This window comes from Castanea sativa, chromosome 9 (assembly GCF_040712315.1).
Source record: "Castanea sativa cultivar Marrone di Chiusa Pesio chromosome 9, ASM4071231v1".
NCBI lineage: Eukaryota > Viridiplantae > Streptophyta > Magnoliopsida > Fagales > Fagaceae > Castanea > Castanea sativa.
This window is the reverse complement of record NC_134021.1, coordinates 3,456,665-3,600,708: the sequence shown is the minus strand read 5'-3', so window position 1 is coordinate 3,600,708 and position 144,044 is coordinate 3,456,665. Positions and strand designations below refer to the sequence as shown.

The 144,044-nt window shown below is 36.0% G+C and overlaps 6 protein-coding genes, 1 long non-coding RNA gene and 1 pseudogene across 20 annotated transcripts; 2 read left to right on the top strand and 6 right to left on the bottom strand.

Moving 5' to 3' along the window:
• Window positions 1-10,488: 10,488 nt before the first annotated feature.
• Window positions 10,489-10,947, bottom strand: LOC142610495 (uncharacterized). Its single transcript, XM_075782308.1, has one exon. It carries the CDS (start codon window positions 10,945-10,947, stop codon window positions 10,489-10,491), a length of 459 nt encoding a protein of 152 aa, XP_075638423.1.
• A 49-nt stretch (window positions 10,948-10,996) lies between these two features.
• On the top strand, window positions 10,997-13,455 carry LOC142610494 (uncharacterized). Its single transcript, XM_075782307.1, has 3 exons — window positions 10,997-11,050; window positions 12,183-12,719; window positions 12,823-13,455. Exons 1-3 carry the CDS (start codon window positions 10,997-10,999, stop codon window positions 13,453-13,455), a joined length of 1,224 nt encoding a protein of 407 aa, XP_075638422.1.
• Window positions 13,456-22,517: 9,062 nt separating this feature from the next.
• On the bottom strand, window positions 22,518-24,659 carry LOC142609674 (uncharacterized). The gene is made up of 2 exons (XR_012839651.1): window positions 24,540-24,659; window positions 22,518-22,981 (listed from the first exon to the last, which is right to left on the bottom strand). It is a non-coding gene; the product is annotated as an uncharacterized LOC142609674 (long non-coding RNA).
• Window positions 24,660-41,270: 16,611 nt separating this feature from the next.
• Window positions 41,271-54,966, top strand: LOC142611364 (metal transporter Nramp1-like). Of its 2 annotated transcripts, none has more exons than XM_075783476.1 (14): window positions 41,271-41,408; window positions 41,848-41,987; window positions 43,565-43,643; window positions 43,741-43,781; window positions 44,246-44,324; window positions 44,430-44,534; window positions 46,142-46,182; window positions 46,400-46,581; window positions 46,661-46,730; window positions 46,942-47,115; window positions 47,275-47,379; window positions 51,374-51,505; window positions 53,786-53,881; window positions 54,499-54,966. In XM_075783476.1, exons 2-14 carry the CDS (start codon window positions 41,868-41,870, stop codon window positions 54,823-54,825), a joined length of 1,551 nt encoding a protein of 516 aa, XP_075639591.1. In that variant the 5' UTR covers window positions 41,271-41,408; window positions 41,848-41,867; the 3' UTR covers window positions 54,826-54,966. The 2 variants fall into 2 exon arrangements, with proteins under 2 accessions (XP_075639591.1, XP_075639590.1); XM_075783475.1 differs by having other exon boundaries at window positions 46,073-46,182.
• Window positions 54,967-67,049: 12,083 nt separating this feature from the next.
• On the bottom strand, window positions 67,050-76,296 carry LOC142610207 (E3 ubiquitin-protein ligase UPL4). 3 transcript variants are annotated; one of them, XM_075781960.1, is made up of 18 exons: window positions 76,143-76,296; window positions 75,007-75,687; window positions 74,772-74,882; window positions 74,560-74,676; window positions 74,163-74,321; window positions 73,904-74,065; window positions 72,644-72,796; window positions 72,441-72,562; window positions 71,207-72,362; window positions 70,960-71,007; window positions 69,373-70,608; window positions 69,012-69,242; window positions 68,833-68,937; window positions 68,120-68,200; window positions 67,965-68,033; window positions 67,741-67,869; window positions 67,559-67,642; window positions 67,050-67,459 (listed from the first exon to the last, which is right to left on the bottom strand). In XM_075781960.1, the coding sequence occupies exons 2-18, from the start codon at window positions 75,643-75,645 to the stop codon at window positions 67,394-67,396; spliced, it is 4,668 nt and encodes a 1,555-aa protein (XP_075638075.1). In that variant the 5' UTR covers window positions 75,646-75,687; window positions 76,143-76,296; the 3' UTR covers window positions 67,050-67,393. The 3 variants fall into 3 exon arrangements, with proteins under 3 accessions (XP_075638075.1, XP_075638073.1, XP_075638074.1); XM_075781958.1 differs by having other exon boundaries at window positions 70,921-71,007; window positions 76,143-76,286; XM_075781959.1 differs by lacking the exon at window positions 76,143-76,296 and having other exon boundaries at window positions 70,921-71,007; window positions 75,007-75,759.
• A 3,065-nt stretch (window positions 76,297-79,361) lies between these two features.
• On the bottom strand, window positions 79,362-84,211 carry LOC142609563 (nuclear transcription factor Y subunit B-8-like; annotated as a pseudogene).
• A 4,965-nt stretch (window positions 84,212-89,176) lies between these two features.
• On the bottom strand, window positions 89,177-123,116 carry LOC142609561 (putative LRR receptor-like serine/threonine-protein kinase At1g67720). 8 transcript variants are annotated; one of them, XM_075781176.1, is made up of 15 exons: window positions 122,682-123,116; window positions 120,902-121,433; window positions 120,130-120,635; window positions 119,907-120,039; window positions 119,697-119,768; window positions 119,514-119,582; window positions 119,364-119,435; window positions 119,078-119,146; window positions 110,755-110,909; window positions 110,426-110,667; window positions 109,863-109,989; window positions 109,727-109,783; window positions 109,454-109,640; window positions 90,191-90,326; window positions 89,177-89,868 (listed from the first exon to the last, which is right to left on the bottom strand). In XM_075781176.1, the coding sequence occupies exons 1-15, from the start codon at window positions 122,758-122,760 to the stop codon at window positions 89,533-89,535; spliced, it is 2,772 nt and encodes a 923-aa protein (XP_075637291.1). In that variant the 5' UTR covers window positions 122,761-123,116; the 3' UTR covers window positions 89,177-89,532. The 8 variants fall into 8 exon arrangements, with proteins under 8 accessions (XP_075637291.1, XP_075637292.1, XP_075637289.1 ...); XM_075781177.1 differs by lacking the exons at window positions 109,454-109,640; window positions 109,727-109,783; window positions 109,863-109,989; ... (8 more) ...; window positions 120,902-121,433; window positions 122,682-123,116 and adding exons at window positions 91,007-91,193; window positions 91,280-91,336; window positions 91,416-91,542; ... (8 more) ...; window positions 100,430-100,961; window positions 104,074-104,234; XM_075781174.1 differs by lacking the exons at window positions 109,454-109,640; window positions 109,727-109,783; window positions 109,863-109,989; ... (8 more) ...; window positions 120,902-121,433; window positions 122,682-123,116 and adding exons at window positions 91,007-91,193; window positions 91,280-91,336; window positions 91,416-91,542; ... (8 more) ...; window positions 100,430-100,961; window positions 102,141-102,683.
• An 8,485-nt stretch (window positions 123,117-131,601) lies between these two features.
• LOC142609560 (L-ascorbate peroxidase, cytosolic-like) lies at window positions 131,602-136,409 on the bottom strand. 4 transcript variants are annotated; one of them, XM_075781170.1, is made up of 10 exons: window positions 135,981-136,409; window positions 135,720-135,860; window positions 134,677-134,851; window positions 134,295-134,360; window positions 132,996-133,044; window positions 132,837-132,919; window positions 132,613-132,692; window positions 132,211-132,313; window positions 132,048-132,106; window positions 131,602-131,930 (listed from the first exon to the last, which is right to left on the bottom strand). In XM_075781170.1, exons 2-10 carry the CDS (start codon window positions 135,836-135,838, stop codon window positions 131,915-131,917), a joined length of 750 nt encoding a protein of 249 aa, XP_075637285.1. In that variant the 5' UTR covers window positions 135,839-135,860; window positions 135,981-136,409; the 3' UTR covers window positions 131,602-131,914. The 4 variants fall into 4 exon arrangements, with proteins under 4 accessions (XP_075637285.1, XP_075637283.1, XP_075637284.1 ...); XM_075781168.1 differs by having other exon boundaries at window positions 136,080-136,405; XM_075781169.1 differs by having other exon boundaries at window positions 136,005-136,137.
• Between the last annotated feature and the right edge of the window lie 7,635 nt (window positions 136,410-144,044).

Below are 144,044 nucleotides of genomic sequence, written 5' to 3'. Positions count from 1 at the left end.
ACTTCCAAAGGAGCATGGATTTTTGTACTTAGACTATCAATGAACTTCCCCTCATGGTCACAAACTACTACACCTACACTAGCAGCTTTCTGAGTCGAGAAGATGGCAACATCCACATTAATCTTATATAGAGGATAGATTGCAGGAGATCAATTCACTTCCAAATGGGATGATGCTCTCGAAGAAGAACAAGACACAACCCAATACTCTTCCAAGTAATGTTTACACCAACTAACCAACACCATACTTGTGTTCCTTGGTTTCCCATGATGCACTTCATTCCTATTTGTCCATAATGCCAAGACAATGGTAACAACTAGACCTAAATCCTCCATTCCCCACTGAGCATCCACTAGAATATGCCATAAAAAATCAAAGAAGCTCCCAAAGGGAACCAGTGATAGCAAAGGGAAAAGATTTGAAGAACCCCAGGTATCCCAAGCCTTAGAATACCCTCAGAAGAGGTGAAATAAAGATTCAAAAGAACCACCATATTCCTCACACACACTGTCAACAATACCTTTCTACATACCAGATTTTTTTTTTTTGGCAAAATGACATGGGTTGCTCTCAATGCAAAATGTGTGATCTTATGAGGAATTTGGATTGACCACAATCTCTTCCAAAACTGACACAAATAACTTCCATTAGAACAAGAATCCATCTCCCTGTCAGCCTCTAATTCCAAAGCCAACTTACAAGCACTTCTGACTGTGAAAAAACCATTTGAAGTTTCCACCCAAACCTGCATATCATCAGGTAATCTAACACTCAAGGGAATCCTAGCAATTTCCTTAGCCTTAAAATGAAGAAAAGCTTGATTTAAGAGATCTGAATTCCAACAAAAATATACCTCTAGGGTAGATTACTTTGTGCTTTGAATAATTAGGAACCCAATTATCCTCCCAAACTCGAATATTCCTACCATTCCCTACACACCAACAGAGCCCCTTCTCAACAATTCCTTGGGCAGCCATAATACTTCTCCAAGCATATGATGATTTCTTCCTTAAGAGGCATGCACAAAATTACAATCAAGAAAAGACTTAGCTTTGAAGACTTGATGAACAAGGGAATTCTAACCTACTTGAAGCTACTAATCCTGCTTAGCTAAAAGTGCCAAGTTAAGTGGTTTCAATTGTTTAAAACCCATCCCCTCACATGTTTTTGGAACACACATTTTATCCCAACTCAATCAAGCCATTTTTCTTTCATCATGTTTTTGTCCTCACCAAAAATTCTTTATCATACTGGTCGATTCATCACAAAGGGAATCAGGAATTTTAAAATAGCTCATAGAAGATGTTGGAATAGCTTAAGCAAATGCCTTAATCGGAACCTCCTTACTTGCTTTGAAAGTACCTTCTCTTTCCAACCAGCCAATTTCTTTACCCATTTTTCTTTAATATCATTTAAAATATTCATTTTATTTCTACCAACCAAAGAAGGAAGACCAAGATATTTATCATGTTGACGAATAATCTGAGCACCAAATCTCCTCTTTGATATCATCCATGAATTTTGACTGAAAAAGAGCAAAGTCTTAGCTCGATTTAGTTGTTGACCCGAGCCTCTTCATACACATTAAAAACAAGCTACAACGAGTCACATTCTTTCAAGCTAGCCTTACAAAATATAAGGCTATCATCTGCAGAAAATAAGTGAGAAATATTAGGACATCCACGACAAACAGCAACACCCTCCATGATTCCACACTGCAACAGATTGTTTAATTAAAGTAGATAAACCCTCAGCATAAATTAGAAATAAGTAAGGGGACAAAGGGTCCCCATAGCATAAACCCTTAGATGGGGTAATACAACCATGTGGCATCCCATTAATATGAACAAAATATGTAATAGAGGAAATACATTGCATCATAAGGCCTCTACATCTAGAATTAAAACCCAACTTCTCCATAATTTTATCTAGGTAAACCCATTCCACCCTATCATAAACCTTACTCAAAATCTATTTAAATCTATTAGCAAGAATTTTGGACGCTAGCTTATAAATAACATTACAAAGGTTTGTAGGGCGATAGTCAGTAACACACATAGGGTCTTTAATTTTAGGAACCAAACAATTTGGGTGTTATTAAACTTTGGTGGGAAAATACCAAAATTTAGGAGATCCAAAACTATTTTTGTGACAACCTTCCCAATAGTAGCCCAAAAATCCTAGAAAAATAAATGAGGCATCCCATTTGGACCTGGTGCTTTTAGAGGATACATCTGTTTTAAGTGCTTTATGTTAGGGACATATGTTATGTTAGGGACATATGTTATGTAATTGGCTAATCCTTTGACAAAATGCACTTTACTTGTAATTGGGTAGATCTAGGATGAGTTTAAGACTTTAAGAAACATGTGGTTCAAGTCAAGTGTTAAAGCCATGAAGGTCTGACCAAGAAACAAGTAAAGAAGAACTGTTCATTAAAACTCGACAGAAGTCTCGACAGAATCCTTTCTATCGAGATTTAATGTTGAAGCTCGACACAAGCTCGACATAAGCTGTATCTATCGAAAATTACGAAATCAGATTTTTCAGATCTGATTACACGCATATTCCAATGTATTTGTGTAGGGTTTCTTTTCTCACAACCTTAGACATATATAAGGCTTATTTTAAAGGTTGTCGCATAGTTTATGTATGTAAAGTGGATGCCAGAAGAATACAAGTAGATTGTAACCTAGTTCATTATTTTCTCTGAAGAATCTACTGCGTTTTTACGCCAAGGGTTTTGTGACCAAGGAGCTTCCTCATCTTCATTGTTGATGAACTGAAGAACTTTGCAACCAACAACCTTTTCAAGTTGCTGGAGTTAGTCACATACTGGGATCCGTGCATCATGGGTTAGTCACATACTGGGATTCGTGCATTGAACGAAGAGATCGCCGCTACAATACAAGTCCAATTGGGTATTGGGGTAAAGGTTCAACAGTAGGTTGGCATTTCGGGATAGGCCATAGAGTTTGGTAAGATTCCTCATACTTGTAACCACTTGTGATTGATAATAGTATGATTCTTGGGAGTGGTGACCTTAAATTCACCCGGTGGAGTTTTGCCTCAGTGGTTTTTTCCATTCGTAAACAAATCACCCGTGTCAAATTTATTTTCCGCTGCATTTAGTTTAGTTGGTGATTTGTTTGTGCTACCACGTCATTGCATGTAATTTGATCTAATTAATTAACTTGGGTAATTAATTAATTTGCAAGGGGTCAATTCATTTTAACCCAACACTTTACATACCTCAACCTCTTGAAACTCCATTGTAACCATTTGATTCATATCTGTAGTCACTTTCGGCTGAACAGCAGACAACAACTTAGTAAAAGTCATGGGGTTAGCTGACTTACACAAATCAAAATAATAATTTAGCACAACATTCTCCATCTCTCTTTGATCCACCACCCATCTATCATTCAAATCCAAGAGTCCCTCAATAAAATTATTATACCGTGAGGATGCCTAGGAATGAAAAACTTATTGTATTTTGAAAGTTCAAACAGTGTATAAAACATCAATGAACGTTTAGACCCCAAAAACACAAAATACCAACACAAGCTTATAATCAAATAATGTATGTGCGGAATATGAAAATAAGATAAAACAGAATTGGTAAAACAATCTAAACCGAAATTAATCACAACCACAACAATAATTAAAAGGCAAAGATTGAGGGAAGAGAGATGCAAACACAAAGACAACACAACGATGTGTTATCGAAGAGGAAATTGAAGTCCTCAGCGAAAAATCTCTCCGCCGCCCTCCAAGCGGTCAATAATCCACTAGAGAATAAAGTTGGGATATATGAATAGCAGAAGATCCTCCAAGCCTAATCTACCTAGTGCACCTAAGCCCTCCAAGCTTCTTACTCCAATAGGGTTACGTCGAACCTTGTCTTCTCTAGCTTATCGAATCTCGTAATAGCCTATTGCATCAACCAAAATTAATTGGTCCCTTCCGAACTGTTTCCCAAGTACCAAAATGCCTCTTTACAGATGTGGGTATGGTGAGATAAGGATTTGGCTAATGTACCTTTCAAGGATGTAATAATGGAGAGGATAAGAGTAGAGGAATTTGGAGAATCAAAAAATAAAGATTGTGGATGAGTCAATCTTGTTTTTCTCTAGGGTTTCTCTCTCAAAATTCTCTCTGGAAGCTCTCTACATTTCGTGGGTATAAGGGTATTTATATTAGGGTATGTATAGAATGTGAAGAGTCAGTTACAACCAAACAGGGCATTCTGGTCACTTGAGCTCGCGACTGAACGAGTTGTGAGTTTGAGTCGCGAGCTAACTGTCTGGCCAGTTGGAGGTTTTGTCCTGTAGTGTAACAACTGGCGTGACCCTTCAGCTTCCCCTGCATGCTTCACACATGTGCCACCTTTGGCGACTCGCCAGTTGCGAGATCCAGTCGCGAGGCTCTTCTTGAGTGCACACTCTTGAGTTTTTTTTACACTCTCACACACACTACCCTTACATGATTCCCACCTAAATACAGGGTTTCTAAATGCTGAATTACAAACAAATTTGGCACAAAATAAAACCAACAAAATGATTGAATAAATTCAACCTTATAATCTCCCTCTTTGGCTATTCCATGACAAAACCCTAAAACAAACTCTAGACTTAATATGTGAGTTGGGAACAGTTGAACAAAACTCACTCACACCTAACTCTAGAATCTATGAAGCAAGAAGCAATCACGATACGATCATTGTAAGCAGAGAACTTGAAATGCATATGGAGCAATCACAATGCGATCAAGCAATAAAGAATAATAGCAGTAAAGCATGGCTTGACCAAAAACGAACAATCACTATAAATAGTGACCACAATGATCATTCACTCAAGGAATGAACATCCAGATATGCAAGCTTATAAGCTCAATGCAAAGTATCATTTGCATGTCCGACACTCAACAGATACAACAACACAAGGTAATTGCATCAAGGATATAAAATCCAATAAGGGCACAAGAGTGATGTACTAAAAGAAATGCATAACATTAATTGAAAGTACTGAGCTACAAAGCTAAGGTACAACAAAGAAAAACAAACAAAACAAAGTTTTCTTATAATCAAAGTCTTCTCCCTCTTGGTATATGCATCTCCCTTATGGTAATCTCTCCCCTTACGAATGTGCATGAGATAGAATCTCCCTCTAAGGATGTGCACAAGAGTCATATAGAAATGACAAAAACTCTCTTAAAATGACAAAAATTCATAAAAACTCTCCGGAAATGACAAAACTCTTTGGTATACTCTCTAGAGTATACTCTCCCCCTTTTTGTCACGAATAGACAAAGGGTCAAGGAGAAATGAGGGCAAGAGATAAAGGTACGAACAATGATAATGATGTATGAGGGATGCGAGATGAATAAGAAAATGAAGCTCAAACCAAGACAAAACAAAATGCTACAAAGCATAAGGTAAACATGACATGCTAGGATGAAGAAACAAGATATAGACCAATGCATGACAAGGGTAGCAAGGTGTGTGTAAGAGGTGGCTATGTGCAATGCATGACCAAAGCATGGAAAATGCATATGTGGGGTAAGGTGTGTTAAACACACAACCAATGAATCAAACATGTTCCTCATGAGGAAATATGAGAATCCCCAAAGTTTGGTACTCATCGGAGTCCAAACAAGTGAGAAAATGCCTAAGAGGCATTTTATCAAATACCTAGCGTGCACACTATGAACAACAATGTAAAACAATGCATGAACATTATGAAATCCACTCTTAATACATGTTCTTTTTGCCACAAGGGGCCAACATCCAAAGCAGATCATCTAAAGAAACCAATCCCATACAAAAATTTGACAAAAAATATGTTTTCCCAACCCCTATGATGAAAATCTCAACCTAGAGCACAAAAACTCTCCAAAACATAATCTAAGGATCCAAAACAATGAAAAGAGTTTAAAAATTACCTTAGAGATGTTAATGGAATGAAAAGCTATACAAATTGATTAGGTTTTGATGTAAAAATATTGAAAGAAGGGTTTTAGAGAGGATGGGAAAGGTTTAAAATAGGTTTCTCACGAAAAGCTCTTTAAAAAAAAATGAGTGGGAAGAGATATAGACACAAATTTACGCATGTATCAAAACCAACATGACTATTGACTAATCATTCATGACAAGCTTGAAGATCGATTTACAACAATTACACATAGATGTCAAGATTTTTCTCACAAAGATAGATGTGCATACATAACAAGCTAAGCTTGTAAATGCACTACATCATTAGTACGAAGGTACTAGGCCAAACTCACATGAGATATGTGTTCAAACATATATGATCAAACTTTTTGAATTTTTCACTTTTTATGTGTTTTTGGATTTTTTACACACACAAAAACAAAAGCATAAAAGTAAGATCAAACGCAAAAACAACAAAAAGCAATGCATATAAAGAGATGCATGATGCACAAATGCATCACAATGAAGCATCTAATGCATGAAGGGTCTTACAAAGATCGAAAGAATTAGATCAAGGATCAAAAGAGCAAAGGCTCAACCATAGGCACCCTTCCTCATCCAAACGGAACGATTGTTTGGAATGAGTGTCTCATGAGAAGTGAGACGAGGGTTGGAAGAATGATAACCGGAGATGCACATAGACAAGGAGTTAAGAGCATTAAATACTTTCTTTAACAACATTCTATTTTCACTTAAATCCGGTTTACCCTTTTTAGCACAACTTCCAAGAAGCTCAAGTTTTTCTTTTCTTTTGATTGAGACCTAAACGGAGGCTTTGGTTTAAGAGCTTTTCTCTCCACCTTTTGATTTCTTTTGTGTGGAGGAATGTACACCGATTTGTCCTTTGAGGTAGAACACACAATAGGCACAAAATCGGATACCACAGCATGATTGCAACAAATATTTTCATCATTTTTAGCAATAGGTTCAACAATCAAATACTTGACATGCATCTTAAGAGATTCATTTTCACATTTTAGCTCATCAACAAGTTTGTTAGACAAAACAAGTTTAGTATCCAAGTCCATATTCAAATATTCAAACTCCTTTAGTTTTTTAAGAGAATGTTTAGCAAGTTTCTTGTACTTTTCAACCAATTTATTGGATTCATTGAGCTTAGCAATCAAATCATCCTTTTCACAAATGAACTTGCTGAAACTCTTTTGAAACTTCTTAGTATTTTTCTTCAAGAGTTTGATGTTAGGAATATCAACAACACCCAAAAATTTATGTAACATAGCATCACAATCATTAGAATTATCACTCATAGAGGCATTTTCACAAACACGTGGCATGTTACACTCATCAACATCCAAAACATGCATAGAGGCATACAAAGCATTATCCATGACAAATAAACATAAGGGGTCTAGGATCATACTTAGGTATTTAAACCACAACAAGTGTACTCGTTCTGATACCAATTGAAAGTTCAAACAGTGTATAAGACACCAATGAACGTTTAGACCCCCAAAACACAAAATACCAACACAAGCTTATAATCAAACAATATATGTGCGGAATATGAAAATAAGCTCAAACAGAATTGGTAAAACAATCTAAACTGAAATTAATTACAACCACAGCAGTAATTAAAAGGCAAAGATTGAGGGAAGAGAGATACAAACACAAAGATAACACAACGATGTGTTATCGAAGAGGAAACCAAAGTCCTCGGCGAAAAACCTCTTCGCTGCCCTCCAAGCGGTCAATAATCCACTAGAGAATAAAGTTGGGATACCTGAATAGCAGAAGACCATCCAAGCCTAATCTACCTAGTGCACCTAAGCCCTCCAAGCTTCTTGCTCCAACAGGATTACGCCGAACCTTGTCTTCTCAAGCTTACCAGATCTCGCAATAGCCCATTGCATCAACCAAAATTAATTGGCCCCTTTCGAACTGCTTCCCAAGTACCAAAATGTCTCCTCACAGATATGGGTATGGTGAGATAAGGATTTGGCTAATGTACCTCTCAAGGATGTAACAATGGAGAGGGTGAGAGGAGAAGAATTTGGAGAATCAAAAGATAAAGATTTTGGATGAGTCAATCTTGTTTTTCTCTAGGGTTTCTCTCTCAAAATTCTCTCTGGAAGCTCTCTACATTTCGTGGGTATAAGGGTATTTATATTAGGGTGTGTATGGAATGTGAAGAATCAGTTACAACCAAACAGGGCATTCTGGCGACTCGAGTCGCGAGTTTGAGTCGCGAACTAACTGCTTGGCTAGCTGGAGGTTTTGTCCCGTAGTGTAATAGCTGGCGTGACCCTTGAGCTTCCCCTGCATGCTTCACATGTGTGCCACCTTTGGCGATTAGCCAGTTGCGAGATCTAGTCGCAAGGCTTTTCTTAAGTGCTCGCTCTTGAGCTTTTCTTCACAGTCTCTCACACACTACCCTTACTTGATTCCCACCTAAATACATGGTTTCTAAATGCTAAATTACAAGCAAATTTGGTACGGAATAAAGCCAACAAAATGATTGAATAAATTCAACCTTACAAATTCTTATCCCTAGATTAAATCCAATTTAATCTAGACCTCTGATGCCACATAGCTTTTGCCTTATCTCTCCAGCAATTTAATTCCACCCTAGTCTCCCTCATTGAAGCAATAACCTTAGGCATGCATGGCACTTTGAAGTTCTAACCATTCTAGGTGTTTTTGAAGTCTAGCCATATTATTCCCCACGTGGCCAAACACATTTTTATTCCAAGCATCTAGTTTTGTACGACAATTTTCCAAGCAATGCACCATAGGGTAATCTGACCCCATAATTGTTCCTTCTTCCCAGGCCAATTAACTACTTCCTCACAACTAGATTCCTTCATCACATCACTTCAAAACGGAAGCTCTTTCCATAGCACTCAAACTTATTTCTCTCCTCCAACTACAAAGAAAGAGGACAATGATTCGAAGTAGAAGAAGTTCGATGAAAAAGCTTTGCCAAAGGAAATTTATCTAGCCAATCCACTATAGCAAAACCTCCGTCAAGCCTTTTTCGAATTTAAACCCCATCCCTTTATTAATAAAGCCAAGTAAATTTAGGTCCAACAAAACCCATATCTCTTAGGCCACACCAGTTGACAGTATCAACAAGTCATTGCATTTGTTGTACTGGTCTTGCCGCCTCACCCTCCTTCTCTGAAAGACATTTTATTTCATTGAAATTGCCAATCACTAACCAAGGTAATTGTAAAAGACCACATAAATGTTTAAGGAGACACCAAGACTCAACCCTCTTAGTTGTTACAAGATTCCCATAAAAACTAGTTAAATGCCACCAACCAACATCCTTAACTCCAAACACTTCAACATCAATATTAGATAAAGAGTACTTCAAAAGATTAACCCTCACATCATCTTTCCACAATAAAGCCAAACCATCACTACTATTTCTACTAAGAACAATTAAACCTTGCCTAAAACCACACTGATCACAAGCCTCCTTTACTCTTACTTGCATAAAATTTCCTCCAACCATCTCAGAAGTATCCTTAGACAATACCACAATTCCCAAAGTTTGTCCAATATCCATTACTACCTCTTAAGTCAAAAGGTTAAAAGGAAGATGATGTAGTTAGACCCAAAATTTCGAGAAACCAAAATCCACTTCCTCCTTAGGTGATTTTTCATCATACCTTTGAAAGACAACAAGGTGTCTATCAAAAGACCAAGGTTCACCCAATAGAATTTTCTCTGTATCTACTTCAAGTTCAAAAGCAGACACTAGATGGTTATATCCCTAATATTAAAATTCTTCCATAACGGCCTGAAGGTTTTGGCCACTGCATCTATATTCACTGCCTTTTTGGTAAAGATCTTAGCAACCATCACAAATTCTTGAATCTGCTTACCCTTGTACATAACAACTTTCTAGCCTTCCTTATTAGAAAGAGACAGTTTAGTCCAACAACTCGTAAGATCCTCTACAATAAACCAAACTAATTCCAGCACATAAGACCTAATAAGAGCCTTGTTACTTACAAAGAAAACGACTTGTCTTTTCTAGAAGAGAAAGGAAACCTATTACTACAAGAGAGAGATGAAAGAACCAACTTTAACCAACCGAGAACCGATTCCTTGTCATGTTACTTTCTCTCCCTTCCTAGTTAGGAGTATTCAAATTTCGCTTTGATCACGATCAAATGGATTTTGATGTTAAGGCATGTGTGAAATTTTTTGTCAACTTATTTGCATACATAGACTTTATGTAAAGATTAAAAGAGTATTCTCCAACACGTGTAGAATACAATATGCTGCACAAGGTCTCACATAGAATTAGCAACGTACCAAAATTAGCAACATGTTGTCTCACCACCGAATTAGTATTCAGTCACATCCATCAAGCATGATAGTCAATGGCCACTCTCACATGAGAGAGAGAGAGAGAGAGAGAGAGAGAGAGAGAGAGAGAGAGAGTTTTCAAACCCAAAGACCTCATATCTAAAACACTCTTGCCACATCTTTTTTTTTTTTGGATAGAAAGCACACAAACTTTATTAATAATTAAAAGCAATAGATACATCATGGAGAAGAGCTTGTACAAGAAAACAAGGACTCTCTTCAATCCAAATAGAAAACCAAAGATGCCTAAAGCATGTTTTTGCTAATTGGTGAGCAGGTCTATTACTGTTCCTACGAACATGAGAAAATAAGACATTCTGAAACTCAAAAGAAGTAACCTGCATCCCATAAATCAGAGCAGCAATTGTTGAAACAGCATGAGAATTTCCACTAAGAGCATGAACAACATTATGTGAATCTCCTTCTAGAACAAAGTCTCGAATACCCATATCCTTAGCAAATTCCAAACTAGATTCAAAGGCCTTTGCCTCAATCTCAATAGCTCCTAGAGGATACTGAAACTTCTTGCTAAGACCTACAATAAAATTTCCAAAATAGTCTCGAATTACAACCCCCACTCCAGCTTCTTTTTGTTCCTTAAAAACAGGCTCCATCTACATTAACCTTATAAAAAGGAAAAGTCAGGGGCTCCCATTTTGAAACATGAACTTGAGAAAGCTTCATTGGGACTTCCACAGCCGCCCAATACTCCTCCAGGTAGTGAGTACATCATAGAATCAGTTGCTTCCCATTCTTCCTCAATCCACCATGCTGAATTTCATTCCTATTTGTCCAAAGCACCCATAAAATTGTGATTGCAACAGCCTGATCTTCACACAACCAATCTGCCTTCATCAAGATAAACCATAGGAAATCCATAAAACACCTAAACTGCACAGAGGCAAAGTCATTGAAATTTTGAAATAACATCCATGTTTCACGTGCCTTAGGACATTCCCAACAAAGATGCAGCAAGGATTCCAAATTTATCACCACATTCCTCACAACCACCCTCCAATATAACATGCCACATCTTGTTTTAATAAAATCTTATTGTAATGAGAGCTTATAGGACAAATAGTATTATTAAAAACTTAAACATTATTAACAAAAATATAAGGTGCAACCCGTATTTATAACCTAATTAATTTAACAAAATCACTATTCTTACATGTTTAAAGAAACTTCATTTTTCCCATTAAAAATTATTTATAAAAAACTTCATTTTTTCCTATTTAAAAAGACAAACATGTTTCTATCCAAAAAAAAAAAAGACAAACATGTGGCAGAATCATAACGTGTCTTTGTAATGAATTTACCTTTTGATGACTGTTTCCTCACATTGCTTGCCATGTTGCCATGCCACTATGTTTAAATAAAAAATTTGGTCATTTCCTTAAATGAAATAACAATAATATAAGGCAACTAACTTATGCAATGTTTAGGTTTATAAAAAATGCTCTCTTTAAATAGAATTGCTGTAATATGTTACAATGAGAGTATACGTTACAATGAAAGGCTCTGTTTCTCTATGTAGAAAACAGAGCAACCAAAAATGAGAAAACGACATCAAAAGTCTAAGTAATCTAGTCGTTTGAGAGAAATAATTGCTTCCTAATTATTTACAAACACGTGTCTAATCATATACTAACAACTTGAGCTAAGTGAAATTGAAAAATGATTACATTGAGGGCGTCTTAAGTACTCCCATGTCTACACGGCATCATTTTGAGTCTAGACTTCATCACCGTTTGAGGTCTGGGTCTTGTTGAATTAGGAAAATAGGACGCCATTTTCTTCTCTCTCTTTTAACAAGTTTGCTGAGGGAGATAATTAATTGTTGTTGCAGGTTGTGTTCCCCAAGTTGGAAACGTTGGAACTGTCCTCTCTAGACTCCGAAGAGATACTACTGCAGAACCAACATCGGGCAAGCTCCTCTTTCAAATTAACAAACATACAAACAGACTCAAGATTTCAAAATTTGTGTAAGTTGAAGCTGAAAGGCTCTGGCAATTTAAAATACCTGTTGTCTTCCTCTACAGCGAGATTTATGGTTCAGCTCAAATATCTTGACATTGAGGAGTGTAAGGTAATGGAAGAGATACTACTCACAGAAGACTTAGGAGAAGAAGAAATAATTTCAAAGGTGTTGTTCCCTCGACTGGAAGGCCTAATTCTAAAAGATCTTCCAGTCCTCAAAAGATTCTGCGTAGGAAGCAATATCAGATTTCCATCCTTGAAGGATATGTGGCTAGAACGATGCCCAAAATTGAAGTCATTCATATTCAAACCTGTCAGTTCAGGCTTTACATTGAGCAAAGAACTTAAGGAAATGAATTCAGGGGTGATCTCTCATACTGCCATGCAACCTCTCTTCAATGAAGAGGTAATTCTACTTTTATAATCCCCTGTTATTTACTTCATATATCTATATATGTATCTTGCTTTCTATTATGTGAGTTATTATGATACACGGGATGGGCTTGCAGGTTGCATTCCCTAGTTTGGAAACACTGACAATCTTCCACATGGAGAAGTTGAAAATCATATGGCACGATCAATTAGCTGAATATTCCTTTCTCAAGCTTCAATCTCTATTAGTTCAATATTGTGAAAATCTCGTGAACATCTTTCAATCTAATATGCTGACGAAATTCCAAAGCCTAAAAAGACTTTATGTATATGATTGTGGTTCACTACAAGAAGTGTTTGAACTTCAAAGGCACAATGTTAGAGAATCACATGTTGTGATAGCCATTCCATTGAAAAGATTGATATTGCAACGCCTACCGAAAATGAAGCATGTATGGAATAAGGACCCCCAAGGAATTTTCAGCTTTCAAAATCTACAAAAAATAAGTGTTTGGGAATGTGAGAGTTTGAAAAGTTTGTTCCCAGCATCTGTGGCTAGATGTCTCATGCAATTGGAAGATCTTCTGATAGTCAATTGTGGAGTGGAGGAAATTGTTTCGCGTGAAGATGTTGCAGAACCAGCGGCAAGATTTGTTTTCCCTAAAGTAACTGTCCTGGTACTTAGTCAATTGCCAAAACTCAAGTGGTTTTGCCGAGGGGTGCATACTTCAAAATGGCCATTGTTGAAAGAATTGATTGTGTGGATGTGATCAAATTGAGATATTTGCTTCAAAAAAATTGAACTTTCAAGAAACAGTTGAAAAGAGCCAACTTGAGATCTCCATTCAACAACCCCTTTTCTTGGTTGAAGAGGTAAGAGGCTAATTTAACTTCTCTTTTATAATATTTAGGTTTGGATAAGCACTCGTCTCTCCATCAAATAACAAGTTCTAAATGCGAAGTTCTTAGTATAGGTCATAAATCAGTGTAACTTTTTTTAATGAAATCCTAAATCTATATTCTTGCATCATAATATAGGAACCTCCATGGGCAGCTTGATGCATTTGAGAGCTTAAGGTGATAATTAATTATCTTGTTTTATATGAAAAATAACTATTAATTAACATGAACTACGTAGAATTTTTTTTAGAAAGTTTATAAACAAAAAATTTAACAAAAATTTTTACATTTGTAAATGTGGCAGATTGATAGCGACAAGTAAAAGAATGATGTTAGTGATAAAAATATATGAGAACTAGTAAATGTTTGCTAACTCAACTATTGTGAAAAATGTTGTGAATTTCTTTGTGTACAACTCTTTTTTCTTTTTTTGAGAAGTGATACATTCATAATTTTTTTCATAACAAATCTTAAGTGTTAAATTTCTTGTTTTCTATTTGAACTCCACTAAAATTATATTTTACTATCAATAACAGCCTAGAACAATCTACTATTTAGAATTTATTGTAAAAGTATTTTGAAAAATGTTGTTGACATAGTATTTCTTTCTCTTTTTTATTTGTTTTCATTTGATAAAAAAATTATTATTTTATTTATTGGATAATATTTCGGCTTAATTTATACCATTACAATGAAAGAAATAACTTTTTTAATTAAAAGTTGGGAGCTTTTTTTTTTTTTTTTACTTGGGACCTTTGGCAACAGCATCAATTACTTATACCATTAAGTCAACACTGGGAACCTCTAGTGTGTTTTTTTCTTAAGTCAACGTGTTCATAAATATGGAAGTACTACAGGTGTCAAATCGTGACAAAATTGACTTCTACACCACTTTGCATTTAATTCACTGTACATATTGCTGCATCACTTTTTGTAGTCATTATATACAGTTCGATAGTATTTACGACATTGCTCTTTATTCTGAACTTTATTTGGATTTTTTTTTTTTTACTTTCATCTAGATATAATAAAGTGGGACCATATTTCTACCATTAATTTTAGAGACTTCACGGATATAATCCATTTCTTTAATAAATTTCTTTTCTTTTGTTCAATGCTTTGATTTTCTGTAGGGTACATTATTCCCTAACTTGGAAGCTCTGACATTGGATAGAAATTACAACTTGGAGGAGATACAAAGTGACCAACTTTTGGAAGAGTGCTTTCACAAATTAAAAATCCTTCACGTGGCTGCCTATCTACCTGGTTCTAATTGGATTACTTTTCTTAAAAGATTAAACAGTTTGGAGAAACTTTTTGTGAAGATTAGTCGTTGTGTAGAAATATTCCCATATGAAGAACTTTTTGACCAGGAAAATCATGCTACAATACTCACACAACTACGAGAACTAGAGCTGTTTCATCTACCCATGTTGACACATTTGTGGAAAGAAGACACTCAACCAAGCCCAGTTTTGTATAATCTGGAAAATCTAAAAGTGTCACTATGTGGAAAATTAAAAATTTTAGTGCCATCCTCAGTATTTTTTCAAAATTTGACAAATCTAGAAATATTGAAATGTCATGGATTGATCAATCTAGTTACATCCTCAACAGCCAAAAGTTTGTTACAACTCAAGAAAATGAGTGTAAGTGAATGCAAAAGGATAACAGAAGTTGTAGTAGGGGAGGGAGGCGAAGCAAATGAGGTGATTACTTTCACTCACTTGACATACTTAAAACTTGATGACTTGACAAACCTTGCTAGCTTTTGCTCTGGAAGTTATTCCTTCAAGTTCCCATCTTTGGAAGAAGTAATTGTGAGGCAGTGCCCTGAGATTAAAACTTTCTCTCATGGATCTTTAAGGACACCAAAGCTAGAAAGAGTACAAGCAACACAAGAAGATGAGTGGCATTGGAAGGCTGACCTGAATACCACCATACATTGGTTGTGGGAGAACAACTTATAATGCCGCCATGAAATGGTTCTTTCAAGAAAGGGTAAGTATATTATTCAACAAATCTCCTAAATTTCCCACACCATGTACTTTAAATTTTTTAATGCATTAATATATAAACACAGAGCAACCTTTTTACTCTTCCACGTAATAGAAATCTCTTAGAATTATATGAACATTACCAACTTTTAGGAACAGTAGAATTCTCATAAATTGCACCAAATTCCTCCACTATACATATTATTTTGTCCCTTTGCACTTCGTTAGCATACAAAATAAATTATGTTATTATAATGATTGATGCTTTTATCTTCAAATTTATTTATTTTTCTATCTTGTAAGGTGCGGAGCTCTAAAGAAGATAGAGATCATCCTTAATATGGAGCACCGGAATGTGGCATGTACTTATAGTCTGTAGAAGTGAGGATCAAATTTCTTTTTCCAGAAGTCATTTGGTCAAGGGATTGTCATCCCCATGGTTAAGAAAATGAACAGAGCTCGTCCATTTGTTGTTTGTTTGGCTATTTTTTCTTTATTTTCTTGTTTTGTTATGTTTGAAAACAAAAATGAAACATCAAAACAAAACAAAAAAAGGAGTAGAAGTAGTAGTACATTTTGTTGGAAATAAAGGAGAGATAATACCTGAATTTTCCTTGGAAATTACACAATTTGATTTACCAAAAAGAGGTGGCGGAGATGAGGCGTGGACCAAGTCACTGTCTTGAGACAAATCGTGCCGTCTACGGTATATCCGATGTAGTTAGACAAATAGTTTCTGCACATTGTCCCCAGGATACAACAGCCCAGCCACCTTTGCTGATTATCCTTGCGAGCCTACACTACTCGTAGGATATAAGCTCTCTATAGTACTTTCTTTTCCCAAAAAAATTTTGTAAAAGAAAAAATGTTTTTTGTGAGTAATAAGAAACAAAAGATGGTAAGTGTTTAAAAAATATTGTTTCTGAAAAGTTTGCAGCTTTGTAATTCAAAATAAAAGTGTATCTAAACTATTTTTTTCTTTTCATATATATATATATATATATATAGCTAGACACGTTGCTTGTCCTTAGCTAAGAATTTAAGTACGTTTGCTATCCTTAAAAGCTTTAAATGATCATAATAATTTTGAAATCAATGCCTGAGTTAATAGCTTTCTTTTTATATATAAATATATTATATAACCGGTCAAAACTTTCCTCTTTTTTTTTTTTTTTTTTTTTTTTTTTTTTTTTTTTTTTAAGTTAGTACATTGAGGCAGACAAAACAAGTTTGTCTTTTTAGTTTTAAGATGCCTTTTAAAAAATGACAGCCCCTACGTGGCTGTCATTTAAATACTAAATAATGAATTCTTTTGAAATTTGACTATACACAATAATTACAACCAAGAATGAAAAGTACTATATAATGCTATAATCCATCAACTGTAAATTATATAAATATATAGTTGTACAATATCTGATACTTTCTATCTATAACGTTACTATTAAATACATTAAAAAAAACGTTTTAAAGCAAAAATTTATAAAGGAAAGTATACTAAAAGTTGGCAATATATGGTATTAAAATTCACATTAATTTTCAGAGATTTTCTAATTAAAACCATTGACAATAACTATTCAAATTTTGAATTTTCAAAATTTAGCAATTAACGCATCTGACATTAAGGGATAATTGATTTCCTCAATTGACATAAATGAGTATTAAAATTAATATGATATTTTTTATAAAAATATCCAACACATTTTATTTGTATGATGAATTCCTCTTTGGAGGGTTATAAACTACCTCTTCTTGGTGCAAAAAGACCATATGGCTATTTGCAGAAGATGTGCGTACATGTTATGTTATCATTATTTTGATGACTGTTATAAACTGCATGCTATCATTTAGTCTCAAAGTTTTTTAAGTGTTTGATAGTTTATAATGAATATCTAGTTGCTTATCCTTCTGTTTCTCCACCAAAAAAAAAAAAGGAAAAAAAAGTTGGTTATCCTTCTAAATGTTTCTCTTACTCAGTCCTGCATAATGCATCTATACTCTGGTACTCACCCATGCACATAATAGACTTAGGGAGGAATTTGGGTCCAACAGTATAAAGCTGTCATAATAGACCTAGAGAGACTTGAAGTATCTTATTGTGGTGTGACAGCCACATGCTGTGATAGCCATTCTGTTGAAAAGATTGATGTTGCGCAACGTCTACCGAAAATGAAGCATGTATGGAAATTTTCAGATTTCAAAATCTAAAAAAGATTAAGTGTTTGGGAATGTGAGAGTTTGAAAAGTTTGCTCCCAGCATCTGTGGCTAGATGTCTCATGCAATTGGAGGATCTTCTGATAGTCAATTGTGGAGTGGAGGAAATTGTTTCACGTGAAGATGTTGCAGAACCAATGGCAAGATTTGTTTTCCCTAAAGTAACTGTCCTGGTACTTAGTCAATTGCCAAAACTCAAGTGGTTTTGCCGAGGGTGCATACTTCAGAATGGCCGTTGTTGAAGATTTGATGATGTGTGAATGTAATCAAATTGAGATATTTACTTCAAAAAATTTGAACTTTTAAGAAACAGTTGAACAGCACCAACTTGAGACATCCAATCTAAAACCACTTTTCTTGGTTGAATAGGTAAGCTTAGGCTAATTTTAACTACTCTTTTATAATATTTAGTAACACTCTTCTCCCACGCAAATAACAAATTCCAAATGTGAAGTTCTCAGTAAAGGTCATAAATCTATATACTTCTTTTTTTTCTAATGAAATCCTATATCTATATTGTTGCATCAAATTATAGGTACCTTCGGTGTGTTTTTTTTTTTTTTGGACTACGTTTCTAAAAACATGAAAGTACTACAGGCTTTTCTTGTAAATGATTAAAATGGTTTTGGAAAAAAGCCTTTTCTTGTAAATGACTCTTACATCACTTTGCATTTGATTGACCAGTACTATTTGATAGTATTTACGAATTACGACATTGTTCTTTATGGTTTATTCTGTACTTTCTTTGGATTTTTTTTAAAAGTTTCATCTAGATATAATAAGGTTGTACTATATTCTTATCATTAATTTTAGAGATTTCAAGGATATAATCCATTTCATTGATAAATCTATTTTCTTTTGTTCAATGCTTTCATTTTTTATAGGGTACATTATTCCCTAACTTTGAAGATTTGATGTTGGGTGGAAATTACAACATGAAGGAGATACAGCGTGACCAACTTTTGGAAGAGTGCCTTAACAAATTAAAAATCCTTTACATGTTCGGCTATTTAGCTGTTTCTGATTGGATTACTTTTCTTAAAAGATTACACGGTTTGGAAAAACTTTTTGTGAAGTTTAGTTTTTGGGAAGAAATATTCCCATATAAAGAACTTTTTGACCAGGAAAACCTTGCTATAATACTCGCACAACTACGAGAACTAGAGTTGTTTGAACTACCTATGTTGACACATTTGTGGAAAGAAGACACTCAACCAAGCCCAATTTTTCATAATCTAAAAAATCTAAAAGTGTTCCTTTGTGGCAAATTGAAAATTTTAGTGCCATCCTCAATATCTTTCCAAAATTTGACAAATCTAGAAATATGGAAATGTCATGTGTTAGGTTCTAAGCATTTAGGATCTAAATGTATTAGAACTTCAATGTGTAATGTTGGCAAACCATGATCAAAACATAGAGTCTAGAATTAAGCTGCTCAAAGTGTATTTATTTGTATTGTTGGAATCGAGTGTACTGCAGGATTTATTATGTAAATCTGCAAGGCTCCATCGATCGAAAATTATACTTAATCGATTGAAGTTCGTGTAGATTGTTTTTCTGCAGAATTTTCCAACTCAGCCTAAGCCCGTTTGATGTGTAGGGTTTTAGATTTTGCCTTAAGTATAAAATGAAAAACCCTAGCTATGTTTTAGTGTTGTTGTTTATGCTATGTGTGTGAATCTCTTGTGAGATCTAGAGGTGTTTGCCTTCATATATACTTAGGGTTATCAAGATCGAGATTGATGTCGAGAGCTTGGTGATCGATTCAGTTGTTGTATAAAGAACTTCAAGAAATACAAGTGGTGTACTTGTGGATGCTATGGATCTAAGAAAGAAGTAGTCCGTGGACTTGGAGCTGTCACATGGTCGTGGTAGTAAGTTTTCTACTTGAGGTAGCAGTAGGATGTTAGTGGTCTAAGTCGCTATTGTAAAACTTCAATTCTTTCATAGTGGATTTTGTTTTATCTTGAGGATAGCTAAGTTAAATCATCCCCAGGTTTTTTACCAGTTTGGTTTGCCTGAGTTATTATATCGTGTGTTCTTTATATTTCCGTACTGCTTTACATGATATGATTTACTTATGTTAACCTAGATTTAAATAATTTACCTAAGTTAATCACTTGGCTAAATAACTAGGTTAAATAGCTTGTATTTTAAGGGGTTTAAAAACGTACATCATGGATTGATTAATTTTGTTACATCCTCAACAACCAAAATTTTGGTATATAGCTCAAGAAAATGAGTGTAAGTGAACGCAAAAGGATAACAAAAGTTGTAACAAGGGAGGGAGGTGACATACTTAAAACTTGATTGCTTGCCAAACCTCTCATGCTTTTGCTCAGGAAGCTATTCCTTTGAGTTCCCATCTTTGGAAGAAGTAATTATGAGGTAGTGCCTTAAGATGAAGACTCTCTCATGGAGCTTTAGGGACACCAAAGCTAGAAAGAGTACAAGCAACACAAGAAGATGAATAGCATTGGGAGGCTAACCTGAATAGTGCCATACATTGGCTCCGGGAGAGCAAATATAATACCACCACACAATAGTTCTTTTGAGGAAGAGAAAGGGTAAGTATATTATTCAACAAATCTCCTAATTTCCACACCGTGTACTTCAATCTTTTTAATGCAATAATGCATGAACACGAGCAACATTTTCACTCTCCCACTAGATAATTATCATAATAGAATTATGTGAACATTGCCAATTTTTAGGAGCAATAGAATCCTTATAAATTGCATCAAAATTTATTTTTCATACATATTATTGTGTCCCTTGGCATTTCATAAGCATACACAAAAATAATGTTATTATATCCAAAAGGATAATTATTTTTCCTTAATGGTACTTTGAGTTCAACAGTTAAAGATGGAGATCATCCTAAACATGAAGCAGTGGGAATATGACTTGTAATTGTAGTTTGTGGTACTTGGAATCATGTTTTTTTCTTCTGAAATCATGTGCTCAAAGGGTCGTCATCCCCATGGTTATGGAAATGTATAGAGTTCATTCATCTTTTGTTTATTATGCTATTGTTTCTTTATTTTCTTGTTTTTCCATGTTTTTAAGTGTCTGATAGATTATAATGAATTTCTAGTTGCTTATCATTTTAAATGTTTCTCTAACTCAGTCATGCATGTCTGCTGACCCATGCACATAATAGACTCTAGGAGGGAGATAATTTGGGTCCAACACTATAAGGCTTTGTATAGATTGACATAGCCAATTTGATCTCCCTTGAATTTTAGCTTCATGGTTACAGAAAACAAATGATCATGTATATGGTTGTGAAATTTTAGTTAAAGATGGCTAGACTAGAAGAAAATATTTTATCTTTATGATTTTAACCATGCATGAGTAAATCATCTTCTCTTCATAAATTCGTAAACAGTTTGATGTAATTGAAATCCAAATCAATATTTTATGGAGGAAGAAAAGAACAAATAGCAACATTGATGACTTACATAGGAAGAATGCAATTGTTTAAAAAAATAAAATAAAATAAAAACCTGAAATAACCATGAATCTCATGAACCAAGATTGACCAGCTCTATCTAATGAAAGGGTGTAAATTTTCACCCCTGGAGAATTAGAGGCATTTGCATTGATATTTCTTGCACTCTATCAAATCCCTCACTGCTCTGTAAATTGAATTTCTAGAGAAGCAAATGTAGCAGTTCAAACATTGGCAAAGTGGTCTTTATTGAACAATGTATATGGTTCTTTTGATTTTGGGAAATAGTCCTCCCTATGCTGTATCTGTTACTAGATTGGATGCTAGTTTGCTCTCCCACTAATTAGAATTACTTTTGAATTAAATTTTCCAGTTCATCAAAAAAGAAAGAGGTGTAAATTTTATCAAAAGATGATAATGATGATCATATTTATATTTCAACATACATGATCAAAATTATCTTTGTTTTATTTTTCCCTACTTACAATAAGTGGGGAGCGGGGAATCAAATCCAGGTTTTACCCAAATAAAAAAATAAAGAGAGAGAGAGAGAGAGAGAGAGGGATTTTAATGGTAGGTACTAATCACAACTTCCTATTCTTATTCGGGTTATTTGTATACATTTAGATTTTACATGCTAATGCTCTTTTCTAATTTCTCAAAACTTCTCATAATTTGCAAACTACGAAAAAGAATTCCCTATAAAAATTACATTGAAAAAATATTTCAAAAATTATCAAAAACTTCTACTCTTTCAAGTTTTGGCACTCAATGTCTCTTTGATTTGAAGACACGAATGATACAAGTACCTTTTTTCACCTGTGTTTTCCTCTACAAATTCCACCATGCCATTAAAAAACTTTCAAGGTCCTACGATTAAGCTTTTCTTGCCCATATATACAATTGGTTCTACAGAATAACTGATTAAAAATTTAAAGAAGCATTAAACAATTTTTTTTCTACAGGGAATAGGTTAACGAAGATTTATCATTCATGCCATAATTCAAATTAGCATGCTGAGTAAATAACCCATAGGATCCGCTGAAGGTCAGGTACTCTACAAACCTACTGAAAAGAAATTTTTAATTCCTTTGTTCATCTTGGCATGTCCTTGGGTAGAGAAGAATAATACCAACATGACATGCTATCACACTAACCAAGTGCACCCCCAAAAAAACAAAAACAAAAACTCCTGTCATATAGCACATCAAACCTTGCGCTAAAGAAGGATATATCTCAAGAAACTAGCAAAGTAGCCAAGACCCAAGAGAAAATGCTACAACCGCATGATTAAAAGCCACCAAAAGAGCCAAAGCTAAGGCTTATGATTTACAGATTATCAAAGCCAGTCAACCAAGAAAATTTTACAGCTGAAAATAGATGCAGCATAATGTAGGAATCTATTAATACATCCAACAGAGACATAGTAAAATGTCATTGTTTTGGAGACAATTCTTTGCCCTTGATTAAATATTGCTCATCAATCAGTTTTTTTTTTTTTTTTTGAACAATTTTTTAAAAGGATGCATGATCCCACCTGCCAAAATCGTGTATCAGGTAATCCAAGGAAACTCTCCTAGTGGCAATGAACCTAGGATGTCTGGATCTACAACTCATCCCGAGCTTCCAACCACTAGGCTGCACTTTGACGGGTACTCATCAATCAATGTTACCCTCTTGTGATCCAATCTCTTGCAAGTAATGTTCAGCTTCCAAAGCTGCCATGCAACCTGCATCATTAAAGAAACCAAGTAAACTAAATAGAGAAGACCTTAATGCATATACTGTGAAGAAAGCATAACTTAAGTGGAACAGGTCTTTTTATTTAAATTTAAAAAGATAAATTGTTCATTAAAACCCAAATATTGGTGACAGAAACAGGTTATCGATGCCATGACCAATGGTATAATGAAAACCAATGCTAACATGATTTCTATTTTTCCATTCAACTGTTCCAAAAACTGAGAATGAAACAGAAAACCAGCAGCAGCCTTTCTCTCCCCACCTCTCCCCCAAATCTTGGGACCTAAATGAACATTTCAGAAAAACGTGTTCCCAATAGCAGAATCACTTATTGGAGTTAGTAAGCAACAACCTACTGTTATTTACATACCACTGCCAATTATTTGTATTATCTCAATTTTTATAGTCAATTACAGAAACTGTCAAATTTTATGCATCCCAATGAAGCTAAATGATTAACACAAAACACTTTCCCAAAACAATGTAATTTATTTATTTAGTAAATCATATTTAAAATACAAAACAATCCAAGCCTAGCCAAGTATCTTGTGATAAGTTCAGTTTGTGAGATTAAAGTCATGCATAGGCTTAATTTACATTTACGAAGAAATCATACATGCATGTCACTCAATCTCAGGTCACCAAGCACTGAAAAAAAGCCAGATTCCAACTCAACCTTGAAGTGACCCATTTGATCTTATTTTAAGGGGCAGGCAAAATCAAGTTCCAATATTCACTTTTTAGAGTAATCCATGTTCTTAAAAGCTAAGTTAGAACAGGTAGGGTTTACTCAAAAATGGATTCAGCATCTCAAAAGAATGTGCTTGAATCAAGACTCCAACAGTCATCCAATTGCATAGAGAGATGGTGATCAAGCCATGTCAAACATATCATAAATAGATTACTTTCTTCACTGCCCTAGAGCACAATTTTAATCATTTTGATAAAGAAGAACAAAAAAAAGTACATGGTCACACAAGCTTAGACTAATTTTGTTTTTAAATCCACAAGCATAGAATGGGCAAGAAACAGAACTTTTTAGAACCTTCTTAACTATATACTTGTGAGGAGGGAGTCAAAAAATAAATCTTAAAATTTCCTTTTGTTTATTATCAGTTTCATTGGTAAAGGGCAACTACATTCACTAATGTGTAGCGCATGGAAAATATCATAATGCAACAAGCAAGTTAGAGACACTGGCAAATTTAGAAAGCATAAATATTCTCTGTTCTTGCAGTCAGACCCTTTATTATCTAGTGGGCAATTTGATCATGAACAAAGAAACATGTGAACCAGCAACACGCAATTGAAATATGCTTCTGAGTAAGCAGTACAGAAGAGAAGTGAAGCAGGGAATTAAGTTTAGCATTATATCAATGAGATACACATAACTTTGAACCAGCAAAAAACAGAAACAAACACACCTTATTACCAATACAAAACATATAATCCCAAATAAAATGAAGAAAAGCAGTGCTGCAAACATAGAAATTCTAAAATCGAAATTTAAATGATGAAGGGGGGAGATAGAGGATATTGACAAACCAGTTCCGGCAGCAGTAACAGCCTGCCTATACTTCTTATACTGGACATCTCCAGCAGCAAATCTCCACACACACTAGTCAGAGTGGTCCTTAGCTTTGTGACAACATAGCCACCAGAATCGATCTCTTTTTGCAATTGGATGACTTTATTTTGTTTTGAAAATAAGCTCGGTAAAGGTTTTTTTTTTTTGGAGGAACACATACACACACATATATATATATATATATATGAGAAGGGGGATAAAATAAGGGAATACACTTACACGCCAACACCAAAACTGCATGCAAGTTCGGTAAAAGTTGATTTAACCTTGAAGGACGGGTTTTTTTAAAAGTTAAGGGAAGAGAGAGAGAGAGATTGAAATTTGAAAAATGAGAAGAGAATGTAAAAAGTTAAAACCAGAAAGTGGAGTAGAAGGACTGAAGAAGTACACGGATTGTTGACGTGGCTAAAATGATGTCAATTTTTGAAGTATTGGATTCAGTGAACGGTTGCAAAGTGAGGTTTTGAATTTTCTTTGCTGGTGTCTCTAGGTGAAAGATCATGATAAGTGTTTGGAAATTTGAGTGTATCTCTTTTAGATCCATTTCTTTCTTGTTCTTGATACCAAGTGAAGGTTTTTACATAGACCAAATGAAGCTAGTCCTTTCTGTCAAAAAATAAATAAATTGGCCGGTCCATAAAAATAAAACACCGTGATTTGAAAATCGTTTCTTACGAAGAAAGTGAGTACGCTTGAAAATTTTGTTCCTTAGAGGTTTACTAGATTTTGGTGCCTTTCATAACTGAATTTTCTTTAGACCATATAAGATTGGAATCATTTGCAATATGGTTAGACTACCAAGTTTTGAACTTTTAATAATCCAAAAGCAGCTTAAGGGCCCAATACCCCTTGTCTAATAAGGCCTTTTCCTTGATTTAAAAGTGACTTTAAAGCCATTTTTAAAATTTTATTTTTTCAAATATTATGTATATATTTTAGGAATGCATTAATCGAACATAAAATTCATCAACAAAAATTCAAGAAAACATTCCTAAAAATTTGTAATCAAAGCTTAAACAGAAGCATGCATTGCTCCAACGAATTCAAGGGAAACTAGCAAATTTAAACAAAAGCATGTAGAGTGAAGGCCTTAAGATCAAGATCAAGTTGGGGCTTGAGAGCTTGTGGAATGATCATCACCAATAATAATATGCGTTACTGACTTGTAAATGTGATGCAGAGTAGGCCATTTTGGAAATCTGGATCAATTCTTATTGTATTTTCAGCAGATTCTCGAAAATGGGCTAGACAACATTCTTAACTCCATAAAGATTAACAATATCCCTTTACGTTGGGCCATTGGGAGTTTCTTGGCCTTGAATTTCTGAAGCATGTGGATATGATTTAATGACCTTGTTGATCTTGTGGACTTTCAAATTGTAAGTAAGAGTCTGTGGGCTTTCATGTAATTGCATCTGGCTTCGGAGTTCAGACTATGGCGGCCACCTGGTCCTTGACTCCTTGCATAATATCGTTTAGGCCTTCTTGATCCATTAAGAGTGTTTGGCCTTATACTGATAGGAAATGGGCTTCTTCTAAGTCTTTTCCTTTGTTAATTTTTGTAAGCTTTTTCATAAGCATTAACTTTTGGGCCTTAGATCTTTTTTATTCATTATGGGTCAAGTATTGGATTGAGTCTATCTATCACAAAAGCAACCAATGACCATACACAAGCAACACATAAGACGAAAAGTTTACATAGGCAGAGTAGGGCTGTCCACCGGAACCCGTACCCGACCAACCCAAGACGAATTGTCGAACCCGTACCCAAAATCGGCCTATCTGACACCGGTGATGTTCAGCAGCGGGTTTCAACCTCTAGAAACCGAGACTAGCAGGTCGGTTGACGGGTCTGCTCTTCAAAATCCGATTCCAACCGATTCGATCGCATATATATCGAAAACACCCACCGATTTTCTTAGGTATGAGGATTTTCGATCATTTCTTGATAGATCCGGCAAGATCTCTTTCAAGATTTGGCGAGAAAAGAAATTTGCTCGACAGATCGGTTGAGATCTGGCAAGATCTCTTCAAAATTTGCTTGATCCAGCCATGTTTTGGCCAGATCTAGTAGATTTCGGCCAGTTCCGGCCTGATTTCGCCTGGTTTCGTCTTCCCCGAGTCCGACCGACCACTGACCAATCTGTAACCGATATCCGAGTCGCCGGAACTGACTCATCTAACGGTCGACGGTGGGTCTAGATGCCGGAGACCCGACGTGGTCAGGTCAGTTCCGAGTTGGGCACAAACCGGACCCGGACCGACCTGTGGACAGGCCTAAGGCAAAGTAGGCAAAAATGACCAAATACCACTGTTTACCGAAATATATATCAATCTACCAATGTTTTGAAAATATGTAGGGATCTACCACCTTTTTAAAATTCGAGTTTGTGAAACTTGAATTTGCCCTGTAACTCGAATTCCATAAACTCAAGCTCTTTGAAAAAATTTCCTTTAAAATTTCCAGAAAATTTATAATGGAACTCAAGTACCATAGAAAAATCAAGTTCCCCAAACTTGAGTATCCAAAAAGTGGTAGATTCCTACATATTTTTAAAACAGTGGTAGATTGATATATATTTCGGTAAATAGTGCTATTGTGACATTTTGGCCGGCATAGTGTATAAGAAGGATTCAATTGGGTTTTTACATGCTGTAAAAGGAAGGTTTTAATAATACCTTCCAACTTAATTGTAACGAAAAGAGCATTTAATATACTTAGGGTTTGTTTGACATAGCTTTAAGATCTAGCTTTTAACTTTTAACTTTTATGTAACGTTTTTCAAACCTCATTTTTTTTCCTCACTTTTTCCAAAATTTTCAAGATATAAGTATACTTTAGCACACTAAGTGGTGTGATTATAGGTTTGTCAAAAATATAAGTCGTTAAATTTCATTTTGAGGCATTTCATGATTAGATTATCACTACAAATAATTAGGGCCTTTACCTTTTAATTAATAACCTATTTTTCAAGGAATAATTAATAACTATTCAAGAACCCATGATTTAAAATTATCTATAATAGTTATTGTGTGCATTTCATATCTTGCGTTTCTCCAAGTATATTTTTTGTGCAAGCTCAAGTTGTTTGATAAAACTTGAGTAGAGAACCATTGTAACTTACTGATTATAAAGGATTGTTCATAGCTCAACCTGTGGATTTAGGCTTAGTATCAAACCACGTAAATATGTGTGCATTGTGTATGTTGGGTTGTTTAGACACTGGTTGTTTATTTTTCAACAGATTAATAATTTAATTAAGTCTAGTTATGCTGATTTATCAATTAAAGAGTAAGAAATTAAATGATTTATGCCACATCATTTAATGAGAAAGTGGTTGGTGACAAAGTGGAAAACTCAAGGGAAATCCTACTATTGGGAAAATATTCCCCCCAAAAGAAAATCCACTATACTAAAAGAAGTTTTACAATTTAGTATTAAACCTTTATACTAGACTCTACAACAAGTAGATTGTTAGGTTCTAAGACCTTAGGGACTAATGTATTAGAACTTCAATATGTATTATATTGGCAAACCATGATCAAAACATTTAGTCTAAGTTTAAACTTGCTCAAAGTTTGGTTTAATGTAAGTTTGGAATCGAGTAATTGTAGAAAATTACTGTTCTATTTTTGCAAGGCTCGATCGATCAAAGAATAGACTCGATTGATCGAGAATCGTGGATCAAGAATTTTCTGCAAAATTTTAAGTCAACCCAAACAGCAGTTCATGCAGGGTTTTAGCTCTACTTGTTCTAGTATATAAAGGAAACCTTAAGCACATTTTTAAAAGGCTTTTCAGAGAGAGAAGAGTGTGCCTTTTTTGTAGATCTAGGGTTTTGTACCCAAAGCTCTCTGGAGTCTTATTGTTGTTTATGCTCTGTGTGTGAATCTCTTGTGAGATCTAGATGTATTTGCCTTCATACACACTTAGGGTTATCAAGATTGAGATTGATATCGAGAGCTTAGTGATCATTTCAATTGCTGCATAAAGAGCTTAAAGATATACAAGTGATGTACTTGTGGATGTTGTGGATCTGAGAAAGAAGTAGTCTGTGGACTCGGAGCTATCATGTGGTTATGGTAGTAAGTTTCCTATTCGAGGCAGTAATAGGATGTTAGTGATCTAAGTCGCTATTGTGTAAACTTCAATTCTTTTATAGTGAATCTGTTTTACCTTGAGGATAGATAAGTTAAATCCTCATCAGGTTTTTTACCGGTTTGGTTTTCCTAGGTTATCATATCGTGTATTATTTATTTTTCCGCATTGTTTACATGATATGATTTGTTTGTGTTAACCTAAATCTGAATAATTTACCTAAGTTAATCACTTGGCTAAATAATTAAGTTAAGTAACTTGTGCTTTAAGGGATCTAAAAACGTACATGGATAAATTACAGTGGGAACCTTAAACAACTTCAAAACCCCTCTGAATTCTTCAATATATGGAAGTACATCCATGTTTATAATCGGAACCTTCGATTGACTTCAAGAACCTTTTAAAGCTTTACTTCAAAATAGCATCATTGGGATACTACTAGGATGTCAACCTTGATCACCAATCTTCAAGGATACCGTCTTTAAATCTACTTCTTGAATTCTAGTATGATGGTGAAAAAGAGAGAAATAGGGTTTGGACTAGTTTGTGCAACAAATCTCTCTCTCTCTCATAGGTATGGCACGCATTAGGATTAAAACAAGCGACATAATGGGCTTGATTTGATAAAATTCGCTTTTTTCAATCAATCCAAATTATCCTCAATTGATCCAGAAACTCTCAATACCTTTTTCAATTGATTGAGTAGCAATCAAACGATTGTCGAAAATCCAAAGATTTCTCTCCCCTTGAGTCGAACTTGGGTTTTTGTTTTGGAGTTGAAAATACATTATGGACTCAAGAAAACTTACAATTTGTTATGATTTACCAACATTAAACTTATTAAACCTGACATTGTAAGCTTTCTATATGTTTGATAATTTTGCATTTTGATTCCAAATGATATATCTTTCTAGTAGCATAGCCTTGGTATTTATTGTAACTAACTTCCAATACCTTTGTATCAGTTAATTCACACTTGATCAATAATATTAGTTAAGACTTTAATCCTATCAAGAAGTAGGTAATATCTCCCAACATGTACCGTAGAATAATGGCTTATTGCAAATAATTTTGTTTTGTTTTGTTTTTGTTATTTTGAAAGAGTTGCAAATAAAAATTGTAGGGTAAGATAGAAAAAACTATCCCTTGGTTCGGTTGATTCTTGATAATATTATTTTTTTTAATTAAAAAAAAATCTAATTATACAAATCCTCTGCACCACTTTTGTATTTCAATTTATGTTCCACTAATCACAACTTGTCATTTTTTTTTTATTTATTTAAATTTTGGCTATTTTATAAGGAAAATTAAGCAAATGCATGACAAATTGTAATTGATGGAATATAAAGTATAACACAAAAAATAGTACAAAGGATTTATATTCTGTTTTTCTTGATCTATGATTCTAGAGTGTTGGGGTTAAAATTTTAAATAGAGAGTCAATGTGTACCCAAAAATAAAACAATAATAAAAAATTAAAAGAAAATAGAAGAGGCGGGAAGAAGAAGAAAAGTGAATGACGCAACTCAAACGTTTTAAATATACCTATAAAAAAAAAAATTAAATATAGCACGCCATCTTTCCTTGTTTTATTTTATTTATATGTATAGTTTCCTTGTTTGAACTTCATTCCTCACGAAAATTGGCACTAAGCTATAATTTGAATATGGCATTGAAACTGTATCGTAATTTTTGTTTTTAACGTGATCAATGACAGCCATAATAAGGATTTAAATTATTTTTGGACTGCTAAGAAGAGATTAGGTTGTTTTAAAATTACATTATACTAGGTGCTAACTTGTACGATGCACAGGAAAATCCCAGAAATGAATTATTTTTGAAGCATCCTAAACTTTTTTTTTGAAATAAAAAAATTTAAAAGTGATAGAACTCCAATGCATACTATTACTTATTACATTTCACAAAAAGCATGAATATTTCTTAAAAAAAAGCCTAAACCTGCATAGTTGGTGGCTTTGAAAAAAAGCCAGTGCCATGCCCATTTTGACATGAGGTGAAGTAGGAGCAGCAGTTGTTGGCTTACTATTTTGAACCTAAATACTCAATGATCCTAAATTGAAATTTTCATAAAAAATCTTAAAAAACCCAAATTGCATAAAAAAAAAAAGTTCCTAATGTTTGGTTGATGTTATATTAAGCAGCAAAAGAAGGATTAGTTTTTGGGTGGGGGTGGTGGGGTGGGGGTGGGGGGGGGGGGGAAATCAAATTTGTTGATTTGATGGACCCAAAAAAAAGGACATAAATAAGGAGCTAATCAACGTCGGAACCCTTTTGCTTACTAACCAAACAGCTTTTAAGTTGACAGAAAATTTTATAAATAATTCTCCAAGTCAAACTTCACCTGTAAGAAAAGTAAAACCCATTCAAATGAACTTAAATAACTCAACATATCAAAGTATTCAACCTTTTGAGAAAGTAACTATTAGATAGTGTTAAATTACCGATTATCCCAAAAGTTTAAGCTATTAAAAAATGGTAAATTTAATCACTTAACCATAAGTTTATCACTCCTCCTCATTTGTGGGCCTAAACTTTCCCTTTATAAGTGGGGATCCAACAAGTGGGAATTTAACTTTTTAAATGGGAGATAGAGTAAAATCAGGGATCAAACTCAGTACCTCTTGCTTTGATACCATATTAAATTACCGATTGTCCCAAAAGCTTATGCTATTAGGAAATTGTAAATTTAATCACTTAACCATAAGTCTAACAGATAATATGGACCAGGGGCGGAGCCAGGGGGTCGAGAGGGGGCACTTGCCCCCCTGGCCCCACCCAAAAAAAGTGTTAATATTTACTTAACTTGCCTAAATGCATTTGAAGTAAAAAGATAGAACTACTACAAATGAAAAGTTATAAAACCGTAGACAATACAACCAGCTGCTTGCATGAGATGATTGGGAGCATAGCCCACTTATACCATCTTAAAATATAAGTCCATTCTATATTAACATAACCCAATTCTATTATTAAAATTAAAAAAAAAAAAAAAAAAAACAACAACAACAACAACAAACAGTTACCTTGATGCATGTCTAACTTATAACCTCATATTATTTGATTTTTCTACTCACTTTCTTTGGTAACTTTTTAAATGCATTTCTTGTATTGCAGTATAAATAAATGGTTAATAAATAGGATGGTTTTTCAAAAATAAGTATACATGTTTTTTTTTTTTTTTTATAGGATAAGTATACATGTTAAGCTAAAATAAATAGACCTATAACATATAGCTTTACAAAAATAATTGAAATTTACCTAAGTTGAACTTTATGTCTATCTAACAACTAAAAATCTTTCAATTCGTAAGTAGAGTTATAACTTCTTTTATAATTAAAATTTTAAAAGGATTATTCATGTAAATGAATTCCTAAATAGATAAATATAATATAATGAATTTGTTATTTTATTGGAAATTTTCTTGCATTTAAATACGGCTTAGCATACACTTGAGTGAATTGTGTTATTTTGCAAATTGATCTCAAATACTATATGTACATATTCGCTTGCACGTGTATAAATGTTCTTGTCAAATGTAATTTTTGCCTCCCCTCAAGTTAGATCTTGGCTCCGCCACTAGTAAGGACCCGATGCCCCTACAGTAACTGAAGTATAAATGTATGAGGCATCTTTTTTGCTTCTCACAATGAGTTATAAGAAAAAAAAGATGCTTTAGTAATGCTTCTCGTCTTTCCTTTAATAAGCAAGCAAACAGAACAATGAACCAATATAGTATCATACATTTGATAGATCCCACCACCAAAACTATTTACGTCACACAAATACCTCAATAAATAGATGCATGAGTAATTTATACATGCCTTATGTCATAACACCATTCAGAATTTAACTATAAACATAACACCAACTATGCTATTATCCATTATTTTGTAAGATCAGCTATGTATTAGCAACACAAAATAGAACAATTTAAAGGATCCTTTGTTTCCTCTTCCTCTTTTGTGGGTCTGCAATGGTTGATGAATAGTTTTTTTTGTTCTTCATAGTTGCAGATTTAGCTGTGAGTTGTACATCACTTGAATCATCTAGTTTTTGTAATTTGACAGAACCAGCATCTTCTTCAATTGATAAGTTGTTGACAGAATCATTTGTAGCATCACTCATATAACACTGCTAATAGAGCATGGTGTAAAACGTATTACGATATGTATAAGTAACATTTAAAAATTTGTAATTTTATTTATTAAATGTAATATAAAAGTACTCACATCAGTTATTTTTTCAAGTTTAGTTGAATTGTCAGTCTCTAAAACAGGATCAAAATGTTTCTTAACAGTGTAGATCTCTCATCCCTGTGTGAGGTTATAGTCATTGAGTTTCAGTTGGAAGACAAATGTTTTCCCAATAAGGTTTGCTATTTGCACAGGGAGGTTGAGCTTTTCATGTACCTAGTAGAAATAATAGTTGGCAAAATGTAAGTTCAATTATATTAAAGAATATATTAATTACCTTGTGAACTTCGAATTCTCACCTGTGAACTTTTATTTATAAGTTCCTTTGCTGATATGTGGAGTAATTTTTTAGCTGTAGGATCAAATAAAATGAAAGGTGCCAATCCTGTGTCATCTTCGACTTTCACTTCAATTCTATACCTGAACGGAGATGTGGCAGATATAATATTATTTTGTAATTATTATTCTTCTTTTTTATATATAAGTTACCTTTTTTTATATTATACATATCAAAAGAATAATTTCAATTATTGCAAGTTTCTTTATCTTGTAAAAAACAGCTAAAAAGAGTTTGGTGGTTTATGTACGAAAATTACTTTTTAAAGAAATTGCAGTAGAATTATTCTATTATCCAAAGAAGTTGAACTTTATCAATAGTTGATGACTTTATATTTAACCAAATAAAGCCACATTTAAGATAATCTTAATATAGGATTTAAAAAGTTTTTTTTTTAATCAACATTTGAGTTTGAGGTTAAGAATATGTTTGGATTGGGCTGAATCTCCTCGCGTCTACGTTTCAGCCTTTTCTTTTTTTTCTTTTTTTTTTTTGCTAGGACACGCACCGTTCACTATTCATTGGCCATGAACAGTGAATTAAGGCCAATAAATAGTGATTTAAGCATGAACAATGTTTTTCACATTTAAAAAAATTATTTTGCTACAATATTTTTCAGTTTTTAGTTTCAGTTTTCAACTGTATCCAAACGGACCCTAAGTTAGACTTGTTAGAGAGATAGAGTTTTACTCCTTATTAAGTTTGAACTAAATAAAATTAATTTTGTTTAAAAAATGATAATGATGAGTTTAAATTTAAGTTGGATTTGTTAGAGAGATAGAGTGTGCAGTTGGATACCACTTATTTTGTTGAAAACTGAAAACAATAAAAAATAAAAATAAAAATTACTGTTCATACTTCAAAGTACTGTGCATATGCTTGATTGCACCATGAACAATGCAAGAGGTGTTAGACTTAAAAGAAATATATAAATAAAAAATAAAATAAAATCAGCCAGACGCAGATGTGGGAAACGCAAAACACACTTCCCAAACGCACCCAGACTTTCACTCCTTATTAAGTTTGAATTAAACAGAAATAATTTTATTTAAAAAAAATGATGAAAAAAATGATGAATTTGAGTTTAAGCTGGACTTATTAGAGAGATAGAATTTCACTTCTTATTAAGTTTAGACTAAACAAAAATAAGTTTATTTAGATAAAATGATAATTTTATTTAAATATTGTGTTGGCATGAAAAATTATGGGAGTTTCAGAAGTTTCAGTTTTATATATATAGAAGATATGATAGAGATATACAAATGATATGATATGATATTTCCTTTCTTAATTTTATTTCTTTCTTTTTCTTTCCTACAGTTAATATTTTTCATTTTTTCTGGAAAAAAATAACATACGCCACACAAACACAAACGCAAACACAAACGCAAACGCAAACAACAGCATTCCCAGTACATAGATGCCACGAATTCTCAGCCATCCATTTTGTACCCTGAGCAGCCACGTCACAAAATTCTCAACATCCTATCAAAATACAAATGCCTGGACCCCTCCTCCTTTTTCTTTCCTACAGTCAATATTTTTCATTTTTTCTGGAAAAAAATAACATACGCCACACAAACACAAACGCAAACGCAAACAACTGCATTGCCAGTACATAGATGCCACGAATTCTCAGCCATCCATTTTGTACCCTGAGCATCCACGTCACAAAATTCTCAACATCCTATCAAAATACAAATGCCTGGACCCCTCCTCACACCTTAACCTTTATTTTACACTGGACCCAGTCAGAGGTTCCTATGCATACGTAGCTTTTTTCTTTTTTTTTTAATAACAAATAATGCTACACGCACAAAAGAAAAAAAAATTGGCAATTATTTTTATATATGTTGAAATAGCAAGCTTTCACAAGTTTTTATTCATCATTGATTTCACCTTTTTTTACGAACCACTAATAATCAGCCATATTAAAAAATATCAAATTTTGTATCTTTAGATGTTCATTTTCCTTTTTTTTTTTTCTCTTTAAGAAAAATTTTAGGACTATATAAAAATCAAAACTATCTACATAGCACACTAAGAGTAGTGAAAAAAAAAAAATTGAGTCCATGTGAAAGTGACATTTTTATGGGTTCTACAATAATTTTTATTCTTGAGGTGGTGCACATATTTTTTTTTAATTTTTTTTTTTAGTAAAGGATAGATCATATATTAAACAAAAAATATATGTCTATAAGCCATATCCCTTCTTAAGATTAAAATAAAATACATATGACCGAAGGGGACCATACAAAATAACAAGTTCATCAACTTGGCTGGATCCTTTCCTAGCTAAAGCTTTAGCGCATTTATTCGCTTTCTTGTAGCAATGTTTTACCCTATGCGTGGTACAAGTATTTGCTTCTCCTTCTAAAATATATATATATATATATATATATATATATATATAGACAAAATTTAGCTACAAAATTTGTTGTTGTCTTAGGCTATAAGCTTACTCAATAAAATAAATATTACTGCATATTTGAAAATTTAACCGTTGAATTGCATGTTCTATAGGCTTTTAATATATATGTCAAATTTTATGTTACTCGGATATTATTTACTATATAATCTATAAATTTATATTTTATGCATAATTTTAAATTACAAAAACTTGCAATTTAAAAATATATCGATAACATGGCTATTGATCTTTAATTTTCTTGAAATTTTGCAAACATGGAGGATATAAGACGAAGATGAAATCCAATGGTGGATTTGTCAAAATTCACCTCTAATAAAAAGATATTGAGTGAGTTTGTAGTCTAAGACTACAACCGATTTTGTAGCTAAACTTTGTCCTATATATATATATATATATATATATATATAATTGCAAGACATGGTGGGGGAAAATATTTTTCTTCTTCTATATTTGGGGTAGTTCACAATTCTGTCATTATTTTTTAAACCAACCAACTTTCCCCTTATTAGGGAATGAATAAAAAACAAAGTTTACCTACAAAATTAATTTTAATCTTAGGCTACAAACTTACTTAGGTGCTGTTTGGATAAGTTGGCGTTTGCGTTTTGATGAAAAAATTTTGCGTTTTTTTTTTTTTTTTTTTTTTTTTTTTTTTTTCTTCTGCTGATGCACGATTAAGGGGGACAGCGGTTACTGTTCATGATACTGTGCATGAACAGTAGCCGCATTTGCTGACTTTTCAGCACTTCTGTGGGTCCAGTGTACTGTTCACGGGACCCACAAACTTCACTTTTCAGATTTTTTAAAATTAAAAATGGGACCCACGGTACTATTCACACATTTAAAAATTATTTTGGTACAGTGTTTTCAGTTTTCAGTTTTCAGTTTTCAGCAATAAGCTGTATCCAAACGGACCCTTAATATCTTTTTATTGGAGGTGAATTTTGACAAATCCACCATTGGATTATATCTTCTTCTTATATCCTCCATACTTGCAAAATTTCAAGAAAATTAAAGATTACTAGCTATGTCATCAATAAATTTTTTAAATTGTAAGTTTTTGTAATTTATAATTATGCACAAAATATAAACTTATAGATCATATAGTAAATGATATTCGATTGACACAAAATTTAACATGTGTATTGTAAGGACACAATTCGAGCCCGAACCCACTGTCAGAAGGGAATAGGCCTGAAAGGCTTTTTTATAATAAAATTTGTAGAGAGTGGGCTTGAAATCTAAGTTCTAATGATGTTTACATAACAAAAATGATGGGCTTTGATCACAATGGTACATACAAGAAACTGTTTATATGAATATAAAAGAAATCTTCTCCTCAGACGCAAGTCGAGGATGACTTATCTTACTTTTTCCCAAGATAGATTATAGTTATGGATAGTGAGGTCTACAGTGTTTTTTCTCTCCTTTTTCTGATCCGCTTCGCTTAAGGTCTCTTCTTTCTTTTATACTCCCTATTTCATTTCCTCTTCATCCTCCACGTTAGGGTTAGATTGCTGGTTTAGATACTTGTCTCATCCACCTCCCCTGAAGTCTTTGGAGATAGGAGCAAAGTTCCACACTGATATTTAGGTCTCATTTCCCCATTAATGTGACCAAAATAGTAGTTGCAGAGCATTCAAGACAGGGCGGTGGTAACAACTTTATCTCAAATATTCCACCACTTTTCTTCTTATCTTCCACGTTTACCGTGTCTACCCTTACCTATAGGATTTTCTAGAACATAGCCTGTGGATGTTAACCAACCCTTCTTCTATCTCGGCTTCTCATAGCCGAGGTCATAATCTTCCTCAGACTAACTTCTTGGACATACGTGCTCAGACATTATTTCTTTTTTATTTAGTATTGCCTTTATGAGTTAACATTCATACACCCTCGGACCGTTCAGTGTCCTCGGACTAGGCCTTTAGCCTGAAGAATACTCTAGGGCCACCCCACACATATTTCTGGGCCCAATGACCCTACATGTATTAAAGGCGTTAAAAATATGCCATTCAACGGTTAGATTTTCAAAATATGTTGTTATATTTATTTTATTGAGTGAGTTTATAGCCTTAAGTTACAACCAATTTTGTAGCTAAACTTTGTTCATGAATAAATATCACTAATTCATTATTTTCTCAGTTAAATCCAACAAAATATTTAAATTCATCTATGGGATTGTAATGACCAATGAACTACATAGATGAATTTAATTATAATTTTAAAAAAAATTACTTTTGTGGGTTACTTTTATGTACTCCTAGAGAAACTTATTGCGTACTCCCTGGGAAACTTTTGGTAGTCCCACATCGGAAGAATCTTCCCCCACTTTCTGCCTTATAAGCATGAAGCCGAAGGAGTAGTGTACCATCAGTTATTTATTGTGGGCTACTTTTTTGTACTCCCAGGGAAACTTATTGCGTACTCCCTGGGAAACTTTTGGCAGTCCCACATTGAAAGAATCTCCCCCCACTTTCTGCCTTATAAGCGTGAAGTCGAAGAAATAGTGTACCGTCAGTTATTAACAACTTTTTATTGCATTCATAAACACAACCATATAGTTAAATTTAATTATCAACACAATCACTTATTGTGTCTATATATATGATAGCAAATAAAACACAAGTGAACAACAAAAATCTTGGGCCATCTGAGGCTAAATTGGCTTCTTTGAAGACAGAAGCTTATGATCACTACACTAATACTATTATATTTATATGTTAAGAAGTGACAAATGCATGTTTATTTATTTTTCATTTGAGAAAATGGGTCAACCTAAACCTAATCTGATCTATAACCTAATTGACCCGACTCATTTTTAAAACTCATTTAAGATGACATTTTTATTAATTCAAACTTGATTAATCCAATCTGTTTGTCATGTCTAGCATCCATCATAAATAGATTTTGTCATTTATTCATTCAAAATCCAGAGAGAGAGAGAGAGAGAGAGAGGACTTTGTCCGTTGTATACAGAAAGCCTAGATCACACACTTAAATCCAACTTAAACACATAGTAAATAACAATTGAATTACATTTTACTAAGTTCTAGTGTAGGATCAACTAGTAAGTAACGTAATTGTAATCCAATCATACATTTGAAAAATATGCAAATTATGTTGAAGTGTGAATCCTTAGAGGAATGAGAAAATATAGTACCACAACATTTTTAACTCCACATCAAGATTGTGGGAATGTAGTAAGAAGAAAAAATTATAGTCCTAGAACAACGGATAGAAGAAGTGGTCTTAGGTGGATGTATTAATACTAGCCTCATCACATACGTTTTGCGCATGCAGTGAGTTTTTTTTTTTTTTTGGTCTAGTGTCATAATTTTTTTTTTAAATTTTGGATAAATTTGTTTTCAAGACATGAACTAACATTTTTTTTTTTTTTAGAATCAAAATATGAGCTAATAAGAAAGCATCTTATTTTGTAGGCATTTTATGTGGACTTGTGGCATTTATAAATGGATATCTTCGTTTATTCATTCAAAAGAGAGAGGGAGAGATTGGAATTAATGAGTCGTATCATTCACAATAGGGAACTTTGGGCAACAATGGCACGGGCAATTTGGAATGCCCAAAATATGGTGTACTTTGAACAAAAACAAACTCATCCAATGAATATTTTGAGCGGCACAGAGGGTCTGCTGAATGAGTACCACAAGCTGATGGCATCTCAGATTTAATCTTTTATATAGGTGCCTTTTCTGAGCTACTTGTGTTTGTAGCTTTGGTCTATGGCCAGGTTTTTGTTTGTAGCTGGCCTTGGACTTTAATAAGAGTTTCTAACCGGTTATAAAAAAAAGGCGTAAATGCACTTTTAGTCCCTACATTTTCGTCCTATTTTTATTTTGGTCCCTACATTTTCATTTAACCACTTTTAGTCCCCAAACCAATTAACGCGTGTTATTTTAGTTCTTTCCGTCAGTCAACAGACGAAAATAGCTAAGGTAGCAAACGGAAGGATTAAAATACTATTAAAAATTTACTGTAGCATGCCACATCAGATAAAATAATTTAAAAAATCTATAATTCTTAAGTTTTTAACAGATTGAAAAAACAAAATTAAAATCCAAAAATATATTAAGAACTATGTTCATCTTCAACAAAGAACATTAAAGAACACAAACCCAGATTTTAAACATAAGAATACATGCCCAGATTTTCTTGCCCTTTCTTGTCAACCAAACACAAATACAAATCGATCTCCAGCAAAAACACAAACACAAACCTAGTAGCAGATTTTCTCAAACCACAAAACCCAGATATACAATATCTCAACTCAAACCCAGATTTTCTCATCTTTCAACCATCAACAAAATCTCCAGCAAATAAAATCTATAAACCCAAAAACCAAATTCACAAACTCAGAAAATTCAGCATAAAAACACCATCAAAGTCCATTCAATATCCCTACTCTTTCGTCTTCATAGTCTCTCTCGCACCCAAATCTCTCACAGACAAAAACACAAACACCTAAACTACAAAAAAATCTCACAATGGAAAAACCCACAACAAGCTCAACGTGTCAACAAGTCCCAAATCTTCTTTCCTCTTTCATCGACATTTTCGTCGATTTCTCTGTCAGTGGCGGCCTCTTCTTACCAAATTACCAAAACACCCCTGACTCTAATACCCGGGTTACTTGTAAGTCACCAAAATGACGAGATACCCTTGGAAAGTTCAAAACTCGGTATTCTTCTCCGCTGGGTCAACTCGTCGCGATCGGTGATCTCCATGGCGATTTGGAGAAGTCGAAGCAAGCGTTACGGCTCACTAAGTTGATAAACGACTCCGGTGACTGGACCAGTGGGTCAACGATCGCCGATTCAAGTCGACGATGTACTCGATCGCGGCAGCGATGAGATTAAAATACTCTATTTTCTCAAGAGACTTCAATGGCAAGCGGTGAAAGCCAGCGGTGAAGTCATCACCACGAACTGTAACCACGAGCCTTGAACGTGGAAAGAGACTTCCAGTACATGTCGAAATTGGGTTGTGAAGAGTTTAGGGTTTGGGCGCACAACAACCTGATGCGCCGAGAGCCATTGAAAGCCGTCGTCGACATCCAACCCGAATGGAACATGCTCGACTAGATTCCCTTCTCCACCTTCTGTTCTTGTTCTTATGTTTCTAATGTGTTCTTATTTTTTTAAAATTTTTAACTCATATTTTTTCTTTTGTTAAACTTGAAAAATAAATATTTTAAAGTATAATCTGATGTGGCAGGCTACAGTAATCTGATGTGGCATGCTATAGTAAATTTTTAATAATATTTTAATCCTTCTGTTTGCCACCTCAGCTATTTCTGTCTGTTGATAAACGAAAATGACGAAAATAACACGCGTTAATTGGTTTGGGGACTAAAAGTGATGAAATAAAAATATAGAGACCAAAATAAAAATCAAACTAAAATGTAAAGATTAAAAATGTATTTACGCCTTAAAAAAAAAAAAAAAAAAAAAAAAGTATGAGCTGAGAGTTTCAGAAAAGGTGGGCAGAGAGAGTCACACTCACGTAGCGTCAAATTTTTTTTATTATAAGTTTGTCAAGAGTGGATCGTCACAAGACTCACAAGTCACAACACGAGTTAACTATACTACTCAGCTGTAGCATCATAGATGGGGTGCACATGTTTGAGAAATATATATATATAAAAAGGACATTTTATTTTTCCTCTGAATTCGTGCCGTGAACTTCTTCTACTTGAGGGAGGAGGTTCTGCAAAATCTTAAGGTTTCTGTCCCTCTGAACCTTTTTTTTTTTATGTCTACTTAATTGTATCCAACAAGCCACCCAATGGTAGAAAATCCGCCGAAATGGGGTCTCTTCTTTTTGTTTCTTCGTATTTTTGGTGCAGAGAATGTTACGTTGTTTCAGATACACATAGTAGCAATTCGAAATTCAATTACTTTTATGATCTGATTGTGTATATCTGTAATAAGTGAAAAAAAAATACAAGATTGCTTTACTCTAACATGCTGTCAAATAACTACAGTTCATCTTACACTCTCATCCGCATCCCATGTGTCTCACTTTTCGGTAACCAATAAAACTGTTTTTATTCTTTATTTTTACACTTTATTCAGTACTAAATTTGTGCACATAGAGTTTTTTACGTGAATATCAATTACTAACTCAAAGCTTGCCTTTATTTATGGTTCTAACGGTGTAGTATAATAGAGGAAGAGAGAAATGGCTGCGACTGGTTCAACATCAGGGCAGCCACAGTTCATTGCCAGCACTGGAAATAGGAGTTTTTCAAATGCGCCGCTGATTGAGAACCCAGATGCTGATAGGATTGCTGTTCCTGATGTGAGTTTAATTATGTTCCTTGTCAAATATTTAGTTATATGTTTGTTTTCTGCATAATTTATTTGGATAAAGTATTGCTAGCTGAATATTGATTAACGCTCTACTTTCTGTTTCTGTTTCTTTTTTTCTTTTTAAAAATGTTTTTTGTTGGGTGAATTTATATTATAAGATTGCATAGAATCTAGAAAGATATCTTAAGCACATGTTTTGTTGGAAGTTTTTGAACATATCCTTATGAGAGAAAGACCGAGATGAATGAATATGGTTAAGTGTTTGAAAGTTACTCTTCCGTTAGACGTCTTTATGGACAAATGCGTCCTTAGTGACTAGGATGGATATCTTCTATTTGAAAAACTAGCAGTTTACCTAGTCAATCCCTCAGGTCCAAAATTAATTTTGGTCTACTATGAATTTTGGTGTCATTTAGATGACTAATTGCATGAAAGGAGAAAAGGGGTTGGGTAGAGGCAATGGAGGGCAATAAGCGTGTGTTAACTGTGAAAGATATGCTGTCACTTCTAAGATGAGAATGGTTTTGGGAAAGGGTGGGATGAAACCTAAAATTATGTCAAAGATTAAAGTTAATACAGCTAGGAGTTGATTATGACACCCTCAGTCAATTGTCAATTTTGTCTTTTTGGTTCAAATGCTAGGGATGGAATTCAAAGTTCCATCTGATATTACTACTTGAATTAACCTCATTGCTCAAAAAATCTGAGATCATGGTGATGGTCTTGATGGAAGGATAGGGAATTTCTTTGGTAAAACAGAAAAAAGAGATCATTTTATTTTTCTTGTATTACAAGATAGATTGGTGACATCAACAGGGGGCATATTTCAATTCTTGATACAGATAATTTTGATTCCTAGAAACAGAACACCTATCTGGCCAAACAAAGAATAAAAATTATATCCTTTTAAGGACTAAGAAAGAAAATAAATTATGGAAACCAACCCCCCCCCCCCCTTCTAGAAAAAATCATGCCAACAAGCCCTGCTATATGCACATGATATATGTTTTGCATGCTACAGATTTATCTTTTTAAGTTTGTTGCATCACTTAGGTTGGTTCAATGATTGTGATGATTGCTTATTTTAGGCTGTTCAAGACGCAATAGCAAGCAGAAGATACCAGTGTACAGGAGTTGAAATGCTATAGTGAACAAACACATAATGTAGTACTTCATTGGAGTTCCTTTTGTATGTGGACCATGTGGTAATTAATGCACAAATGGCATGTTCAAAAATACACTTAAATGGGTTAATGACTTTTTTATTCTATAAATGGAATTTGCTTCCCCAAAACATTGTTGTTCTTTTGTAAATGTTGATTGTAAGACAACATTAAGTGCCATAATTCTTGGTTTGAGCAAAATGTGCCTCAAGTGCCATTGACTCTCAGATTTGCATGAATTGTGCCAGCTGACATACTTTTCTACTTTTTCCTCTCTTTTTGAAGGTCTGTTTTTTTGCATCTCCTGCTTAATGATAAGACGTGATCTCTTGTCGATGGTATTAAATTTTTTAGAAAATTGATTGATTCATGGCCATTTATGTTATCTTTTTATTTTTTGTAGAGGACAAGTTGGAAAAACTTATTTGCATACATGGGCCCAGGGTTTCTAGTTTCTATTGCATATATTGATCCTGGAAATTGTAAGATTGTGTGTATATATATATTTCCTTTTGTGCCCACATAAATCATGTGTTTACTAACATATATACCATCTTTTATCTTACTCTTAACTCACAGTTGAAACGGATCTACAAGCAGGAGCACAATACAAGTATGGGGTGCGTATTTCATTTTTTAATACAAGCTTTTTCTTTGGTATTCAATAGAAGATAGCATTCTTAAAGAAGAAAGTAATCTTACGCAATGACATTTGTTAGAAGTCAAATGCCAACTGCATACGAATCTTTCAAAATTTGCAACCTTGGCAATGTCATACATTAACAATGGCAAGTATGACAGCTATCTTGTTATAGGAAATTTTTTCTACATCTCTAATTAATTTTCATTTAGATGGACCTGTGTATAATTGGTTCCATGCATCTAGAGTTTCTTTACATGTACCCTTGTGCAAATCATAGTATCTCATTGGGTCTTGGCCTGCCTGTTTTATAGAATACACTCTTAGAGCTTTACTTGCAATTTTTTTTGGGTAAAATCCATAGCATATACTTTTCATTCGGGAGCTCTCTCTATTTTCAATTAATTATTTATTTACTATTACAATGCTATTTTTTTTTTTTAGTTACTTTGGATCATATTAGTGGCTTCTTGTGCTGCTCTCATTATTCAATCCCTAGCAGCCAATCTGGGGGTTGTCACAGGCAAGTGATTTGTGAAGCTACACTTTATTATATATATTATTCCAATGTATTCATACTTAACTGCAAATCTGCTCTCCTTCTCTCAATGCTGTTTTGCAATTTTAGGAAAGCATTTAGCAGAGCATTGTAGAAATGAATATAATAAGGTCCCAAACTTCATACTATGGGTTCTTGCCGAAGTTGCTATTGTTGCATGTGACATTCCTGAAGGTAAGGTACTACTTATTGCATGAAAATTACTACAGTATATGAAATATATAATGCTATTAATTTATACTGTATTAAACGGCTAATTCTGAATGTTCTACAGCTTTAGCTAACTAATTTAAAACTTCCACTAATTCAAGAATCTCCACATACCTGTGTGTGTGTCTGTGTGCATTATGTAAACACCCCCCCGCCCTCCTGTGCATTCCCACTCAGTGGGAATGTCAGATTATAATAATTCAAAGTGGTAATCATGTTCCCATGAAAAATGAGAATGTGATACCCATGAGAATCTTGTTGAGATTCTTTGAACCAGATGCCACCTTAAGACCATCACCTTGGCATCTTTATATAAACTTGTCACAAATGGACATGCTCAACCTTCTTTAGTTAATACATAAACAATTTTAATGTACAGCTAATTGACTAGGCCACAAGAATAGGTCCATTTTTTTTCTTTTTTTCTATTAGGTATTTATGGTTGATGTGACTCGTGAAGCTCGATAAAGAGTAAAGTTATTACAGTTTTGTTGAATGACTGAAGAGGGTAAAGCAATTGATGGGAAGTTCTAAGATTACCTAATAGTTATTCCTAACATTAAATATTCGCTTGCCTGAATCTTAGTTGAAGCACTCTTTTAACTCTAGATGGTCAGATTAAAGGGTTAGCTTTGTCTGAGACCACAAGTACTAGCCTCATTTTATTCTTTAGGTTGATAAGATGAGTAGGGAGATGGGAATAGAATTTTGGGATGAATGCATGGGAAATATATTGGTGGTAAGTTTTAGTGGGACTAAGGTGGGTAGTGTTGTTGCAACAAAGATCATTTGTTTCACAAGATGAGTGCAATTTTGTTCAAATTGGCTTATCAAAGAAAAAATATGTTCAAAATGAGGTTTTGTCAAAGTTGATAAATCTTTAAAATGGACAAAAAGAAAATGGGTTGAGCTAGAGAGATTGGAAGATGGAATAGCTTTTGATTTAAATTGGAGACTTGACTTCCAATACCCTAGAATAGAGAAACAAGATATATGACATTGACCCTAAAGAGTTGGTTGAAGATCATGCAAATTTCCCTCTAAAGCATACTTTCATGTATGGCTCTTGGGATAGTCCTTTTGCCTTGTTGACCATTGAAACACAGCTCAAGTAAGTCTGGCATGGAGTCTTTTCCATTTGTATACAAGCTCTCACCTGATCTGCTTATTTATGTCATGATGATTTATCTTTTATTCCTAGTATGCGTTTGGCATGAATTATTTTTGTCAACTTATCTTACTATTCAGCTTTTTTTTGCTACTATTTATGGGTCCCACTGCACTTTTTGGTACTATTCATGAGTCCCTCTGTATTATTTCAGCTAATTTTTACCTGTATTTATAGTACTTTCAGCAAAAAGTTTTCAGTTTCAGCAAAATAAGCAGATTCTAAACGTACTTCTAATCTAATTTTTGTGTGAAATTTCCTGCTTTTATCTAATTAATACTTCATTTTGATTGTCCAAATTTATTTGATTCATACTCTCTCCTTTATGTTGCAGTGATTGGTACAGCTTTTGCATTGAATATGCTCTTCAGTATTCCTTTATGGTGTGGTGTTCTTCTGACAGGGCTTAGTACATTGATTCTTCTAGCATTACAGCAATACGGGGTATCTTGATATGCTTTTCAATAGTCTATATGCTTCCTACTATCTATAAAGGTTTTATTTTTTGGATCAGATTTAAGAAGAGTAATAACTATATCTCTTATGCTTATGACCCAAAGAGATATATGTTAACAACAATACGTTGATACAGATAACTTTTAAATAAATAAAAAAACTCATGCCGTGTGATAATATTTTTCATTTTTTTCATTGCTTACAGGTTAGGAAACTTGAATTCTTGATTGCATTTCTTGTATTAACAATTGCTGCATGCTTTTTTGCCGAGCTCGGATATGCAAAGCCTGCCGCTACTGAAGTTGTAAATGGTCTCTTTGTTCCTAATCTCAAAGGAAATGGTGCTACTGGCCTTGCAATTTCACTCCTTGGTGCGATGGTTATGCCGTAGGTTTCTTATGCCTTCCAAAAGTTATACATTATTTCTTGCCCCCCACCCTTTTTTATTTTGTGTACTTTGCTGCAGGCACAATCTCTTCCTCCATTCAGCATTGGTGCTTTCTAGGAAGATACCACAATCTGTTCAAGGCATCAAAGTAAAAATTCTCTCTTTAGCAGACCAGTTTTGAACTTTATTCTTCTTCTCTCTTTGTGTCTGTTCCCATCAAAACTAGACGACAAATCTTGAAGATTTTGGTATTTAGTCTTGTTTTCCCCCAAACTCTTCACTGTATGCATCATTTGTTTCCTGAAAAGAGTATTCTGGAAATACGGTCGAGCAGCAACTAATGGCATAAAATTTCACAGGAGGCTTGCAGATTCTATCTAATAGAAAGTGCCTTTGCACTAATGGTGGCTTTCCTCATTAATATATCCATTATTTCTGTAAGTGGCGCAGTTTGTAATTCCTCACATTTGAGTGCTGAAGATCAAAACAGCTGTGGGAACTTGGACTTGAACAAGGCCTCTTTTTTATTAGAAGTACGTGGTTGCCAAATTTACAAATGTTCCAATCATTGTTTTCTGTTTTGGCAAAACAAATGCTAATATTTTATGCAGTTCTTAATTTATTTCACATTGTTTACTGAATGTGATAATCATCCAAATGCTTTCTGGTTGTGGTTTTATTATTTTTTACAGAATGTCTTAGGTAGTTGGAGTTCGAAACTTTTTGCAATTGCTTTGCTGGCATCGGGTCAGAGTTCTACTATAACAGGGACATATGCAGGGCAATATGTTATGCAGGTATCCTGCTAATTGATTGTGTGTGTTTCTGCAGGTCTGAGCATTTTTTTAGTATTTCTTTTTTCCAAAGAACATTATCAATTTTCTACCATTAAAAAAAAAAAAAAAAACACTTAACTTTCTCATAGTTGAAAATTTGAAGTTAAAATATAATGTTATTGTCTTAACTAGCCTTATTTCTTAGCGTTAAAGGATATAAATTAATGGGAAAGGTAAGAAAGTAACAAGTGTCTAATGGTCCACTTGATCATGTGCATTGCTCATGACCTTTGGACACATGTAGCTTTCTTTTTGCTGCCACATAACCCATTGCATACAAATATCAAAATCTTTCCCTAAATCAATTCCTAATAAGTGCCGTTGGTTTCCTGTCATTAGATTGAATAAGTTGACAAATTAGTTCTATAGCTAATGATCCTCTTGCATAATTTAGTTACTTTAGGCTATGGATTTTTTCTTTGCAGATGACATCCTGATTTGTAATTGATAATTTATATTCTTATATGATAAACTTATCAAGTTATAAATTAAGAATTAATGCCTGAATTTTTTTTTGATAAGTAAGAAAAGTCTGTATAGATGAAGCCACTGTGCAAAAAAACACAAGGGGACACAAAGTACAAAGATAAAAAAAAGAAAAAAAAGAAAAAAAAGAAGAAGAAATAGAAAAGAAAGTTAAATACAAAGGAAAAGACAACTAATAAACAAAGGGAGGGATTCACTAGATGTGATCAAACAGAGAACCACTAAAAGAAGCAAGCATCTGGTCTTCCGAATTATTCACATCTTCAAATGTCCACCTATTACGCTTCCTCCATATACACCACATAAAGCACAATAGAACTAAATTCCAAATGTCCGATGAATGTTTCTCCAACCAATTCCACTAGCCAAAAAGAATATCTAGTACCATTCTTGCAAAGACCCAGGAAATTACAAAAGATGTAAGGACAAAACCCCATAACTGATGAGCCTTCTCATGATGAAGCACTAAATGATCTGTAATCTCCCTACAACAGGTACACATGACACACCAGTCAGCAAAAGCAAGACCTTTACCTCGTAAATTGTCACTCGTGAGAATTTTATCCCAAGTGGTAGTCTGAACAAGTTAAACTCGCTGAGGGGCCTTAACTCTCCAAATACCTTTCCAAGGGATGACATTGGAGAGGGAGCCTTACAGCTTATTAAAATGCGAACGGATATCAAATTCTCCATTCTTCTTTAATTTCCACCTCATGTGATCCCCAATTTAAGTTAAAAGTATATTGGATTCCAAAATATGAAGGAAATCCACCACTAATCCAATTCCCAGTCATTCAGATCTCGAATGAAACAAACATTCCAAGTCCTCTTCTTCCCCACCCCCTGTCTTGTCAGTGAAGCTACATAAGCCTCTTTATTAATGGAAATTTCATATGAAACCGGTGAAGTCACTTGAAGAGGTTGATCCCCACTCCAACTATCTTGCCAAAATCTCACTTTATTCTCCACCTCAATCTCAAGCCAAGTATTTTGGCAAAATGCCTCCCAACCCATACAACTGTCTCTCCACAAACCACAACCATGTACACCCCTACCCAATTTAGAGGTCCATCCCCCCATGCTTCTCCAAACTTCATAACCCTCCTCCAAAGTCTTGTCTCCTCAAACCCAAAACTCCATAGCCATTTCCCTAATAAGACTTTATTGAATGTAGTTAGCTTCCTTATTTCCAAACCACCATTAGCCTTATGGGGGAAAAATTATCCCATCTTACCAAAAGTTACTTGGACTCACCCCATACCTCCCCAAAGAAAGTCTCTTTGCATCTTCTCAATCTTTTTAGCCATATGAGTAGGAATGGTGAAAAGCGATAAATAATAGGTAGGAAGACTGGATAACGTACTTAAGCAACGTCAATCTACTACCTTTGGACAGATATAGCCTTTTCCACCCTGCCAATTTTCTCTCAAATATCTCAAAGATAGGATTCCAAATAGAAGTATACTTATGAGAAGCACCCAAAGGCATGCCTAGATAAGACATAGGCGAAGTCCCAACCTTACATCCCAAAATCTCTACCAAAGCATGCACATTATCAACCTTTGCAATAGGAACCATTTCACTTTTAAGCATATTAACCTTCAAGCTGGTCATAGCTTGAAAACGTAGTAGTAGCATCTATATATGGAGGATCGGCTCCACATTTGCATCACAGAAAAAAATTGTATCGTCTACAAATTAAAGATGTGAAACACATATCCCATCACCCCGCCTACCATCCCATGGGAAACAATAACAATAACCTCAAAGAGGCAACACTGGCTCCAAAGAGCAAACAATAACACTGGCTTCGAAAAGCAAACAATAACACTGGCTTCGAAGGGCAAACAATAATACTGCACCGCACCACAATAAAACTACTTTGGCCAAATACCAACACTTAACCTTGTGTTGGCAAAGGTTGCAGAGTGTCTAGCTAACCATTTGAAAACATTCTTATTTTACAGTATTGTAAATACATATTATAAAACATCATATAATGAGTACTTTCTCAAAAATTAGTTTTTGAGTCATTCTTAACATATATAGTTTCAAAGAAACATACAAGAATAATAAAATTCAGGTATGTATAAAGCATTGACAATGATATAGGATTTTGAAACTTTACTTTTGCAAATATGCATATATATAAAAATATGCACGTCTTGAGAGACATCATGTTCTGAAGTTCACTTACCTCTAGTCGCTAAACCAAACTTGACTTCAACTATCTAAAACATTGTCAACTAGAACCTAAATAAGGACAATACGACTCAATGAGAATGGACACACTAGGCAGTAATGAAAATATAAATTTCACTCTTAAAATTTATATCTCACAACTTAGTCCGAAACTGCAACTAAATTAAGGCGCAATTGTTTTATCAAGTACTCCAAAAATCATTACCTAGTAAACAATTCCAATGAGTCAAATAACCTTGTGTAATTACCTATGTTGTTTAGAAACACTCCCGGTAGAAGTTGACTTCCAAGAAAATACATGCTTGTAGTTCATAATCAATCCGATATATATACTATAGCAACCATTGAGATCTCTACCCGTAAGAAGACTTCGTAATCTATCACATGTACAAACAAAAGTTTTAATAAGTTGAAACAATATTCTAGATCACAAGGGTCATGAACTCAGCACTACTATAACAATCTAACTGTGAAGGTGAGTAAACTCTGGAACTAAAATGCTTATCACGTATCCATGAGTTCAGATGAAATATTCATAAGAGAAATCTCGAAACTTTCGTGCAAATCTATCAGATTACAACTAGCTTCATAGCCCTTAATCTTGCAGTCTCTCTCTCTTCAACGCAAGAAACCCTAAGACTCCACTTTTGAGCTTTTACATTTTATCTCTGTAATTAATTTTATAACTGGACCACGTCTTTCAATTCAACTATCCCATGCATCAATCTTTTATTTATTTTCTTTGTAGTGATCATAAAATAAAAAATAATATCACCTTCAAAACAAATCAAATAATTCATCAATTCCACTCTAGAAACAATTAAATTAAATTTAAGTGAGGCGGGTGTTACAAATTCTATATGGGGGAGTTAACTTGAAGTTGAGGGCTGAATTTAGAATTTTAATAATCTGTGGGTCCATTAGTAGGGACTTGTGGGTTTTATACAGTTTAATTTTTATTTTAGTTTATTTGTCAAGATTATGTGTTGCTGGGACTTTTGACAAGCTTATATAAGCTTTGTATTGGGAGTCTTATTATCATTGGCGTTGAGTAAAAAGTTTTGATGGTTGGCTTTTGTGTTCCTCTCAAACCCTAGAAATGCGATACTTTCTTTTACTAAGGAATCTACTAGTGTGATGCTAGCAATTATTTCATGTTTAAATAGAGCGCATGTATACAGTATACACTTTTCCCTTCCCTACCTTAATTGAGTTACATTATCGTTGTACTGATTATTATGCCTGGTTCATGTTTTTATTCTTGTAGGGATTTCTTGATTTAAGGCTTAAGCCATGGATTCGGAACCTTTTGACACGTTCCTTGGCTATAGTCCCTAGTTTAATTGTTGCTCTTATTGGTGGCTCGGCTGGGGCTGGAAAGTTAATCATCATTGCTTCGGTAAGATATTTTTTCCCGTCATTTCTCTTTTACTTCCAAAGTTTTGGGATCAATCATTCTAATCTGAATTTTTGTTTTTGTGAAGAAGGTTAGTAAGGCTGTATTATTCAAAATCTTTAAAGTCTGACAAACAACAATTATAAATATCTGGGGGAACATACTCCATTTAGACCAACAATGGAAAAGAATGTCTTGCTCTTCTGGCTAAAGCATGTGCCAAAGCATTACCTTGCCTACGTGTATGAGAGAGAAAAATAAAGGACTAGCATTAGACAAAATGACCTTAATCAAATGACCATACGAAGAGTGTTGCAACCCTCTATGTCATAGTGCGTTGATGAATTATTTTCACTAAAAAATTGCATTGATACCTTAACAAATAACTGTAAACCAAGTTAAATTCCCATTTTAGCCTCCTTGGATTAAACCTAAACCAAATGCACTTTAACAAAATTCCAAACCCCAAAACTCTGACTGTAACAAGCCAAACCCTCTTCCACCCAAACACACTGTTGCCACCACAAGCCTCCGCTACTAGTGTGGCTCTCTCTCTCTAGCTAAGTCCATTTCTCACTTGATGAAAAGAAAAAGAAAAGTTTTTGTTGATAGTTTTTTTTTTTAAATCATTTGTAAATAAAAATTCTGGAGACTCAGTTGGATGAAGACATCAATTGGGTGATTGTGCTGAGATCATTGCAGTTACAATAGTTGCTGGATTTGATTTCATTCTTCATGATCAAACTGGGCTACTGATAGCATTCCTGTTGCTAATGCAGCAGAGGGCTGCTTCAACTGTTGGATAGCAATAGCTAAAATTTTAATTGTGTTGTATCATTAGTGTATTCTTGCTAGATAGAAGTAGAGTTTGCATTCTAGAGAGTAAAATAGAAATAGAAAAATCCATACAGAATAGAAGGAACAGCAAAGAGAGAGAGGAGAATAGTAAAAACAAACAGCAACAAAAAAAAAAGAGAGAAGAAAAGCAAAAATAAAAACCAAAGAGACCAAAAAAGCAAAATAGAATACTTATAAAAAACAAAAGAAAAAAAATCCGGAATAGAGAAAAAAAGGGTTTGAGTGAAGGATAAAATGGACAATTTTCAATTTTTAAGTGAATATTAAAAGAGAATTTCAATTGGAAAGTGAGGGTAAAAACATAAATATATCAATTTCCGTTGGTGGATTTGATGGAGTTAAGATGTAGGGCAGGTGACTGTAGCTTTTTTTGAAAGATAAGAGAGGTTTGTGTTCAATCAAATATTAGGAGGGAGATCATGTAATTTGAGCAAAGCTCAAGAGAGGTTAGTGCAATTTTCCCTTATTTTCACATGGAAATTATTGACCTTTTCGTTCATATGGTATATTGAGTGTTCGAAAGACTAAAATTTGTGTTTGTAATAAAATAGATTTTCTAAATTACTAGAGTTGATTTGCTTAGATTTCTTTCTTATTAGTTTTAAATGCATAAGTTATGCTTCTAACTGGTACTGCATATTTCTATATTCCTAGTTAATGATGGTTATTCTATTGTTGATTCTTGTGCCATAATTGATTTAGTCTATTTTCAGGGAGTACTTTCACATCTCTAAAATTTTGAATTACTTGTTTATTTTACTGTGTTTTAGTTTTATCTTATGGTCCCCTGGGTTTACCCAGGGCAGTTCTGATACAGGACATGGTAGGAGAATAGTGATAAAAGACAAAACAAAAGGGAACAAAACAAAAGGGAACAACAGAACAAACCCTAGGCTTCATCACCTAGAATCTGCCTGCAAGCCCTAGGCATCACAACCTAAGGACATTTCGCATCACCACAAAACAAAGAGAACAAAAGAGGAGACATATTCTGAACTTATCATAATAATTCTTATTCAAAATTACCTGCTTTCACAATTATAAGAACACTAGTTTAATAGGCTTAGTAATAACACTAATATGGAAATTGCCTAATCAAATCCCTTTAAAACCCTCAACATTAAAAACCAAATTCAAAATTCAAATTTAGAATCAAATTCTTAAATGAATATGTTGCTCCCTTCATCAAGTTCGGCACCCCAACATTTCATTTATTTGAACCTTTATTTACACACTGGAATTCCTTACTCTCAACTTTATGCTTTCAAGTTTTTCTTCTTTCACATATTTCACTGATAGTCCCACATTTCTGGTTAAAAATGAGATTCTGAGTTTGCAAATCATCATGTCATTCACAAGTTAATTTATGTTTTTGTTTCCATATCTAGTTTCTGCTGCAAGCTTACTCTGATGTTATGTTGTCAGATGATTTTGTCATTTGAGCTCCCTTTTGCTCTTATTCCACTTCTCAAGTTCACCAGCAGTAAGACCAAGATGGGGGAACATGCAAACTCTACCTTGGTAAGATTTTGTATGAGTGGCAACGTATGTTGCATAACCCTTACACAATTGATCAAGCATAAGGTTGTAGATATTTGATTTGTTTCTTAAATTGGCGAGACTATTAAGTGTATCCTTGCATTGGATTTTCTGATCCTGAAGCTATACAAGCAAATGAATTCACATGTTAGACAATAAATCTGCACATAATTCTGTTTATTATTAATTCTAAGAATTTTCTTATATTTACTCATCAAATAAAATAGTATGTTAGCCGGTCTGCAACTAATAATCAACAAGTGCTAGTGGAAACTTCAACCCTTTTTGAGTATCTTTCAAGTAGTTCTCTTGCTGGCCAGTATTAGAAACTGGGTGTAGTATATCCTTTACCATAGATAATGCATGCATTGATTTCTGACCAAAGTGTCTTATCAAGGAAAAAAAGTCTTTTTTTATAGCCAACATGGAAAAAAATTCTACTAATTAAATTTTTCCACTCATTTTTTAGCCATAAGATATGTATAATAATGAGAAAGTGCGACACTGTTCCAATACTAGAATATAATCACAAGGGCAGTGCTGATGTTTTTGCACCTTATCTGTAATTGTTCATTAATTTGTTCTATCTCCTATTGCAGATTTCAGTTGCCACATGGATCATTGGTTCCCTGATTATGACAATAAATATATACTATCTGATAACTGGTTTCATCAAGTTGATTCTTCATAGCCACTTGAAACTTGTGGCAGCTGTGTTTCTTGGAATATTTGGGTTTTCCAGTATGGCAGTATATTTGGCTGGAATCCTATATTTGGTTTTCCGCATAAACAAGGAGGCTACACACCTTTTGGCATTAACAACACCTGGAAGTAGGCAAATGACTAATGAATCGGAAAGTCTACCAAGAGAAGATATAGCGAGCATGCAGTTACCTCCGAGAAGAGATACAGTAGATCTTGACTGATGATTAGTTGGGTAAGCTCAATTACGAAGGCAGAAAGTCTAGGACACGTAGTTTATAGTTCAAGGTATACAATGTTGCTAACATCTAGAGATGGAAACTATGTTCAAATAAAGTTTATAATAAATTTGACTTTTTTCTTAATTTTTTTTTCATGTTTAAAAATGGGAATTTCGGCTTTTTAGGGCTTAAATTGGGTACATAGACTACTTGATATTCTCACCAAGTTCAATCATCCATATACAAAAAACGAAATCACTCCTAGTACACACAAGTATAAACTGTGTAGGGTTAAAGCTTAAAAAAAATTGTTGAAACCCAAAAGAAAAAAGAAAAAATAAGAAGAAAAGTTGAAAGAGCATGCTATTTGGATTTGATTTGGAAAGTGATGCTCATGATCCATTTGATGAGTAAAAATAGCAAAAGATCTATACTACAATCTCAAGGAAAAGCATGCATGTAGAGATTGTAATCCAAGTGAAAGAAGAAACAGAACATCTACTTGATCCAAGTAGAGATGGTGACCCAGTGTTGATGCCTATTTTAGACAAAGGGCCCAACAGCAGAAGAAGCCCAACAATAGAGAATATGAGAAAGGGAAAACGGTGAAGGAATAAGGAAACAAGTCCAATAGGCTGAAATGACATGACTGATGGCTAGTAGGTCCACAATAATAAAAAGAGGTAAAGAAGGAGTAAATGAGCCGAGGAAGCCAAGAAATGAAATAGTAAGCCCATGAGAATAATAGTAGGTAAAGAGGAAGTAAATGGGTCGGGGAAGCCTGGGAACTGAATTAGTAAACTCATTAGGTTGGCTTAAGGGCTAATAAGCTCGAAAAATAATAAGAGGTAAAGATGTGATAATTGGGCTGAGGAAACCTAAAGAATCTAGCAAAAAACCCATGGGAGTAAAAGAGGTAAAGTAGAAGTAAAAGAGCCGAGGAAATCCAAGGAATGAAGTAGTGAAAGGGGTTGGCACAATAGGAATATTGGGCAACAAAGCTCAAAAGTGATAAGGATGTGGAAAATGGGCCGAGAAAGCCTTGAGCAAAAGATTGATGAAAAAGTAGGTTGGCATGGCAGGAGCATCGGCCCACAAACCCACCGGGCAACAAGAAATAAAAAGAGAGGTAAAGGTATAGCAGGCATGACGAAGTGATATGGCAGGATCAGTAGCCAAAAGGCCAACGGTCATAGAAAAAAAAATGATGGACTTGGCAAGAAGATGAAGGATTTTGTCCAAGCAACACCCAGTCCAAAAAGGGGTAAAAGGAAGAGAAAATGAGCCCAAGAAGCCCACAAATCCATTATGCCACAAAAGATAAACACCAACTAGCACGTATAACAGAATCAAACAAACATGGAGGCAGCAGAAATGGTGTGAAGGCTAGAAAAAAACAATTTTAGACATAGTGGAGCATGCACAAAGAGGCACGACACCACCTACTTGTACCTAGTCAATACATGGGAGGTGGGCCACGTGTCAAGACTTTCAGAGGGTGTGGTTTAGTGGTGGGGAGAAAAAATGGTCTATTTAGGGGTTTGCACTCAATCTTCTTTGGGAGAGACATCCTACTGGGATGACATCTCACCTAAAAGAAGTAAGTATGGGCTAAGACCACTTAATGCATGCCATGGAGGTAGGTGGTGAGAAAGCTTAATCCTTGTCCAGATGAGTGAAGTGAAAATGGAGAGGTATGAAACAAGACAAGCAATTTTGTCTGGGAATGGAGAGTGGTGCAACCAAAGAACTCTGAGCAGAAGTAGTGGCTGGACAGCCGGTAGGCCAGTGGGCAATCTTGGAAGGACACCCATAATGAGCCAAAAGAAGTTGGTAGGCAAAAATCATAAATATACCATGGTAGATAGTATAAAAAGGGGTAGCTGTGAATAGTAAAAAATGGAGGAAGGAGGAACGAAAGGAAAGAGAGGTAAAAAAGAAAGAAAATAAAGAATAGGGAAAAAGAAAGAACGCACAGAAAAACCAGAGAGATATAAGTGGTGGGAATAGAGGCATGCATCAATAAACCACATTTTCCTCTCCCTCTTGATAGACCTACTCTTTGAGGGATTGGGAATTGAAACTTAAATCATTTAGGTCATTTTTCCAAAGTGCATAACTTCTATGGCAGAAGCCTTCCTTGAGGTTACCCACATTGGAGATTAACTCCTTTCTTGGGCTCGCTTCTACTGAAAAGCTAAGCCTATTTATCTGGCAGACAAGTTTCTTTTTGCTATTTATGCTTACTGGAGGATTAGTTTACTGTTCAGTTATTAAGTTGTTTGCTATGGTGTTATTTCCATTGTTTGTTTTATCCATACCACTTCGCGAAGCTACCAAAGGAGCTATGACAAATTTCATCAAAGAAAACATAATTGTTCGATTTGGGGTACCTCACAAAATCATAAGTGACAATGGCACCCTTTGTCAACAGAGAATTGAAGAAGATGCTAGAATTCTACTAAGTAAAGCATCACCGGTCATCGCCTTATTACCCGCAAGGGAATGTGCAAGCAGAAGCAACCAACAAAACCCTCATTAAGATCATCAGCAAAATGAGTCAAGAATACAGGGGAGGTTGGGTGACGCATCTGCCAGATGCACTATGAGCTTATCAAAGTTCACCCAAGTCTGCCATAGGATTTTCTTTCTTCTCCTTAGTATATGGGTTAGAAGTGGTGAGCTTGGCAGAAGTAATGATACCATCTTTGAGGGTTATGCAGATGCGAAAGATAGAAATGGAGAAGGAAGTCTTTTTAGTGGAAAGATGTGAAGACTTGGAAGGATGGATGAGAAAAGAGAGGAAGCCTAAGAGCGCTATCGCAGGTACAGGCAAATGATGACTGAAGCTTATGATATGACAATTAAAGAAAGAATGTTTACGAAAAGACAACTCGTGTTAAGGACAGCAGACAATGTCAAACGAGGTATGGCAGAACCATCTAAATTCTCACCAAAATGGGAAGGACCCTTTGTGGTAAGGGAAGCATATGCAAGTGGTTATTATGGCTTAGCCTAGATGGATGAAAAAGATTTGATTGACCCCATTAGTGGCAAGTGGTTGAAACGCTATTATGTGTAGAGAAACATTATGTAATCGTTCCTTTGCTTCTTCTTTTTTTCATTTTCTCCAAGTGACCACCCTTGCAAGGGATATGGTGTCATAAGAACGTATTGTAGCGTGTTTTACTTGTAACTCATGTTTAAAAAAGCAAAAGCAAAAAATAATGAAGATCATGCATGAAATAGTAGTAGAAATATATTGTATCATAAATCATAATAGCTGTAGTAGATGTAGCATAATAGATTACAAACTCAAAATGTATAAGTCATATCAGACTTATCAAAATAAGTCATAAGTGCTAAAGAAATAAAGTGTATTGTGGAGATAGGGGGGAAAGAAATAAACACAAGAGAGGGAAATAAAGCTACATCATCATAAGGGATAAATGTCTAAGTAATCAAAGACCTAAAATAAGGGTCTAATCCTCGAAGCGGTTGGAGCCAGTAACACCGGAAAGAAGACACTCATAACGTGCCTATAAGTCTGTCACCTCTGTTTTCAAACTCTTGATGCGAGTGTCAATAGCGTCCATAGCAGGCTGGACCTTCCTCATGAAGAGGGCTCAGGAAATCTCTCGTAAATGATCTAGCAAAAACTCCACAGCAAACCCCACTCGATCAACTCTTGAACTGCAGCCCTCCACTGCAAGATCCTCTCAGCAGAAATTGTGCTGATAAAGTTTTGCTCATGTCGTTCATCGCACACCCCAACTTGAGGAAGTGCTCCCTTATAGAACGACCAAAGGGGAATCCCTACATGAAATCTCCACTGCTGCTGTAAACCGCCTCGAGATGTGTAACACACTCTTCAGGTACCCAAAAGCCATGGAAATCAACATAAGGAGATTCGGCATCCCAAAAGTCTACTGGGTCAAGGCATTGATCTCAACCTGGTCAAAACGGGTGAAGAAGGAAGCGGCCTCACTCACAGGATCAAAAATGATGGCATAACTGCTACTAATCTCAAACCAAGAGGTCGGAGCCACCTCTACAGGAGATGAACCTGAAAGAAAACACAAGGCATAGCATGAGCTCGTAAGGAGTAAATGAAGGAAAGAGACGAATGCAATGATGAGAGTTTTAATTAAAGACGGTATAAGGGTAAGGAAATTACTAGGACCAGCAAGAGTGGGGGTTGCGGGTGCTACAGAAACAGGGGTTGTAGGCATTGTGGGATTTGCTATAGCCTTGGACTCCTCGTCCGTGATTGCAAGGTAAGAATAACATGCGGAGTAAATAAAGGGATATGTTGAGAAATGGCAGGAAGAGAAGAAAAAGAAAACTTAGTAGAACTAAAGGACACATACCCATGGTCTCAACCTCCTACTCATCACCATCACTATCCTCGTCTGAATCAAAAACACGTGTCTTCACGACGGGTTCATCCTTGGAGTCCTCAAAGACCTCCTCTGACCACTCATCGGAAGACAAGTCTACATTAGACCCTCGGGCGGCAGAACTAGGGATAGAAGATAGGGTGATCACCAAGGAAGAGCCATCCTTCACGGTCTGGGAGAGGGAAATGAAAGGATTGCTGGTAGATATGATAGGAGGAGTAGCAGAAGAGGTAATCTTAGTTTGGGACACCCCTACAGGAGTAACTCCCTTTTGAGGAGTGAAGGTCTCGGCTGGAGTAGGAGCGGATCCCCTAACAACAACCCTCTCAGCTTAGGTACTCTCTTTGGAAAAAATAGGCTCGGATAGAGGATTGGAGCTTCGGTAGGAGCTCCCTGTGCAGCAACAGTGGAGGCAGAAGCCATGGCCTCAAATACAACATTTGCTCTTTCAATGAAGCCCTTCATAGGTGTACCAACAGTAGCAAGAGTCTCCTCTCTCGTAGGATGATAAATAGAAATGGGCTCAGGATCAACCTAAGGAAAGGATGTTGAAGTAGGAAAGGAGATAAACAAGCATGCAAACAAAAAAAAGAAAAAAAAAAGAGAGAAAGTATATAACAACATGTGACAATGATCAAGAATGGAGATGCATGCACAAATAAGGGGAGAGGAATATACCTTATACTCGGGCTCGTCGAGCAGTATAGGGTGAGTGGCTAAAGTATCCTTCTTGGACTTAAACTGCCAACAGAGGAGAAAAATATGTGTACAAAGTTAGCTGCAGGAAAGCCCAGTAGATAATTAAAGTAATGGAAGAATAAAGTTTAGAAATAACATACTCTTCTCTCGCCAGTGGCAAATGGGACTAGTGGAAATGTCTTCTTCTTGCTTCCATGAGCTTTGCTAGAAGGAGGTGCATTCACGGATGGCTTTGGTGCGGAAGGCTTAGGCTTGCCTACAGTAGAACACCTGCTAGAATTGGTATGAGCAGAAGGAGTGGGATAGCTCTTAAGAACTATATTGCTGGTAGGGGAGGTCTCCCTTACATAGGACGATGTCAGAGCAAGTCTCAGAAGAGTCATCACCTCTCTTGGCGCACTTAGTGGTCCAAGACACCAAGCCCTTCTTTGTAGGCGTAGGAAAGTTCACCACCTTCACTTTCACCTTCTTTTCCCAACTCGAAGGAAACTCACCAGCATACAAGTACTACCTCTTCTCCTTCTCCTACCACTCAAATATAGTAGACTTACTCTGCTTCCTATCATACGCCACCACAGACTTGGTGGGAAGCAACAATCGTGGGTTCACAGAAATGATGGCATGCAGGCCCTCAATGGGGACAAGAGAAAACCCATGGCCACCCAACAACTCCTAGCCAAAAGGGATCATCATGGCTTGCTAGTACTCGTGCATCTAAGCAGTGCAAAGGCCTTCTATCTAGGAATTTGGAATGGTGACAGTTGTGAAGTGCCTACTCCAAAACTCAAAGGCACAAGGGTGCAAGAAAGGGCAAGCCGAAGTAGTAGACTCCAAGATAGTAGTGAAGTCATCGGGTATGTCCTAATCAAGCCCAAATTGCCTCCTTACTATGTTGGCAGAATAATAACATAACAGATGCCCTCATCAGCCAGATAAGGCAACCACCTAACATTGGTGGCAGCCAAATATGTAATCCCCCCCTCATCGAAAGCAGTCAACAGGATGGTGGTCCTGGCAGTGGCCATGAAAGGGCTTATAATCGAATTAGCACAAGTAAATCCACTGCCCAAATCCTTATAAGCTCTCCATGAAAAGCCAACTCCCTTATCAAAGAACTCCACAACAGGATGCCCAAATGGCCTCAACCCAACCCAACGATAAGCTAACGGAAAATTAGAAACAAAACAACCACAAAAAATGGTAATTACCCTCAAATAAGACTGGTACTTCTCGTTACTATAGTGGATTGACTTGCACTTAGCTAAATGCCTGGTACAATGCGCACACAATAGATACTGCAATATGGTACTGTGGGTAGAAGTAGTAACTATATGGTAGGAACCTGTCTGCCTCTCATCACTCTGCCAAGTATCCAACTATACGTACAGATGACCTAGAAACATAGGGGTCAATGACAAACTCACCCCAACAGAAATCTTTACGGCTAACCGAAACTAAAAGGGGTTTTACAATATAATGAGGATGTGAACCAAATATGAACTTACAAAGTAAAAACCCGACGAAGGCGACACAACGGAGGGCTGTAGAAGCCTTCGAGAAAGCTCCAACCCAGCAAGACAACTTCGCATTCCACTCATCCCTTTCTTCAACTTAGCCTCCATAGCCTTCTCCTCGGCTGAAAGCTCAATGTCATTTTGGGTCCATATCACCAAGAATGGGTAGCAATAGTTGATTGGCCACATCCTCTAGGGTCATGGTGATCTCGTCGCAAGAAAGGAAAAAGGTATGAGTGGCGCTATACCATTTTTAATGCTCATCTTTGATGAAAGGCCCAACAGCAGAAGAAGCCCAACAATAGAGAATGTGAGAAGGGGGAAACGAGAAAGAAATAAGGAAACAAGCCCAGTAGGCTGAAATGACAAGATTGATGGCCAGTAGGCAAAAAGAATAAAAAGAGGTAAAGAATGAGTAAATGAACTGAGAAAGCCCAATGAATGAAGTAATAAGCCCATGAGAATAATAAGAGATAAAGAGTAAGTAAACGGGTTGGGGAAGCCCAGGAAATGAATTAGTAAACTCATTGGGTGGGCTTTAGGGCCAATAAGCTGGAAAAGTAATAAGAGGTAAATATATGGTAATTGGAAAGAGGAAACCCAAAGAATATAGCAAAAATCCCATGGGAGTAAAAAAGAAGTAAACGGACCGAGTTAGCCCTTTGAATGAAGTAGTGAAATGGGCGGGCACAGCAAGAATGTTGGCTAACAAAGCCAAAAATAGGTAAAGATGTGGAAAATGGGTCGAGGAAGCCTTGAGCAAAAGATTGATAAAAAAAACGGGCTGGCATGGCAGGAGAATCAGCCCGCAAGCCCATTGGGTAACAAGAAATAAAAAAAGAGACGTAAAGCTATAGCATGCATGACAAAGTAATATGGTAGGATCAGTAGCTAAAAGGCCCATGGTCATAGAAAAGAAAATGATGGGCTCGGCGGTAGGAAGATGAAGGCTTTTTTCCAAGCAACATTCAGTCTAAGAATGGGTAAAAGGTAGTGAACATGAGCCTAAGAAGCCCACACATCCTTCATGCCATAAAAGATAAACACCAACTAGCACGTACACTAGAATCAAACAAACATGGAGGCAGCAGAAATGGCATGAAGGCTAGAAAGAAACAAATTCAGACAGAGCGGAGCATGCACAAAGGGTCAGTGCATCACCTACTTTTACCCAGCCAACACATGAGAGTTGGGCCACGAGTCAAGGCTTTTAGAGGGTGTGGTTTGGCAGTGGGGAGAAAAAGGGGTCTATTCTGGGGTTCCTACTCAAGCTTCTTTAGGAGAGACAGGCTAGGACCACTTGATACGTGCCGTAGAGGTAGGTGGTGAGAAAGCTTAATCTTTATCCAGATGAGTGAAGTGAAAAATAGAAAGATAAGAAACAAGACAAGCAATTTTGTCGAGGAATGGAGAGTGGTACAACCAACATAGTCTGAGTAGAGGTAGTGGTTGGGCAGCTGGTAAGCCAGTGAGCAGTCTTGGAAGGACGCCCATAAGAAGCCAAAAGAAGTAGAGGGGCAAAAATGGTAAATTTCACTGTGGCAGATGGTATAAAAAGGGGTAGCTGTGAACAGTAAAAGCGGAGAGGAAGGGGAAGTGAAAGGAAGGAGAGGTAAAAAGAAAGAAACGAAAGAATAGAAAGAAAGAACACACAAAAAAACCAGAGGGATACAAGTGATAGGAATAGATGTATGCATCAATATACCACATTTTTCTATCTCTCTTGATAGACCCACTCTTTGAGGGATTGAGAATCAAAGCTTAAATCATTTAGGTCAATTTTCCAAAATGTGTATCTTCTATTGCAGAAGTCTTCCTTGAGGTTACCCACGTTGGAGATTGGCTCCCTCCTTGGGCTCGCTTCTACTGAAAAGCTAAGGCTACTTTTTTATTAGACAAGTTTTCTTTTTGCTATTTGTGCTTACTGGATGATTAATTTTCTATTCGTTATTAAGTTGTTTACTGTAGTGTTATTTCCATTTGTTGTTTTATTCCGCTGTAACTTTATTAGCTACCTTACTTCTTGGTGTTAGTCTCATTCATTTCGTTAAGTATTTTAGTTATTCTGCTATTTTAGCCGTCAAAAGAAGAATTGTATTAATGAAGCGGAGGTTGTGTTTCAGAATAATTGCTAAATTGGGAAATTCGAAAACACAAGTTTGTACATGATAGAAAAGGAAACAAGGCAGAGTCCACTATTTAGAAAACCCTCGAAAAAAAAATTACATAAGCATTCACATATGAATTATAGGTAGGGGTGTTCACCAAATCGCATAAACTGCACAAACCACAAAAACCGCATCAAAACCACCCACAAAATGGCATAACCGCACCACACCGCAAGTAATAGTGCACCGCACTGCACCATGCGGTTTTACAATAAAAAAACAACACAAACCGCACCGCACCGCACCACACCGCATGGTGCAGTGCGGTTTGCGGTTTTACAATAAAAAAACAGCACAAACCGCACCGCACCCTCTATATATCAATATATTTAATTATTTTTAAAATTAAATATATTATTAATAGTTTAATAACCCTAGTTTTCAACCAAAAAAAAAGTTTAATAATCCTAGCAAGTGTTGATTAGGAAAGTCAGCCCAAAATAAAGAAATATTAGCTCAATAGTTTAAAACTTGGACCAAAATAAAGGGAAAAATTAGTTTTGAACCAGGTAGAAAAAACTCAAAATTTAAAAAATATACCAACTTCAAATCATTCAAACCGCATCTTATACACCGCACCACATATGTGATCTCAAAAATGAGGTGCGATGCGGTTATGGTTTTGGCTAAACTTTAAACCGTACCGCACCACACCGCACCGCATATGTGACCGCAAAAATAAGGTGCGGTGCAGTTATGGTTTTAGCTAAACCGCACCGCAATGTGCGGTGCTAAAAATGGCCCAAAACCGCACCACACCGCACCGCAAACACCCCTAATTACAAGAGCAATCCATATGCTTAGGGGGCTGAATGTTGATGCTCATTTTTGACAAAAGGCCCAACAGCAGAAGAAGCCCAGCAATAGAGAAGGTGAGAAAGGGAGAGCTGTAAAGGAATAAGAAAATAAGCACAGTCGGCTGAAATGATAGGATTGATGGCCAACAAGCCCACAAGAATAAAAAGAGGTAAAGAATGAGAAAATGGGATGAAGAAGCCAAAAGAATAAAGTAGTAAGCTCATGGGAATAATAAGAGGTAAAGAGGAAGTAAATGGGTTGAGGAAGCTCGGAAAATGAATTAGTAAACTCGTTGGGTTGGTTTAAGGGCCAATAAGTCTGAAAAGTAATAAGATGTAAAGATGTAAAGATGTGGTAATTTGGCTGAGAAAGCCCAAAGAATCTAGCAAAAAGCCCATGAAAGTAAAAAAGGTAAAGAAGAAGTAAAAGGGCCGAGGAAGCGCGAGGAATGAAGTAGTGAAATGGGTTGGCACAGTAGGAATGTTGGCCAACAATGCCCAAAAGTGGTAAAGATTTGGAAAATGGGCCGAGGAAGCCCTGAGCAAAAGATTGATGAAAAAGTGGGCTGGCATGGCAGGAGAATTAGCACGCAAGCCCACGGGATAAGAAGAAATAAAAATAGAGGTAAAGTTATAGTAGGCACGATGAAGTGATATGGCAGGATTAGTAGCCAAAAAGCACACGATCATAGAAAAAAAAAAAAAGGATGGGCTCGACAAGTTTGATGAAGGCTTTTGTCCAAGAAGGGGTAAAAGCCAGAGAGCATGAGCCAAGAAGCCCACACATCCTTCACGCCACAAAAGATAAACACCAACTAGCACGTATAGCAGAAAAAAACAAACGTAGAGGCAACAAAAATTGTGTGAAGGCCAAAGAGAAACAAATTCAGACGGAGTGAAGCATGCACAAAGGGCCAAGGCACCACCTATTTGTACCTAGCTAACATATGGGAGGTGAGTCATGGGTCAAGGCTTTCAGAGGGTGTGGTTTGATAGTGGCGTAAAAAAGGGGTCTATTCTAGGGTTCCCGCTCAAGTTTCTTTGGGAGAGACTTCTTGCTGGGATGACATCTCACCCAAAAGAGGTAAGTATGAGCTAAAACCACTTGATGCATGCCATAGAGGTAGGTAGTGAGATAGCTTAATCCTTATTTGGATGAGTGAAGTGAAAAATTGACAGAGGTAAGAAACAAGACAAGCAATTTTGTCTGGGAATGGAAAGTGGTGCAATTGACATACTCTGAGTAGAGGTAGTGGTTGGGAAGCCGGCGGGTGCATGTGATCAGATTGATGATTGTTTGAGTGCAGTACAACAAAAGATGACTCCAGACATGCAGCAAATTTTTTCCAGTGATTTTACAGCTGATGAGATTAAGGCAGCATTGTTTCAGATGGGACCAACTAAGGGTCCTGGACCTAATGGTATGAATGCCCTCTTTTACCAAAAATTCTGGCATGTTGTACGTGATAATGTAGTTACTGCTGTAAAGGATTATCTGAATTCTGGTATCATGATTCCTGGTATTAATCAAACTAATATTGTGTTGATTCCTAAAGTGAAGACACCTGAGAAAATGTCTGATTTTTAGCCTATTAGTCTCTGTAATGTCATTTATAAAATTATTTTCAAGGTGTTGGCTAATCGGTTGAAATAGATCCTCCCGGATATTATTTCCCCTACTCAAAGTGCTTTTGTTAACTTATTAGTAGTATTTGAAAATAAAAATTAGGTGTAAAAAAGTACCTTAACAATAGGAAATAATCATATGTGGCCTACTTAATTATTTATTTATTTTTAAACGTAACTATAGTTTAAAGTGGTTATTGATCAGTTTAAAGGGAATGAAAAAATTAAGGTAATATAAGTAGTGGTCTCGTGTTGGCCATGTTATTATTAAGATGTGTGTAATGAGTATATTTAACTAACATATATAAAGTTATAAATAAGTTTATACTTGAATTGTTGTGTATCAAGTCTAATAGCTCACGAGCTTGTTCGTAAACAAATTTTTTTGCTTGAGCTCAGCTTGTTTATTAAACAAGCCTAAAACTAAGGCTCAAATTTAGCTTATTTATAAACAAACAAACATGAAAAAGTTTTTTATCAAGCTGAAACCGAATTGTTCATGATGGACTTGGTTCATTTACGGCGCTAGTCCTAACTTTACTAAAATGGCCTTAGTAGTATTCTTTTCACTTCCTATTAACAATGTATTCGCACAGGTCCAAATTATCCAAGTTCTCTCGAATCCATCATTATACCAATACATTATCCAAGTTCTCTCAAAATCCATCATTATACCAATAAATCGTATTTCAATAAGTCTAAGGACAACTTAATTCACAAAGTTTTTCATACTTCATGAAGTTACAGGTTGTGATTTGTGGGAAATAAAGGTAGTGCGAGTGATTGATCATGTGAAAGTGATAGCCCACCACTTGATCGCCCACCTCTTGCCCTTGTAACTAGTCATCTCACTAAGCTGTGTCCATAACAAAGTTGATCTTATTTAGCCCCTTTTATCTTCAACTCGGTATGGACAAGGTTATGGTGAAAGCCAGAATCAAACACAGGAGAAACACGGCAGCACACAAAATAAACATGGCAGTGTGCAGTGTATTTTCCACGTACATACCCATAAAACTATTATTGCAGCAGGAACAAAAGAGCAACTATATATAATGATAAAAATCTATATACACAGCTTTATACACGAAATGTTGGAAGTGCACCCATCTATCTGAAATTCCCCTTCTTTTCCTGTACAGCTCCCCAACATGAAATAGATAAACCACCTGTAATTACAGGTTATTTACATTTCCCTCCAATTATAGTCAGCAAAGAAAAGAGCTTCCTTTTGTTCCAAACAATCAGCTCCTCCTCAACAATCAGCTCCTCCTTAACCAGCCACCGTCTTTTATCTACACCACCGGCACCTACTCTGATAATTACAATTTCACAATTGAGCAACTGTTGGACAGCGATATCTGATGCTATGATAAGTGGAATGATCCTTGTCCTTCTGTTATGGCATATAAGAGCTTCTCTCTCATCTTCTCCTGAAACAAACAAACCAAAAAAGTTGAGAAGACATTTTTTCAATGTTTTTCTGTAACAGTTTCAACGAAAATGTGTGCAAGAAAGCCAAGAGAGTTCACTTTTGAAGAGTAAGCTGGCAGCTTAAGATAATTTGCACAAGTCATCACACTAGGTAGGTCAATGTCAGCCGAGTTGCCACAATGCTGTATAAAATACACAGACAATAAAGAAATAGTCAGATGATAACTCAAGAAAGAACAGAAGGTGAATTGAGCAAAGCAGATATTTTGATGGTACAGACTTTTCGAACAATTGTCAACTTTGGATTGAGAGACGCCAAACCTCCCGGGGGAAGCCTAGGTGCCCCAGTCACAAACTGCAGAAATGCTCGTCGCTGTCCATGGTCAAACTCTTGTATGATTTCCAGCAACTGAAATTGCAGAAGAAGCGGGTGAGTTTCTAGATTATGAATGCAAGTGTCAATTAATAGATAAGTAAATACATAAAAGATGTATGAACACTGACATTGACTACCGGAGGACTGCTGGATGTGTATCCATGATCAAACTTGATATGATCCAGGAGCTCGTTGAACTGATTAAAAGAATGTATAACATCTTTAGTAAATATAATCGGTACCCCAAATACATAATGAAAGATTTAAGTGATATGATACATACAGCCCAAGAATCATGTTCTCCACATAGTAAACGCTCTAGTTCCTTTTCAGTAAAAATCTGAAGATGTTCAATAGGGAAAACCTGAAAAACCAAATACAAAACATTCACAAAATGGATTATCAAATTGCTCATAGAAAAGTACATACACAGTACAATAAAATCAAATTAATAATAGAAAAGCTAAGGAGACTCCAATTCAGAGCTCCCCGCTCCTCTCTAGAATGCAAGTAATAGTGGTAAACAAAGCTGACCAGAGACTATGAACTACACTGTTATCTAAATAAAGATCTTGAGCTAAATTTGAAGTTCAGGTTTCAATTCTTTTGTGTCACCTTCTATCACTTTAGGCCTACAATAGAAACCTCCCATTCTCAGCAATATAATTATACTTGTGAGGCAGTGGCTATTTAGGAGTCAGGTTTTTGTTCAGAGGTGACAGCAGTAAATGAGGTAACCAGAGACTATAAAATAGGAATGTGTCTAAATTGAAGCTCTAGGATTAGAATGTGATTTCTGCAATAAAATAGCTGCATTACAGCTTATGTAGCATTTGAAGGTAAAAATCAACCATGGAAATGATGGCATCATAAAAATTGAAGCCATTACCATAACAAATTTCAAAATAGGAATCTTGAAAAGAAATGATGCTGTTTCAATTTTTTTTTTAATAATTCATGCCTACTTCATAAAAAAAATCATGTAATGGTACAGACCTGGTTAAATCCGGATTTAAAAGCTTCTACTTGTCTAGAAATTCCACTGTTTATAGTTGCATCCACAACAAGCGAGATATATTCCTCCAAGTTACTCATATTAACCTGGTAAAACATGAATAAAGTCATCATTTGAAAGATGACCCAAAAAAATGCATTCACATTGAAGTGTGCATTACCATTTTATGATCTGCGCCAGAAGTAAGTACATAGTCAGGATACCCAGGGAGAGTAAAATCAAGGAAAAGATCTTCAATTCTGGTATTCCGAAAGCATGAATCAAATTCAAGCGGTGAATTTTCTTCGCAGACAGATTCCAAAAACTTTTTCCTATTAACAAGAGCCTGAAACTCTAGCAATGTCCTACCAAGCTCAGGATCAAATGACCGAATGTCATAGAGAGTAAGTTCCTAGAAAAAATTAACACAAATAATAAATTATTAAAGAAATCAAGGTTTAAATAATAACACTATCATGCAAACTAACTGCTAGACAATCCTATACAGAGTTGCACTAATTTTACAGAGAATTTGGACATACCTGGCCAATAATGAGTTTATAAAAGGCTTTAGAGAAATGAAGATCCAAGACCCTTCCATCTTGAAGAGACTTTGCAACCACTTGGCCCAAAAGGACAAACTTTTTCAGAACTTCAGAAAACCGATCATCAGATGTATTTAGACTAGATGGCCATGGACATGGGAAAAGTCCAGAAGGTGACATCAGAATTGCCATATCCTCAGACTGTAAGCTTGTCCTGTAGGCAAATGAACTATGATCCTCCCTCCACATAACTAGGCCAGACTTCTGGAACTCATGACTAACCAGGGTATAGAATTCCAATGTCGGACCAAGACCAGTACCAACTTCTTCATTATATTCCACTTCAATAAGCACTTTATGACGCGCATGCAGATCCATCATTTGGGCAGCAGAGTCCAGAATCTGGTTGCGGAAAACTAAAAACTTCTTACGCGGCAAACTGCTAGAGCTGGGCCGCCTGTCACTAGTGGGCCCTGAATTACTATGAGACAGTTGATGAGATTGAATTTGCAGTTGACCAAATGCTGCCAACCGGAAGTACTTACATCTTGCCTCAAAACTAAATAGAAAAGGGCAAGAAGCCATTAACTGTTTACACCAAGAAGGCATACCACCGGTGGACACAGACAAAGAGTCCCGCATCTGCTGTTCTAGTTTTTCTGTCAATTTATTGCTTACAAACTCATTCTGTGGCACTGAAGGAACTACTACCTTTAGACCATCCAAGTTATCAATTTTTCCTTCAGCAAAAGCACATACTCTTTCACGGGACATCAGAAGAAATGCATTTCGGGCCAAGCCTTCCAAGCTTTTGAGCAGAAATAGTATATCGTAAGTAGGACTTGACCTCTCCAAGTCAGAAGTGAGTTCACAAGCAAACATGCTAGAGAAAAATGGAGTGTATTGCATATATGCCCTGACATTATCTGGAACAAAGGAATTTTTTTCTGATGGAATACATTCTTGAGAATTATTTTGGATAGGTTCCATAGCTCTTTTATATGTTAAAGTGTACACTTGACTCCACAATTTTGAACAAGTTATAAATTCATTTTCTTTTATTTGTTGGTGGAGAATTGTTTGGTACAGTGTCAGTGTCCTATCCAGCTGTTGCTCTTCAAGGTAAAACACCAGTTTTGGTGAAGCATCTTCATCGCTACAAGAGGCAGGATGCTGAATTTCCTTATTGGTGTCTGGCTCTGAAGGAATGTGTAATTCTTGCTCCACAGGTTCCTGTTATGCAACACAATAAATAGATATCTAAGAACAGTGATACTACCTTGGTGCTAAAAAGGAGGAGGAGAAGAAGACACAGCCCTAAAACTGGAATTTACAACACCGGTATACTTCTATTACTAACCCAATTCAGATGATGAAAAGTTTGTTAGGTGCAGAAAAAGCATGTAACATCGGATCAAAGCCATGATCACAAATCCAAATAGGAAAGTGATATTTATATAGAAAAAACAATTTAGTATAGATAAGGCCAAGATTAGCTGAGTTAAGATTATAAACTGATGCTGAGGGCTCAACTAGAAGATTAACTTCATCCAAAGATGTTTTGTAAGGATTTGTCTGTCTTACAGTGACTGCTTCTTCAGGAGCGGACTGGGACAATTTAGCATCATCTTCCTGCAGAAAATTATATCTGAGATTAAATAAATGCTCAAAGATTCAAAAAATCCATGTAAATCAGAAAATTCTCTTCCTCCACCACCTATCCCTTTGAAAATAAAATAAAATAAAACAAAATAAAACAAAACAAAACAAAACAGATCAGAATCTTTCTTGTCTCTAGAAGAATCAATTTAGCTTAAATAATCCATATAACCTGCATATTAGGCAAATCTGTGGACATACTGTCAGGTTCCATGTGAGGTAAACTTTCTCCTGGGCCAGTACTTGCATTTGATGGTAAATCAGGTGGTAGACTATCTGTCTGGCCCATAGCACAACTGGATGACTCAATGTGCTCATTTCTTTTAATGCTAACTTTAGGCCACAGATATCCTTCAATGGCATCCAAAGAGCAAAAAGGATCAACAGTTTGAACATCTTCAGAATAGTCACAAAGGCATGTCTCCACATCTCCTCGCACAAAACGAACTTTTAGACATGGATGTAGTGTGCGGCGTCCACTTGGAATCATGGCATAGGAGGTCCTTTGCTTGGATCCATGGCTCAAAATAACTGGGAAATTCTCCAAAGAAGATAGTGCACTCTGTAATTTTTGTATCAGCACCACTAGGGGCAAGTCCACAGAATGGGGCTCTGAAGAAGACAAGAACAGCCTTGCAAACACCTCAAACCGCTTTTCTACAACAAAGAAACGACCATTTACACCCTGACCCTCACACTTTTCTCTTAGGTACTGGCTATTGGATAGGTAATTCAGTAGTGATCTCATAATCCCACTTTCAATAAATTCAAAAGTGGAAATGGTTTCCCTTCCATTAAGATTAGCCATAATTTGATGCAATATACAGTAAAACCTCTCTTCAGGCTGAGCAGGAACGTCATTGCTGATTGTCATGTTAACCAAATCACTTAAAGTAGTAGACAAAGTTCTGAGCTTTTGAAGAATATCAGTCACTCCTTTCTCAGAGTCATATAATTTTGGTGCAAAGTAATTAGTCTTTATGTGCTTTGCGAGATTGTGAACAGAATCCTTTTCAAGCTTGCAACTACCAGTTTCTGATGCTGTAGCAGATTGACCAGTAGCAAAAGCATAACATAAGCATCTCAGGACCTCCTTTGAAGCTAATTTCTGACTTGATTCAAACGGTAGCTGGATGCCACTGAACACTGGAAACATCAACTGCGAACAGTTTTCTTGTGTTAGCAGTGCATCAATAGCAAAGAAGATACCTTCCTTGATGAAGGAATTCAGGAAAATATCAGAAAGCTTTTGCAGGATCATCTCAGCAATCTGTAAGGCTACCAATAGCACATGCTGATCCTTTCTAGTGAATACTCCAGCCAAAAAGCTGCCAATTAGACAGATATTAGCTTGAGTTAAAATATAATTTAGATTTTCTACCAAAAAGACAAGAAACCTGGTTCACCTTGAAATGTTGGCATTCTTTAGCAATTCAAGAAGCATGTCAGATTTGCTCAAATAAACTAACTTGTTGACAACAGATAGGCAGCCATAGCAAACATATAAATTTGCACCAGAATTAACCACCTGTCCAAGTGTTGCAGGAAATATTACATAGCCATGGAAGAAAATTAAAAATCAGTCAAACAGAAATATTCAGAAACCAACCTGGATCAACAAGGGAAGAATATCCATCCCAAATTTTTGCAGAAGACTGGGGCAGTTAACTAAGAAGGCTTCCTTATCTGACACTTGTTGAGCATCTAGATCACTGGCTGAAGTAGGTAGAAGCTCATTAAGCAACTTCAGAACTTCATTTACCTGAGAATGAAAAAATAGCAATAAAAACACCATTCCCATAATTCAATTTCACAAGCAAATTGGAAAGCAATCAATGAATGTATACTAATAATGGTCTTCCAGTTAAGAATGAACAAATAACCTTCTATATTATAGAACAATAACTAAATTCCAAGACTCACATACAAAATTAAAAAGCAATCAGTGAATGTATAACAGTGACAGTTTCAGCCAAATTAACACAAAATACAACCAATCGCCACAATCTTTGAACTACAATTTTGCAGAAAACTCAGTGATTTGAGATATTTTGATGTAGGTAAACTTGAGACCTCCAATAGGCATATTCTCTGAATTCAGAGGCATACACATGTGACTTACTAACAGCTAGCATACTCGGTATTTCTCTAGCCATACATAGAGTTCTTGCATTAAAAATAAAAAATTAAAGGCCATTAATTTGCACATTGGCAACATGTAAATCTGAGATCCTTATGTGCAGCTTGCAGACCAATACTCAAGGAAAAAGGCATGGGTGTCGAACAAAATCCTTCGGCATGGGTTGAGGAGTTTGCATGCAGTTTCTAGCAGGTCTTCACATGATTAGACAAATAAAATTAGACTTTTCCCAATAAGAATGCATTTACAGAAATTCAAAAACTGGAACATTCAAAGTCGAAAAACATGTATCTAAATGGAATTTTAGTAGATCAATTCTCACCTCTTACCAAAACATGCATAGGTAAATATTGTGATTATGCGCTAGCTCTTACTCTTACCTCCGAAGAGACAAGAATTTTCTTGCCCTGACTATATAGTTAAGAAACAAACATCTAATGAATTCTTTTTCATTATGCCCTCCAAAAAAAACTAGGACTAACAGCCATCTTTCTCTCCAGTCCCACAGAAAAATAATTATTTTTAAAAGCTTTCATACTCAATTACAAAGGCATATAAAAATTATTATCTTGATCTCTAACATGCATATAGGAGGTGAGGCACAGGGAAGTACAAAAGCTCCAATGTATCTTTTTACCATTACCATGAATAAAAATTGAGTTTCCAAGGATTCAATCCACATTGATGCCATAAGAGATAAAACAGAGTTGTATAGGCAAAGATGTAAACCTGGTTGCATTGTCCATCCACTGTATGAGGAGAAGACATTCCATGTGAGAGGTCATAAGTGGATAATATATCCTTCAATATGCTGCTTATATTGAGCTCATATAGAGCTTTGAAGGCTACAATTGAACCAGAAGAAAGTTTGACGAGTATACCAATCAAACCCTGCCAAAATATAGTCTAAAAGTCAAGATTACTCTTTTAAAGTAGTAATATCAGAAAAGAGCTGGTTCAAATGCAAAATTTAGAAAATTTTGCCTACATTATAAATAGGTCGGGATACAGTTGTTCGGCTATTCAAGTCTAGAAGATGTACAATTTGACCAATCAGCGCATTCTTACAAAGTTCATCCAGCATCTCAGAAGACTGACTTACTTGCTCCACTATTTTAATCAAGCAAATAGCAACATATTCGACAAGCTGAGAATTTGAAATAAAAACATAGTGGAAGGTCAATAAAAGATGAATTGACAAAAAAAAAATTCTTAAAAAAATAAATAAAAATAATAAATTCTTTTTTTTTTTTTGATAAGTAACGATAAAAATATATTAGAGAAGAACACAGCCCCGTACATAGGAAATGTACTAGAGAGGCAAAAACATCAAGAAGATTGCAATAATAATAATAATAATAATAAATTCTATAAACAGTTCATGCCTGTCTATCCTCATGCTGAAGAAGATTGCACAGTACGGGAACAGCTTCCATAAAACGTGAAGGAGAATCTGAAGGTAGTTTCTTACATATGTTCACCACAGTGGATAGAGCAACCCTCTGATGCAAACAGAATGGGGGGAAATTACCCTAAAGATAAAACAACTGCAAATATCATCATATTCCATATAAAAACGTATTTTATATTGGCTTGCCTGTACACTTGTTGGGAAGAATTCGATAAAATTTAGGACAGCCATAATTGCCCCTGCCTGTAAGCAAGCAAGGGGTTGCTCCCGTGATATCTTCTCCAAAGCTTGCAGACACTACAACAAAACAGTATTTATAACTATAAGTTCCCATATAACAACACACTTTCCTTGTATAAACAAGGTCAAAAATGTCTTATAGACTGGATAACACACAACTAACCATATATAACTACATTACCTGTTCAGCAACATCCACATACTCAAAAACCATTAATCGACAAAGAGCAGGAACTGCATCATGCCTAATTAAGAAATTAGATGACCGAGGATACACATCACAAATATAAGTTATAGCCCTTATAGCCAGTAACATTATATCCGGATTACTCTCGTGCTTTGCATATTTTACAAGAAGTGGAGCTAATGAGTCGGAAATCATGCTTGAAAGTGAATCCTCTGTACAAAACGACAACACTTCACACAACTCAGTAAGCGCAGCTAGTTGCCCTGAAGGCTCAGATTCTTCACTCAAACTTGTTAAAATCCTCTTGAATTTCCCATGATCACCGGAAGATCTCTGCCTCTGATAATCACGATAGTCACGAAGATTGTTACGTCTCTGCCCCGCGTCATCAGAATCACAAGACCCATATGCTGAATCCCTCTCGGGTTCCCCCTCTGACCGGCTTGAAGCCGAGGCAGAAGAGGAAGTGTCCATGTCATTGTCATGGGTTTCATGTATTGAATGTGTGGAGTTCATATGGGTCTGGACCGAGGAGTTGGATGAACTCGGTCTAAAATCCAATGAACTACACGCCCTCTTATCAGCTGGCAATTCATCAACCATTTCAGTACGCTTCTGTCCACGATTACCCATTTATGATCAACAAAACACAGAAACTCAATAAAAATAGCCACCCTGTATAGTCCAAAATCTTCATCAGACGAAGCATAGATTATCTTTCTCATCAAAATTCCAAACCCACAAATACCATAATCATCAGAATAATCAATAAAAATTTTACTCTTTCCCAAGTTGAAGCTTCCATTTACATAAAAACACAACACAAATTTACATTTTCATTTACTGTTACTTTCTGTGTTTGATAGTTTGTATCTTTTAAACAGAACCCAAATGAAAAAAAAAAAAAAAAAAACCTGTGCTTGATCAAAATTAGTCAATTCTAACAAAAAAAAAGAATCAAATACAATCCAAAAGAATCTAAATACAATATGAGATATACAATTTCACAGGTAAAAAAAAAAAAACGAAGAGGAAAATTTAAGATCAGCTAAAATAAAATGATACAAACTTGATGACATTAAACAAAATTTATAAAAAATTTAAAAAAAAAATTGATGATTTTACGGTACCAAGTTTGTAGTTGTGTTTTTATCAAAGTCTTTGGAGAGCGAATAGTCCTATAGGAATCTAGGGCAAACTGCTTCTTCTTCTTCTTCTTCCTCTGTTTTCTTTCTTTGTTTTCTTGATGATTGTGATTTTGATGGGGATGAAGAAGAGGGCGTGAGTGTGAAATGTGAATAAGAAGAGTTTGTGTATGTATCAATCTATCTATCTATCTCTATTTATATTTATATTTATATTTATATATATGTGTATGTGGATTTATTTATTTAATAAATTGTAATTAGAGTTGTTAATTAAGTTATTAACACAGTAAAATAGTGCTGCTGTGTGTGTGTGAGGTGCATTGGGAGTTGATGTAGGGTCAGGTTTTGGCCGTAGAAAAGTAGGGTTGTGATTATCGTGATTTGACGTGGAGGTTAGACTTGGAGTCCACGGTTTAGGGTTTTCGTTTTCCCTTGAGAATCGGAGATGATAAGAATTGTTAGGCTTGATCAAGTCATTTGGACCGTCTGATTGGGAGTCTTTGTTTGGCTGGCTGTTGCACCGCCTTATCCTTTTTTTCCTCTCTTTCTTTTTTGGGCCTGGGCTTGGGCCAAGTATTTTGGTACTGCTTGATGTTCACTGCCATTTGGTGATAACTGATAAGTTAGTGATGATATAGATCACAAAAATAAGTAGTTACAATACGCATTGTCATATTTATTTCTAAAAGTAATGAAGTTGGTGATAAGTCAGTAATATATAAGTAGTTATCATATTTATGGCCACATCAATTTATATAGGTTATGAGCTAAAATTTGTAATATTTTAAATATTTTTTAAGTTTATAATCGATCATTTATGTTTGATAAAAAAATGTTACAACTTACTATCTGTAAGTGCACAATTGCACCTGGCCCCAAGAACAGTTACGGGCTCAAGCCCAATGAGCCTTAAACAATATGAATTTGTAGAGTGTGGGCTGAAACCCAGGTTAGAAGTGTTTGAGGATTAAATGACAAGTCAAAGATTGCAAACACTTGAAAACAACAAGGAATATTGTAAATCAACCTGCTCGGACGTAAGCCGAGAGATGTTCTTATATTCTCTCTTTCTCTTTTTTCTTTTTCTTTTTAGATTACAAAGAAGGAAAAAACCCCCCATTTCTGTTCTAAGTTACCCCTTAAATACTCCTATTTTTGATACTTTGTACACGTGTTGCCCCAGCTCCCCCTTAGCCTAGATATTTCATTTCTCAGTGCCTTTGAATAGTAACCAGAAGTTTTCCTTCCACTGTTCAGGTGTCACTTCCCTATTAATGCGGCCAGGGTGGTAGGTGCAGGGTCTTTAATGTGGAGGTGGCAGCCTTTATCTTTGGTATTTCCTTAACATCAGTGCTTCTAGGACATTCAAGGGTTTACCCCCTTTAACCATCGTTCTTGACCGTGTCATTCCCTAACCTTTATCATGAAGTCCCGAATTCTCCGGTGTCCGTCCGAAGGGAAATTCGCCATCGGCTGGATCCTCGGATCCTCGGCGTATGGGCCGACCCGTAGTACTAACAAGTTCTAAACCCAAGAGCAGGTCGGCCTTCCTTAGCATGGCCCAAAGGCCCACATCCCCATCAGGGTCTTTTTACTCCCCACACTATCATTATAGAATTATTTATGACATACTCTTTTTATTATGAATAATTATTTATGGCATACTCAAATCTTATTATTTGATCCCAAAAGATTTTTAAAAAAAAATTTATCAAAGCCTGTAGATTGTTTTATTCTACTCCAAAGTTTTTCTGTTCTTTTTTTAATGGAAGGATGTTAAAAGTTAAACTAAACATAGTCAAGCACAATCTACTAGTGCTGTATTCATCACTAACCACCAATGGGTGAAAAATAAAAGCTACTTCTAAAAGAGATTCAGATGATATCTCCTTTGTTTTTTACTGTAAAAGGGAAACTATTATCTATTCATTCATTTCAATTCTATCTCTACCTACTATACGCAAAAAAGTTAAGCATTTTAAGAAATTTTAGTTTTTGTACTTAGAATTTTGTAGGCAAAAACGTCTTTTCAATTTCAATTAGACATAAATTTCCAAGTAAATATTTTTAAATCCCTAATATCAACTCACTTCTTTAATAAAATGAAATAAGGGATAACTTGGTGATCAATTTATGGAGAGAAGAGAATCCTTAAGGAGAGATTACCCAAAATTGTTTTGAATGATTCTCCACTTGAGAACGAAATTGTAAAAAGATTTTTCCGCTAGCATCAGGTATGGAATATTTCAAAATGTTCCTAGTAATGGAAATTATTATAGTCAATCCATTTGCTTTGATGGAGAGCAAAACACCAGTGATGTAACATTGCAAAAAATTTAATCACTTATTAACCCAATTTCAATACAGTGGATAAAGGCAAGCAAAAAGATACACAGATTGGGCAAAGACTTTAGTAAAAAGAGACAAAGGGAAGAGCTAAGAGGCTCTTTTATAATGTTTAATTTTACTAACAAGAACCAATCACAAGCTGATCCCAAAGCACCATTATCGCCTTGAACGTAGAGGGGAAGGAAGTGGCAACATTGGCGTGCCGCACCGAGTCAGACACGCAAAAGCATATGCAATTGACGCAGAACTTAAGGCACGAAAATAAAGTAACCCATTGACGTGGAAAAATGCGGCATTTTACTCCCCATATTTTCCTTTACTAAATTACCCTCTATCTAGAATCACATGAAGGTTACCCATAGTAATTGAAACTAATATTATAAAGAAGACAACTTTGTTGAAAAGATTCCTTCCTACCTTGAACTTGAAAACAGAGCTCTTCCAAGAAAGAAGTAAACAGAGAAGCATTCTTGCTACTCAAGAACTCTCTCACCTTGTCAAAACCAGAAACAACACCTTGTTAAAACCCAGTAACAAGAGCAAAGAATAAAGAAAATTGTTAAGTTTTCTTTCCCAGTGAAAAAAGGGATAGCTTGTGACTAGTGGTGAGTTTGCACTCATGACAACCTTTGCTCTTTTAACCTAAGAGCTCAAAGAGAAGAAGGAAACCAAAGCTGCAACCAGTTGACCTCAGTGTAGTAAACACTTTGCCTAACTACTGTTTGGTAGAGATTAAAAAAACACAGGAAACCCTTATCCTTCGTTTACACCAATGCAGTAGAAAATTCATAAACTTCTCGGGGGGAGCATTCTTCCTTACATCATCAGAAATTTTATATGGCAAAAAAATGAAAAACAGTTTCATAATCAGCTCCATAACATATTGCCAAAACACCCAGTTAAGAAATCACAGGACCCAAGATTTACAATGTTTTCTTAAAATAAATATTTTAATCGAAAGACACCCCTAAATATACAAACCATACCTAGAATACATATGGATTGCACAATAGTGCCCAAAAGACCCTAAAATGTCAGTGTTCACATAAGAATAAATATTTGTTGTGGGCACTGAACAAGATCTCCTCAAGCAGGACGCCAAATGGTGGAATTAGTAAAGATCGAGCAGAAATCTAATCTGAGCCTTGCATAGGAATCATCAGATGTTGTGCCTGAGACTACAAACATTACAAGAGACCAGTATGTAAGTCTTCGAACCAACTCATATGGGGAATATTCATAGGGGGGCAGTTAATGACAGACCAGATATATTGCTTCCTCATTAATCCCAACACAGTCACCAAACCATGTGATGCATGTGAAAGTTTTGGGAAAATATTTGCATATATACGTATTTGATTAATAAATATTAATATAAAAGCTAAACCAGAGATATTGATGAAAAAACAGATATAATTTAATTAGAATGTTTAGAGAAGACTAAAAATAATTTAATTAGTGTTTGTTTAGTGTTGGGTTGAATTAGTCTAATATAATATGACGTGAAACCTCACAAAAGCAAGGCTCTTTGGACCCACCCCTAGGGAGTAAACCACGGACACACAACCCCAACTGCCAAAACCATGTATCAAGTAACTTCCTGTTTTTACCATTATACTATTAGATGTGAAGCAACTCATCACATCCTCAAATGTGTGAACTATGGAAGCAACCAGAAGTGATTTGGCACATCATTTCCATATTCATGAACCAATTGGTAGCGCATGAAGTGGACATCTACATGACACTCACAAGACACCAAGAAAAATATGGGGAAAGAAAATATCACCGCTAAATTAACATTACAACTAAGATATCAATGTATCGTGAAATAACGTCATTTCGTGCAATTCAATATTAAGCCTCCGTTTGGATTGCATTGACAAGGAAAATTATTTTGCGTCTGGTGTTTTATGCGTGGGTCCCGTGCACTGTTCATGGACCCACAAGTACGGATTTCAGCAAATTTTTCTTTAAATCTGAGTCCCACAGCACTATTTAGCTTTATTTTGCTACTATTCATGGGTCCCACTGCATTTTTTTGTACTATTTATAAATCCCACTATACTATTTCAACTAACTTTTACCTTTATCTACAGTACTTTCAGCAAAAAGTCTTCAATTTCAGCAAAATAAACAGGTTCCAAACAGACCCTAAGAATACATATGGAATTAATATGAAAAAGCACGGGTCAAGGAGATTTTGACCATTATTGATATTCTAAATCTCTCTCTCCTTGGTTTGTAACAAATTTTTCATTTCAATTTATCAAGATACATAGAGACTTCCATTTGTAGCTGAAATTCATTTAAAAGGACAGGGAAAATGACAGAAGCATGGGAGCACACTAAAGAACAAACACCTAAAAGAGGTAACATATTAGAGGTAGGAAAAAGTTTTCCTATAAAATGATAGAGGGGAAGGGGGAATTAACGAGAAAAGAAGGCCCCACATAATAGGATAACCATAGAAGGAAAAGACTAAATGGCATACCAATTTCAATTATGAGATTCCAATTTAAAAGCACCTACTTTGGCGGCAAACCCTAATTCCAAAAAGACTGGCTCTGCAGAGTACAAGGGATAGAAAATGTGTTTTAACACTTGTCAGCAATCTCTCCAAAATAGCAGGTACCTTTGTCATCCTGTTATGGCATTTTCTAACTGATATAAAAAAACTACAGGGCCTATTTTCCTTTTAGGCAAAATGTTAAATCATGATTCTAAAATCAAGCTATAATGTAAAGAAATTTCACTTGTAAAAAGAGTTCAAATGGCATACAGACATAAGCCACAAACCTAAATATGCTTATTCGTATAATCATTCTCGTATACAATGACACCTTTCTATTAAACAAGAGTCATAATTTTGCCATTATTAAAAGAGGCAGAAAGGAAAAGAAAAAAATAATGACGGTTCAATGGGGAGTCAAAAAGAAAAAATGATTAAGCAAATGGGAAGCCACACGTGGCTTAGTTTGCACTTCATAATGTTATCTGAAGCAGAATCAACACCATGAGTACATCAAAAGATATTTAGAGATTAAAATGTGATTACCACTTCAAGAGATAAGGACTAACACTCATATCTTAAATGGCATCTCCTCTCCTAAAGTATGGTTATAGATTCAAAACCTACTATGCGCTTTTGTCGAGGGGACAAGAGTTAATAGAGACTAATGCTTGTGTTGTGATGACATATCGAACAATATTTAAAAGACCAGTAGTCTTCCATGATATACAATTTAACTTTCTATGACATGTTATTAGTATATCTTTGCTAATACATGATATGACAGGACACTACATAAAAAATAATCCAAGCATTGGAATAAATTAAACTTGACTTCATAGTTGATAGCTTGAAAAAATATAAATCACACTTAAACTACCCAAAACCAAACAGGGCTTTTAGCATTGTCCAATATGTAGATGTTAGTCTACAATAGAGTTGATCATTACTTGGAGTCATTCAGACCTAACAACACAAAAGATTACTGATTCAATCTTGCCCAAAACCAAAAGATAAGCATGAAAGAGTTTTCTTATATATAAGCATAATATAAGCAATGATCACATGTAAAGGCTGCTATACTTTAGCAATATTAAATTATCTTGGCCCATACTATATTGTGATATCTAGCATGGACACCTACCAATACAGTCACCAAACTTGATTGTTGGAACTAAGCTCAAGATTAATCCCTTTAATTTTTAAATGCTAGATTGATCAAAATGAGATGTTCTTAAAAAAATTCAACTGCAAACCAATTTTGTTTGAGTCTACGCAATAATCATGCCTTTCCATACACCATATTTCTTTTATGGCATGCCTATTAGGATCAAAGTTAACTAACAGGATTAACCTCCAAAGAAACCCTACTAGAGCTAGAATGGATGAGAAATGGGAAGTTCCAGTGCAACAAAGGCCCTTTTCGATTCTAGGTGTAAAGAGACAACTTAAGGGAAATTGAAACAAAGTTATATCATAACCTAACAAAGTTTACAACGATTAAATTACCAATTCTCCCAAAAGCTTAAGTAATTAGGAAATGGTGAATTTTGTCACTTAACCATAATTCTAACACTACCTCTCACATGTAGGCTCAAACTACTTTTTAATGGGTGAGGCCCAACATGTGGGATTTTTAATTTTAAATGAGAAGTAGAGCGAAGACTGGAATCGAACTCAGGATTTCTTGCTCTGATACCATGTTAATTTACCGATTGTCCCAAAAACTTAAGCTATTAGGAAATGGTGAGTGTAATCAACTAACCACACAATTCTAACAACAACAAGCAATGCTAGTATTCCATTTTTATAAGTCCTGTACTGTTCTTACCCTACACCCCCATCATACTAATTAATCATGAAAACAATCCACCGGAAGTATTTAGTTTAGTATCAATGATGTGTGCCTATATTGTATGTAATGAGAGAGAGAGAGAGAGAGAGAGAGAGAGAGAGAGAGATTACTTGAGAAGTTGCGTAATTAACACCTTGTGAGAAAGAACCTTGATGAGCAATCTGCACCATCACCAAAGACAGCCACCATAAGATGCTAAGAAAATTTCACACATAAAAATTAAGCACATACAAAGCCACAAATCATCACCTGAGCATTTGGACTTGGCTGAACATCTTTCTTAGCAGATGATTCTCCACCCTTTGCTGATCCCTTGGTGTCACCCTATCAATCAAATCCCATAATTTGCAAAACCCCAATATTCAAAACCCAATCACTCTTACAACAATGAAAACAATAAACCCAAACACATCAAAAAATGGGAAATTCTAATAACCAGCCACATCAACAAAAAATCAAAAATCAAAAATCAAAAAAGAAGAAGATAAATATAACATACCTCCATCTACATCAGCACCAAGAGAAAACCAGAAAACAAGGAAACAAAGAAAATTCAGTCAGTCAAAACTTATTAAATAGGTAATTAAGGATAATAATTTCATTTTCATTGTTAAAAAGCCCAAATTTTCAATGAAATTTGACCTCTCAATATCTGGCGAGGTAAATCTTGAGCGGATCGATGTAGTCTTCAAACCCTAGAGTAGCCATAGCCCAAAGCAAATCATCTCCATTAATAGTCTTCCTCTTCTCTCTCTGGCACTTATCGCTAGCCCTACACATTATTCAACCTCCAATTAATCAAACACACAAAAACACTGAGAACAAAAAGTACGATCGGTGTGATTACTCGCTGGTGACGAAGCTGATGAACTCAGAGACGCATTCTTGGACGGTTTCCTTGGCATCCTTGGCGATCTTTCCGTTGGCGGGTAGCGCCTTCTTCATAATCCGGCTAATGTTCGCGATCGGAAGAAACCGGTCCTGCTCGCGAACGTTGGAGCGCGGGCTCTGATCGCCGCTCTCGTCGTAGCTGCCTCCGTTCGGGCTCGTCGGAACTTCCGCCATCGCAAAAGCACTAGTCCGTCACAAAACGACATCGTCAGAGAGAGAGTGAGTGAGAAAGAGATACTCTCTGTGTATTTGTGTTAAAAAAAAAAAGAGAGAGAGAGAGAAAGTGAGTGAGTTGGAAGTTGTTGTTTACCTTAATAAAGAAAAATGGGCGCGAGAGAGGGAGAGGCTTTGGATGGAGTTGAGAAATGGAGGATCGGACGCTGGAGAAGAGAGGAGAGAGGAGACGACTGAGATGAGAGAATGAGGTTTATCAGCACCGTTCGTTTTTTTTTTTGGCCTTGTGTTTGTTTTGTGTGGTTGGTAGGTAAGGTACGTTTCGTTTTATTTATTTATTTTTATTATATTATTATTATTATTATCATTCATTTCGTTTCATTGTTTGTCCTTTTTTCCCGTGTTCTTCTGCGGGGTTCTGTTCTGAATTGAATTCGTCGATGCGATTAGACCACGTGTTCTGCCTTTCTGGCTTATCTCTCTCTCTTCTTCTCGCCGTTCGTTCCGGGCGGTCTTTTCATTTTGCTAAATGACGTCGTTCCCTATTCTCTTTTGGTATATTCCCCCTTAAGATTTTAGCACGTATTAGCCTGCAACTCTAAATATATGTATGGATATATTTAAAAGATACACATTAAGAGATATAGTATAATAATCATATATATATATAATTTAAATATTATTAATAGTTATTTTTATATACTTTTTTAACTCTTTAAAAAATCTTGTAAGAATATGTAGGGGACTGTTTTGCAAATGTTGGGCTAGGCCGCCTCCTGCAGCACTAGGTCCAAAGTTTTTTTTCTAGATCAGGGAGTTGGAACCAACCAAATAGCAATCCTCCTTGGTCTGCTTTGTGCCCAAACGATGCCCCTATTAGTCAAGCCTTGATTACATGCCCATGGTAGGCAGAGCTGTTACATTAGCTACAGCAGGCAGATACAATAAAGACAATAATTTAAATTCTTTTACGATTCAGACAAAAGTGAATAATAGGCTTTGATAATGAATGCCTGTTTTATGAAACAGCAACAAAGGGTAAGTATTGAATGAACGGCAATAAGCTTATTAAAGGAAAGAAGTGTTAGTCTGCCGTATCAAGTTACATTGTCCAGTCTAAGTCAAGAAAGGGAATCACCTCTTCAACGCGACTAATCTCTCTAAAGGAGAAATTAACTATTTTGAAGGGGCGAGCCTGAATGACTTGTATTTAGAGAGGTCATTTATCGTTACCAGAGAACATGGGTCGGAGAGAAAGAGGGAGATCAATCTATTCAGTGCATGTCCGCCACTCTATTCTCTCCGTTTTTACTCTTCCTTCTATTCTCTCTAATACTTTCCTTCCTTTCTCTTCGTTTTTTACTCTTCCTTATATTCTCTCTAATTCTTTCCTTCTTTTATCTTTATTTTTACTCTCACTATTTTTCCCTTAGTCCTAGTGATTCTCTCCCCAGAGTTTGCTCTGCCTCCCCTATGCACAACAAAGGGCTCCTTATATAATGCCAACTATGACTGGTTTTTACCATTTTAGCCCTTAACCGTTTTTGTCTGGTGCAGATGTCCTTACCGACCATTACTGATTGGTTAGTCACCCAACCAACGCTACTTACATGCGCTGGCCGCGCCACTCCACCTCACCAGACAAAAAAAACTCTTTTGTTTGTTTGCTTGTCGTGGCACCCTTACCTACCACGATGTAAGTACTCTCTTCCTCTCCTTCCCTCATGGCATGCATCTAGTGATTCCAACTCAGCTTTGTCCCTTTTAGGTGGTATGTCATCCCAACAAGACACTGTCTCCAAAAGAATCTGAACAGGAAACACGAAAATAGGTTTTTCCCCCTCCCCACTGCCAAACTATGCCCTCTTACCTCTGACCCATAACCCACCACTTCCTGTATTGACTGGGTACAGGCTGGTGGTGTTTGGGCCTTACGCGTGCCTTGCTTCCATGCTCTTCTAAAATCTGCATGCTGCTCATGCGTTTGCTGCAATCTGAAGGTCTGTCTGCCCATTCTGCCGTTCGTCTTTGACCTGTTATGGCTTGGGCTGCTTTTCCTGACTTCTCATTTATGGCTTGCTTCCTTAGGGGCTGGGCCTTACTCGATTGTGGGCTTTTTCGTGCTTTATTCTCAGTCTTGCTATTTGCTTCCTGCCACATCATTCTGTTATGCCTGCCGTGAAGTTTGCTTGACCCAAGGCTGCTAGGCCTCTTCGGGTTTTACTGTTCATTCCTTCTCTGAAGGCCCAATAAACTTATTGGGTCTTTTACTACTTGTGGGCTCCTACGTCCCACTTACTTCCCTTTGGGCATTCTTGGCTCGTTTACTTTCTTGGGACATCCTTGACCCTTTCCAATTCTGTACTTCCCATGAGCTTTTATTAAGTCCTTAGACTTCCTTGGCCCAAGTGCTTCATATTTCATCTTTGAGACTTATGGATTCTCTATTGCCTCTTACTCTCTTTACTTACATTATTTTGGGCATGCTGTGACAATTGTGGCCCATTCTCACTTTTCTACATCCATACTGCTCATAGGTTTGCTATTTCTTTCTTCTAGGCCTTCTTAGACCCATTTACTTCTTCAGGGTCCATTTGTTTGTTTCATAGACCCATAATCCATTATTCCTACCACTCGGGCTTAATGGTGTTTCCATCCCACTTTTTTCTACCCACGTCTTTAGGCTTTTCCTCCTACTGAGCTTCTAAAAAAATGAGCATCTACATAATGTTATTAGGCAGAAAATGAAAATTATCTATTTTTAAAATTTTTTTATGTTCATTAATTCTAGACCCTTTGGTTTTTTGTACACAATAACTCACTTGAATGGATATTTATGATATGATCTCATATTTGATTCCAAAATTGAGAACTAAAACTCTCTTTAAAAATAAATAATTTAGGACACATGGCGCAAAATTAGACTTCAATTGTAGAATCTAATTAAATTTTTCCTAAACTTTACCTATTAATATATATATATATATATATATATATATATATATATATATATATATATATATATATATAACTTTTGTGCCAAATGATTTTTTTTAATTATAAAAAAAATTCATAAATATAAAATCATTCAAACTCTCTATTTCTCTAATTTTATATACAGTGTTAGATATATGATTATGTTTTTTTATGATTTATTTATATTAAATTTGTCGTTTTCTACTCTAAATTAACTCATTTAACACAAAAATTAAAAAAATTCGATTAGATGGAACACATGCCGTTAAATTAAATTCTAATTGAAATCCAATTTTTATACTGAACTAACTAACTTGGTTCAAAATTTTAAAATTTTTTATTAGATGGAACACGTGGTGCAAAATTAAACTCTAATTGAATTTCAATTTAAAATCTAATTGGATTTTCTCTCAGCTTTATTTAATAATATATATATATATATATAGATGACTTATAAATTTGAATTAGTTTTAGTTCTACAAAGAAAAATGCTCATAAATATAAAAATCATTTAAAAATTATGTTTTTTATGGTTTACTTATATTGAACTCCTTGATTTTTACAATTGTGGGGTCATAGATTTTGAGATTTGGCCGAGAACATGTGGTTTGACCGAGAAGCATGGGTCGTCCGAGTCCGAGGAGCGCCATCTCCTCAGACTAAAGTTAAACGCAAATCTAGTATAGATCCTAATGATCAAAGATGACCTTTCAAGAAGTTCTAATGATAGCAACGAGCACCATGAATGTACAAGAGGGATAAGGGGCTCAAAAATATCTAAGGGGAAGCTGCTATCACCGCATTAATGAGGAAGTGACCTCTGAACAGTATTATGGCAGTCTTACAGCCATCCCAGAAGACTTTTAGAGGGGGCTGATGGGACAAATATCAGCATAAACCATCAACTGTCCACATGTAGGGTAAGGATGAAGGGAGAGGTGTAATATAAATAAGGGTAGAGATCCTAAAGAGAGGTGGACAAAAAAAGGAGAAGAGAAAGCACTGTAGCAACTTCAACAACTCCTGTAACCATAGTCATCCAATATATGCTAGAACAGAGCTCCTCGGATTGTGCCGAGGACAGACTTTCTTGCACAAACCGGGTACAATTCATGTTGGCTCATCATCCAAAACCATACTAATTGTTATCCACGCACTAAATCCTAGTTCTTTGACCCACTCTCTACAAATTTATTGTACTGGGTTCACTGGGTCAAGATCCCTTACATTTTGAGCTTGGTCTGAAAATTGTGTCTCCACAACAATTAACTCACTTGGTACAAACATTTAAAAACTTAAATTAGATGAGACACATGGCGCAAAATTAGACTCCAATTGAATTTAAAATCTAATTATATTTTCTCTTAATTTTATCTATTATTTTATATATATATATATATATATATATATATATATATATAGATTTATCTCCCTACTAATTTAGAATAAAATACTCATTTCCCCTAAAGGGTAAACATGTGAATATTGACGAGTACATAAAATTTGGTCATCCGTGCAGTGCACTGGACGATCGTATTGCTTTAAATAAGCAATAAACGCGTAGCTGTTACCAACCGAAAGCTCGGAGAAAAAGACCGTTGACGACCTCATCAAGTGGCTCATTAAGCCATCAGATGCGTTAACAAAGAATTAAATGAAACTATCTCCCAAAAAAAAAAAAAAAAAAAATTAAATGAAACCATTAAAGACCTCCAACGACTTGAAAGGAAGAATTATTCTAATTATTCTAATATTTTTCAATGATAATCCAAATTAAAATTAACTTTTAACATTATCAAGAATTCAAGATAATAATGAATTATTATTGAGATTATTATAAATAATTTTTTTAATAATTCAAGAAACTCCATTATCTCCAAAGATTATCATATGTTTGCATGTCTATAATTGTTTTACATCTGAACTAATGAGAATCAAGCCTTTAGATGACTATTAATTTTAATTAATCCTTTGAGGACCAATCCAAGTTAACTAATTTAGTTACATGCATGCATATCTATTGTAAGACCATTCATTGACAAATTTTTCTTTCAAATTGTAATATTACCTTGGTTACAACCTTGATTTTATCTTAGAAAAATATCATTATTCCGTCAAATTCCATGAGCCATTATGATATGGATTGTACTCATAAATCAATTACAGAATTTTCAATTAAAAAAAAAAAAAATTTTCAAAGCATGTGATATGACCATTTCACGCTTTAACACTAATTTACACAAAATAGGGGGATTTTGATGGTTGTGGAATGTGGTGTCTATGTTAGTCAACTGCATTCAATAACTAAACCAGAGAATTCATGGCTCATTACTCATGAGTTGCATATTTGGATATTGATAGACTAATCCCTGAAAAGTAGAACCTTTTACCAGAACTAAGATATTCACACTCGAAAAACCACTCTACAGTCTACAGCATTAGGGAATGTGATTTCAAGTTCAAAACTTACAAATTCACATCAAAGGGATTTTTTTTTTTTTTTCTTTTTTGGGGTTGTTGGGGAAGAAAATTGTGAGCATGCTGTAACAAAGAATCAGAATTTTTTTCCCACCAGAAAGAGAAGCCATTTTGTGTTTGTACATGAATGAGGAGAACTATCGTGCAGCAGGCCGTGCAATGGATTCATCAAATGATACGCAATTGTCAGTACCACCTGAATCCATGGAACCCTGATTCAAGGAAGAATGAATAGAAGTCCTTGACACATCTGAATTTCCCTCTCTTGCAGCCACTGCTGCTTCCCTTTCTATTGTGATTGCATCTTGAATCTCCTTAAGAACTTCTGAAATTGACGGTCTCATATGTCCGTGAGGTTGGACACACATCAGAGCCTTCTCTGCTATCTTCCATATTGATTGGATGTCAAATTCTTCGTGTAGTGAGGGATCGATGATTCCTTGAATGTCCCCACTCTCAATATGCAACTTTGCCTGTGAAACAATCATTAGTTAATTCATGTAATAAAAGGAGAGTAGTGAATCATTTCACTTCTATATTAAACAATTTGTATCAATGATCCATGCTTTTCACCAACCAGGTAGCTTAATTATATCAATGATTTAAACCTTTCCCAGAAACAAGACAAAAAATTGAGAAGAGAAACCTGAAATAAGATTTGCATGTTGAAAAGTAAAATGCATCTATAAAAGCGACAACTACTTTTATTTGCTCAATAAAAAATGATTAGTTAAGGGATGGATTTAATTCTATTATAAGTCCCAATGCCAGCCTCACCAGAAAAACCACGCTTACCCACTGACCTATGTTACGGCAATTAACACCAAAGCTTTCATTAGATATTGCTTCATGACCAGATATCAGCTCAAGAAGAATGACACCAAAACTATAGACATCACTCTTGTCTGTCAACTGCTGTGAGATATAATACCTGCATATCATGAGAAACACCCAAAAAAAGAAAAAGAAAATCATCTCGATATGATCTAATACACTATGGTAGCCGATTGATGTAAGAAAGTGTATGATGCAACAGGTGAAGCCACCCCTCCCAAACAAGAAGGGTTTGTTACAGGGATTGCTACGTATTTTGGTTTAAGACAATATTTGTATTGACAAATTAGTTCAAAAAGGAAAAGAAAAGAAAGAAATACAACAAGGGGTGATAATGGCCCCAAACAGCTAAACCTGCAGCAGCACGTGTTTATGAATCCTTAGAGACCACAACTTTGTCCACAGTTACAACCTACCCCTATTCGTTTGTTTGTCTGTTTATAAGTATAGGCTCTTGTCAAAGGTCATACAAATGAGTAATCAATAGGAAGTTTCACCAGCCAAGAGCCTTGTGTCTTAGCAGCACAATTGGATTTGAACCCTCCCCCTTGTGGCTCAGTGGCACTTCTAGATTCAAACCCACCCCCCATCCCTGGCCTACTTGTAGTAAGCAAAAAGAAATAGAAAGTTTCACCAAAAAGAAAATAAAGGCACCCATTTCATACTTAAATGACAAGTCAACACCAGAAGCAACATGTGTTTAAAGCAACAGAAATTATGCTTTACTTGATCATGAGAAGAACACCATATTTTAAGCATGACAGAGAAAAGCCTTACACGGGATCCAGATAACCTACAGTGCCCCGAACTGTGCTTGAGACCTGAGAGGCTCCATCTACTGCAAGTTTTGAAAGACCAAAATCTGAAACCTTTGCTCTCATGTGTTTGTCAAGAAGAATATTGCTGCTTTTCAAGTCCCTATGAATAATGGCTGGAACACAGCCTGTGTGAAGGTATTCAATCCCTAAACAAGTATGAAAATACATGAATCAATTTCAACACGCTTATAGAGGAGAGGTTTCTGTCAGCAGTATAAGTTAGCTTAAAAACCTTTTGCAGCATCCTCGGCAATTTGAAGTCGCTTGAACCAATTAATACTTTTGTGACCTGTTAATGGGCCTTGAAATATTATGCATGGTTGAGCTTTCACAATAATATTGCTTCATTTAGAAACACGTGAGCTTACCATAAAGATGTTCCTTGAGAGTTCCATTATGCATGAACTCATAAACAAGCATACATCTCTCTCCTTCCTGGCAATAGCCAAGAAACTGTACCAGGTTCCTGTGATGTATCCTTGAAAGAAGAGTCACCTGGATCAAATTCAACAATTTGAAAATCGTAAGAACTAGTTTTTAGTGTCTAGCACATATAATCCCACCAAATGCAATAGGACTTATTAAGAATAGAGAAACAATTTCATTAATCGACACTTTTAACTTCAAGAAAGACTATAATGGAAGATATAGAAGTTTCAAATCTCCCAGTTTCACCAAATTTGTCAAAAGAGAATTTGCAAAGAAAAAGAAGCAAAAACAAGGTGATTTAGATAAAATTACAAGCGACAAAGTTGGAATAAATTCTGGACAGGGAACAAAATTCTGTAGAAAAAAGAATGGGATAGGGCTTTCCCTTCTTTCCACTCAGTTTATTTCCAGTTCAATGACCAAATTTGTAACAGTCCCATGCCACTAGTTTATATTTAAAATTTGACATAGAAAAAGTAATAAAGGAACCGTCACCAGTTTATAAATAGGCCAAGATAATGTGGCTACAATATCAGAATGTAGAAAGAGGTTCAAACAATATGATAACTTACCTCGTTTGAAAATTCTCGCTTTCCTTGGAAGGAATTACTGGTTAGAACTTTGACTGCAATTTCTTTTCCATCTTTCAGTTTCCCATAATATACAACTCCAAATCCTCCAGAACCAATCTTCTTTTCAAATTTTCTTGTAGAATCTTCAATTTCAGAGAAAGTGAAGCAATACGCAGCTTCTGTGTGCGCTTTGCTCTTGGAAGATACTAGTCTTTGAACAGGCGGGGAATGGTCAAGTTGGTCTATAACAAAATCAAAACAAGTTTGTTGAACCAACTGTAATTTTTTATAAAAACAAGATAAATGTGAAGATTTCTCAAGCTTCATACCTTGCTCAAAATACCTTTTCTTCCCTTTGCTCATAAATAGGCATGAGGCAATAGTAGCTATTAATAGAACACCAGCCCCAACTGATAACCCAATAATTATATTAATGTGGCTCCCACTTTTTCTCCCTTCTCGAAGATTTATGTTCCCAGAGTAGCTGAGGAGAATCAAAGTAGAATGTAAGGGTTCAAATCAATGGTAGAGCTAGAATCAAGGTATAATACACACATATATGCATATGATACAACGCATTAATTTATAAAAACCAAAAAGAACTAAATCTATAAACTTATTAATAACAGAAGCCTACAATCAAAGGATGAACTCTTCAAACAAGGGCACCATTCAAACCAATAAAGAAAAAGTCAAAGCTAATGTTTTAAGGATTTAATTTAAATCTTTGTTCTAACATTAATCTTGTATCATTTTGTTAGAATAATGGTTATATGATTAAATCCACATTTTTTGCTAACAATTTAAGCTTTTGAGACAAGTGGTAGTTTATATTGGTATCAAAGTAGGTGGTCTTGAGTTTAAATCTTATCTCCACTCTACCTCCCATTTAAAAAGTAAAATCCCACATGTTGGGCCCCACTTATTTAGGGAGAGTCTAGGCCCACACATGAGGAGTGTTAGAATAATAGAATTATTTAAATGATTAAATTCACAAATTTCTAAAAGCTTAAACTTTTGGGAAAACTGGTAATTTATCACCTTTATTTGTATGTATCTTAAGGTTAGGTGAGACCCATTAATGTAATTAGGCATATCATGAGATCAACACTTACATGTGCTGAATGCACATTATTAGGCATCAAGTATTTCACCAAACAAAACACCACTCTTCAATCTATTCATGGTATCAGAGTCTTTATGATCATCTATCAAGCTTCTATAAAATAACTTCAATTCCACATCAATTACCAATGGCAGCTTCCTCTACATCAAACACCATGAATCTACCCTTACACAACATTTCAGCCATATTTAGAATGTGGGTTGAATTGGATGGTTCCTTGATCTCCCATAAGAACAAATGCCAATGAAATACAGGCTTGGAGCCTTTCCCACCGCTTGCCTCATCAGCTTCCCAGCAAAATCCTTAACCACCTCTCTCTTGCTGAATTTCTTTTTGCATTTTCCCTAGATTTCTCAATCCTTCAAGTATTTAACTGATTGTTTTCCACGTTTGTGTGAATACAGAAAAGACAAACTTAGCCCCAAATCCTTGGCTTGAGCCTTTCTTGGGTATAACACCATCCACAAAGGCTATCAGTGTCTTGATTCTCAAATAGGTTGTGATTATATCTCTCACCATGTGCTTTTGAATGATAATTAAGATGTCTACCCCTACCTCTTCACCACCACATCCTTCCATCATTTCTTTTACCATTTCACCTCCACCCATCTGCTCTACCACCACTCTTCCCACTTCTGTTGCTACCACCTCATCATGCTCTACAAAACCTTCATCTCAACCTTCTACATTTCACCTCCCCACCATTGATACCTCTACAACTGACACCTCAAACTCTCCCTTAGCGATAGTGATGGCACTATTGAACAATGTAAAATACAAGTTGTGGCAAAAGGTTTGTATCAACACCCCAATGTTGATTTTTCTAATACATTTAGTACTATCGTTAAGCCCACTTCATTCATACTATCCTCTCTATCTCCATTACCATCCACTAGCCCATTCATCAACTTGATGTTACTAATACTTTCCTTCATAATGTCCTTAATGAAGAAGTTTACATGCAACAAGCTCTTAGTTTTGTTCATGCTAGTCATCTTACACATGTTTGTTGACTTAAGCCTATTTATGGTATCATTGGTATGTGTCAAGCCTCCCAAGCTTGGTTTGACCGTTTATTTCCTTTTGATCCGATATGGTTTCATCAGTCTTGCATAGTTCCATGTTTGTCTTACACTCTCCAATAGCTCCCTTATTCTCCTTCTCTATGCTGATGATATCATCCTTATAGGAGCCAATCATTCTATGCTCACCAACTTTGTCAGCATCTCTTGGCACTAAATTCACTAGGTCTAATTAGGGACATTCACTTCTTCCTAGGAATTTAGGCATCTCATTCCTCTCATGACCTTTCTTTGGCACAAAATAAATATGCTCTAATATCCTTCTACCACTCCAGTTGTTTCTGGACCAAAAATAGCTTTATCCAATGGTTTTCTCTTACCTAATCCTACTCTACAAAAACATTGTTGGCACCTTGTAATATTTGACACTCACCAACCCTAACTGGTGCAACCTGGTCAACCAAGTCTGCCTTGCATGCTTTGGCTACAACTCATTTTCAAGCTGTCAAATGCATTTTACAATACCTTAAGGGTGCTCTTATCACAAGTGTCACTCTCTTACAAAGATCTCCATCCACTTTTCATGCCTTCGCTGATCTAATCATCAATCCACCTTTAATTTTGGCCTCCTTCTTGGTCCAAATCTTATATCCTCAACCTCCTAGGTCGGATGAGGAATGCCAACAGCCGGTCCGCCAATCGACTCGAGATGTGGATCGATGCAGATTGCGGCGGCGGCGGCCCAAGCCCAGGCTGTAGTTATGCCCGTGGAGACATCGTTGCTACAATCGTGGCAGGCAGCATGCGCCTCACGGCGTGCCTCAGCATCTGTGTGCTCCTCGCATTGGCCTGTGGGCTCCCCATTCGGCCAATTTTGCCGAAGTGCGGGATGATGTGGGGCGATGTAGCGTGGCGTGAATGCTAACATGCCCCTAGGGGAAATAACCTCCTTTTCCAAAAAATCCTCATTTTTTTGGAAATCAATCCAAATTTGAGCGCAAGCAACAGCCAAGGCCAAGGCAGCCCCCATGGGCACACAGCAAAGGCCAAGGCAGCCCCCCATGGGCCAAGGCAGCCCTCATGGGCATCCCTTGGTTGGATTGACAAGCACATGCAAGGAACACCAAAATTATTTCAAAAATCTTTATTTCAGATTTCGTTTGAGACACCATACTTTATATTTGAATTTTGGACTAGTTTTATTGTATTTTTGAATTTGGCTTTTAATGTTATTGAGGATTTTATGGGATGCAATTGTAGGTTAATGTAATCCCTAAAGCCTATTAAAAAGGCTCTAGGAATAGTTTGAGACAATACAATTTGAATAGTACTTTTCTGATTAAAGAACGTTGTTCTTGCTTGGTGTTTAATCCAAGTACCCTTTGGTGGTGAAGTGTAAGGTTTTCACTCAAATTCTAGGCGGTGAAGTTTAGGATTTCCACTATTTTCTCTTTCTTTTCCTTTGTATTTTTTCTTACCCTGTCTTGCATCAAATTTAGTGTTAAGAGTAACCTCAATCCAATCAACAGACCACAGTCATAAATCAATTTTAGAGCCCATCCACCATCCATCCAAACTTCTCAATCTTAAAGAATCATGTCACTCATATCAACCACCCAAAGTCCACTCAACTACAACTCCACGCCTAGATTCCCTCAATTCCAACCCATAGCCCAGTGTGGCCTCTGCCAAAAGGTCTCCCTCATCCAGTTGCAGTTACTAAACCAATGCGGGAGAACCCCACCACCATCCCTGAAAAACCCATCACTACAAGACTCTTAGCCAAAACCTCCTTCAATGCACTCACCCACAACAGTTGACCATATAGGTACACCCATACTCAAAATACCACAGAAAACCAAATCGAGATCTTCCACTCAAACCCACAACCCAAATCCACTCTTCCTTCACCACCCAAGCACCGGAGGCCAGTTTAGTCGCCATCAAAGAACCACACTCTTGACTCTATGTATTGGCAACCCACCAATTACGCCGGGAAACACCAAACAACCACTACTGCAACTCATAGTCGCCATCTGAGCACCTGTCACATCACTGCAGACCATCACAGCTTCCATCACCTGTTGTGACCTTCCTCCAGCTTCACTGGAACAGTTGTACCACCACTACTCAAGCAGACACGCCACAGTCTATTGGGTACTCTCTGTTGCACTTTGTATTTGATTTCCAATTGTTTTAGTTTATTAGCCCAACTAAAAATTTTGTAATAATTATTTAATGAACCAGTATTATTAAAAGCACCAATATTTGATGGTTGACAAGACCCACGGATCTTCACTAAATGGTTACATGAGATGGATCATTTTTGAAACAAGTAGGTTTGTCAAATGCAAAAAAGGTTCAGTTTGCCAAGATGAAACTGATATGTTCACCTATGGACTATTGGCACAATATTGAAAACCTTCGCTTTAGAAGGGACAACCCCCCCAGAACCAATTGGGAAGAAATGAAAGAAAAACTATGCAAAATATATGTCCTCTAATCATATCAAAAGAAATGCTTGCCTAAATCCTACCAAGCTTACTTTGTAGACCAAAGAAACAATTAGACTATTTGAGTGAATGGAATAGACTTACTGGCTATATGGCACAATTTGAAAAAGATGAGATGAGTATTCATACAGTTTCTAGCCCTAAGTCCACCCATTATCATTGGAAGACATGCTGAAGGCCATCCAGGACCTAGCTCACAAAACTGCAAGGAATAATGCCCGATTTGACAAAATAATGGCTTCCACCCAAAAACTACCCAATAATCTTGAGGGTAAAGCTTCACACGAGGGACAATATTGTTGAGGCACCAAAATTTTGTGCCAAAAAAGAAATACAAGCTCCAACAAATGTACACTTAATACAGCCAAAACCATATGCAGTAGACCTGATTCAATTTGTTGGAGAGTAATAATTTGATGAGGCAAAAATTCAGCTAGAGAGAGAGATTTTAGAGGATGTACATTATGGATGAAGTGGAAAGTTTGGTATGACGGTGTTTACTATAGAGCAAGATAAGGTTGTATCATTTACTCCACCGATTGCTTCTATCATTCTAGACATATTTAATATGGTGGAACAAAAGGCTTCTTTGTTCTAAGCGAAGTTGGATGTACTTCAAGAGTTTTTGAAATTCCCAAGTACAAGCAGTCTTATCCTCAAGCACTTCAAAACTTGGGATCAAGTTTTCTCCAACCAGGGGAGTATGATGCAAGGAGCACCAAAACTATTTCAAAATCAATTATTTTAGATTTTCTTTGAGATATTAGGTTTTATTTTTGAATTTTAATTTAGAATTTGATCTTTAATGTTGTTGAGGATTTTATGGGATGTAATTGTGGCTTAATGTAATCCATGAAGCCTAATAAAAAGAGGCTCCAGGAAGAATTTGAGGCTGTACAATTTGAATATGAATTTTCTGATTAGAGAATGTTTTTCTTCTTGTTGGCCATTCCAAGCACCCTTAGGTTCTGTAGCCTAAGGTTTTCAAGTAAATTCGAGGTAGGGATTTTCTCTTTCTTTTCATCTTATCTCTATTTTCTACCCATCCTGCATCACCACCCTTTATAGGAGTGACGGACACATACAAAGAACCCCCCACCCCCTCCCCCCCCTCCCAAAAAAAAGGGGACAGCAAAGAAGCCAATAAATAACAAGATGAACAAAAAGGCATTGGAGGAGCCAGGATGTAGATATCAACATTCATATTGAATCTGAAAATATGATCTCAAGTCAACATTTTGGCATGCAAAAACATATCTAAACCATACTGTGGAGTAAAATACATAAACTGAATATAGCTATGTTTTTATCTAAACACAGAACTATGAGGCAGTGGCTTCAAAGTTGATTTAGTTTCCACAGTTAGAAACATAGAGACAATGTTATCTTCAGCTAAGAAGAAATATACAAAAATCGAGTCCTATCATTATCCATTTGGTTGAAAGCAATGATATCTTCTCCAAAACAACAAACTTTTAAAGAGGAGGAAAAGTTAAAAGTAGTTCAACAAATGGGTATCCCTCTTAGACAAAACTAGCTTAAAATGACATCTAATTCCTTATTACTTCCATAATTACTTATGTGGCCATCCATAAGCAAAGTCTTGCTAAAAAATCTAAACAAATCTAGACCTCTCAGTCTAAAACCATGCTAACAAAACCCATTTGACTGCAATTGTGACCTTGTTTGGTTTAAACTGTATCATTTTCATGTTCCAAAGACCATTTTCATTTTCTAGAGAACTTAGTTAAAAATTATATGCTACCATTTCCAAAGCAATGCGGTCATATATTTTAAGATTAAATTTTTTTTTAATATGTGCGCATGTCAATAATATTCTCCTTTCATAACATGTCACAATTTATAGAATCCCAATTTTAATTGCAAAAAGTCACACTCACTTCAAAATCAAGTTTTTATTGAGAAGACCCGATGGCACAGTTCCTGACAACATATTGTTTTGCACATACCTGCAACCACCAGATGCATGAAGTATATAAGATCTTCAGCTCAAACAGAATGACAACACTTACTTAAAATAAATGAGAATTAATACAAATATGGAGTATATCTTACGATCTATGATAACATATATAATTTCTAATGCATCAACTTAAGGTAAAGAATCTTTGAAATTGGAAGGCATTAAATAAACCAATATAGAAATCGTGATAACTTACAATTCCCTCAAATTTGGTAGGTTCATCAAAGAGGAAGGCAGCTCACCCATCAACTGATTGTTCTCGAGATGACTATACAAGATAAAGATTGTGGTTAGCTAAATTTATTATTAAAACCCATGATAAAGAGAAAAAATTTATGATAGATTACATGATTTTCAAGTCTACGCATCCAGTAAAATCAGGTATTGGACCACTCAATGAATTATTATCAAGCCACCTGCAACCAAAAGACATGGATTATGATGATTCAAGGGTCATCAATACTAGTGGAACTAATCATGGAAACCAATTATCACCCTCCAGAAAAATGGAAATGTGGTACCAAACTTACAACTCAACTAAACCTGTCAACTTTGCAAAGTCCGAAGGGATATTCCCTGTCAAGTTCTTTCCAGACAATGTACTGCCAAACACCAGGGACAGAGTAATTGAGGTTAGATCAGTGACATCTGTATTCATCTATGTATGGGACTAACTTTAAACAAAGAAAAAACTAATTAGGTATTGATGAGATAAAACCTCAAAAAGGCCTAAAAGTTTACATTTCAACAATTTTTGGTTGTGGATCCGAGTTACACTGCACCCATGACCATGGAACTGGTAGACATGGGTCACCACCTTCTTGTGCCCAATCAGATGATGAGTAATATGAAACTATTTTTGCAATAGACACTCCTGCAACTCATGGAAGTTCATGGTAAAGAACAATGCTCAAGAGCAAAAAAACCATACTGTGTATATTCAAGGAACCATTGTTATGCTTACCATCTAAAGAACCATCATTTTTCTCCAGATACCTATTTATCTCCATAGCATTCAAAAGAGGCCCCCTTATAGAATCAGATGTTTTTCCAAATCTAAAATATAATACAAAGGGAAGGGATAAGTTCGTAAATCCAGGCTCATAAAGACGATATTTTCCCTGAGCATTCTCTTCAATATTGACTACAGCCTTGCTTAAATCAGAATAGCCTGGAAGGACTAGTCTAAATTTTCTAGTCTCATCTGGACCCAAATCTTCAATTTCTGCAAAGTAGGTGACTGCCCATCCAAAACCAGGAAAACCATCCAAATTTAACCGGTAAGTTAATGACCCATTTGTGCCTTCTACAGCTGTCTGCATCACTTTTTGAGGTGGTACCTCTTTACTGTTTACATAAATTGGCTTTCGGGTTGACACCTTTTCAGTTCCAGCAGCAACATCAACAAGGTAATTTGCTCTCTTCAAAGAGTCTGACTCCCATATTCTATCAAAGGGGTCATCAGGATACCTAGAATAACAAAGATACAGTCATCAGATCTTCTCATAATATGGAAAAAACTTCAAATAATAAATGTGTAGCTACTAACCCTCTCCTACCTCAAAATTCCCTTAATAGGGTGTTCAGCATCTATGTGTGTGACAATAGCTTTAGTAACTTAATGTTTTCTTCTCATACTGTTTCGTGTATATTATTTATTTTAAAATGCGTTCAGATAACCATGTATTCAAAATAGCAGGCTGTTAGGCACTTCTAACCAAATATTCTAAGCATACCTAACTGGAGCTTCGCTATCTGCACCAAAGTTTATCCTTGCAGAGACACTGAGGTAATACAGCTCCTCAAAATCTGTGTAGTAGATTGAACCATTAAATTGTCGGAGCTCAAGAGTAGATATAAATGGCTGCCCAGTTGTAGCATTGGATAAGCACACACTGATAGTAGGACTTAAAGCCAGGAATATTAGCTCTCGGACCTCTACAGTACTAGCATCCAAAATGACTATTGTGGACCAGTAAGTCACCCCAAGGGAAATGTCAAATTTTGGATAAACATTGTTGTTGTCAAAGTTACCATACAAGAATGTTGCTCTCAGAAGGTACCTAGACCTACTTATGACATTAAGCGTGTAACAATACTTCCTGGAATCTGCAGGGAAGTGTCTCAGGGTCTGGTATTGCCTGCGTGTCTCATTTGCAACAGATATACCAGCTGTTTCTCCATACATCAGTTTAATGTCAGGAGTCCACTCGAGACCAATTTCGTCCGTGAAATTCTCTTTGCCTCCACAGTCAAAACTAACAAAACCTGAGTCAAAAGACAAAATCTGTTAGAAACATTAATGTAGAAGAAAAGTGATTCCAAACTCCTACATGAAGTTTTTACAAGGAAAACTCTATGAGGACCTGTTATTCTCTAACAAATGTAATTATCACATGACAGGCAAAATCTAAAAGCCAATTCAGTGAGTATAAAAATCACCTAATTGGGACAACCTTATGCAATTATCAACAAAGATGCATTAAAAGAACAGAAATAGGAGCGGCATCAATGTTGTCTTGAAATAAATCTCGTATAGCAAAAAAACTCATCCATTGTAATAGTGGCATACAAAGTTAGCACACACACGCACACACATATACACACACATATATATATATATGCGCATTGCAAATTATTCTAAAGTTCAACGGAAATGGATTAGGATCTTAACTTATTGATTTACTTGATAATTTACAGGACTTGGACATATTCAACCACCCAAACCGGATTGATCAAACATTCAAACTTCCCACAATATTCCAAAAAAGTGACTCATAAATTCAATTCATAACTCACTTCTAAGCATGCAGAATATTCATATCAACTTAATTGGCAAAAAAATTAATAAAAGATGTGATATTTTAATGCAATTCAAATCTTACAAGACTACCTAAAAAGGTCAAAGTTTTAGGTTGTTGTAGGTTATTAAGGAAACCATATTAATGTAATTACTACAGTAAAGTTGAAATGTTCTTGACTTTTGAGGGAGCTGTTTAAGCACAGGGTTTAAAGTGTTTACCTTTCAATTAAGACTTATTATGGTTTAAATTCCTTATTTTCCATCATTTATTGTATCCACCACAAAAGTCAAAACAATGAAAAAAAAGTCACTGTTTTAGTGTTTTTCTTTGCTCTAAAATTTCCCAGTTCATCATTTTTTTTTTTTGTTAGTTCCTTGGACTAGGGCTGTAAAGATTGTAACTTTCCCTTCCAATTGTTCATCTCCATTAGCGACAGTCACACCCAAGTGAAAAATTTTCTTAAAAAATATTACTTTATAATTAAAAAAAAAATGACAGATATCAAATTGACAGTTGAAGCAAGATTAGAATTCATGTACAGGGCAGTAAAAAGATCAGAGTAATTCAAACCAATTTAAAAAAAAAAAAAAATTAATGTTAGAAATATACATAAGAGAAAGTTATAGAGTGAGAGAGAGGGTACCTGGCATCTGAGCTTTGGAGGCATCCAAGAGAAAAAGAATGAAGCAGAAGAAGAAAGATAATAGGAGAGGCTTAATCTCCATGATGGGTGTGAAAAAAAGCTAAACCAAGAGGTTGATAACCATAGAAATGGTGCAAAAAGGAAGAGAGCAAAGAAAAGCCACTCTGTGCTACAGCTATAAAGTAACAAGGAAAATGGTGAAGCCAACTAGTAATACAGAGTCAGTAACAATATTTTTTAAGAAAATGAAAACAGAATTGATTCATTTTTTAATTGTTTTTAAGTTAGAGATTATAGAATGTATGTTGGTTTTGCTGGATAAGTGTGAGACAGAGAGAGTGTGTGTGTGCGTTTGATCTTTGGAATTGAAAGAATGATTTGGTGAGAGAAAGAAGAAAGAGTCTAAGAGAGAGAGAGAGTGTTTGCGAGTGAGTAGGGAGTCTTGGTTTTGGACTATTGTTGGGTCACAGTCACAGTCACAGTCACAGTCACAGTCACAGGCAGTTTCATTTGGGAAAGAGAAGGGGTTGGCAAATGAGGACTCACAAAAGTGGTCACTCTTGTGGCCTCGAAGTTAGTAGAGATTAAGGGCATGTTTGGTACATCAACTTAAACACATGTTTTCAATTTTTAAACAACATTACACGTATTTTTATACACTTTTTCACCCATAAGTATTTCCAAAAAAAACTTAAAACAATTGTTTAAACACACATACCAAACGGGCCCTAATGTGTTTGTGTAACAATGAGATTCGGATTATACTAATGTGGGCTACCACCAGTAGTTTTGCACCGGCCGTTTACATCACATCACCACTTTCATTGTTTCCTTCATTTCTTTCTTTTTTTAGTCATAATATTATAGGAGTAATATTTATACATATTAGTTTTCATTGTATTTTTTTAATTGATAAGAATTTCAATTTGTTTCATAATTGAGTTGATAAGTTTTTATTGATTTTGAATCTTTTAATACAGTGAATAACTACTACTGTTTTATCCTCCACGCCCTTGTAGATATTGATGACTTCACGATACTGTTGGGTTTTAGCATATATTAGTGTACATTTGAATTAGGAAAGTTAACAAAAACAGTGTATCTAAAGACTTTTTTTTTGGATAGATAAGTGCATTTAAAGAATGTAAAGTTTAAAAATATAGTATTTTATAAAAAATGTTTTAATTAAATCCTCAGTATTATATGTAACAATAATTGCATACAAATTACAACATCTTTCTCACGTTGACTAGGGAAGTGGGAAGACTTAGTTATTGCCACACAAAAATTAATGCATTTTATGGATAAGATTTTGAAATCTGAAAGGCTTTTTTTTTTTTTTGAGAAAAAAATCTGAAAGGCATCTGACTCAAGAAAATCTTGTATGAATCGGAGTATATGCTTTGAAATTGACATGAAGATTTATTTTATCCTTGACCAACTCCTACTGAACCCAACCGTCGTTTCAATTTTTCTAAAAATAATTAATGACATTTCAGTTAATGGTCCCTTAATAAACATACTGTGATGTAGATGGACACAACAACATTCATGCATATACACCATCACAAGGGATAGCTTGGAAGTAATAAATGCCAAAACGTGGGAGTCACATGACTTATACACTAGTCAAAAGTTCCTATTTTAATTTTTAAACAACGAGTATAGTGTGATACTACAGACGTTCTAGCACTGTCAACATAAGATCTATGACCAAAATAATTATCGAATGCACCCAAATAAAAACGAATATATTAGGTGAGAAAGCATTATAAAATTTTAGAAGATAAAATCCATTTCATATTTCATAGTATACAATTATTCGATGTTCTGGACCTCATGATGGATCATTTATTATAATTCTATGCCATAAGATGTGGTGAACATCTTTCACACATAAAAATTAAGCACATACAAAGCCACAAATCATCACCTGAGCATTTGGACTTGGCTGAACATCTTTCTTAGCAGATGATTCTCCACCCTTTGCTGATCCCTTGGTGTCACCCTATCAATCAAATCCCATAATTTGCAAAACCCCAATATTCAAAACCCAATCACTCTTACAACAATGAAAACAATAAACCCAAACACATCAAAAAATGGGAAATTCTAATAACCAGCCACATCAATAAAAAATCAAAAATCAAAAATCAAAAAAAGAAGAAGATAAATATAACATACCTCCATCTACATCAGCACCAAGAGAAAACCAGAAAACAAGGAAACAAAGAAAATTCAGTCAGTCAAAATTTACACAACAAAAAGATTAAAGAAGTAATGAAGGATAAAAATTTCATTTTCATTGTTAAAAAGCCCAAATTTTCAATGAAATTTGACCTGACCTCTCAATATCTGGCGAGGTAAATCTTGAGCGGATCGATGTAGTCTTCAAACCCTAGAGTAGCCATAGCCCAAAGCAAATCATCTCCATTAATAGTCTTCCTCTTCTCTCTCTGGCACTTATCGCTAGCCCTACACATTTATTCAACCTCCAATTAATCAAACACACACAAAAACACTGAGAACAAAAAGTACGATCGGTGTGATTACTCGCTGGTGATGAAGCTGATGAACTCGGAGACGCATTCTTGGAAAACCGGTCCTGCTCGCGAACGTTGGAGCGCGGGCTCTGATCGCCGCTCTCGTCGTAGCTGCCTCCGTTCGGGCTCGTCGGAACTTCCGCCATCGCAAAAGCACTAGTCGGTCACAAAACGACATCGTCAGAGAGTAAGAAAGTGAGAGAGAGTGAGTGAGTGAGTGAGAGAGAGAGTCTGTGTGTGTATTTGTGTGAAAAAAAGAGAGAGAAAGTGAGTGAGTTGGAATTGTTTACCTTAATAAAGAAAAATGGGCGCGAAAGAGGGAGAGGCTTTGGATGGAGATGGGAAATGGAGGATGGGACGCTGGAGAAGAGAGGAGACAACTGAGATGAGAGAATGAGGTTTATCAGCACCGTCCGTTTTTTTGGCTTTGTGTTTGTTTTGTGTGGTATGTTGGTAAGGTAAGGTAAGGTACGTTTATTTATTTAGTTTTATTATATTTTTATTCATTTCGTTTCATTGTTTGTTCTTTTTTCCCGTGTTCTTCTGCGGTTTCTGTTCTGAATTGAATTCGTCGATGCGATTAGATCACGTGTTCTGCCTTTCTGGCTTATCTCTCTGTTCTTCTCGCCATTCGTTACGGGCGGTCTTTTCATTTTGCTAAACGACGTCGTTCCCTATTCTTGTTTTGGTATGGTACCACTTAAGATTTTCTGTTATTATATTTATCTTGAGAGAAAATCTAATTAAGTTCTAAATTTAATTCCACTTGTTATCTAATTTTAGGCCACGTGTCTTATTTAAGTTTTTTTTAAAAATTTTAATCTAGGTGAGTTAATGAGGTACAATAGACAAAGAGTCTAATATAAATAAATCATCAAGAACTCAATCAACAAAAAAAAGTAAAGTCATGTGTATATCTAAAAAAAATTAAAATAAAAGAGAGAGAATAATTTGAATCCATATATGTGTGTAATTGTAATTTTTTTTAATTGTACCATGTATATGCACGAATTATACACTAGTTCAGAACAAAAACTCATTTCCATTATAATGCAAACATGTGATTACTGATGAGTACATAAAATTAGGTCGTCCATGCAGTGCACTAAATTGGACGGTTGTATTGCTTAAAATAAGCAATAAATGTGCAATTGTTACCAACCAAAAGCTTGGAGAAAAAGACCGTTGACGACCTCATCAAGCAAATGCGTTACCAAAGAAATAAATGAAACCATTAAAGACCCCCAACAACTATAAATGAAGAATTTACATTAATCACCTCAGAACATAAAGAATGTACACACACATATACCAAAATATTCTTGAATTAAGATTGTATTCTCTCTCTAAATATCTGCCTTTATCATCGGAGACTTTTCAGCTGGCACCACGCCGGCGTCCACAGAGGGAGAAACATCTTTGTTATTGTTTTGCATATTACAATTACATTCACGCCAAACTTCATTTGGACAACTACATTACTGGCCAAATTTCGCTTCGTCAAATTAGTATTGGTAGAAAGTGTGCATAATGATATTTTAGAAGGTGGAAATTAACCTTCTATTTGTTTAATGACTTCCCCTATTCATAGAAATATTTTGATTGAGTTTGAGTTAGAATTTGGGCCACGCTTGGTTAGGCACTTGTTAGTGTGCATGACTGTTGGTTGGCCATATTTAATTGGATTAACTCTTATGTAACATAGGTTACATTAGAGTGTGTTATAAAATGGAGTCACCTCCCTCATTTGTGTAACTCGTGGCAAATAGAACATCTTTTTCTTCTCTACCATTCTCTCAGTTCTTTGGGTTCTCTCCCAGAGTTCTTAGGTCATGGATATTATGTGACTTGCTCTAGTAGCAAGCACCACCATAAACAACAACCATTCAAGCTATGCCAACATAGTTACAACATGTAAAAGGCAAATATAAGATCTTAGAGGTGAGTACCCTAATTCTTACAATTTTTAAGTCTTAAAGGTCGTGCATTTCAAAGATTACCTATTATCTCTCTCCAAAAACATTTGGAAAAAATCGAAAATCAAAATATAATTTAAGAGCACAATATTTATCATTAAGCTCCATTGGATTGAGAGGTAAAACAATGGAGCTTAATGGAGCACAATCAAAATGCCAAACAGCACTCACTGAGCTAGGATTGGCAATTCGGGTCTTGGTCAAAGTGTCAACCAAGCCATTTTTAACTTTAACTTATATTTCTTGATTGGGTAAGACTTATGTACAGTACTTATGTGGTGTTCTTTAGATTTCTCTCTTAAGATTCAGTAATGTGAATTATTTTCATAGGATGAAAGTGTATTTTTTAGTTAAGTAGTCACATGGTTGAATCTTAAGAGGACAACTTTGAAAGTACTGTACTTAAGTTTTGTCCTTCTTGATTTTCCAATTTTATTCGACATTATTCTAATTTTCTAATATTTTTCAATGATAATCCAAATTAGAATTAACTTTTAACATTATCAAGAATTCAAGATAATAATGTATTATTATTGGGATTATTATAAATAATTGTTTTAATAATTCAAGAAACTCCATTATCTCTAGAGATTTGCATGTCTATAATTGTTTTACATCTCAACTAATGAGAATCAAGCCTTTAGATGACTATTAATTTTAATTAATCCTTTGAGGACCAATCCAAGTTAACTAATTTAGGTCCATGCATGCATATCTATTGTAAGACCATTCATTGACTAATTTTTCTTTTAAATTTTAATATTACCTTGGTTACAACCTTGATTTTATATTTAGAAAAATATCATTATTCCCTCAAATTCCATGAGCCATTATGATATGGATTGTACTCATAAATCAATTACAGAATTTTCAATAAAAAAGATACAGAATTTTCAAAGCATGTGAAATGACCATTTCACGCTTTAACACTAATTTACACAAAATAGGGTGATTTTGATGGTTGTGAAATGTGGTGTCTATGTTAGTCAACTGCATTCAATAACTAAACCAGAGAATTCATGGCTCATTACTCATGAGTTGCATATTTGGATATTGATAGACTTATCCCTGAAAATAGAACCTTTTACCAGAACTAAGATATTCACACTCGAAAAACCACTCTACAGTCTACAGCATTAAGGAATGTGATTTCAAGTTCAAAACTTACAAATTCACATCAAAGGGATTTTTTTTTTTTTTTTCTTCTTTTTTGGGGTTGTTGGGGAAGAAAATTGTGAGCATGCTGTAACAAAGAATCAGAATTTTTTTCCCACCAGAAAGAGAAGCCTTTTTGTGTTTGTACATGAATGAGGAGAACTATCGTGCAGCAGGCCGTGCAATGGATTCATCAAATGATAGGCAATTGTCAGTACCACCCAAATCCATGGAACCCTGATTCAAGGAAGAATGAATAGAAGTCCTTGACACATCTGAATTTCCCTCTCTTGCAGCCACTGCTGCTTCCCTTTCTATTGTGATTGCATCTTGAATCTCCTTAAGAACTTCTGAAATTGACGGTCTCATATGTCCGTGAGGTTGGACACACATCAGAGCCTTCTCTGCTATCTTCCATATTGATTGGATGTCAAATTCTTCGTGTAGTGAGGGATCGATGATTCCTTGAATGTCCCCACTCTCAATATGCAACTTTGCCTGTGAAACAATCATTAGTTAATTCATGTAATAAAACGAGAGTAGTGAATCATTTAACTTCTATATAAAACAATTTGTATCAATGATCCATGCTTTTCACCAACCAGGTAGCTTAATTATATCAATAATTTAAACCTTTCCCAGAAACAAGACAAAAAAATTGAGAAGAGAAACCTGAAATAAGATTTGCATGTTGAAAAGTAAAATGCATCTATAAAAGCGACAACTACTTTTACTTGCTCAATATAAAATGATTTGTTAGGGGATGGATTTAATTCTATTATATGTCCCAATGCCAGCCTCACCAGAAAAACCACACTTACCCACTGGACTATGTTATGGCAATTAACACCAAAGCTTTCATTAGATATTGCTTCATGACCAGATATCAGCTCAAGAAGAATGACACCAAAACTATAGACATCACTCTTGTCTGTCGACTGCTGTGAGACATAATACCTGCATATCATGAGAAACACCCAAAAAAAGAAAAAGAAAATCATCTCGATTTGATCTAATACACTATGGTAGCCGATTGATCTAAGAAAGTGTATGATGCAACAGGTGAAGGCACCCCTCTCAAAACAAGAAGGGTTTGTTACAGGGATTGCTACATATTTTGGTTTAAGACAATATTTGTATTGACAAATTAGTTCAAAAAGGAAAAGAAAAGAAAGAAATACAACAATGAGTGATAATGGCCCCAAACAGCTATACCTGCAGCAGCGCGTGTTTATGAATCCTTAGAGACCACAACTTTGTCCACAGTGACAACCTATCTCTATTCGTTTAATTGTCTGTTTATAAGTATAGACTCTTGTCAAAGGTCACACAAATGAGTAATCAATAGGAAGTTTCACCAGCCAAGAGCCTTGTGTCTTAGTAGCACTATTGGATTTGAACCCCACCCCCCTTGTGGCTCAGTGGCACTTCTAGCTTCAAACCCACCCCCCATCCAAGGCCTACTTGAAGTAAGCAAAAAGAAATAGAAGTTTCACCAAAAAGCAAATAAAGGCACCCATTTCATACTTAAATGACAAGTCAACAACAGAAGCAACATGCATTTAAAGCAACAGAAATGATGCTTTACTTGATCATGAGAAGAACACCATATTTTAAGCAAGACAGAGAAAAGCCTTACTCGGGATCCAGATAACCTACAGTGCCCCGAACTATGCTTGACACGTGAGAGGCTCCATCTACTGCAAGTTTTGAAAGACCAAAATCTGAAACCTTTGCTCTCATGTGTTTGTCAAGAAGAATATTGCTGCTTTTCAAGTCCCTATGAATAATGGCTGGAACACAGCCTGTGTGAAGGTATTCAATCCCTAAACAAGCATGAAAATACAAGAATCAATTTCAACACGCTTATAGAGGAGGGGTTTCTGTCAGCAGTATAAGTTAGCTTAAAAACCTTTTGCAGCATCCTCGGCAATTTCAAGTCGCTTGAACCAATTAATACTTTTGTGACCTGTTAATGAGCCTCGAAATATTATGCCTGGTTGAGCTTTCAAAATAATATTGCTTCATTTAGAAACACGTGAGCTTACCATAAAGATGTTCCTTGAGAGTTCCATTATGCATGAACTCATAAACAAGCATACATCTATCTCCTTCCTGGGAATAGCCAAGAAACTGTACCAGGTTCCTGTGATGTATCCTTGAAAGAAGAGTCACCTAGATCAAATTCAAGAATTTGAAAATCGTAAGAACTAGTTTTTAGTGTCTAGCACATATAATCCCACCAAATGCAACAGGACTTATTAAGAATAGAGAAACAATTTCATTAATCGACACTTTTTAACTTCAAGAAAGACTATAATGGAAGAAGATATCGAAGTTTCAAATCTCCCTGTTTCACCAAATTTGTCAAAAGAGAATTTGCGAAGAAAAAGAAGCAAAAGCAAGGTGATTTAGATAAAATTACAAGCGACAACGTTGGTATAAATTCTGGACAGGGTACAAAATTCTGTAGGAAAAGGAATGTGATAGGTCAAGATAATGTGACATGAAAAAAGTAATAAAGGAACCGTCACCAGTTTATAAATAGGTCAAGATAATGTGAATACAATATCAGAATATAGAAAGAGGTTCAAAAAATACGATAACTTACCTCGTTTGAAAATTCTCGCTTTCCCTGGAAGGAATTACTGCTTAGAACTTTGACTGCAATTTCTTTTCCATCTTTCATTTTCCCATAATATACCACTCCGAATCCTCCAGAACCAATCTTCTTTTCAAATTTTCTTGTAGAATCTTCAATTTCAGAGAAAGTGAAGCAATACGCAGCTTCTGTGTGTGCCTTGCTCTTGGAAGATTCTAGTCTTTGAACAGGTGGGGAATGGTCAAGTTGGTCTATAACAAAATCAAAATAAGTTTGTTGAACCAAGTGTAATTTTTTATAAAAACAAGATAAATGTGAAGATTTCTCAAGCTTCATACCTTGCTCAAAATACCTTTTCTTCCCTTTGCTCATAAATAGGCATGAGGCAATAGTAGCTATTAATAGAACACCAGCCCCAACTGATGACCCAATAATTATATTCATGTGGCTCCCACTTTTACTCCCTTTTCGAAGATTTATGTTCCCAGAGTAGCTGAGGAGAATCAAAGTAGAATGCAAGGGTTCAAAAATCAATGGTAGAGCTAGAATCAAAGTAAAATACACACATATATGCATATGATACAACAAATTAATTTATAAGAACAAAAAAGAACTAAATCTATAAACACATTAATAACAGAAACCTACAATCAAAGGATGAACTCTCCAAACAAGGGCACCATTCAAACCAATAAAGAAAAAGTCAAAGCTAATGTTTTAAGGGATTTAATTTAAATCTTTGTTCTAACATTACTCTTGTATCATTTTGTTAGAATAATGGTTAAATGATTAAATCCACCTTTTTTTTTTCTAACAATTTAAGCTTTTGAGAAAAGTGGTAGTTTATCCTGGTATCAAAGTAGGTGGTCTTGAGTTTAAATCTTATCTCCACTCTACCACCCATTTAAAAACTAAAAGCCCACATGTTGGGCCCCATTTATTTAGGGAGAGTCTAGGCCCACACAAGAGGAGCATAAGAATAATAGAATTATTTAAATGATCAAATTTACAAATTTCTAAAAGTTTAAGCTTTTGGGAAAACTAGTAATGTATCACCTTTATTTGTATGTACCACAAGGTTAGGTGAGACCCATTAATGTAATTAGGCATATCATGAGATCAACACTTATATGAGCTGAATGCACATCATTAGGCATCAAGTATTTCACCAAACAAAACACCACTCTTCAATTTATTCATGGTATTAGAGTCTTTATGATCATCTATCAAACTTCTATAAAATAACTTCAATTCCACATCAATCACCAATGGCAGCTTCCTCTACATCAAACACCATGAATGTACCCTTACACAACATAGCCATATCTGAGTCCCTGAAACTCGACAGTAACAACTATCTTATCTAGTCCAATCAAATCAAATCCATTCTTATAAACACAAATCTCCTTGGATTTGTTGATGGAAGTCATCCACCACCACCCACTACCATAAAATCAGCCGATAAAACTGAGTAACCAAATCCAGAATACTTGCAAGGGCAAAACCTTGATCATTTTTTCAACAGTTTCTTTGGTGGAATTGGTGCCACCTTATCCATTGGATTAGCTACACAAATTCTTGGATAGTCATCATCAAAAGCTGTTTGGGATTTTCTTGCCAATTTGTATCAACATCAACCCTTGGCAAGAAAATCTCCCTTGCAGCAAGAACTCCTAAATGCAAATAAGGGGACTGCACCACCACTAACTACCTGCAACATACAAAATCTCGTGTAGACTTGCTCACTACCATTGGTGAAAAGATCAAAGATATTGATCTTGTTACATACATCTTGAATGGATCAGGTCCACAGTTTGATCCATTCACCACTGCAATTGAAAACCGAATTGAACCCATCACCTTCATTAAAAATATGAGCTCGCTTGCTGACCCCTGAACAATGTTTAAACTACTCTCACACAACCCATGCTCCACTCCCATTGGTGAAAAGATCAAAGATATTGATCTTGTTACATACACCTTGAATGGATCGGGTCCACAGTTTGATCCATTCATCACTACTATTGAAAACTGATTTGAAACCATCACCTTCATTAAAAATATGATCTCACTTGCTGACTCATGAACAGTGTTAAAACTACTCTCACACAACCCATGCTCCACTCCCATTGGGAGATGCTACGGTACTCTATACTTCAGGACCTTTCTCCACACAAAATTTTTGGAACAAGCCTCAACAATAGTGGTCGACCCTCAAGTCCCCAACAACCATTTCATATTCTCACTCCAAATACCAGTTTTGCACAAGTAACCAAATCTACAAACTGTGTGACCTTTCCCTGTAGACCATGGATTGAATCCATCGTGCATCTCTATCAAATGCCAAATATGTCACACCATGACCCACCGTAGACAAGTGTCATTATCATTATGCAGCCAGTCGCAACAGAAACCTTCATCAAAACCTTTACTGGGCTCCGTGTTACACAGTCACCACCACCTCAACCAACTCAATGCGTTTCAAAATCAGGCGCCCCCTCTTATGTGACCTATGATCCCACTCTTCTTCAACATGTGCAACTATCTAGTGGCAATAATCAAGATCTTGTTGGAGATGGTACATGTTTGCCAATTATTCATACTGGTCATAAGTTTTAGTTGTTCCTCACATCAAACAAGATTTGCTCTCTGTTTCCAAACTAACATGTGATACACAAACCTTCAATTTCAGTCAGATTGAGAACGCGGGTTGAATTGGATGGTTCCTTGATCTCCCATAAGAACAAATGCCAACAAAATACTGGCTTGGATCCTTTCCCACCGCCTGCCTCATCACCTTCCCAACAAAGTCCTTATCCACCTCTCCCTTGCTGAATTTCTTTTTGCATTTTCCCTAGATTTCTCTATCCTTCAGGTATTTAACTGATTGTTTTCCATGTTTGTGTCAATCAGAGAAGACAAACTTAGCCCCAAATCCTTGGCTTGAGCCTTTCTCAGGTATAACACCTTCCACAAAGGCTATCAGTGTCTTGATTCTCAAATAGGTTGTGATTATATCTCTCACCATGTGCTTTTCAATGATAATTAAGATGTCTACCCCTACCCCTTCACCACCACATCCCATCATTTCTTTTACCATTTCACCTCCACCCATCTGTTTTACCACCACTCTTCCCTCTTCTATTGCTACCACCTCATCATGCTCTACAAAACCTTCATCTCAACCTTCTACATTTCACCTCCCCACCATTGATACTTCTACAACTGACACCTCAAACTCTCCCTCAGTGATAGTGATGGCACTATTGAACAATGCAAAATACAAGTTGTGGCAAAAGGTTTGTATCAACACCCCAATGTTGATTTTTCTAATACATTTAGTACTACTGTTAAGCCCACTTCATTCATACTATCCTCTCTATCACCATTACCATCCACTAGCCCATTCATCAACTTGATGTTACTAATACTTTCCTTCATAATGTCCTTAATGAAGAAGTTTACATGCAACAAGCTCCTAGTTTTGTTCATGCTAGTCATCTTACACATGTTTGTTGACTTAAGCCTATTTATGGTATCATTGGTATGTGACAAGCCTCCCAAGCTTGGTTTGACCGTTTTATTTCCTTTTGATCCAATATGGTTTCATCAGTCTTGAATAGTTCCATGCTTGTCTTACACTCTCCAATAGCTCCCTTATTCTCCTTCTCTATGCTGATGACAATATCCTTATAGGAGCCAATCATTTGATGCTCACCAACTTTGTCAGCATCTCTTGGCACTAAATTCACTAGGTCTAATTAGGAGATATTCACTTCTTCCTAGGAATTTAGGCATCTCATTCTTCTCATGGCCTTTCTTTGGCACAAAATAAATATGCTCTAATATCCTTGTACCACTCCAGTTGTTTCTGGACCAAAAACAGCTTTATCCAATGGTTTTCTCTTACCTAATCCTACTCTACAAAAACATTGTTGGTACCTTGTAATATTTGACACTCACCAACCCTAACTGGTGCAACTTGGTCAACCAAGTCTGCCTTGCATGCTTCGGCTACAACTCATTTTCAAGCTGTCAAATGCATTTTACAATACCTTAAGGGTGCTCTTATCACAAGTATCACTCTCCTACCAAGATCTCTATCCACTTTTCACGCCTTCGCTGATCTAATCATCAATCCACCTTAATTTTTGCCTCCTTCTAGGCTGGATGTGGAACGGTGACAGCCGGTCCACCAATCAACTTGGGGTGTGGACCGATGCAGATTGCGACGGCGGCGGCCCAAGCCTGGGCTGTAGTCATGCCCGTGGAGACATCGTTGCTGCAATCGTGGCGGGCAACACACGCCTCATGGCATGCCTCGGCATCTGCGTGCTCCTGGCATCAACCTGCGAGCTCCCCATTCGGCCAATTTTGCTGAAGTATGGGGCGATGCAGCGTGGCATGCATGCAGGCATGCCCCTAGGCACCCAAGCTTGCCCAATGCCTGCCTCCATGGGGCAAATAACCTCCTTTTCCAAAAAAACCCTCATTTTTTGGAAATCAATCCAAATTTGAGGGCAAGCAGCAGCCCCCATGGGCACACTGCCAAGGCCAAGGCAGCCCCCCATGGCCATGCTGCCAAGGCCAAGGCAGCCCTCATGGGCATTCCTTGGTTGGATTGACAAGCACATGCAAGGAACACCAAAATTATTTCAAAAATTGTTATTTCAGATTTCCTTTGAGATACCAGACTTTATATTTGAATTTTGGACTAGTTTTATTTTATTTTTTAATTTGGCCTAAAATGTTATTGAGGATTTTATGGGATGTACGCTTCGTTTGTTTCAACGTAAAATATTTTCAAATGTAAAATATTTTACTATAAAACATTTTCAAGTGATTGGTAAGTGTTGTAACATAAACCTTGCAAATATAAATCAGCCACCACATACCCAGCCACCACCACCCATTGCAAAGACACACCCTATAATCCCATCCCATCGGCCACCGTCATCCACCTACCCTAACACCCAACAGCCACCAGAATCACCAGCACTCAAAAAATAGCCATCAAAACCACCACCAAAGATTCAAAAAACTGCTCCCAATTACCAAAAAAACAACCACCAACCACCGAATCATCACCAACCACCCAAAAAACAACCACCAACAACCCAAAAATCCATATCAGAAAGGCAAAACCACCCACAAAACCAGATCAAAAACCTGAAAAGAAAACCCACGAACAAAGAATCTAATATGAAAATCCAACAACCCAGCAAAAAAAATCCAACAACCCAACAAATCTAGCAATGGCGAGATTCGAACAGCCACCAGCAAGATAAGAACAGCCACCAAAAACCCAATCTGCCGCTCAACAGTCAGATCCGGTTTTGTGAGAGAGACGAGAGGAGGGAGGAGGTGTGGAGTCGGTCTGTGGGTGGCGCCAGTTGGGGGGTGATGCCGGTCGGTGGGTGGCGCTGGTCGGGTGGTGACGCTGGTTGGTAGGTGGCGCTGGTCGGTGGGTGATGCCGGTCGGTTGGTGGTGCCGCCAGTAGGTTTTGGGAGAGATGGATTAATGGGTGAGAGAAGGAATGTTGGGTTGTGACTGTGAGAGAACTGAGAGGGAGAGATAGTGTGAGAGGGAGGGAGGGAGGGAGGGTGAGTTATCGGGACAGGAGATTATGAACAAATGTAAAATGTTTTACCAAAATTTTAAGCGTAAAATATTTTACACAAATTTGCTTTAAATTGATTTGGTTGACTGAAAATATTTTACTACAAAACAAACATGGTAAAATAAGAAAATATTTTCCTGTAAATATTTTACATCAAAACAAACGGAGCGGTAATTGCTAGTTAATGTAATCCCCAAAGCCTATTAAAAAAGACCCTAGGAATGGTTTGAGACAATACAATTTGAATAGGACTTTTCAGATTAAAGAACATTGTTCTTGCTAGTGGTTAATCCAAGTACCCTTTGGTGGTGAAGTGTAAGGTTTTCACACAAATTCTAGGCGGTGAAGTTTAGGATTTCTACTATTTTCTCTTTCTTTTCCTTTAACTGTATTTTTTCTTACCCTGTCTAGCATCAATTTTGGTATCAGAGAGTAACCTCAATCCAATCAACAGACCAGTCATAAATCAGTTTTAGAGCCCATCCTCCATCCATCCAAACTTCTCAATCTTAAAGAATCATGTCACTCATATCAACCACCCAAAGTCCACTCAACTACAACTCCACACCTAGATTCCCTCAATTCCAACCCATAGCCCAGTGTGGCCTTTGCCGAAAGGTCTCCCGCATCCAGTTGCAGTTACTAAACTAATGTGGGAAAACCCCACCACCATCCCTGAAAAACCCATCACTACAAGACTCTTAGGCTCTTAGCCAAAACCTCCTTCACAGCACTCACCCACAACAGTTGACCATATAGATACACCCATACTCAAAATCCCACAGTCGAGATCTTCCACTCAAACCCACAACCCAAATCCACTCTTCCTTCACCACCCAAGCACCAGAGGCCAGTTTAGTTGCCATCAAAGAACCACGCTCTTGACTCTGTGTATTGGCAACCCACCAATTATGCCAGGAAACACCAAACAACCACTACTGCAACTCATAGTTGCCAGCTGAGCACCTGTCACATCACTGCAGACCATCACAGCTTCCATCGCCTGTTGCGACCTTCCTCCAAGCTTCACTGGAAAGGTTGTACCACCACCCCTCGAGCAGACCCGCCAGTCTATTGGGTACTCTCTGTTGCACTTTGTATTTGATTTCCAATTGTTTTAGTTTATTAGCCCAACTAATATTTATGTAATAATTATTTAATGAACCAGTATTATTAAAAGCACCAATATTTGGTGGTTGACAAGACCCACGGATCTTCACTAAGTGTTTACATGAGATGGATCATTTTTTAATCAAGTAGGTTTGTCAAATGCAAAAAAGGTTCAGTTTGCCAAGATGAAACTGATATGTTCAGCTATGGACTATTGGCACAATATTGAAAACCTTCGCCTTAGAAGGGACAACCCCCCCCAGAACCGATTGGGAAGAAATGAAAGAAAAACTATGCAAAATATATGTTCTCTAATCATATCAAAAGAAATGCTTGCCTAAATCCTATCAAGCTTACTTTGTAGACCAAAGAAACAATTTGACTATTTGAGTGAGTGGAATAGACTTACTGACCATGTGGCACAATTTGAAAAAGATGAGATGAGTGTTCATACAGTTTCTAGCCAGGACCTAGCTCACGAAACTGCAAGGAATAATGCCCGACTTGACAAAATAATGGCTTCCACCCAAAAACTACCCAATAATTTTGAGGGTAAAGCTTCACACGAGGGACAATAGTGTTGAGGCACCAAAATTTTGTGCAAAAAAAGAAATACAAGCTCCAAAAAATGTACACTTAATACAGCCAAAACCATATGCAGTAGACCTGATACAAAACTTCAGCTAGAGAGAGAATCGAGCACTTCAAAACTTGAGATCAAGTTTTCTCCAACCAAGGGAGTATGATGCAAGGAGCACCAAAACTTTTCAAAATCAATTATTTTAGATTTTCTTTGAGATATTAGGTTTTATAATGAATTTGAATTTAGAATTTGCTCTTTAATGTTGTTGAGGATTTTATGCGATGAAATTGTGACTTAATGTAATCCATGAAGCCTACTAAAAAGAGGCTACAGGAAGAGTTTGAGGCTGTCCAATTTGAATATGAATTTTCTGATTAGAGAATGTTTTTTCTTCTTGTTGGCCGTTCCAAGCACCCTTTAGGTTCTGAAGCCTAAGGTTTTCAAGTAAATTCTAGGCAGGGAAGATTTGTCACGTTTTCTCTTTCTTTTCATCTTATTTCTATTTTCTACCCGTCCTGCATCAGCACCCTTGATAGGAGTGATGGACACATACAAAGACCCCCCCCCCCCCCCACCCCCAAATAAAAAGGGGATAGCAAAGAAGTCAATGAATAACAAGGTGAACAAAAAGGCATTGGAGGAGCCAGGATGTAGATATCAACATTCATGTTGAATCTGAAAATATGATCTCAAGTCAACATTTTAGCATGCAAAAACAAATCTAAACCATACTGTGGAGTAAAATACATAAACTGAATATAGCTATGTTTTTATGAGGCAGTGGCTTCAAAGTCAATTTGGTTTCCACAGTTAGAAACAAAGAGACAACATTATCTTCAGCTAAGAAGAAACATACAAAAATCGAGTCCTATCATTATCCATTTGGTTGAAAGCAATAATATCTTCTCCAAAACAACAAACTTTTAAAGAGGAGGAAAAGTTAAAAGTAGTTCAACAAATGGGTATCCCTCTTAGACAAAACTACCTTAAAATGACATCTAATTCCTTATTACTTCCATAATTACTTATGTGGCCATCCATAAGCAAAGTCTTGCTAAAAAATCTAAACAAATCTAGACCTCTCAGTCTAAAACCTTGTAACAAAACCCATTTGACTGCAATTGTGACCTTGTTTGGTTTAAACTGTATCATTTTCATGTTCCAAAGACCATTTTCATTTTCTAGAGAACTTAGTTAAAAATTTTATGCTAACGTTTCCAATGCAATGCGGTCATACATTTTAAGATTAAATATTTTTTAATATGTGTGCATGTCAATAATATTCTCCTTTCTTAACATGTCCAAATTTATGGAATCCCAAATTTAATTGCAAAAAGTCACACTCACTTCAAAATCAAGTTTTTATTGAGAAGACCCGATGGCATAGTTCCTGACAACATATTGTTTTGCACATACCTGCAACCACCAGATGCATCAAGTATATAAGATCTTCGGCTCAAACAGAATGACAACACTTAATTAAAATAAATGAGAATGAATACAAATATGGAGTATATCTTACGATCTATCATAACGTATATAATTTCTAATGCATCAACTTAAGGTAAAGAATCTTTGAAATTGGGAGGCATTAAATAAACCAATATAGAAATCATGACTCGTAATAACTTACAATTCCCTCAAATTTGGAAGGTTCATCAAAGAGGAAGGCAGCTCACCCGTCAACTGATTGTTCTCGAGATGACTATACAAGGTTAAGATTGTGGTTAGCTAAATTTATTATTAAAACCCATGATAAAGAGAAAAATTTATGATAGATTACATGATTTTCAAGTCTACGCATCCAGTAAAATCAGGTATTGGACCACTCAATGAATTATTATCAACCCACCTGCAACCAAAAGACATGGATTATGATGATTCAAGGGTCATCAATACTAGTGGAACTAATCATGGAAACCAATTATCACCCTCCAGAAAAATGGAAATGTGGTACCAAACTTACAACTCAACTAAACCGGTCAACTTTGCAAAGTCTGAAGGGATATTCCCTGTCAAGTTCTTTCCAGACAATGTACTGCCAAACACCAGGGACAGAGTAATTGAGGTTAGATCAGTGACATCTGTATTCATCTATGTATGGGACTAACTTTAAACAAAGAAAAACTAATTAGGTATTGATGAGATAAAACCTCAAAAAGGCCTAAAAGTTTACATTTTAACAATTTTTGGTTGTGGATCCGAGTTACACTGCACCCATGACCATGGAACTGGTAGACACGGGTCACCACCTTCTTGTGCCCAATCAGATGATGAGTAATATGAAACTATTTTTGCAATAGACACTCCTGCAACTCATGGAAGTTCATGGTAAAGAACAATGCTCAAGAGCAAAAAAACCATACTATGTATATTCAAGGAACCATTGTTATACTTACCATCTAAAGAACCATCATTTTTCTCCAGATACCTATTTATCTCCATAGCATTCAAAAGAGGCCCCCTTATAGAATCAGATGTTTTTCCAAATCTAAAATATAATACAAAGGGAAGGGATAAGTTCGTAAATCCAGGCTCATAAAGACGATATTTTCCCTGAGCATTCTCTTCAATATTGACTACAGCCTTGCTTAAATCAGTATAGCCTGGAAGGACTAGTCTAAATTTTCTAGTCTCATCTGGACCCAAATCTTCAATTTCTGCAAAGTAGGTGACTGCCCATCCAAAACCAGGAAAACCATCCAAATTTAACCGGTAAGTTAATGACCCATTTGTGCCTTCTACAGCTGTCTGCATCACTTTTTGAGGTGGTACCTCTTTACTGTTTACATAAATTGGCTTTCGGGTTGACACCTTTTCAGTTCCAGCAGCAACATCAACAAGGTAATTTGCTCTCTTCAAAGAGTCTGACTCCCATATTCTATCAAAGGGGTCATCAGGATACCTAGAATAACAAAAATACAGTCATCAGATCTTCTCATAATATGGAAAACAATTCAAATAATAAATGTGTAGCTACTAACCCTCTCGTACCTCAAAATTCCCTTAATAGGGTGTTCAGCATCTATGTGTGTGACAATAGCTTTAGTAACTTAATGTTTTCTTCTCATACTGTTTCGTGTATATTATTTATTTTAAAATGCGTTCAGATAACCATGTATTCAAAATAGCAGGCTGTTAGGCACTTCTAACCAAATATTCTAAGCATACCTAACTGGAGCTTCGCTATCTGCACCAAAGTTTATCCTTGCAGAGACACTGAGGTAATACAGCTCCTCAAAATCTGTGTAGTAGATTGAACCATTAAATTGTCGGAGCTCAAGAGTAGATATAAATGGCTGCCCAGTTGTAGCATTGGATAAGCACACACTGATAGTAGGACTTAAAGCCAGGAATATTAGCTCTCGGACCTCTACAGTACTAGCATCTGAAATGACTATTGTGGACCAGTAAGTCGCCCCAAGGGAAATGTCAAATTTCGGATAAACATTGTTGTTGTCAAAGTTACCATACAAGAATGTTGCTCTCAGAAGGTACCTAGACCTACTTATGACATTAAGCGTGTAACAATACTTCCTGGAATCTGCAGGGAAGTGTCTCAGGGTCTCGTATTGCCTGCGTGTCTCATTTGCAACAGATATACCAGCTGTTTCTCCATACATCAGTTTAATGTCAGGAGTCCACTCGAGACCAATTTCGTCCGTGAAATTTTCTTTGCCTCCACAGTCAAAACTAACAAAACCTGAGTCAAAAGACAAAATCTGTTAGAAACATTAATGTAGAAGAAAAGTGATTCCAAACTCCTACATGAAGTTTTTACAAGGAAAACTCTATGAGGAACTGTTATTCTCTAACAAATGTAATTATCACATGACAGGCAAAATCTAAAAGCCAATTCAGTGAGTATAAAAATCACCAAATTGGGACAACCTTATGCAATTATCAACAAAGACATATTAAAAGAACAGAAATAGGAGCGGCATCAATGTTGTCTTAAAATAAATCTCGTATAGCAAAAAAACTCATCCCTTGTAATAGAGGCATACAAAGTTAGCGTGCGCGCACACACTCACACACTTATATATATATATATATATATATATATATATATATATATATATATATATTATATATAAGTGTGTGAGTGTGTGTGCGCGCGTTGCAAATTATTCTAAAGTTCAACGGAAATGGATTAGGATCTTAACTTATTGATTTACTCGATAATTTACCAGGACTTGGACATATTCAACCACCCAAACCGGATTGATCAAACATTCAAACTTCCCACAACATTCCAAAAAAGTGACTCATAAATTTAATTCATAACCCACTTATAAGCATGCAGATTATTCATATCAACTTAATTGGCAAATAAAAAAAATAAAAGATGTGAATTTTAATGCAATTCAAATCTTACAAGACTACCTAAAAAGATCAAAGTTTTAGGTTGTTGTAGGTTATTAAGGAAACAATATTAATGTAATTAACTACTATACAGTTGACATGTTCTTGACTTTTGAGGGAGTTGTTTAAGCACAGGATTTGAAGTGTTTACATTTCAATTAAGACTTATGGCTTAAATTCCTTATTTTCCATCATTTATTATATCAACCACAAAAGCCAAAACGACGAAAAGTCACTGTTTTAGTGTTTTTCTTTGCTCTAAAATTTCCCAGTCATCATTTTTTTTTTTCGTCTTGTTGTTAGTTCCTTGGAGGTTGACTGTAAAGATTGTAACTTTCCCTTCCAATTGTTCATTGCCATTAGTGACAGTCACACCCAAGTGAAAATTTTTCTTAAAAAATATTACTTTATAATTAAAAAAAATGACAAATATCAAATTGACAGTTGAAGCATGATTAGAATTCATGTACAGGGCAATAAAAAGATCAGAGTAATTCAAATCCATTTAAAAAAAAAAATTTTAAAAAAAAGATTTTTTTTTTGGTTAGAAATATACATAAGAGAAAGTTAGAGAGAGAGAGAGCACCTGGCATCTGAGCTTTGGAGGCATCCAAGAGAAGAAGAATGAAGAAGAAGAAAGATAATAGGAGAGGCTTAATCTCCATGATGGGTGTGAAAAAAAAAAGCTAGCTAGACTGAGAGGTTGCTAACCATAGAGAAATGGTGCAAAAAGAAAGAGAGCAAAGAAAAGCCACTCTGTGCTCAGATATAAAGTAACAAAGAAAATGGTAAAGCCAACTACTGGTAATACAGAGTCACCAACAATATTTATAAAAAAAAAAAAATGAAAACAGAATTGATTCTCTTTTTATTTTTGGTTTTAAGTAATAGATTATAGAATGTATGTTGGTTTTCCTGGATAAGTGTGCGTGTGTTTTTGATCTTTGAAATTGAAAGAATGATTTGGTGAGAAAAAGAAGTAAGACTCAGAAAGAGAGAGAGAGAGAGAGTGAGTGTATTTGAGAGTGATTAGGAGTCTTGGTTTGGACTATGGTTGAGTCACAGTTTCGTTAGGGAAAGGGAAGGGAAGGGGTTGGCAAATGAGGACCCACAAAAGTAGTCACTCTTGTCACTTGTGACCTCGAAGTTAGTAGAGATTAATGGGTTTGTGTAACAATGAGATTCGGATTACACTAATGTGGGCTACCACCACTAGTTTTGCACCAGCCGTTTACATCACATCACCACTTTCATTGTTTCCTTCATTTCTATCTTTTTTTTTTTAGTCATCGTAATATTATAGAAGTAATAATTATACATATTAATTTTCATTATATTTTTTTAATTGATAAGTTTTTGTTACTCTCAATCTGTTTCGCAGCTGAATTAATAAGTTTTTATTGATTTTGAATATTTTGATATGGTGGATAACTGATAATGTTTTATCCTCTACGCCCTTGTAGATATTGATGACTTCAATATACTGTTGGGCTTGGCCTATATTAGTGTACATTTGAATTAGCTTACTGCTAAAAAAATTAATGAAAAGCTAACTATAGAGTTTTTTTTTGAGAGATAAGTGTATCTAAAGAATGTAAGGTTTAATAATAAATTTTTTTTTAAATGTTTTGATTAAATCCTCAAGATGGTATTATATGTAACAATAATTGCATACAAATTACAAGTTACAATAATTGAAAAATTAGTGTGAATTATAGAGATTTAAAGTCTGTACGGTGTATCCAAGAGTTAAGCCATTTTTGATATACACCACTGTTAGTTTTTTTAAAACCTTCTCCCCTCTCCTCTTGTGTGTATATATTAAAATACTTAGTATTCTCAAAAGAAAAAAACAGTGAGTTAATCCCATATTGGAAAATAAGTATGAGCCATATAGGTTTAAAGCATGTACTATGTATCCAAGAGTTAGGTCATTTTATATATACACTCCTGTAAGTTTCTTTAAAACCTTCTCCCCTCTCCCTTTGTGTGTGTTAAAAAAGTGTGTGAAAATACGTGTAATATTGTTTAAAAATTAAAAACATGTGTTTGAATGGATGTACCAAATGAGCCATTAGTATTCTAAAAAACAAATTACAACATCTTTCTCATGTGGACTAGAAAGTAGAAAAGACGCACGCTCTATTTGTTTCAGTATTAATGTTTTTTGGAAAAGTGGTCATTTTCCAGAGAACATTTTTTGGAAAATTATCTCATTTTTCAGTGTTTGGTAACGATCTTGAAAATTGGCTTAAGAATGTTTTTTAATGTTTGGTATGTATAAATTTTTTTTGGAAAACTATCTCATTTTTTTTTGAAAATTATCTCATTGCAGCTATACCACTTCAATTTTTGTGGCCCTGGAACTCTAAGCATCAATTTTTCTCAACCTAATTGTCCAAATAGTCTGATAAATACCAAAATGCCAAATTGTCCAAATAGAAAAGCCTAAATTCTAACAAAATGCACCTACATAATCAAAATTGGCTTAAATAGTTGTCAAAGAAGTTCTGCAGCCATTGTCTACGGAGCTTGTCAATTTTCAACATGAATGACCTTGCTTGTTTTTCATCCCCATTCAAATGTCCAAATGCAAACTCAATCATATTTTCTTCAAACTCATCCATCTTCATAACTTCTTCATAAAGACTACCGAAATTTAGATGATTTCAACCTTACCAAGTTGTATAGACAAATCTTGGTAAACGGTATCTTCAATCATAGTAGCTTGACTTCGTTTCTTGTGAGACCTTGTTTCATTTGAGGCCACCTGTGAGGGATTAACTTGCTTATTTTTGGATACGTCATCAACATCAGCATCAACAAGCGGAGGTGAGTCATCCAATGCTTCTATACCTATATTACCAACTCCCTTGGAAAAACCTCCCCAAGCCCAAATATCCTTACATAGATTAATTAGTAGAGCCTCCTACCAGTTAGAAAAATTCAAACTATGTTTAATGAGTATTAGATACATATGATTTGAGTTCATTATATAGAGTTTGGCACCTTGCTTCACTTGGGTGAGCGCTTTTTTGATACCTCATGCCTCTTGTGATACAAAGACTTGGCACCTTAACTTTGCCATTTACCTTTGACTATGTTGTTTCAAATATAGCTTTATCTAGCAAACTAATTCTGCTAGCAATGTTCTACCTGAGATCCTAAACAAGTATTACCTTACTTTGACATGCTCGAGTTAGTTCACTCCTCAATTTTCTATTGCCAAATGATAAACTTTCTCAATACAAGAAGGACAAAAAAAAAACAAAAAACAAAATCTTTAATAATTTTATTTCCCTAAACATTGAGAGAGGATTCTAATCCATATATCTATATATATAACAATAGGTAAAGCAATGAGAAAATCCAATTAAATTTCAAATTGGAGTCTAATTTTGGCCACGCGTCTCATCTAATTTTTGAATTTGTGTGTCAAGTGAATTATTAGGTGCAAAAATTAAAGAGTCTAAATTCAATTGGATTCTAAATTGAATTTTAATTGGATTCAATTTTGTGCATGTGTTCCATCTAATTTTTTAATTTTTGTGGCAAGTAAATTATTGAAACAAAAATAGAAGAGTCTAGATCTAATTAGATTCTAAATTTTATATATATAATTGTGATTGTTTTTAAATGTATCTGTGCATATGCATAGAGTTACACACTAGTATAATAATAATAGGTGAAGCTGAGAGAAACTCAGATTATAATTCCAAATTAGAGTTTCAATTTTGTGTCGTGTGTCTTATATTATTTATTTTTACAGAGTTTTATTTCTTAATTTTAGAATCAAATGTGAGACCACATCATAAATATTCATTCGAGTTATTAAGTACAAAAACTAAAGAATCTAGAATAAATGAATCGTAAAAAAAAAAGTGCTTCACAATAATAATAATAATAAACATGGACAATTTAGATTTTATACCTAATAATATCCTTACAAATTTTTTTAAAGAGTTAACAAAATATAAAAATGACTATAAGTAGTATTTAAATTATATATATATGAATTATATTATGCATCTTATTGTATATCTTTAAGTGTATCCATGTATATGCATGGAGTTACAAGCTAGTATTACTAATAGAGCACTTCACAATTTGCATAATTCACAGTGATAAAAAATAAAAGCAAGCTCAAAATTCTGTAGTAGTCCAAACAAGAATCCATCAAACCGAGGAAAAATATTATCAAGTATACTGAAACACACACAAACAAGAACCAGCCATGCAAATCTTAGGAGACTAAATTTGTGAATAGAGTAGGCAGAACAACAAATTGTATCATGGAAAACAAAATGCACAATAGAAATTCTCTATAAATTTTTATTGCAAATAATAAGCCGTAAACCAATCACAAATTTGGTGTGCAGAAAAAACGTATCTACTTTGAACTGTACCAAGTAAATAACAATAATCACTAGATCAAAGCAAAAGTTTGCCCATAAGTGTGTAAGATTGTACATAAATTCAGACTCAAAATCCGGCACAATCTTCAATAGCAAACTTTCTTCATAATGTTAAAAAAAATCTATTGAATTTATTAATTAGAATTATGGATGTTTGAGCATGCTCACATGCTTGACTGTCGAAATCATCAGACACAAACATCAAAAACCATATAAAACACCTAAACTGTAGTCTATTTGTTCTCATACAAATTTTCAATTTAAACTACCCCTGCCCTACAACAAATGCCAAAGGTTATAAAATTTAATATTAATTAATGTCAAACTTGGGAATACTGTATTTGAAATCAAGAATTTTATCTTATAAAAACATGAAATTACTATATATATATATATATATATATATATTGATAGCAGCACAGAAAGCAAACTATAATATTGGGGTTTTTGTAGAGAAGAATGAACTATTACCAGTGCAAGGAAGAGTTCTTGACTGTGAGAGACAGATAGAGAGAGATTTGTGAAAAGAGGAGAGACCAGAGAGGGAGAGACATTGAGAATATGAGAGGAGAGAAAAAGCAAAGAGAAGGGAGAAACCTGGGAGAGATTACCGTGAGACAGTGAGAGAGAGAGTAGGCGCTAAAATAAGTTGTTTCCCGCGGCAATAGAGGGTAAAGAAAAAGATAATATTGATAGGAGATGTGAAGTGTGAGAGAGAGAGATTGTTTTCCAAAAAAAAAAATTAGAAAACATTCCATAAAAAATAACCCTTATTTTTATTAGGGTTTTTCATTTACTAAAGATAATTTTCTGTTGACAAATATTTTTTTTTTGTATTACCAAATACTAAAAAACGAAGAAAACTATCTATATAGATAATTTTCTAAGAAAACAAACAGAGCGGTAGTTATTGTCAAGAAAAATTGTGGCATTTTATGAATGAAATTTTGAAATCTGAAATGTCTCTAATTTTTTATTTTATCCTTAACCAACTCCAACCGAACCCAACCGTCGTTTCAATTTTTCTAAAAATAATTAATGACATTTTGGTTACTGGTCCGGTCCCATAATACACATTTTTGTGATGTAGATGGACACAATTACATTCATGCATATATATACCATCACAAGGGATAGCTTGGAAGTAGTAAATGCCAAAACGTGGGAGTCACATGACTTGGACACTAGTCAAAAGTTCCTATTTTAATTTTTAAACGACGAGTATAGTACGATATTACAGACATTCTGGCACCGTCAAGGTAAGATCTATGACCAAAAAAATTATCGTATACACCAAAATAAAAACGAATATATTAGGTGAGAAAGCATTATAAAATTTTAGAAAATAAAATCAATTTCATATTTCATAGTATACAATTATTCGATGTTGTGGACCTCATGATGGAGCATTTATTATAATTCTATGCCATAAGATGTGGTGAATAGTAATAATATTGTATATTAACTGCCCTTCAATCAAAGACCATAGCATTTATAATAATAATAATAATAATAATAATAATAATAATAAAAGACCATAGCATTTATATATAATAATGGTGGGCCTAATGTACCGATTAGTTAGTTGGATGAAATTATATTTGCAAATGGTACTGGGTATTGGGTCTTATCAAAAAAATATTGTACTTAAAAGCGTTATAGCTCATCTAATATATATATTTTTTCGATAAAAACAAAGTTTAAATTTACACTCCCTATTATAACTATTAAATTAAAAAGAAAAGTATAAATAGAAGGGACTAAATATAAAAATGATTAAATTTTCACACGATAATAGATTGGCTCACTCAACTTAGCAAAAGATACAAGAATTATCATTTACATATGACAAAGTCAAAAGAATTTGAGGAGGATGCCCATCCTCCTAACACAAGATTGCACTCAGCAAATTTCAGCCCTCACTCAAAGAATCATGCTGTCCTCCAAAATAGGATTACATATAGTTACTCCCAAATGTTTTGAATTTAAAACTTTTCACTTTTTAATATCCTAATCACTTCACCATGAATTTCGATGTTTCAAACTTTTAAAACTTATTAGCTTAAACATTAATAATTGACAACTTATTGATTCATAGGGATGACCATTTTAAAACTTATTAGCTTAAACATTAATAATTGACAACTTATTGGCAACTTATTGATTCATAGGGATGACCATCCTCAATCGATCCACAGCCATCTAGCCCCCCAACCTGGTCCAATGGGGCATATTTTAAGGGATGGAGATGAGGGAAGGTTTCTTCAAGTTGGGTGCTAGTGTCCCCCATGAGTGAATGTTAATTCTAAGAGTAAGCCAAAGCTACCAATTATTCTAACATGAGGCAGAGCTTTACAAAAAGAAAAAGAGTTTTCCACATATGAGACTAATTCGAAGTTAGTCTCTTAAGAGAGAAATTTTCACACAAATATCAATATCATTGCGTGCGATTAATCTATTTCTTATTGAGTTGAGATATTCGTTTGATAATTTTAGTTATAATATATTTTGAAAATTAGTTTTTTTTTTTCTCGAGAATGTTAAAATTATAATTACTTAGTTAACAATTTAACATTACACTAGATTGTGATCTAAGAATGAAAGCATAACATTTACATTCTTTCTCTCTTGGGTGGTACCATACCAACATTATTGCATCGGATCTCATCAAAACTCTACATTTAAGTGTGATTTCTAAAAAAAAAAAAGAGAAAAGAAAAACCGACATCTTTAAACTGGCTTAGGTTTGAAATACTTTTCCAAACCGTCATGATAAGTTTGGATTTAAAGCATAAAATGCTCGTGGAAGTTCATGACAAAAGGAAACCCCATAGTTCCTTTAGATGACTTTTTCAGGACTTTCAATAAGATCTGCCATTCTCAGTGGGTTGATTAAGGGGTTGCCTTTTTTATCAGGTCGTGGGAGATGAGCTTTGTTGCTATACTTTACAAAAAGATAGTTGATTTCTTGTTGTCTTTTCATGCCTTCCACTTTTTCTTTAGCTTGTTGGACTTTGGTGTGGAATCTACCACGAAGGTAGGTATCTATGTTATTAAGTAGTGGCTCCTATTGAATTTTTTGACCAATTATTAACGGCAGAGTATTGGCTGCCTCTATGATAGCAAACAAAATAGAAAGTCCTTTCTTAACGTCTAAGTATATAGAGGAGCAGCCACTTTGTTTTGTTTTTTGTGTTGAAAAGAAACTTTCCATTATGGATTGGTGCACAATAATAAACAATTGGACCTTCTTTTCTTCCATCACTGCTTGTTACATCAGTATGAAAGTAGGCTAAAAATATATATTGGATTCGAGCTTAATGGTACCTCTCTTTTTGAAGTACTAGATTCCTGTTTAATTGTGGCCTAGAAAGTAAAGTATTTCGAGTGGTGGTACCAAGAACCAACTACCAAGAGTAATTATACTGATCTTCAATAATTCACTTATCGTACTTTGACAATCAGCATTAATTTAATGTTCCGTACGATCTTAATTTTGAGTTTTATTTTTAAATAATATTTTAGTTTCCATGAGAGTTTTCAATAAGAGGAAACGTTTACCAAATTGGATTTGTTTTGGGCTGAACTAGCACCAATTATATTGAATCTGGTCCAATATGCAGTCCAAGTACACTTTTTTTCACTTGAAATTGGACTGTCATTAGATCCCCTCACCAAGCTTTCTTGCTATATTCTCCATTTTCTAACATTCTCTAATTTGGGGGTGTACATATTACAGTAACTTATGCAGCCCGACTAAACTAAATTCAGTTTCAATGTCAAAATCCCAGAGGGTACCCTGGCATTAATGTTCAATATCAATATCAATTTCATTTACTGAATGAAATATATCAGCATTTTTGTTTTTGGATACCAAAGCAAGCTGAATTACAACCAGAATTAGTAAATCTAAAGTACAAAAACAGTTTTTTTTTTTTAATTAGACATTATAAAATTTCAACTTATAATGTCCACTCTATGATAATTTCTTTTTATTATCAAGCCTAGACATTAATTGGTTTTTGATATAGGCAAGGTTTAAACCCTAGTCTCTTACACAATGACAAAAGATTTTATTAGCCAAGCTAACTTGAACTCACAAGTAACAAAACACTTATAAACACGCACTTATAGCACCCTTTGCATATTTTTAACATGCTAAACTAGATTAATAAAGTTTTATGTTGCCACAGTAGCTCTGTTCCAGTTCTGCAAATACAAACCCTCCAAGGCTCCAACAACATAGCTTCAAAATCATTTTGCAACATTCTAATATCCTGCAGCAGTGGCCAAATTCTCCAGTGTTCTCCATCTCCAACACCATACCTACTAGCTGTAGTAAGCAACCCACGAGCTGCTGGGAGGGCCAGTAGGTGACAGCCTGTAGAATTACTATGTTGATTACTCAACACTACACAAGGTGGATCTGTACAATTAACATCAACACTTACGTTTTAAATCTAGAAAAATTTTCAAAAACAGTGCAATAAACTCATATCACACACAAGTGCCAACACGGGACTGAAATGGTTAAAGAGTTGAAACTCATCAAAGCAGATGAAACACGCCGAAATAGATAAAAAATGAACAAAATGGAGAAAATGAAAGAGGTGGAATAAAAATTCAACTCCGCTGGAGAGTTTTGAAGGCAGCTGGGCTGTAGCTGCCTTAGATTCCAAATCCTACATGTATATGATATTTGGATGGCTCCTCACTGCTTGTTGCTTCCTATGACATGTATCCCCCCAAGAAAAAAGGACTTCGGACCAAGTATGGCCAACCAAATTCATAACCACATACATCCCTTGAAAGTTGAAACGCCTTGAGCCAAAAAAAGAAGAAACCAAAAACTTCCATCTCTGCCTATTTGGTAAATTTTGAATCACAATCCTCCAGATATATTCCTATTGACATTGACTTGCAAATTTGCATACCACTAGACACACTAGTATCAATGTAATTGTTGGGTGAATATAGTCAATATTCCTAACACAATTAACAGATAAATGGATTGAACACAATTTATAAAGTCGTCCATACTGCCCAACTCTTCTACTGCAATTACTATTTTCATCATCAGGGGAAAAAAAATAGAATCAAAGAAAGAGCAAGCTTTTCACCACATATTTTGATAGGCAATGTACGACCATCACATAAGATGCTATAATTGATGGTCACACCAATGAAACACACCAATGTTTTAACTGTTTTTGCACCAGTTATATACTTATATTACAGACACTAATACAAATGTAATAGCATACATAGCTAGAAACTAAAGGTCCAAAGCACACAATTACATCCATGCAATAGAAGTTCATCCAGTCCAGAAAATTCACTAGAATGAACCAGCCTCCAGACTAGACACCAGACAGCAGCCACATTTCACCTCTCCAATTTTTATTCAGCATTCGGCAAATCTAGACATGTCATATAATGTTTGATAGTCAGATTGACGAGAAAATTTGGAGTAGATACTAAAGCATGTATTAGGCAGTTCAAGGAAACAAATGAATACAAACATGTTTCTCACTCACCCAAGTTCTGAGAGCTTCAAATGAGCTTCAGCATAATCCACAAAGAAGGCATCCTCATCCTAAAGCAAAATTGACAGAAAGCAGAAGTTGCATTAGATAATTGTCGACACTACATAATATGTTTGCAATAAATAAAACTGTAGGACAGGAGTAAGATACTCACTGCAGCATATTTCTCAACAAGGGGACGGAAGACAGGATCCTCCAGAAGAGCCTTATCTGATGGCAGCTGGAGTAGACCTTCTTTCTCTCCACTAAGGAGTTCCCTGGTTTAAATAAGATTCAAACCAATCAGTTGGTTGCGCATGTGTTTGGATGGGCTACTTTTTCTTTAGCTTATTGGCTCCCTTGCTGATGTCGGACTATTTAAAGCCTAACTTTTTAATAGGTACAATGGTACTTTTATTTAGTTTCAGGAAAAAGCTAATCCAAAAGTACACTTAAGTAGTAGAATTAGCATATGCAAAGAACGAGCAAGATGATACAAAAGAAAACAATGTATACAATCAACTTGGCCAGAAGACATTAACTCAAGAAATCAACAAGAGAGAGAGAGATGTCTTACTTGAAGTAGGAGTTATCAAAAATAAGAGGGTTGGCGGTCCAGGGTCCCTCAAATCCAGAACGCTCCTTATGGCACCTTCCCTGTAAAATGGTTCCAAAAACATTTAGAACAACAATCACTACAATTCATGAATATCAGTAGAAAGTAGAAATATTCCATTCCCGCAAAACCAGTAATAAATTATGAAAGGAGGTGGCAAAAGAACTTCAAATTTGTGAACATACCAAGGTGTGACCACCGGATAAAGCAACTATATCTTTGTCACTGAGACCCATGTGGCCAAATATATCCCTCAGATGATCCGAACCTTGAATTACAACAAAAATTTAGATACCTGCAATGATCTAGCTATGGCCTGATTTTAAACAAATGAATTAACTGACCTTTGGTAGCATCAGGCAAGCGACCTTCTGGGGGTGGTTCAATTTTGTCCTGAGAGAAACAAGTAACTTTTAGAATTAAACGCATATACATTATACCATTAATATGTCAGAATTAACTAATACAATCTATGGAGTCTAACAACATCACATAAACTACTAATTGATAGGGTAATTTCAGGCATCTAAATGTGCTCAACTAGGACTGTTCATTCAATTTTAGATGCACAAGAGAATTTATACAAGGAACTTATCACCAAAGAAAAAGGGAAAACAAAAATAAAATCCACACTTCACATATATACAATAGCACAAAAAGTGTATTATTATTTTATGATTTTTTATTTTTCAAATTACCAGCTTATCACTTGAATTTAAACAAATTGTTAAAATTCGTGCCTTGTAATTAGTGCGGGATTGAACATGAGCTGAGTTTAGAACATCGTGAGATAGGTTAGTTTTATCTTTTTGATAAAGCAAAATTCACCAAGTGTTATCATGTTACCCTACTGATGTAGAGCAGCATGCAGTATATACTGAAGCAAATAAAGACAAGAAAAAGACAACCTAGGCAATATCCCAAACTAAACTTAAGGAGATGATTAACAAACTACAAAACTTGTTCAGTTATTACTCACCATATATAAGCTGAACCAACAATAACATATCCAGTTTGTAGACATAGGTTATAACCAATTGTTCTGGGAATATATATGTGAAAATGCCAAATTTAAAACTACTTTTTTGGTGTGAATATGCATTTAAATACACCAAAATTTCTAAACTCATTTTGGGGAGGAAAGACACTTGAAAAAACTAAATTTAAAATAGCTTTTTCAATGAGAAAATATTTAATATGATTTTGAACTAGTTTTCTGAAAAAATATATTACCAAGAAAAAAAAAATTAAAATCGATTATATTGTTCTTAGCTTGCTCGGTTTTATGACATGCCAATTCACTCTTAAGAATCAGTTTGATCACTATATATTCTTTAGTAGATGTAGATCACAAAATACACCCCTCCCCTTCCATGCATTGAATCACTGCTCAACTCTCAAATAATCCCTTAAATTGCACACTGCTCTTCTCAAGAACAGCCAGTCATTTTGTTCCTTAATTTTCCTCATGCAATTTCCTCACTTCACCCAATCAAATGTGTCACAGATTACCGCAATTGTATTGTCTACACTATTGAGCTCCTCATTCAAATTAACAATGTACACACTCTTTCAATCCAACCATGTACACAGTTGGAGGTGAAGCAATAATGATCCTGTTGAGAATATTGAGGTTCACTAACCGGTCTCCCAGGATGGAAAGGAATCTCAGGCCCTCCTGTAATTTCAACAGCAACAACTCCAGCCAACTACAAGCAAACGCAAATCAAAGGCAATTATCAATTTCAAATCCAAAAGGTGAAGAAAAAAAATAATAATAAAAGCAAATTATATAAGTGATGTCCCCATTTTTTGTTAAAGTATTCAACTGCTTGTCCATGAGATACTTGAAATCCCCATTGACTAATAGTACAGTGAATCAAAATCTTCAGATTTATGTCACGTCCCAGACCAATGAGCCAACAACCGTGTACCCCTTGCTACTTGGAGAAATTAATCAATTATACTAGGTAGTTTGGTTGTATGGTAGTAGTATTTAATTTAGCTGGCTAGCATGGTACCTACCTGGTAGAAGTCTGCATAAGACAAAATGGGAAACTGCTCCTTGATGGGCTCAAGAAGCCTAATGGCAATATCCAGACCGTTGTTTGCTCCGTGAGCAAGCTCCGCTGGTTGCCTTATAGTCCCAAACGGTCCTCCTGTCTTTGTCTTCACATCGAAGGTACCAGCTGAATGCCATCTACAACACCCAACAATCATGTATAAACTCCGTTATTCTAATATAATCATGTATCCTTCTTTTTTTTCATTGAGTTTCAATCTATGGCGTTTATTTTTGATGATTACGCTCTTTATCATCAGAAACTTTATTGGTTGAACTATCTCGTAATCATGTATCCTAAATTCTGATATATAAGATGAACATATGCAAAGTTAAGAACTATATAGAATCCTCTCATAAAATATATATAATCCAACAACAATATTCTAACAAAATATAGGTATTATTTGCTGCACACAAACTATTTCATATAATTTTACCCACAATCCGAGAGATGACGAAAATCATATCTTAAAGAGAAATGTTATTCCCACCACATTTTCATAACAAATCCTAAATAGCAAATTCTCAATATTATTAACGGGTAAAAAAGTAATTTAAGTTGTGGGTTCAAATAAAAACCAGTAATAACTCATCACCTATTATTATTATTATTATTATTATTATTTTTGACAATTCTGTGAAAATGTTATGAAGGAACCACTTCTAACACAGCCCTTTAAATATATTGTAAAAGAGTTACACATATAGTCTGGGCCGTATGGTATTTTATACGTCATTTTTTAGTTTTTAAACAACATTACACATATTTTTACACACTTTTTCACTCACATATTTAAAAAAAATATAAACATTGTTACTAAAATAACGTTACCAAACGTACCTTATTTTCCAGTTTTTACAGTTTTTTTCAAGACTTTCCTATAATTATATGACCCTTTAATTTTTTATCCTAAAAAAATTATTTAACATTTTAATAAACTAAAAAGTCATAATTAAGAAACTCATTAAAATTAGAGAGAGGGAGATAGAGAGAGTCGCTTACGCCAAACGGAGCATGATAGGAGCACATTTTTTCTCGGCGATGAGTCCTCTGAGCTTCTTCTTGCATTTCTCCACTGCCTTCTGGTACTCCTCGCTCACAGTTGGGTAATTCTTTCCCATGGAGACGATCTTCTTCTATATTCTGACTCAACAAAATCAAACCACATATATCATCCATCAGACTACAGCTACAAACAAATATCCACATATTTATATCGCACTCAGAAAAGTAACAAAACAAAACAAGAGAGAAACTAACTACATCATTCAAGTTCTAGGCCTATACTTTGAACTTTCCTTCATTTTCTCGGCAACCAAACTAGACGATCGGATCATAAAATCGCGTTGAGAGAATACAGACCTTTGATCACGCTAATTAAGACTTGGAAAAGCTCTGAGCTGAGAGTAGATGAGACTAGAGAGTAGAGACGCACACTGAGGTGATATATATAAGAGTCGTAATTGGACAACTGGATCGATGAAGGTTCTAGCGTTCGTTTTTTCGGCCGTTGGATTTAAAAAAAAAAAAAAAATAGTCGTGTGGGGATGGGCTGCGTGCTGAACGTACGGCTAGGATTGTGCTTCGCGGAAAAATGTGTGTGGTTGGTGCTTTTTTTGAGAGATGGGAAAGATTGTAATCGGACTGCCAATTGCGTTTAGCCAAGTGTAGATTGGGGTTTGGCCAGTGTTACGGCGTAAAATGAATGCTGGGTTTTAATTTCAGCGGGTCTGCGTCTTTGTCAGTGGGTTCGGTGCTGTGTGCACTGTTTATGATACACACAAATTGTCTAATTTAATAAATTTTTCATTAAAACTGAATTTTATAGTACCATTCACACTATTTTGTTACAGTATTTCTAATTTAATAAGCGATATTTAAACAGATTTAAAATGATTGTTGTAAGTGCCTGATTCCGCATTTAAGAACTAAGATGGTTTCAGCTTCGAATTTGATAATAAACAATATGAATTTGTAGAGTGTGGGGCTAAAACCTGTTAGAAGTGTGTGAGGATTAAATGACAAAACTAAAGATTGCAAATACATGGAAACAACAAGGAATATAGTAACTCAGCCTCCTCGGACATAAGCCGAGAGTTGTTCTTATATTATCTCTCTCTCTGTTTCTTTTTCCTTTTAGGTTACAAAAAGTCCGTCCCTCTTTCATGTCTTAGATTGCTCTTTAAATACTACTCTTTTGAATACTTTGTAACACGCGTCGCCCACCTCCCCCTTAGCCTAGATATTTCTTTTCTCGGTGCCTTTGAATAGTAACCGAAGTTTTCTTCCACTGTTCCAGTGTCACTTCCCCATTAATGCGCGTGCTGGCAGTGTAGGTGTGGTCTTTTAATGTGGAGGTAGCGACTTTATCTTTGATATTTCTCCCACGTGATCTAAGCTTCTAGGACATATCTGGCGTTCACCTCGAACCATTGGTTTTGTCCGTGTCCTTCCTAACCTTTACTGATGAAGTCCGGGTTCTTCGGTGTCGTCCGAAGGGAAAAATCATCCTCTACGAATCTCGGACCCTCTGACGTATGGGCCGACCCGTAGTACTAACAAGTCCTAAACCCAAGAGCCGAGGTGGCCTTCTTTAGCATGACCCAACGGCCCATATTCCCATCAAGGTCTTTTTACTCCCCACAATAGCCCCTCAAAACTCTAATTTTCGACATCCGAGGAGAAAAATAGGGTTTTGATCCGACGAGACCCACTCACACACTTTGTAAATGGTGGCACGTGTGGAAATCGTTTCGCGTCCCCGAGAAGATGCCACTTGGCGGTTTTATTTTCAAACGCGCGCGTTTATTGTGCGCGAAGTTACTCTTTGTCTCCCATGTTCAACGGTGAGACGGGCATCCAACGATCCTCGTTACTCCACGAAATTTTAGGCGGGACAAATATAATTTCGAGGCCGCCTTTTCCCACGTCGTGACGCTTCGAACCTGCGCCTTCATTTAATTCCTCGTGGGCTAATCCCATCAAAACATCGGCCATCATACCTTACTTGCACGAAAACCGTGGAAATTTGCACCTTAACCTTGTAAGTTCTTGCTCCTTCTATTCTTAACCTTTTCTCCTCGGTCTTTGTCCTCCGCCTACGTCACTACAAACATTCTCCCTCCTAGAGTTTAATCTCTCGTTCCTCCGTAATGGGAAGATTCAAGTGTCTAGTTGATAATCTTGCCGCGGATGGAAGGCTTTAGGGCTGCAAGTACCGTATTTTCACGACGTAGGGTTAAAATATTGCCCGGCCAGAAGCCGTGGCCGGTTCTAGGAAAGAGGAGAGGTTATCATCCCAATGATAGCCTTTATAGAGGGTGGGATGACCCTCCCAATGAGATCCGTAACTAGGGAGTACCTTCGCAACCACCGTGTCCCGATACGATGCCTCCCAAACGTTTTTAGAGTTTTGGGTAGTGTAGATGCTCTAAACGAGCAGATGGGTTTAAACCTCACCTGGCACGGCGTCGTCTTTCTATATGAGTCCCATAAACTTTCTAAGGTAGGTTATTACATTAAGTCTCGGTCCCAGCATCCGTTGGCTAATCTCCCCGTCTGCCCAAATCCAACAAAGGCATGAAGGACGACTACTTGATCGTGTCTGGGAACTGGCACGACGGCCTCCACTGCCCAGTTGAGTGGGGAGATCCAGGTGTGACACCTTAGGATTAACCTCCCCACCTCGCAACTTCCTTGACACTCACAAACATGCACACTAATATGTGTTTATATTTGTTTAACTTTGTCACTCGTTATGTGAATCTGACCATGTTGTTCACTTTCACGTCTTTCTTTACAGATAAGCAACACGTGCGTCCACGCTTGAGCCACTGCAACGTTGCCGATCTAAACCGAGTGCTTCACTCCGAGGTGTTTGTCAGTGAGGACCTACAACTTAGAGCCGCCCATCTGATTTTAGGATACGATCCCATCTCCTCGGACTTCCAAGAAATAGAAAACGCCATAATCGCAGGTGATCGGAGGCGAAGAAAAATAAACGTAGCCCGGCCCAACTTTTTGGACGACCACGATCTCCCTGACGCCCTTGACACCGTTTTATACAACCAGGCCATAGCAGCAATTCCTCTCGCCGTGCACTCACAAGCAACTGTCGTTCCAGAAGAGCAGGTGTCTTCTTCGCATACACTTGACGACGAGATAGATCAATTCCATTTCGAAGACACAGAGAGACCTCGCGGGAATCAGTTTGTTGTACTTTCCGACGAGGAGGAAGAAGCCACCGAGGCCTCTGCAGGTGCAGGGTTTGTGGTTGCCCTACCCGAGGACGAATCGAGGAAGATATGGGCAGGATGCGGTCTCTAACCAATAGAGCCGCAAAGGTTGTGGAGAAAAAGACGGGGACGTCCCAAGTTCCCCCATCTTTACCACCTCCCCCTCCTCCCCGAGTGAGCCAAAACTTCCAGCCGAGGATCCCAAGAAGAAGAGAAAGGGGGATACCGAGGACGATCAATAAGGAACCCAAGAAACCACGACAACAACTCCCACCGGTCCGAAGCGACGGAAGGCCGGACAAAGGCAAGTGGTAGGGCCCGCTCGGTTAGAAAGTGGGGAGAATGGGGACGAGGCAGAAGTGCGCCGAGGCAACGACACACCGGTCCCCCGACCTTTGGGCGGGACGGCGCACCCATCTCCACCGCGTCCGAGATAAGGGCGGTTCAACAATGCCATGCCCACCACTTGGCCGAAGTGTTGGAACGCCCTCTCCTGCTGCCCAAGGACATGGAGACCTTGGAAAAAATGAGCTAGCCACAACTATTTCTCTCACTAAAAAGAGACTTAGCGCTGGTAAGTTTTTCCCTTTTTTAGGAAGATTCCACTTTTAATAATATTCATAAGTTGTTTACTATTCCTGATTCCATCATACTTTGTTGCAGGCCATTCAGGAGGTCTTTGTAGCCGAGAAATTTATAGAAGACACTCGGAAGAAGGCCAGGACCGAGCTAGAGATTAGGCTGGAGACCGAGCCTCTCGGCCTCGCTTTGCTGAAAACGAGAAGCTTACTTCGGAGATGGGCGAGCCGAGGAGAGAGAAAAATGGGGTCGAGTCAAACTTGAAGACCATGAAGACCCGTATAGAAGGACAACAAGCTCCTTCGCGAAGAGATGAAGAGCTCTCCCAAGCTCAAAGGGAGTGCTCGAATCGAAAAATAATCTTGGCGATGAAGGAAGAAGCCGCCTCCTTCCAACTCTCTCTACAAGGGCGCCAAGCGGGCGAGGAGTTTCGAAGAAGGGGTAGCAACCACAGAGGAATGACGAAGAGGAGTTCGCGGCTTTATGCCGGGAATACTGTCAAAAAGTATGGGGGGAAGCTTTAAACGTAGCAGGAGTTCCTCTATCTTCGGATCTGAGGAAGTCCGAGAACGTTTGGCTTCCCCTGGAAATACAGGAGATTGAAGAAGCTCCTGCTGCTACTCCTACCCCTGAGACAACTCTTCCTGCTCTTCCTCCCATGGTCCCGAAGCCAATTCCAGATCCTACAGAACCTTCGGGTTCCAATAAAGACAAGAAAGGAGGCGGAGATGCCGAGAAGGGACTTAGCCAAGCCATGGAATCCAATGTCCCTCCAACAAAAGAAGCAGACAAAGGAAAAAAGGTTCTGTCTCCTTTTGAGTTGGAGTTAAAAGAGACAGAGGGAACCAGCACTTCTCAGCAAGATCCTCCTCCAAAAGCTTAGGACTTAGCTTAGGGCTTCTTTTTCTCCATGTTCAGCCTTTATATGTAATGCATACCCAAATGATTAAAGAAGAACAACTTTATTTGATTTTTACCTGTGTTGCATCTGTTTTTACTTCATTCTTTTTATATTTATCGCAAAAGTTTCCCATTAATACATAACAAAAGTTTCTCAAAGTAAACAAATCTAACTCCAAGGATTGCACAATCATAACTTCCACATAATCATACGCACATTATTAAAGATTTGACAGAAAGTGATATGGTTGAGATATTTAAACAATGCCTTTGATTAAAAAAGAAGAGAAGATCTCGTGTAACGATTAAACACTTGTAATGTACAGCATCTTTTCTAGTAGGATGTAAGGTCCGAGGACCATTTCTTACACAAATTTGCTCAACACTTAAAGATATGAAACTTAAGATCCAAGTTAATAAACAGCAACACATTGACACCCAAACATAATAAGAAGTTAACTTTGATCAAATTTGTGGTCCGAAGATAAGACTTAACCAATTTTTCGTTTGATTCTTAAAAATGGTAACTTCAAATGTTAATTTTCCCAAAGCAGGAGGTCCGAAGACCCGGCATAACTAAGGTTCTGTTTAACAAATGACAAGACATCAATTTCCACAAGGTTTGTGGTCCAAGGACTACACTTAACCAAGTTTCTGTTTGATTCTTAAAATGATAACTTCAAAATGTTAATTTTCCCAAAGCAGGAGGTCCGAAGACCCGCATAACTAAGGTTACTGATTTAACAAATGACAAGACATCAATTTCCACAAGGTTTGTGGTCCAGAGGACTACACTTAACCAAGTTTCGTTTGATTCTTAAAAATTGTAACTTCAAATGTTAATTTTCCCAAAGCAAGGAGTCCGAAGACCCGGCGCATAGCTAAGGTTTGTTTAACAAATGACAAGATATCAATTTCCACAAGGTTTGTGGTCCGAGGACCGCACTTAACCAAGTTTCGTTTGATTCTTAAAAATTGTAACTTCAAATGTTAATTTTCCCAAAGCAGAGGTCCGAAGACCCGGCATAGCTAAGGTTCCGTTTTAACAAATGACAAGATATCAATTTCCACAAGGTTTGTGGTCCGAGGAATGCACTTAACCAAGTTTCGTTTTGATTCTTAAAAATGATAGCTACGAGCACGAAGAGCTACTCATAACTTTGAAATATTAAGCGACAAAAGCTCATTTCATTAATAATAATACCTTCTAAGATTATTTACATTCCATGGACGTGTACACGTTCGTCTGGGTCTTAGCCACCATACGACCCTATGCCACACCTATTGAAAACAATGCGATGGTTAGGGCCTTCCCATAGTCCCGAAGCTTACCCCAAGCCGGGTTCTTAGAAGTGCCTACAACTTTCCTTAATACAAGATCACCAGGCGCAAGTGGCCTTAGCTTCACGTGGGCATCATATCCTCGTTTTAGCTTCTGCTGATAATAAGCCATTTGGACCATAGCTGCCTCACGCCGTTCATCAAGTAAATCAAGATCTTTTCCTAGGAGTTCCTTGTTATTCTCTGAGCTAAAAGAACTCGTCTTTAAAGTAGGAAAACCAGATTCCAGTGGTATCACCGCCTCGGCTCCATAAGTCATAGCGAATGGCGTTTCTCCAGTGGACTTGCGCGGTGTGGTCCGATACGTCCACAGGACATGAGGGAGCTCTTCTACCCATTTGCCTTTCGCATCATCCAACCTCTTCTTGAGCCCGTTGACTATGACCTTGTTAACGGCCTCGGCTTGCCCATTTCCTCGAGGATAAGCTGGGGTAGAGTATCTATTTGTGATACCCATGTCACCACAATATTGCCTAAAGGCATTGCTGTCAAATTGAACGCCATTGTCAGAGATAAGTGTATGCGGTATACCGAATCTAGTGACAATATTTTTCCATATAAATTTCTTGGAATCAACATCTCGGATATTGGCTAAGGGCTCAGCTTCAACCCATTTAGTGAAGTAGTCTGTTCCCACGAGCAGCCATCTTTTGTTTCCAGCAGCTCTCGGAAATGGCCCTACAATGTCCAAGCCTCATTGTGCGAAAGGCCAAAGAAGTGGAGAGAGGTTAAGAACCCTCCGGGTTGGTGAATATTAGGGGCGAACCTCCGACATTGATCACATTTTCTCGGCATAGTCACGAGCCTCCCTCCGCATATTGGGCCACCAATAACCCCGAGTCGGGGCTGCATGGGCTAAGGACCTTCCCCCAGTGTGGCTCCCACAAATTCCCTCATGCAATTCCTCCAGTAAATGCTTCTGTTGATTCAGGGTGTACACACAACAAGTACGGTCTGAAAAAAGGATCGTTTGTAGAGCTTGATCTTTCGGACAACCAGAAACGGGCGCCTTTCGACGTATCTTTTCTGCTTGACTGCCTCGGGAAGGATGTCATTCTTAAGAAAAAATACGATCGAGTCCATCCGGCTAGGACCAGGCCTTATTAGATGGATGCGAGGCGCGTTAACGATTACAAGAGAAGGTTCTACCAAATCCTCAACGAGAATAACCCTCGGTAAACCTCGAGCCGAGGATGTTGCCAACGTAGCCAAAGAATCTGCCGCAGGTGTTTCCACTCCTAGAGACGTGAGCTAAGGCAAAGGAGTCGAATTCGGCCGCGACGTTTGACTGGGCCAAATATTCCCGTTCCTGGGGGTCTCTAGCCTCCATGGTCCCCGTGACTTGGCCGACCACTAGCGAGAGTCCGAGAACACATGGATTCCTTGCCACCCATCTTATGTACCATTTGCATGCCTACCAAGATCGCTTCGTACTCGGCCTCATTATTAGTAGCCGAGAAGGCCAATCTCAAAGATTTTTCGAAGACAATTCCTTTAGGGGGACATTAGAACAAGTCCAACACACGACCACTTTCTGATTAGCAGCCCCATCCACATACACTCTCCAAGCCGAGGGCACATACGGCCGTGATCGAGACCAAGCTGATTTTTCACCCATGTGTGCTTCTTTTGAAGTTTCTTCTAACAATGGTTCGGTAAACTCCGCCACCAAATCAGCGAGGACCTGACCCTTCACCGAGGTGCGAGGCTTGTATTTAACATCAAAGGCTCCCACAATGGTTCACCATTTTGCCACCTCTTGCGAAAACACAAGATCGCAGCAACACGCCTTGAGAGGCGGTAAATTTGGTCGAAACGACCACAGGATTATGAGATTGGAAATAATGAGGAAGTTTGCGCGTGGCGTGGACTACAGCCGAAGCGCTTTTTCCAAGGGCGGATAGCGCACCTCACCCCCTCATTCAAGGACTTACTAACGTAAGGAGATCGGTCTTTGCACTCCGCTTTCATTCCTTACAAGGACTAAGCTCACCGCGTGGACAGCCACGGCCGGATAAGCGAACAAAACCTCGTCCACCTCGGGGCGAGACAAAATGGGTGGCCGAGAAAGATATTGCTTAAAGGTTGTTGGAAAGCTAACTCGCATCCTCGGTCCATTGAAACCCTTTCCACTTGTTCAACAATTGAAAGAAAGGACGGCACAGTCGGCCACCGAGAGATAAATCTATTCAACGCGGCAATCATTCCGATCAATTTCGAATCTCTTTTGGGTTCCTAGGCGGCTGCAAATTCCCGAATAGCCTTAACACCT

Bases quoted from the DNA above. Each gene is read 5' to 3' on its own strand.
- LOC142610495 (XM_075782308.1), bottom strand. From the start codon at position 10,947: ATGGAGCCTGTTTTTAAGGAACAAAAAGAAGCTGGAGTGGGGGTTGTA.
- LOC142610494 (XM_075782307.1), top strand. From the start codon at position 10,997: ATGAACTTGAGAAAGCTTCATTGGGACTTCCACAGCCGCCCAATACTC. The intron at 11,051-12,182 runs GTAGTGAGTACA...TTGTTGTTGCAG, and splicing joins GCCGCCCAATACTCCTCCAG to GTTGTGTTCCCCAAGTTGGA. The intron at 12,720-12,822 runs GTAATTCTACTT...ATGGGCTTGCAG, and splicing joins AACCTCTCTTCAATGAAGAG to GTTGCATTCCCTAGTTTGGA.
- LOC142611364 (XM_075783475.1), top strand. From the start codon at position 41,868: ATGGCTGCGACTGGTTCAACATCAGGGCAGCCACAGTTCATTGCCAGC. The intron at 46,582-46,660 runs GTAGGTTTCTTA...ACTTTGCTGCAG, and splicing joins CTTGGTGCGATGGTTATGCC to GCACAATCTCTTCCTCCATT. The intron at 47,380-51,373 runs GTATCCTGCTAA...TTATTCTTGTAG, and splicing joins CAGGGCAATATGTTATGCAG to GGATTTCTTGATTTAAGGCT.
- LOC142610207 (XM_075781958.1), bottom strand. From the start codon at position 75,645: ATGGGTAATCGTGGACAGAAGCGTACTGAAATGGTTGATGAATTGCCA. The intron at 74,677-74,771 runs GCAAGCCAATAT...TGTTTGCATCAG, and splicing joins TCTTCCCAACAAGTGTACAG to AGGGTTGCTCTATCCACTGT. The intron at 68,201-68,832 runs GTCTGTACCATT...TTGGTTTTTCAG, and splicing joins TTAAATCCGGATTTAACCAG to GTTTTCCCTATTGAACATCT.
- LOC142609561 (XM_075781172.1), bottom strand. From the start codon at position 102,222: ATGGAGATTAAGCCTCTCCTATTATCTTTCTTCTTCTGCTTCATTCTT. The intron at 100,164-100,429 runs GTATGCTTAGAA...TTGTTATTCTAG, and splicing joins GATAGCGAAGCTCCAGTTAG to GTATCCTGATGACCCCTTTG. The intron at 89,869-90,190 runs GTAAGCGTGGTT...ATTGTTTCACAG, and splicing joins GCCGTAACATAGGTCAGTGG to GCAAAGTTGCATATTGAGAG.
- LOC142609560 (XM_075781170.1), bottom strand. From the start codon at position 135,838: ATGGGAAAGAATTACCCAACTGTGAGCGAGGAGTACCAGAAGGCAGTG. The intron at 133,045-134,294 runs GTTAGTGAACCT...TGTTTCTCTCAG, and splicing joins CTTTCCATCCTGGGAGACCG to GACAAAATTGAACCACCCCC. The intron at 132,314-132,612 runs GTAAGACATCTC...TATTTAAACCAG, and splicing joins TTTGATAACTCCTACTTCAA to GGAACTCCTTAGTGGAGAGA.